The sequence below is a fragment of the Argentina silus genome (assembly GCF_951799395.1).
Source record: "Argentina silus genome assembly, chromosome: 12".
NCBI lineage: Eukaryota > Metazoa > Chordata > Actinopteri > Argentiniformes > Argentinidae > Argentina > Argentina silus.
In genome coordinates this window covers 12610635-12746800 of record NC_139666.1, presented here as the reverse complement: position 1 = coordinate 12746800, position 136166 = coordinate 12610635, and the positions used below count along the sequence as shown (strand labels likewise).

At 40.0% G+C, this 136166-nt stretch overlaps 3 protein-coding genes across 3 annotated transcripts; 2 read left to right on the top strand and 1 right to left on the bottom strand.

Annotated features, from left to right (window-relative positions):
- The first annotated feature begins 10286 nt into the window (after positions 1 to 10286).
- On the top strand, positions 10287 to 16667 carry slitrk5b (SLIT and NTRK-like family, member 5b). The gene is made up of 2 exons (XM_083681494.1): positions 10287 to 10558; positions 11074 to 16667. The coding sequence occupies exon 2, from the start codon at positions 11129 to 11131 to the stop codon at positions 13733 to 13735; it is 2607 nt and encodes an 868-aa protein (XP_083537620.1). The 5' UTR covers positions 10287 to 10558; positions 11074 to 11128; the 3' UTR covers positions 13736 to 16667.
- A 40471-nt stretch (positions 16668 to 57138) lies between these two features.
- gpc6b (glypican 6b) lies at positions 57139 to 114946 on the top strand (the record flags this gene model as incomplete). Its single annotated transcript, XM_083681654.1, has 9 exons — positions 57139 to 57289; positions 71287 to 71445; positions 81365 to 81756; positions 85399 to 85564; positions 96076 to 96206; positions 96904 to 97047; positions 112516 to 112652; positions 114242 to 114417; positions 114741 to 114946. The coding sequence occupies 9 exons, from the start codon at positions 57139 to 57141 to the stop codon at positions 114944 to 114946; spliced, it is 1662 nt and encodes a 553-aa protein (XP_083537780.1).
- Positions 114947 to 117914: 2968 nt separating this feature from the next.
- On the bottom strand, positions 117915 to 121155 carry dct (dopachrome tautomerase; the record flags this gene model as incomplete). Its single annotated transcript, XM_083681530.1, has 8 exons — positions 117915 to 118274; positions 118375 to 118576; positions 118676 to 118811; positions 119040 to 119219; positions 119485 to 119651; positions 119759 to 119859; positions 120154 to 120453; positions 120867 to 121155. 8 exons carry the CDS (start codon positions 121153 to 121155, stop codon positions 118105 to 118107), a joined length of 1545 nt encoding a protein of 514 aa, XP_083537656.1. The 3' UTR covers positions 117915 to 118104.
- Positions 121156 to 136166: the final 15011 nt, after the last annotated feature.

Sequence of the window (136166 nt, the reverse complement as noted above, 5' to 3'; positions counted from 1 at the left end):
CTGCTGTAAAGCTATTGAGTCCTGTCTGCTTATGTACAGTGATATGCTTTTGTCTTCACTTAGTGTATGAGAAACATCCCTTTGAATATTGCAGACAATTGAAATACATATCATTGAAGTGAAATACAATGTGAAGTGTCTTATGAACTATTAAGGGTGACTCTGCTCTGGTAGAAGATGGAATGTCCCTTTTCATAAAACCATTTGAGGTTCCTGAAAAATCTGACAGTTTTTTATGAATGTATTTGTAATTTATTGTTGTCTCCTCTGCAGTTTATGTGCAAATAAGCTGAGCTTTCAAGTGGATATGGGCTACTGTACTTGTTGTGTATTTTATTAAATTTGTATACACATGTGTTTCTGCGTACATGGAATGTAATTATTTTTGACAAATGTTGCCTCTAAAGCTATCAAGCTTTATTATGCTTCAGGATTAGAGCTTAGAGCCAAGGTATGACTCCAAGGCTGGTATGATTTATCTTGCTAAATCAACTGTCAAAAAAGCAACAACCCCACAAACACATTTCAATATGAGCCAGGCTGATTTTAAACAGCGGTCAGGACCTCATTCAAGTGAACTTTATATTATCACACTCTTAACCACAGTCACCTTTGTTTTTACACACCAGTTAATTAGTTTTAACAGCGCACACATTAAATCAGACCATATGAAGTGGTGTACATTATGCTAGATGTGTTGACCTCAGGCCTTCTGTGTACTTCATTAAACAGCAAATCACTGCAGCTGTGCTACTTAAGTATGCCTTCAACGTAGTCTGCCGGTTTATGTTGCTGTACTGGCATGCTTGAATTTCAAGTCTGAGGAAGGACGTCCATTTGAATCAATTTCGTGTGTTTCTGACAAGTGACAGTGCAGTCTGTGTAACCCGTCGAGAACATAAGAGACAGTTTGTCATGAGCAACAACAACCACTAGTTCCAATTTAGGTTGATTCAAGGTTGAATAAATTCCTCAGCAGTAACATATACGCACATTTAGTACTGGTTGATGGACAGCAGCAATGGTCTGACAGCTCTGGCTCATTTTATCCTGTCTTTACTGGTTGAGATCTTTACAGACATACCCTGCTAGTCCCTATGTGACTGTCTGGTACTCACTCAAACAGCTGCATAGAATGTAACTGGCTCTTTGACATGAGCTACATCACCGAGGAGACTGACGGTTATAGTAAACATGTACGAAACATGTCTCTCACCCTGCTCCGTCTCCTGAAGTACCATGAGAATTTCAATAAGGCAATGTGTTTTGCTACAGAAAAATTACCCCCACCTAGATATTAAAATGATTCCTTGTCTTCTCTCAACCAGATGACATATGACATTTGTATGCCATCTCACTGAGAAGTAGATTGGTGGGAACACCAAAGTCCTTGTTTGCAGAAAAACAATATCCTGTCATCTTCTGAGAGATGACTACATGTAAGACTCATTCCCTCCTCAGGGAAAACGTATTAATTTCGATTTCGATTTGCATTTGTTTTGGTGCTCTGGTATTGACACAATTCCAGACCGAGATGCTGCAACCCAGCAGGCAGCTCTGATGAGCTCATCTGCATAAGTTGAAATACTCTTTGAGGGGGAAATTGCGTGGGTCACAGCAACTCATTCCTATTGAAATATAGACACTAACATCACATCTCTTTTTCTCTCTACTTCAGTCCCACAGTTTCTAAACACTAGACATGAAAACAGGTGAGCTGAAGGTCAATCTAAAAGCAGCCAAGCAATTTGGTCACATTTAGCCCTTAGATCCTTACAGATATTCAAAATCTTAAAGATGACAGGTTAAACTCCCACTTCAGATGCAATTATGCAAAATGTATTCTATGAAGAAAACCCTTCTTTAATTAACACTGTGCAACAACTGCTTGACAAAAAGCGGCATGTTGTTGAGAAGCATTGAACGCAGATTAGGGAATGGCGTTGAACACTGTTGGATGAATATGACTTGTCTCTCAGTATGATTACATTCAGAATGAATAGGAATTACAGACAATGAAACCGATCTGTGTAATACCCCTTTTCTTCTACATTTTACATACACAAATGATCTATTCAGATGAAAAGGGGAATGAGCGATGTACCATTCAGTTGTGAAAAATGTACACGCTCACCCTGAGCACATAAGCTTTTAATTCAATAATTCAATAAAACAGCCGATTAAGAGCTTGTCTTCTACCTCCACCGGATGCTTTCCAAATGGTTCCACTTGGCTGAAAGCTGATGATGGTGAAAAACTGAGAAAGAATGTCATAAATAATATTGAGTGTTCTCTCATTTCAACTTTAAAAAGCATAATTTGTCTGCCTATTGGGTAACCATCTTCCTTTTAGTCATGACATATCTTTGCTAAATTAAAATAATGTTGCCATGGGAATGACTTTGAGAATAATGACTCATCCTTACTTTGACTTTATGAGACATTTCAGAAACAACACTCTGATATGACTGTGAGGGAAGAGCTACTACAGAGCATCCACAGTGTAATTCCCATTGTGAAAGTGGACAAACCTGACACGGCAGTCTAGGAAGTAAAGAGAAGAGAGGGTCTTAAGAATAGTGTTGCTCAGCTCCAACTCTTTGAAGAGTATGACACTGTTGACTGCAGTTAGTGTTCAACCTCACCCGTGGGAATTAACACCCTTTATATAGACCCTGTCGTAGGCGAGGAAGAAAGAAAAAACTGTCTGCACGGCCATTCCATCTTAAGTGCTTGTTAAAATTGTTTTGCTGATGGTGTTCTCCTAGGGGAAGCGTTCAAATACGCCCTAGTCTGTCAATCATAGCTAAGTGTTCCAGACCAAGAGAGGATACAGGATTAGGGAGTTTCAACCAGACTTTACATGGGCTTCTTTATGGGGAAAAAAGCATCCTTCTCTCACTTGGAACTGAATTTTGTCTTCTTCAGAGACAAAGTGGGTCACGTTCTTTCAAAGCTTGCTCCTGGATCTACGGTGAGTGGCCCCTCAGGTACATTTATCTGCTATGACAGATAAAATGGAATATTTTGAGGGAAAAAGAATAGGACCAACACCTGGAATCGATAGACAGTTTATTGAATCAATACACAGTTTAGTGTAACACAAAGCTTGGCTGCCAGACTAGAAAGGCAAGAGTTGAAAAGGATGACCTGATTACGTGCTGCATTTGTAGAGTACACTGTGCTATCCTGGTAAGATGAAAGACACTTCAGTCACAAGTTACACGATAGAAATGCACTCACAAGTGAAAGAGTAGTTTTTGTAATTTTCAAGGACAACAAAATAAGACGTTTGTGCTTTTATATAACCTTTCACTGCAAAATATTGCTTAAACAAGCTGCAAAAACTCTCCTCTCTCTCATTTAGGCAAAATATAAAGTGCATAAGAACCCTTTTGTGTAACCTAAATGTTGAAGGGAAAAGGCAAGTCCATAACGATGTGACCTTGGTCTGTCAGAACAATATTCGGTGACAAACCTGATATGACACTTTAAGTGTCCTGGGTTATTCTGAATGGAGTTTAATCATCACATCATTAATGGCTTAGGAGTTGGGCCAGTCACTCATGACACTGTGCTTTATAGCTTTGCCGGAAATCTCCACTCAAAAATGAGAGGGTCATAGATATTTACTGTGGAGCAATTTTTTGACCAGAGGGTGCCTTTGATTTATTACTGTCTTTCTTTCTGCAAAGACACCTGGGCAATCCGGAGAAATAATCATCTCTGGCGTTTCAAACCCATACAGCCACTGAGAGGGAAATTAGTTGCTGCTGTGTGTCTGTGTGTATCTGTATGTGTGTGTGCATGTGTGTGTGTGTGTGTGTGTGTGTGTGTGTGTGTGTGTGTGTGTGTGTGTGCGTGCGTGCGTGCGTGCGTGCGTGCGTGCGTGCGTGTGTGCGTGCGTGCGTGCGTGCGTGCGTGCGTGTGTGTGTGTGTGCATGCATTTTATACCCATACACCACTGTGGTTTACCATTATGGTTTACTATTATTCAGTAATTCAATATTGCTGTAACTTTTAAATGCCTTTAAAAACTTTATGCGTCTTTAACCCTGAATCGATCCAGTTTACTCTATCATCGTCCAAACGTCTTTAAGCCTCTCAATAGTTTCTCCTTGATCTGCTTTTAGTTCAGAAAATAAACATGGCTGCTTTCCCTCAACCCAAATAAAACACTGCCCCACTGTCACATTGACTGGACATTGCCTTTGAGACTCCAACAGCAGCTCCCTGGCACAAGTGTTAACGCCAATTAAACCCATGGCACCACTCTGTCATTCTCCAGCTGGGGTGACACATGAGTGATAACAGAGCCCCCTTACCTTCAGCTTTCATCTGACATGCATTAATGGTACTCGACCCTTGCGTTTCCTGACATTTGGCAGAAATCGATTGTAATGTAATCAGCCAGTGAGAGAGGTGCTATCAGCCATGTTTACTCCAGCTGTTTCCATGTAACTGTGCTAAGAACTCAGCGATGGAGAGATGTGCTTCCTGATGATGCAGTAACAATACAAGCCAATTACCAGTAAACAAAACATGTGCAGCATAAACAGTGCCATACTAAAACCTTTCAATGTAGTATAGGCTAAGTTTTGTTTGTACCAGGAAAGATGTTCCCCTCAAGTGTTTTATTACAATTCTCACCCTGTATAACACAGAAACAATATACTTGATCATCTATTTTAGGCACCCCTTATCTCCTCTTTCACAGACACTCTGATGGCAAGTAATTATCCCCTTATCCTTTGAATTTACAATTAAACATGCTTTCTCTTTCTCATCTTAGCTGCTACATACTGACTGTGGCTACATGAATATACTTTCATGCATACATACATATTGAGTTGAAATATTAAATGTGACATTGTGCATGGCAGCCAGAATCCCTGTTAATAGACTTAGCCAGTTAAATTACCTTTACAAAAAAAGTCTAGTTTCTTGGATTAAATATTTAGAAGAGGAAGGATTGGTGATGTAAAGCTGTCTGAGAGTTGTCTGCCATCAGGTATTATGCTGGGTAAATGCCTAAGGCTGTACAGATACAGTATGAGCAGGAAATGAAAGTAACTCCATAACTGTTGGTGGGTGGTGCATGTTCTGATAAACGTGAAAGAAATATCGATGCTGTTTATGTAGTCTCTGTTTTCCACCCCGTTTTATAACCAAATCCATGTGGGAGCAGAGACGGTCAGTTGAATGATCGCCGGAGCGTAACAAGAACAAGAACACCAAGCTGCACCAAACATGCACACACACACATGCACATGCACATGCACACAAACCCACACGCACCCACACCCAAACCCACACCCACACCCACCTGCACCCGCACCCGCACCAGCACCCGCACCCGCACCCGCACCCACACTACACCCTCACACACACCCACACCCGCACCCACCCACCCACCCACACACACACACACACACACACACACACACACACACACACACACACACACACACACACACACACACACACACACACACAGGACATTAAATGCAAACATGAAATCAGAACAATTCTACATGTTAAGTACATGTACATCAAACAGAAACCAATTGATTTGTATGTATAACTCTATGTTAACTCTGAGTGATTCTATGTAGTGCTGTTATTAAATACATGAAGATCTTGTGGAGCTCTTATTGGTTCAGAAGACAGAGAACAGAGGCTGTCATAAAAGACGTGTGTGTGTGTTACCGTGGCAACATTATATAGAACCTGCGTTTTTTAACACTGGGGTGGTAATCAGGGGCCTGTTGTGTGCAGTCCTTGTTGCTCACAGTGCCCCTAGGAATTAAAGGAACATAGCTAAATAAACCTGGGTCTCATAGCACACTGTTGACACATAATTTCACCTTTTTTTCCGCCTTCTTTCCTTAGCAGATGCAGTTTAAACCTGCTGCTTCAGGAATCTCATATCAACAGTTGGCATTTATGCTACTGTAATGTGTATAGTCCCCCTACAGCGATGGTGCTGTTATTAAAGGTAGCTACTATACTAGGTGTAGACAGAACAAAGACATTGTCAAAGTTGCAATCCCAAATAACATTTTATACTGTATTTCACAATACTCTCTCTAGTCATGGTTGTATTGCACAACTAAATATTTAAAAGTGTCCAATCTTTGTCCAGATCATACTTAAGATGTACAAATAAAAATGATTGTATATCAGTCTCAAGTATGGGCCTTAGATCTTTCGCCTACCTACAGAAGAATGTGGGGCAGTTTTTGCTTATTTCTAGGGTTTTTGATCTCTCAACCATGGACAAGATGTCTTTAGTCTGCTGGAGAGCCATGTCAGCATGTGGAACAGAGATAAGGTGAGTGTAGTATTCAATTAAGGTGAAAGGAAGCTGTACTGCTATCTGTGCACATGCAGACGCTACACAGCAATTGACTTCAGCAAACATGTCATGACTTTATCTCGCTCACATCAATAACACGCAAGGCTGGAACCGACAGAAATCAACACAAGAGAGTGTTCATTATTTTGTTTGATGTATCAAGAAAGGGTTGGAGTAGTCTTCCATGATGCAGAGGTAAAAAAGGTTTTCTTGTTGAAAAATATAACTTCGCCTTTAGAGAGGAAATCCCCCAAATATTACATATATTTCAAACAAATCATCCTCAAACTTATCTATCCATTGCTTTTCTGTGACATCAGGCAATGTATTCAGTGCTTTTCTGCAACACCAGACAATAGCAACTTGAGAGGAGAAGCTTGTCTTTGGATTAACACTGCCACTCTGAGGTTTGAGATGGAACCACAGATACATAGGCCTACTCTTTGGCCTCACAGACAGTATAGACTATTTGACATCTGTCTATATATGGCCAATGAGTCTCACTCTTGTGCAGATATGTTAATAAATAAATAAATAAATATATTATATTAATCATGATCCCTTTTTTGTGTGTGCAATTTTTGGCAATAGTAAAAAAAAATGTGGCCGTAGTAAACATTTTTGGCCATTGTAAACAGACAAATGATTCATCAGCAGAGGGCGCTGTTGTATATCATTACTTCCTCTAGCAATCAGCCTCAGAACTGCTGTTGTTCACACACTCTCCATAATCAAGCGAACAGATCAATTCCACTGTGTTCATGCACAGAAATATTTTCATATACTTTGGTACTCAGAGGTCCAGCCATTACAAGGTTGTTATGGAGTGCATTGTTGTTTGTTGTTCACATCGAGGTAAGGCACTTGGGATATACCGTATTTGAAGTCTGGTAGGTCAGTTGATACCAATGCAACTCATACTACTGGCAGCCATAGCCCGTTTGAAATTGGGCTTTGAAGCCTTGGAGATGATATTTACTGTAATATGTTGTGGGAAGCAGCCAGGGCCCGAAAGTTGGGGAGTTGCTTTATGTGGGCTGAGTCATCTTTCCTGACTATCTTGGATAACAAACATTCAATGAAACTCTTCAATGAAAAAGGATGAATCAATAAGCTGCTTACACATCCCCTTTGAGATGTCAGTTTAAAATGTAGTTTTAAACTGATGGACACACCATCCAAAGATTACAAAAAAATAGTTAGGTCTAAGTTCAACTAATGAACTATGAATTATTTTTCATCTGTGTCCTGGTTTCACCAAAAGCTCCCACTGCACAACATCTGATATGAATTAATAATACTAAATACTTATTAAAATCGTTCTATCTTTCCTTTAAGAATCCTACATGCAGGGCAGCTGATGGGAATGGCATCATTGGCATGCAGAGCTAGCTTTGCTAAAGGCACTTTTTATGCTCCATATGATTTCACATGATTTTCCACTATATGCAACTCTAAGTAACATTTGTTTAACAACATAGCCATCATCAGCTGCAGTGATAGAGTGATGTGACCCATAATTATGAGTCATCATTAATCATTTTCAGTCATTTGTTACATTTTCATGCCGTGGAGAGCATAATGTTTCCAATTTTAAATACAGGCGTGCTCATTGTCATGGAAAACTTGATGAAATATTAAATTAGACTCAAATCATGCCTCAGTCTGTCTCATGTAATATATGTTCGTCCTGCCTCTTGGATGTACATGATTTATCATCATAGGGTGTGCCTCAAAGGAAAGACAAGATACAACACAACACACACACACACACACACACACACACACACACACACACACACACACTCCCAACAATGAATATTCAATCAATGTAATTGGTGACATTCAGAAAGTTGTGCTGACAGTTGTAAATACTGCATTAATGTATGCTGTAAATCAACTTAATGTTTTGCTTATCATGTGGCAACAAACATAAATGGTAATGTATTCACAGATATTACAGTAATAATGGGGTTTGGCTGGTGCTAAGGGCCTTCAATATGCAATACTCTAAATCCCTGAAGCCCAGAGACACAAAAACGATATGCACACTTGATACAGACATCTATGATGCACCACAATACTCTATTTAAAAGGGCCACAGGCTATGTGCCTGCTCTCTTCTAATGTGTAAGTCAGCACAGACCTGTGAATATGATGTCTACATGAAACTTTGCTCCGTAAAATGATACCTGACATATTTCCACATGAGTGACACCACTCAGTTTGAGAAGGGTGATGCAGGTCTTCTCAACACTGCATAGTGTTTGAATATAGGCCTAATGTATTACTGTGTACCGTGTGGCCTTTGTTAAATGTTAGATCCTTGTATAAAAAGTAACTGACGTAGTAACATATGGTAATTTTCTCTATGCCTGGAATATGGTGTTCATAAAGACCAGGTTAGTGGGTATATTAACCTGACGAGGCACACCAGACTCAGCACTATCAAACCACCAATGTTTCTGAATAAATCAGGCAAATGTTTGGCTTGGATACCATTATAGAAATTGAAATTTGTTATATGTCAACATTACGTAGCCGCAGGCCATATGATTAGGCACATCTGATGAGTGTGACAATTGGATAAGCAGGCATAGCTAGAAGCTGACTATCAAAATACTCCTGCTCCATCCTGACCCATTTATATCTGTTTATTGGACTGGATCCTGCAACAGTTCATAGACCTCAATTCTCATCTCTCAATATGCATCCCATGCATGACAGGGGTGAAATTGTATATTTCATGCACTGGATGATAATATGAATGTTGAGGGAAGACTGCATAATTTAGATTGCTGTGCATGCTAGAGTATGGCAAGGGGAGAATAGTGACAGTTCATTCAGAGGGTTGTTATCTCCAGGATATTGACAAAATGCAATAAGCTCCTTGCACAAAATGCCCACACTGGCCATCCTAAGGGTAAAAACAAACAGGAGTAAAGTTACAGTTAAGGTCAGATGTTATATAAACAGAAAGCAACCTAACAACAACATGTATTGGGTATGAAACATTGTCACATGGTCAACACTTGTTCAAGGTGAGGTGCCCAAAATAGCAGGAGGAGATTTGAATACATTGCAATACAAGTCATACCATTCTCACTGTTTTGGAGGGGTGTAGTCTTTCTCCCAGTTTAGTGTCGGGTTTAAAGAAAATACATATTGCCCCAGTTGAATTTACAGCATGTGACGATTTACGCGTAAAAACTCAAATGTAGCACCTTTGTCACTATGCTCATGACAATATTTACTCAGATGCTACCCTCACGAATTTGTCTAGATTGGCCGTCTTGTGAAAAACAATGCTCAGTTTTTGCCTCCCTTAGTTCGAAACGTGATGAACGCGTTTACTTTACCTATTTCGAGAACACGAAACGCTTGATATGCAATGAATTATTGATGACGTGTGGACAGTAGGCTATCGGCATCCATGCAGAGCTACGTCTTTTAGAGGTGTTACTGGGTAAGATGTATCCATTCAATTTACGGCTCTTTTTCTCCTTGTAACATTAAATGACGCGACATTTTTTCGGACATTCGTGGGTGTACGGAGGGCAATTGCAAATCTTGACAGTCGGTGTCCTGATTTTCCTTTTATTGATTGTCAGAGCCTATAGCGAGTGTTGAAAGGCGAAATTGTTATTGGGAGGGTGGAGTTAATGTGTGGGTATGTGTGGTCTACTAAAAGTTGAGTATAATGACAGGTTAGCCGAGGTTTAAATAGCGTTAGTCAGGATGTTAGTGCTCAGTAAGTAATAACCCGCAAGTCCAGTCGGGTGTTATTGTACCTGCAATTACATAATAAATTGCTCGTGTGCCTGTGTGGAGAGAGAGAGAGAGAGAGAGAGAGAGAGAGAGAGAGAGAGAGAGAGAGAGAGAGAGAGAGAGAGAGAGAGAGAGAGAGAGAGAGAGAGAGAGAGAGAGAGAGAGAGAGAGAGAGAGAGAGAGAGAGAGAGTCCAGGGAGACCAATAAGCAACTTTGTTACCACGCATAGCTCTGCCTCCTCCGGCATAGATCGTGTTATGAAAAGAGAAAAGCATTTGGCAGATATGGTTGATCAGCATTTCTTTTATCCTCTTTCGTGAATTAGAGACGGCGAACGTCTTCATAACGAATAAGGTGGAGACATCTCAACATTGAAATCTTAATAATGATAGACATATTCCTAACAAGGAACATTCATCTTCACCAGTGAGGTAAGTAGCTTATTTTTTAAGAGAGATAGAGATGATTTATGAACCAACAAATAAATAAAGATATGGAGTATCAATGTTGTAAGGGCTTGTTATGACCTGATATGCAAGAACATTGCATTAAATGCTCGAATTTGACCATACCATATCCATGGTATGTTTTAAATTTGAGTGCTGGATAAACTATCTTAATGATCATGCATTGAATATCAACAACATACATCTGTTGTTTTTGCCTTATTTTGATGGATCTTGAAAACATTTAATATATTTCTGTTTACTGTACTTGCCTTACATATGGGCTGAATAATGGACTGGTATTGACCTTGTTTTTACATTAACTCATTATGCTACTTGCATATGTTATTGGAGTAATTCATGCAAATGTTTTCATGCTGTTTTATTTTAGTCCAGTTACTGTAGCTTGATTTTGGGTTACCCTTGGGCAGGTGCTATTCTTAAACCTACCTTTGCATTAGCGGCTTATTGTTGAATTATTGTATGTCTTTTGTTTCTAGATGACAGTACATACTTCATCAGCACAACAGTGAGTTTGGCCATCAATACAGGAAAATGAATATCTGGATTACAATAATATTGTTGGTTGCTACATCTGTGGGCATTGTTGAGATGTTTGACAATTATGGAGAGATATGTCAAAGACTGTGTGCCTGTGAGGAGAAAGAGGGGATACTGACTGTGGGCTGTGAAAACAGAGGAATCGTTAGTCTCACGGAAATAAGCCCGGTGTATTTTCCAATGTATCATTTACTGCTCACAGGGAATCTTTTGAAGAGGCTTTCTGCAAATGACTTTGTTGAGTACAATGGGCTTACAATATTGCATTTGGGCAACAATGACATATCCGAAGTTGAATCAGGTGCTTTTAATGGACTTCAGGGATTAAAAAGATTACATCTCAACAATAACAAAATCGATGCCTTGAAGGAGGATTTTTTTGTTGGCCTTGAAAGTCTGGAATATCTACAGATTGACTACAATTACATCACTCATTTGGAGCCCAATGCCTTCAGCAAGATGAGTCATCTGGAGGTCCTGATTTTAAATGACAATTTAATCTCTAGTCTGCCCACAAACATGTTTCAAAATGTCCCTTTGACTCACCTTGACTTGAGGGGGAATCAACTGAAACTGCTCCCTTATTCAGGCCTATTGGAACACATGGACAGTGTTGTGGAATTACAACTGGAGGAGAACCCATGGAACTGTTCTTGTGAACTGATAGCTCTGAAGGCCTGGCTTGAGAGCATATCCTACGCTGCTTTAGTCGGTGATGTGGTTTGTGAGTTTCCTTTCCGCCTTCATGGGAGAGATCTTGATGAAGTTTCCAAACAAGAGTTATGCCCCAGGAGAGCTATTGCAGAGTATGAGATGCGCCCACAACCACATTTAAGCACTGATGCATACTATAGAACCACACAAGCCTCAGTTACAGCCTCATTCACCCTATCTGGGATTGCACACTCCTCATCAAGGCCGACCAAGGGACCTCGTCCGTCAGGCAAATTAAAGTCAAAACCCACCTCTCGTATCCCATCCAACAAACCAAAGAACTATGGTCAAATCGTATCTTATCAGACCAAATCCCCTGTGCCTTTGGACTGTCCCACTGCTTGTACATGCAATCTCCAAATTTCAGACCTTGGTCTGAATGTCAACTGCCAAGAGAGAAAGATTGAGCGCATCTCTGACTTAAACCCCAAACCCTACAACCCCAAAAAGATGTATCTTACAGGGAATTATATCCCTGTGGTGCGTAGATCGGATTTTATTGAGGCGACTGGATTAGATTTGCTCCACCTTGGCAACAATCGGATTGCTCACATACAGGATAGAGCCTTTGGAGATTTAACACATTTGCGAAGGCTGTACTTGAATGGGAATTTGATAGACCGTCTCACAGTCGATATGTTCTACGGACTGGAAAGCCTGCAGTTCCTATATTTAGAATACAACGTCATTAGAGAAATCTTTTCCGACACATTTCAGCATGTACCCAATCTTCAGCTGCTCTTTCTGAACAATAACCTCCTTAAAACCTTACCTGGGGGGATATTCAGTGGATTGACATTGGCCAGACTAAATCTACGTAATAATCATCTTCGCTATTTGCCTGTCACTAGCGTTTTAGATCAGCTTACAACACTGGTGCAAGTAGATTTGTTTGAGAACCCCTGGGATTGCTCCTGTGCCATTGTGGAGATGAAGATGTGGCTAGAGCAGCTTAGCACTGGCACTGTTGTAAACAATGTCATCTGCGGCTCCCCTAAGAGGCTGGCTGGGGAGGATATGCGATACATTAAGTCAGCTAATTTCTGTCCTAATAACTCTGAGATACTTTCCTCTATGATCCCACCCTCTGAAGAATCGTTTCCAGGCAGCACTATCACCATAGAAACATCCTTGGATTACGACACACAATTCAACACTGTTCCTTTATCTGTTTTGATACTAGCTCTGCTCCTGATGTTCATAGTGTCTGTGTTTGTGGCTGCAGGACTCTTTGTAGCAATGAAAAAGAGACGCCAAAAGTCTGAAAATGAGCACAATAACTCAGTGAATGCTTGCATCAGCTCTTTAAACATGGAGTACGGTCTCTACAAGAAAGGATCCATTCCAAAAGTCAAAACATCTGCTGGGCATGTGTATGAGTACATCCCACCTCCAACAGAGCACACATGTAAAAACACTGTCTTCAACCCACCTGAGAGCAGAGCAGTGGATGGATACAGAGACTTTGAGGAGTTAAATGGGACATTCCTGAACAACTCAGATGAAGAGGTAGGCAGTAACGCAATAAGTTCTGACTACAGTGTTACGACTCCAGAGCCACTCAACAAGCCCGCATCTACTTTGCAGGATGACCAGTATTACTACAGAGATGTCTTAGAACCAGACAAACAATCACCATATAGCAGCAGTACTTTACCATGCCGACATATGGCCCATTCATCTAGTCAGTATACCTCAGACTTCGATGTCAGACATCAATACATGCAACCAGAGAGAATACAACAGACAATACTGTATTGCACAGCACCAAGTACTGTTTATGTTGAGCCCAACAGGAGTGAATATTGGGAACTGAAAGCTAAGCTTCATATTGATCCAGACTACCTTGAAGTTCTTGAGAAACGTACAACATTTACCCAGTTTTGAATGACTTAAGTTTTTCCCTTGAAAGGTTGTAATGGTTGATGCATTGGGACAATAGGGACATGTTTTATGGGACATTTTCTATCTTTTAAATGTACACCGACTTGACAATACTTCTCCAATAGCATAAAGAAATCTATGCTTTTGTGATATTTCAAAATCCTAAATCCATCATGGAGTATGTTTATTGTTTACTGGTTGACTTTTTAAGGGATTGTAATTTAGGTTGGCCTATCCCTAACACTATGTATATTATGCAGTTTACATATGCCTGTTGCATTTAATATTCTTTTTTTTCTTCTTTTTTTTTTAAAAAGCTCAACTGTTTTTCATTATTCATTCTCAACGTTTTGGGAAAGCAAGTTTTAAAAGATAAATGGATAAATCCATAGTACACAGTTAAGGGATTTTTGGATGTGGTATGCTCATGGTTTAAATAATTGCCTATTTTTATACAAATATCTAATTCTTTCTCTGTTTTAATTTTAATTATTTTGCACACAATGCACTATTGACCAAAACTGGTCAACAATATGATGTCACTTTCGTATGTATTGTGTACAGTATGTGAAACATGATTATAGCCATGGTTGAATAATTGCACACATGCAACTGCATTGTGAAGAAAAGTTATAAGACATAATTGCACTATACCTAGATATAGCCAATTCCTTTACCATAATTAAGACAATAATCAAATTATTTGATCTTCTCTTATTTCCCTGGAAAACAATCTGTATATAACCCCCAGCCTACCCCTAACTGAAAAGAGTCAGTTTGACCCCTTATAGTTGCTACTAATAGTTATATGTATTATTGAGATGCAAAACAACAATGTTCTTATGATTGCCACTTTTAACATATTAACGTATTTCATCACTCACATATTTCTTTATTTGACTATAAGTGTGCATACTTCAATTACACATATATTTTGTGCCAGAAATACAGTACAGTTACATTTGCGGGTTTGGTATTACTTTAAACTCTACGAATTCCAATTAATTGTTAAACATACACATTAACTGTTGTGGTCTTATCACTTTGATATGTGTGATATGTATAAAACGTTGGAAAAATAATTGTGTAAAGTCACTGTACTGGAGTTCAGCACTCTTCCTCCCATGTCTTGGTTTCGTGGGGGAGAAGAGCAACCCTCCTTGAGGTATATGTGGTGGAGAATGTGCACCCTCCCTGAATGCCAGGGTGTGTTGGAATTTCTATAAACTCCCGGTGAGGCTTCTCTTTAGATAAATATTGTCATAGGATGCAGGCTAGGCACATCAAAAATAATGCAATCTAACACATTTCTGGGTCAATTGTGTAAGCGAAAAAACAGGCTTTTGAGCAGATCTCTAGAGTCTGCACTGAGAGGGACTGTCAGTTTTATAATACACTCAATTATATAACCATGTGGATTCTGTCAATCTTACTTTATTGACCTTATTACAGATTAAGGTTAAATATGGTGCATCTGATGTTGGCCATACATATTGCTGTGTGCATCATTACAACATGTTATTGTTCCTGTTGATTTTGAATCACATCACAATTTGTTTAATGGTTAACACTGCAATTGTTTCATACTAAGGGGTAAAATCACTGTCACATTTAACCTGTTGATTAAGTCATTACCTAACAAATGGTTTATTAGGATTATTGTCTATGGTAGTAAGGGATGGTTCACTGAAATTACAAATGAACCTCAATTGACCTAATCTCATGAATACATAGTAGGCAGTCTATGGACCTGGAGTCAACAATACCAGATTATTTTGAGTTATTTACTACGATACAGCTTAGCATTAGTATTGTATTAGAGTACATATAGCATTAGAGTGCATAGCAATTGGAATGCTCTGTTAGCATTATCTGAATAGAATGCTGAGATCAACTCAAAACAGGTTGTGTAAAAGATTGGTTTGAACCCATTTAGTGCAGTAAAATGGACTTAATGTGTGCCTAATATGTCGAACACTGAATATCAGCTACCTGCCACACTGATGCCAATCACACAATACAGATGACTTTGTAAGAGTGAGCCATCCCTGCTTACTTTAATGTGGGTGGGGACTGAGAAAGGACCACCTAGCGATGTGGACGACCCGTACAGTAATGGTTGACCCCTCTTTCTAAACAATTACCATCATGCTTTAGTGAAAAACCTTGAAAATTGCATCATTTTGGAGTTTTCAGAATGCTCTGTGGCCGTATTTGCATAAAAGCCGATAATTTCAGACGACTTAATGTTGTCCAAATTGTACCCCTTTACTAGCATGAATACCTACTAAGCCATATGTAGTGTCTTTACTAAACATGAACAGTGTTTTTTGAAAGAATCTATTCATGCTGATGTATGTACCCTTATGATAAAGTGCTATCGTTTCATGTGTTGGTACACACATTTTAGTTTTTCATCCTTAAGAGATGATGATTGAATATCCTAATGAAGGTGACATGTAAAATCAATGAAAGGCATGAAATAATGTGTATAGGTTTATTTTGATTAATTTTACAATTTATAAAATGTATGTTACGCTGCTAAATACAGCTTTTTCGGACAATCTGCAACTATGCTAGAGGAAGCTACAGTTTCTAAAGGTTACTCAGTATCTACACTGTAAATATCACAAGCAAATTTCAAAACAATCCTCTTAGCAGTTTTTTTAAAATGCTTCACAAACCAATCAAGAATAGTTGATGATTGAATAACTTGTGAAAATGTAATGTAATGCATTCTTTAAGTGAGGTCCAGTCAGTGTTCCACTTAAGTATATTTTTTATGTCCTTTTAGTTTTCATATGTAGATGTGATTTGCTAAATTATAACCTCAACTGTGTAAATACTGTAGATGCTTTGGCTGCATTTCCATGCAGACTTGCTTCACTGAGTGCAACGCCTGGTTTTTAATGTGGAAACACAACTGGGAAGATATGGGATGTGAGCTCAGAGGTAAATGTATCTAAAAAGTGCTGTTTCTCCTATTGTTAGCTAATGAATAAAATATGTGCATTCATTCTGTATATCTTTTCTGTTTTGCCTTCACCCTCCAAACTGTGGTGTAAAAACTATGATCTATATAAGAAGTAAATGTCATAGCATACCAGGAGGTTTGAATATGAAATGCTGCACAAAAGCCCACTGGCATCTTTCAGAGTATTACTAAGATTATAGAAGCCATTTCAAATAAGCAGTTTACACCACTCTCAGGATCTCATCGAAGCAGAAATGAAACTACGATTATGAGACATGTTACATAATCCCAAAGACAGATGTGGTTTCAATATTAATTTGTGTTTTGAAGATTGTCTATGTTTTCCCCATATCCTATTTCAACAAGATTAATGTTGGCTGGTTATATGTGAAAATGGTCATAGTTATTTCTCACAGCCTTCAATGAATTTAACTGACCTCGTTGGGTCCCCAGGACCATTCATTAGTAATCGCCTGACCTTTTTGTCGGGGTCATCATAGTACAAATGCTGTACTTGTTTTAAGACTTACTCACAGTGTCTAAAACCAAGCAAATCAATGGGTAAATATTGTAGGTAGTTCATGTAAATGTATTCAAAACTGCAGTGTTTGGAAATAATACGTTTGACTTTGAAATTGTAGATCTTTTAGTGTGAAGACAATGATATTTGATGTCTCAGAACTCATTGCCATAACACTGAGCTAATGGAATCTGATGATCTGTAGCTGTGCAATATGAACAACAGCCAAATTTGCATGCATGGATGGAGAAGGATACTTGCAAATAAACTCTCTATTCTTAGCAGAGATGGCTTTCCTGAGGCATACAGTAGTATCCATGGAAACGTACCTGATATAGACAAACACAATACTGTGAGATATCTTTTCATGGATGATGAAGTTGTATTTTGCCTGCTAATTTGCATATAAACTGTAGATTGATTAGGTGGCATAATTCATTATTTCTGTATCCTATTTCTGTGATAATGAGACTCAAGAGATTCCCCATTTGTAGCAAGACCTTGTTGTTAATAGCTTGATTGAAATGGAATTGCATTGCATTTAGAGTTTACAGTATCCCCTGTAATTAAGAATGCAGGACTGGAATGTTTGTGCTCTCAAGAATTAGAAGCAAAGTTTAAATTTGAATAGCCCCATCACTTCATGTGAAATATTTTAACTCATCTGTTTGGCAGAATGCTGGTGTTATGTTGGCTTAGTCCTTGAAGATTCCAGTATTGCTGGGGAGATGGAAATTAGGGCAGATCTACATTATGTAAGCTTGAGGAGATCTGTCAAGCACTGTGAAGACAGCATATGATTGCAAGTGTTCAACGAAGTAGAAATCTCTTAAATGTGCTTATTATATCAAGTAAACATACAGTAGGTCAAATGTGACTTTTAATGATTATGATCAACCCTTTCTCATAGAGATAGTCAATGATCTTATCTCTGGTAACATTTGTATTGTTCTCTGTGCCTCTGTTCCTGTCCTTAAGCTCTTATTCCCTTCCTCTGTGCGGGCGGCACTGCAGTGTCTCTGTGTGTGTGTGTGTGTGTGTGTGTGTGTGTGTGTGTGTGTGTGTGTGTGTGTGTGTGTGTGTGTGAATGTGTCTGGGTGCATAAATTATTGACTCATGCATGCCTCAAGGACTTCAGCCAATGTGGCAACAGTGCCATCCTCCCTCAACATTTTTGTACAAAAAAACCTTTACATAATTCACAGGCAGAGTACAGTTCTTCAATAATAATTCATGGAATAATGATTGAACATGTGGTACTATTTATATATGTGTTCTCTATGTGTGTGTGTGTGTGTGTGTGTGTGTGTGTGTGTGTGTGTGTGTGTGTGTGTGTGTGTGTGTGTGTGTGAGTGTGTGTGTGTGTGTGTGTGTGTGTGTATGTGTGAGCGTATGGGAGTGAATGTGTGTGTGTGCTATACTGTACTGTACTGTACCTTTATGTATATTAATTTGTTGGGGAATATAAGCTGTTAGAGTGGAATAGTAATTACTGTCTTGGCAAGTTGGAAAGGGATTCAGGATGTCAGCGTGCACCTTGCCAGCATATTTGCCACAGCTGGAAACAGCGGGTGTGAAGCACGGTGATATTTATAGGGGCTCATCCAGGCTTATGACTGCCAGCATGAAAAAAGTGACAAAATCCCTCCTCATCCTCACCCATTTATAGTTCTCAAACTTAACATATGAACTATATTTGATGTCAAGAATCAAAATAGGGCTTTGGCAAAAGGCAAAATTGTAGGCTGTGAATTGATGTTTTTAAGAGGCTTTTTCTTCCAGGAGTGTTTGGTGTATTTCATTAGAATGTCACACTAGAGACAGAGTCATTTCTCAGTGTTGTGACACAATATGTTGTCATACTATGACTACTGCTGGTTTCAAGTCAGAATTGAACACATTCTCCACCTTATATGCCATCTGTAAATGGCTCTAAAGGCAATGCTGAACTGTATAGTTTCTGAAATAATTTCCCCCCTCCGCTTGTTTCACTGACTGGTATACTGTGTTGCTCGCATGCTGCCCTAAAGTTGTGTATCTCAAATTAACCTCTGTCCATGCCCTATACCCATCCTCTGTTTATCAGTCTCTTGCCTATTGGCTATACAGCATGTCAAGGGCATGTCCTTCTCCATATCTTGGCTTGGATTGCTGCCTACTCTTTTATAATCAGTGTCTATGATAGACTGGCACGCTACTTTGCCTGTAATTTAGAACGATAAGATACAGGCAGAGTGTTATAGAATGATTGGCATTTCATGTATTGGACAATTTGAGTTTGGAGCTTATATAAAGCAGATGAGCTAGAAGCACTCGCATCCAAGTAATGTTACAGCTAGATGCCTCATTCACCACCCTGTACTGTATATCTGTGCTGTTTCACTTCATGTTATGAGATGAAATTAGTGGCAATTGCATTGTGTCAACAGATAACAGTAAATTATTTAATATTTTGTAGGTAATAGTAGTAATTTTGCTTAACATGGTGATTTACATTAACCGACCATCTGGTGGATTTGAATATAATAACCCTGACCTTATTTCCCCTACCACAGAGCATTGAGTCTTCTTTACAAGACACGGACTTGACTTAAAGTGCCTGTGGTTGTTTTCTTTTTGATTTCAGTCTATAAACAGCTTCCAGAGAAACTCTGTCCAAGTTTGGTTGTAGGCATAACAGAATTCTCATGCCATGCCCAACTCTCATTTCAGGCTGATGGTGTCACAAGGTTCCTAAAAACATACGTATTTCCATGTTTCTGTCTCTCTTCAGTGTGAGTGCTCTCAAGGGATTAACTGTATAAAGGTACAATTGGTTTGGACAGATGGTACGGTTGGGTAACCATCTCCTGAACCCAAGGGAAGCCTTCTCTACAAGCCGTCAGCAGACTGTTTTGTATCAGTATCTATGATGTGAGAGATGTCCCTTTGCCATGCATTTCATTGCACTTTAAAATATTCTTAATTCTTTTGTGTTCTATGACATCTTGAACTTGGTAACAAGTTTATGCAAACCACTCCAAACTTAATGAAAGTGTTGTTGTTCTAACAGCGTCTTCAGATCCTCAATGACTGCATCAGGGCAACAAGGGCATAACACATTTCCATAAACTGAAGGAAGTAGGTCATGAGTATGATTAATATTCAAAATTCAGTACTTCAAAGAGCTGTAACCCAATGCCTCAGCGTTGAATGCATTTGACCATTCATATCTTTCCTAATTAATGATGCTGGGTAGCATTATTGCTGCAGGCTGTGTACCGTTGCTCATAGCAAATGTATCATATCAAAAGAGAAAAAATATTTTTAAAAGTTATTTTAAGTTGTTAACTGCATAGAAAGGCATGTGTAAGTAAAATGATTACTAACAAGCCATATTGCAGGAAATACTTGGGCTACAAGCAAAACATTATTTAAAATCTATACAGTGGTATCTCATCTTCTCACTGAAGTAATTCACCATTACCACCTATTTTGGCTGGACATAAGTAATAATTGCTACATTGACTGATAACAGGTTTCAAACAACTACTTATGGCCAGAAATAAAATCAGAGCTTGAGATGAAATCATCTTCACACCAAAACAACCATGCTAATAATCACCCATCCCCCTTCTGTCACAGTGTTTGCTGTGTTGAGCATGCCATGAAAGCTTTCTCTTAGCATAACCAATTTGGCCTACCTCTGTGGAGCTTTCTTTTCTTCCTCTATATTCATGCTTAGGCTTACTGTCTGTCTATCAGCCAGCTGATGGGAGGGATAATGAATTCACTTGGTGGTGAAGGTGCCTTCTTATCCAAGATGTGATAAGAAATCAATCTCCTCAAAATGTTTTACAATGTGAAATTCGTTAGAACTTGGGATGAATAATTTATAGTTGCTATTTTATATTTCAGAATGTTTGTAAATAATTAAACATATCTTGAATATTTGAAAATACCTCCATTTGGGTGGAGGTGTTCATGAATAATTAAGGCCGTCTTTTATTCAACAATTGATAATTTAACACACCTTAGCATACAAAGAAATGTTTAGGAAGTGTGCCATGTAAATAAGCCATGAACTGCTCATCATTTTTGTGCGGGAGACACACCCTTACCTTCTTAGAATTCCATCCCAGAGGCCCATACTAGATGCAGAACTTAAGTATAACTGAGCATTTCTTCTTTATCAGTCAAATGATGGCTATCGTGATGGAAGCATTCTCCCACAAGGAACATTCTCCCACTGGTCATAACACAGTTCAACTCTTCACCTAGCCATTGGCTAAGAGATCAAAGCAAAATGCACTTACAGGAAATAATTGTGGAGAGTTGGGATGGAGTGGTTGCTATAGCAACTCATACCACTCCTGCTACTGTAGGTTCTCATACGTGATGTTGTTGACTTGAATAGATGAGAATTACATTTATTGTACAGTACAGTGTGTGCAGTTTATTATGTATTGATGTTCAATATTTCCAATAACAACATTTCTAAACAAGAAACGCACCGCCAAGTGCCAGTACTGTATGCCTAAAAAATGAAAATGTGTATTCTCTCAGTACGGATGAATCGAAAATGTGAAAGTAATATATAGCAGTGTATGAAAACACTGTTTTACTTGTACTGTATATATGAATATCGTTTGCATAATAATAGATATGCATTCAAAGTAATGTTACATATCATTCTGTATTTAATGTCCTCTGAAGGAGACTAGGAATGTATTTCATTAGCCTCTATGGATGGTTCATTCCACCACCATCAGGAACTGAATGTTTTCACGCATGCATGAATCACATTTAAAGTGAATATACAGTGCCTTGCATAAGTATTCAGACCCTTGGGAAGTTTTCACCTTTTCTTGCCACAGAGCCTAGAATCAAAACACATTAAATTATGTTTTTTCCCACTGATCTACACAGCCTACTGCACACTTTCAAAGTTAAAGAAAATTTAAAAAAATCATTTATTTAAACAGTGTTTGCATAAGTATTCAGACCACTTCCTGTGGCACTCCTAAAATTAGCTCAAATGCAAACATTTCTTCAACAAGTTGCTCAATAAATTACATTAACTCCATTTGAGTGCAATGATAATAGTTAGGTAATAGATCAAAATTGTTTAATGTATAATCTTGCTTTTGCAGGTTCCCCCATTTGAATAGGAATCAAACTCTGTTAAACTCTGTTGAAAAGAGAGAATCAAAACTGCTCGGGAATGCTACCCTGATGCCAGCGGAGACTTAAAAAGAATCTACAAAGCTGAATGGCTGAGATGGAAAAGCACATTCGACAACATCATCCCTGTCACTCAGAGTCTACATACTATATAACCAAGTGGCCAGAAGGAATTTAAAACATTTATTTGAAATCAATAATTGCCTTTTGCAACAATCCATTTAAGTGATACAGATAAGTGACTGGAAATGTGTTTCTTTAGTAGTAGTTTTACTACAAAGCATTGTGTTTAGTGCCAATCCAGCATTGTCACGGGCAGGGACTAGTGAGTTTGTCAGGATCAAGAAGAAATTTAAAAATGTGCTTAGTTGGTAGTGACAGCCTTATCAACAAGGTATGTTATTGATTCTTATTCAAATCAGGGACCCTACAAAGACATGGTTATGAATTCAATTTTTTTCTTTTTACTTTTATCATTGCACTCAAATGGACTCAATTCAACTTACTGAGTAACTTGTTGAAGACATTTTTGCATTTGAGCAAATTTTAGGAGAGTCACAGCAAGTCTGAATACTTATGCAAACAGGTCTTCTCTGTTCTGTTTTTTTTTTCTGTTTGCTTTAAATAAATGATGCTTTTACATTTTTTAGAAAATGTCTTTCACTTTGAACGTGTCCAGTAGGCTGTGTAGATCAGTGGGGGGGAAAAAAACAAAATTTAATGTGTTTTGATTCCAGGCTCAGGGGCAACAAAAGGTAAAAACTTTCAAAGGGTCTGAATACTTATGCAAGGCACTGTATGTCCCTGAGCCCATCTCTGGAGATCGTGCATTGCTATGCCACAGGAGGACTACAGTATCAAATATTCACCACATCACTTGGAGTGGAAGCGTCCATGAAAGTATGTGATTTATAATTAAGCAGTACAGATTAAAGCAGGAATGGAGCTTAATCAACAGAAGGATGAGTTGATAAGTGTTAAACCACCAAGGCAAGAATTATTTAACCTCCTTCTGATCAGCAGGCCGCACAATGCATCTTTCCTCAAGAATGAGGTCAACCATTTTTGAGTTGCAGAATGTGTCCTTACAGTGAAATCAGTGTATTAAATATGCCTGTGCCATCTGTAGAAATATGTTTTTGTTCAGATACTCTTAAGATTCTATTATTTTTAACTGTATACCTTGTTTGGTAGGCTTGCTGCATAAACAGAATATGATTCTCCAAGGTGATGGACATTAGGCTACTGGACATGTCATGTCACATGCTTTTAGCATGTCAGAGCACCGTACCAAGACCACGGCTTCTACAGAGCACCATTATTATGTCTGCCATGTATTTTTCCTCGCAAGGATCATGAAATGGTATGTTGTACAGTCGTGTGCAGTGGTGCACAACGTTTTCCCAATGTCACAGCGATGTGAATGTACTGTAAGTGCATACATTATTAATGATAGGAAGTTGGAACATAAGAAAGATTTTAACTTTCCAGCGCTCTTTCATCAACTGTCTTCCCACTGTGCTAGTTCCTATTGCAGTAAGAAGAGAATACATTTACCCATCACGTAGGCTATAATACTACAGTAAGTACATCAGAAAACATGTAAATATAAAATATGAATTGGACAGTCCTTTACTGTATGGAAAAGTGACCCTCTATTGAATCATATAGCCAAATAACCATATATGTGCATTTTTCATTTTCAGATAATGACACATTTTTTGTTATTTGGCCGTAGGAGTTGTCATTGCTCTGTCTTCCTGAAGATATGTCCTGCTATGTTTTCATTACTTACTGTACACAATAAATCACTATTTAGCTGTACATTTGCAGAGGTGGACACATGGGAAGGGGAGATCAAATGTAATACATCCCACTAATGATAAGATTGCCAATGTCAACGTGAGTGCATAAGGGCAAGAGGGATCTGGAGACGCCTCTATGCTGTGCTAGATTCAAGCCTGGCACCACTTAGCATCCTGCTATGTCTGGTGTGCTGACATCAATCCTGTTTGAATCTTAATGATCAGTGCGACCAAATGTGAGTGTTGCCAGGGAAAAACAACACAGTTATGCAACACGATGATGCTGGCCCAAGTGTCAGCTTGAACTTTACTCACAGGGAAACAATGAGGCTAATTAAACAGAGTACACTGCCTCTCAAAACCCTCATCATAATACATCAGCTAGAATATACTGTGTTATTATAACAAGGCTACCACTTAGGCCTCCCCTCACATCATTTGGACAGAGAGGGACTATGAAATGTGTTTATGTCCATGCATCTTTTGTTCTTGCCGTGTAAAATATGTTGTTATCACGATAGTCATTCATTCCTATTTAGTGGTTGATGTTGTCAAGAACCATGCATTACCCTGTAGGGGATACTCTGTGACTGTGCCACCTGGTGGTGATATCAGCCAGCTAGTATCGTGGAATTTGGTTAGCTGTTCGATTTACATGGACCACTTGATAATCTATATGCATTGAGTAGGATGAAATCAACAAAGCATGACATGAATTCTACAGATAGAGGAAGGTATTGTATGCATGATTTCCCCCCTCTATCGAAAAACAAATTTACCAATATAGTTACTCCCCTTATGCTGTACAATTATTATGTCACCATCCAACACAGTGCTGTCCTGCTGTCAGTATTACAGTACATGGTAGATGCCGTTACACGCATGATTCATTGATTGACAGAGCAAGAAATACCACGCCAATTGCTGCGTTATTGTCCCCCTCATGTCAGAGGAAGTTTAAAATCAGGACAACACATGCTTCATCTATCACTCAAGTCTACTGAACCAACTGTCTTCTGAGGTGAAAATGGTTGAAGATCACTATTCAAGTGAGGAGATTTAAAAGTCTGTGGTTGTGGGTAAAGCATGGTCTATCAGCAGCGCTGGCTACACAAGCATAGAATGCTAACAGTCTCTCACATTGTAATGTCCCTGAAGTGGTTGGTTTAGGAGGGTGGGTGAGTGGAATGTTAAATACATATCCAAAGTTCCAGACACATCACTGAATGCCACCTCACTACCAGCTAAGGGATCAGGAAGGAAGTGGCTAGGAAGTCGATGCGGGATGGTACTGGCAGGGGTAGCTAATTCCATTACAAAGTCATGTTGATAAATCAGGATTATTTTCAGTCAATCTGCAGGACAAATCATTTACATGTCCTATACCTTGCTAGTGCTGTAGTCTTTTAAAGACTTGGGTTTATACATCTTGTTCCCCTGAAACCTCAAGCTTCTAAGCTGGTGAAACTTAACATTACACAACTGTTTTTGTTCTTATAATATAGTGCATCAAAAGGAGAAATGAGGGAATTCATATAATAATGGTGTCAGATTATCGCAGTACACAAAGATTAAAACAGTGGTGTCAAAACAGTAACAAGACATGTGCAGAGAAGGCTTGGGGAATTGCTGGTCGACGCATCAGGCCACATTCAAGCTGGCACTGGATTAGCTTTGAGGCTGAGAAGAATTGAAATGCAAATTAGAAGAGGATTACTGAGAGAGAGCATTCACTCAGCTAGAATCTCTTCCATAAACTGGTGCAATAGTACCCAGTGTTTCAAAAATCTCTCATTCTTCAACCATGTTTAATTGATGTATTCATGTACAGTTATACATTAACTTCTCATCATTGATACCAATTGGGAAATAACCCTTCTCTTTTCATACTGTAAATGTTCATTCAGACATAAACAAGCACAATGGTACTTGAATTTGTAGAACTTTACCTTGTTGAGTTTATGTACAATGTTGTACCGGTAATTACTTAATGTCCTAGTCTAATCCTTTAATCCTCCACGTTGTTCCAAATTCTCCAGTCAATAAAATGTATTTTGGCAGGCAGTCCCTATCCCACGGTTACCCCTCTTACCCTCAACCCCAAAAGACTAATAGTGTTGACAAGACAACAATGGCAGAGAGATTGTTTTCTCCATCCATGGCCATGGCGTTTGTTTGGCTGTCCCAAGAGTTGCACTTGAATCCAAAGAAAATGGCACTAAATGAGATACTGAGTCATCTCCACTTCAAAAGCATGCTTCCTGCACACTCCAGCACTGTGAAATCTGTAGCTGCAGGGGTGACGCTGACTTAAAAGTGCCCAACTGTGAATTTACTTTGATCTGTTTGGCAGATCTGTGGTGGAGAGGAAAGGTTGTGCAATGTTATCTTTACGCAGACATGTTTTAGCAAAAACAAAATATATTTGGATTTGACTGTATGTTTTTGTGTTTTCTATGTGTGTATGTAGTGTATAAGTTATAAGAAATAAGAAATACACCAAGTATATCAATCAACTTCATTTTACAGATCCCATTGATTGGTAAGAGTAATACATTTCTCCAAGTCAAGGGCACCTGTCAAGCTAATGGGACAAAAAGGTACAGTTATTTAATTCACTGTTGTTTGCCATTGTGTAATTTCCATCCTGCTCAGATGGTGTCAGAAACATATTATGATAACATAGTACTACCAGCAATATTAAAACAATCGCACCACCGGTAAAGCTAATATAAATTACTGTAAGATGCCACATTCACGTTTTTGTTGAGATTACTATTTTATGATTCTTATCACAGAGGAAAACAGTCACATTCTAGGGTACTGTTGTTTTTTATATGCTCTGTTCTTGTGTGGAGATTTCATTATCTGAGTTGTTTTATCATTGTCCATTCTACATTTTCATTTTGCATGTGCAGAGCGTCATCTGCTGGCAAGACCCAAGCATGGCACAAAACGTTCTCTTTGCTCTAGAGGAACTAGAAATGAACTGCAAATAAACAGCAAATGTAAATAGCCTAATATCTGGATTGGATCAAAGAAAGCCAGAGCATAAATAACATGATTAAGCCACAAACAATTAAGCCGTTCAATTAGATTCAACTGATAGGACATGGATCAGGAAAAACAATATCAAAACAATCCAGCCACAATCAATTTTACAACAACCATCATTTTCTTTTACTTGTCCCATATTAGTTAAGTCTGTTTTCTCTGGCCTGAGTAGTGATAGATACCTCCCAGCAGGAGAAGGAGGAGGTCAGAACTGGACAGATGGGCTGCAGAGCCGGGTCTAATATGTGGGAGCAGACATACATTGCTAAGCCTGGGGACCATAAATTCCCTTTCAGAATGAGTGGGGCAGTCACTAGGGGTCAGGGGGAGGGTAAGACCTTGTCACTTGCCTGGTGTGCTCAGCAGATACCCCTCGATGGCAACAAAAGTGGAGGATTAGACCAATGACTGGAAAAGGGATCTATCAGGGGGTTGAGTATCAGAAAGACAGTATATCATATCTTTTAGTGCCAAAGGTTGAAGCACCTTTGGGAGTGAGGACAGGTAGAGATGTACAGATCACTGAGACATTCTGAGAACATAAGACGCATTTGCTATGAGATATTGAGTATGGGTATCTATATAGCATACCAGTTAACTGAACTTATCACAAATGTCAAATATTTCACATTTATATTATGCTTTTGAATACATAGAAATGGAAATCAAAAGTATTGAGGTCTGATTTATGTTTCATTGGTATACTGTATGTTGGTAGTGAAGACATACTGTTGTGAGAAGGTTTAATGGTTCATAAAACATGGACATGTAAAACTTTTAGCAAAACATTTCTGATTGTGAGTATACTGCCCTGAGGTTGCTATGGTGGCTATTTTGGATGAATGTTATTTGTAGCCTGTTTCTATGGGGACACAAGTGCAATGTCATTATTTTGCCATGGCTCTGTGTTTTGTTCATCAAACAGGATGAGCACACATAACCAATTAGTTTATTTCATCAATGTTTTGCTTCAAAGGTTGGTAATGGACATGGCTTATAACGCTCTCCTATCTTTAATTCTTCTCCAAAAATGGTAAAAGTGTCCCTAAATACCCTAATCCATAACTATTAATTTGTTCACAGGAAAGTTCATGAATAAACTGAAAACTGAAAGGTTGTTATCATAGTTCGTTTTTTTTCATTCCACCAATTATCTTTGAAGTTGAATTTCATTCATCAGGCACATTCAAGCCAATTAGTGTTGACATGTTTACAAATATGCATCATTTTTTACCCCTATACTTTATCTGTTGTCATGTGGCTCTGAGGGGAAGGTACCTCTTTTTTTCTGTTCCCCATGTGTGAGATTTTACACATGAATGGGGCTAGAGGTGAGAGGTGAGCTGGACTGACCTCAGGTCACAAAGCAACACAATTCCAAGCATTGCTTTTATGTGGAGGAACACTCCTCTGGCCCCATTGTGGGAGGAGTTTCAGTAACTGCCATTTTAAAGAGAGGTGGTGGCAATGTTACAACAGGGATTCCATTTCTACCCCTGCTACTGAAGGGCTATATGAAATCACTTATGGAACTGCATAGCAATAAAACTATGCAAAGGTGCATGCATATAATCAGAGAAGAAACACATTGTATGCAGCAATGCCACATCTGTGTTAAGTTAACTCTCATATTTACCAAAAATGTATGGACGAACAGGAAAGAGTGGGTCTGCACTTCAAAGTCTACTGATGACACTGCTTTGAGGGATAATTCAACACCACTTGCATTCATGTTTTATTATCAATGTTATTTTTAAATGGCTAATTGACCAAACATCAAGTTTAAATAATATTATATGGTTTCAGTGTGTGATACTGCACAACAGATTTATGGTGAAAACCACCAATGAGATTAGTTATCATAGTAACACTTTCATTTATGGTACACTTTTTCAAGGGCATATATATAAAGTCATTCTATAGGCTGTTTATTATCCAGTTATAATTCAGTAATAAACCTGGAATAAACAAACAATCCAGTGCACATCATCCACTTGAGCAGTTTATAGTCAAATTGAATTGTACTGAACCAGTCCTGCATACAGCACATGTAGGCCAATGGAGACTTACACTAAAAACATTGAAAACAAAGTTTAATTCATGCATGAAAAATAAAACACAGTTGGCTGAAGGACCAAACAACTTTGGGAATAGTATATATATATATATACTGTTACAACATTGTTTTTAAGTACATTCATTTTAAAGATTGTCGTCCATAAATCAATATTGAAAATCTGTATAAATACATGACTTTATATATATATATATATATATATATATATATATATATATATATATATATATATATACTGACTGTACCAATACATTATTATATATACACATTATTATATACACATGCAACTCTTTTAAAGAATATAACTACCAAATGTAGGATATTTGAAAAAAATAAAACGAAATAACGCAAATTGTCATTTTCAGGATTGTATCAATTCATAACATTCATAAGAGAGTCAGCAAGTATCTCAGACTGTGATGGATATTCATCTCTAGGTTAGAGTTCATCATGGTACCACTTGCTAAAACCTCACAAGGTAGAGCGTGTCTAGAAGGGTACGGCATGCGGGCGAACTGGGACTATTTTCGTTGTAGTAACTGATGTTTTGGATTGGTGGAGGGCTAAGATCGGAAGTAGTTTATTTATGCTAATGAAGGAGTTGGGGTTGTAGATATTTACGTTCGACGGGATCCGCCCTTCATTCACCACATGGTTAAAAGCAGGGTATGTTCGCGCCACTTTCGCAATTTTACTATGCTTTGCAAACTCCTGAAGAATCAAAACAGTAGCAAATTAGGATATGGTATTTGTTAAATAGCTTAACTATAATGCTATTTAGAAGTTTATGGTTTACTTTCGTAGATATGCCTGGAGCAGTGACATAAACGGTAAGTCTGCACAAGTGAGTGAAGATGGTGGATTTCAGTGGCGAGTGTCTTACTACGCGCATGTTATTGACAAGAAACCTGTTGTTAGCCTTTTCGTGGGATGCAGTTCTCGAACTCGAGTCGTACTACTTTTCTCAGTGTATTTATACAGATTTTCAATATTGATTTATGGACGACAATCTTTAAAATGACAGGTTTTTGTACTTAAAAACAATGTTGTAAGAGGCGCATGGCCCCTCTCCTCCATAGTTATGAGAATGAGGGAGATTTGAAAAGCGTGCGCTGCTGTCTCTGCGATAGCTAGCTAGCTAGCTGGCTACCTCAATCAGAACTGTTGCCAGAGGAAGTGTTAGGTACTCTTACAAACACTGGATGTCGTCTCTTGAAATGTGTGTTAACCATAATGGATATCCCGTCGGTTAATAAAGTGAAGTTATTTGACCTGTTCTGTGTTAAGTGGTGTGCGTTAAAGTGCCTCCAGAACAAAGCAGTAGCACATGGAGCAGCAGCAGGCCGCGCGCCTATGCTACTAGCATACCAAGTCACGCTAGCTAGTCGTTCAGTTAGCTATGCAGTAAGAGTATATAGCTAGCTACCAACCACACGTTTACCCTATCGACCCTATGGAGGCCCGTCAAGGAAAGTGATTGCAACTGGCACGTGGCTAAATGTGTTTCGCGGGTGTTGTCATGCAACACGGCATGCTAGCTTCCCCACCGAACATTGAAGAGATGTAAATGCGCAGAGTTGAAGGCCAGGGGTTAGAAAGCAAGTTAGCTATCTTTGATTATCTCACTTCATAACTGTTGCTTGTTGACCTACGAGACAGCCAAGTTATGGCCCACATTGTGCGCTAGACTCTCAATAGAGAGATGTTTCACCACAACTAGGTACACAAGTTGGCGAGCTAGAATTGCAGTCCAGTTGGACTCAACGCGGCACGGGCACCATGCCACCCATGGTGATCGTACTAGCTAACATGCTCACATGCTTTGTATATGAAGCGCCTGTCCGGTAGCTTGTGGATTCGTGCAAAGTAGGCGAGCGCTTGCTTGGTGCACTTGATCAGTCAGCGCATGAAATTCACATTCTGCATGGGCAGTGCATGGATGTGTTTCTGCCTGTTGACGAGGTGCCTTTGTTATTGCTTTAATTCAGATAAAATTGACTATGGGTTAAAATGCTTGAATAGGCGACTCAGGCGCCATGTTAGTGCAGAGCGTGGGGGAGGGGTATGTCCAATAATTGTTTGAGAACGCATGTGCAGCTCCCTCGACGCGGGCCGATAGTTGCGCATTTAATTGAATGTTTAGATGAGTATTTACTGCCCAAAATACTCCCCTCGCATTGATTGTCATCATGTTTCTAAATGACACATGATGTTCATTTCGGCCTATCTTTCATAGTCTAATGCTGTTTCGTTTATCCTAGATGCTTTGTAAAAGTGCTGGCAATTAAGACAAATTGGCCAGAGTGTTGTAAATTGGCATACTGCAGCAAGTGTGCCATAATCTTACAAGTGTGCCAAGCTGTTTGATTTGAAGAGCATTGTGAAAAATAAAGGATTCAGTTTTTTCCCCCTCAAACTGATTAATAGCCATTGATTCAACTAGATGCCCTGGTACTTATGGCCACTGCCTTACTACATTGATTCATCTCGTCATTGAATTCCTTAGCAAGTAATGCTCTAATTCTTCTTCTCTCCTCTTGCAGACATCTAATGCATTTGGGATTTACACCTGGAATCAGCTCCCTGGAGGCAAAAGAATGGCACGACCCCGCACACCTGTTCAGTTGGAAGGTTGCTTCACTGGACTGGTCACTGTAGTGTCAAAGTGCTTACAGTGCAGGTAGTCCTCTAATATCTACTGCAGTGTAGGCGCTTTAAGCACTATACTGACACAGTGACTGGCTTCATTGCACACTAATTGTACTGGCTCTTATACTAGTGCTTATGCTAAGGTGCATCTAGTGCAGATAGTGAAGTAGACTAGCACCTACTGCCCTAAGTGCTCCTTCTGGCATAAGGGTCTGGGACTCATCTGGTCTAGAAACAGTGTACGGTTTGTTCTTGCAGTTCTCTGCTAGTTTTGCATAGTTGCACTACAAGAAAAATTGAGTTGTGCAAATCTATGCAAAACTGACGGTGGCCTGTGTCTCCATCTTTCTTGTTGTCTTTACTGATGTCTAGTGTGCATTCTGGAAGGTGCTTCGACGTCTAAGATCCTTACAATCACAGCAATGTTAATGTGTGCAAACAGGTTTCAGCAGTATTAAAGTGCTTATAGTGCAGGTAGTTTTATTGATATCTACTGCAGTGTGAGCACTTGAAGTACTTCTAGATGCATGCATCATCGTGGAACACAACAGAGGCGCTCTGGATCCACTGGTCTTTGGTTAGTTTTGCTGGTTTGCTTTCAGCTTTTCACTGTATTGCTGTGCAAATCCATGCAAAACTGATCATAGCAGTGATTAAATCCTTCATTAGAATAGCAGTCCCTTTCTGTGCAGGTTGGGATAGGTAGCAATGCTCTTTACTTGGATGGTATTGCACTTGTCCCGGCCTGTTGAGGACTTGGGGAATTGTCCTGCTTCGGAAGTTCTCCGGTGAAATGACAGGCCCTAGTACGTCTCTGTATGTTTGTCAGTTCTGTTACCAATTGATATTTGAACTGATCTTATTTGCTGAATGCTATAATAAATCAAGATTCTGCTTATACCTCAATCCAACTCCTGTCTTCATTAATATGTTTTGCTTTCTTTTTATTTGGAGAGAGAGTGAATTGTGTAACATTTGGTGAGGTCCAAAGCAAGATGCTTAATGTTTGAGCACACAATTTAAGCATGGGGTGGCCTGCATTTAAACTAGAGCAGGGACAGGAAGAGTAGAGTTACTATTCATTCTGGGTTTAAGCAAACCTTTGCTCTAGTTAATTTCCATTGACACTTTTGCTTCTGTAGATGCTTTGTAGACATTTTGTTTTGTCAATTTGACCATTGGGTCCTTCTGGAAATGTCAAACAGTGCACAGAAATTTACATTTGAAAAGTTGGTAATACTCTTATCCAAAATATGATGTTGGTGTGTGCAGTGTTTTGGACTGTGTGGTAGTTATGAAGGTAAACTAAGGTCATTGTGAAACCTGGTAAAAGCTTTGGAGCCGGTTTCACCGACAAGGCTTAAGTCTAGTCCTGGACTAATTCACACTTTCAATGGCAAATTGCCACTGAGGATGCTTTTTAGTCTAGGACTAGGCTTAAACTTTGTCTGTGAAACCGGCCCTTGAAGTATCAGAAATCCTTAGTTCAGAATTGAAGCTAAAATATTTTGTCAGTGGGTAAATGTTTTGGCTGATGTTTGGCCAACACATTCAAGGTATTGGGTTGAATCTGCATAACATAAATACATAAACAAGGTTTCTTGCAGACATTGCAATTTAATCTAGATTGGAAGAACCTTCAACTGACAAAATCAGTGAAAACACTTTTTTAAATTGAGACTAAATTGGTCAGTTTGCTCCCATGTGAAAAAGTTATTGTTAAAATTAGTCATGGCCTAACTGAATCTGAGGCTCCTGTGGCTGGTCATGACTACACTCAAAAAACTGTCATAACTTGTCTAATCATGGGTTTGAGGATAACTGCTGTTAAGTGGCTTCTAATAAGATTGGATTTTCACTATATGGTATACCATCAAGTACTGCCCTGCCATATTGTGAGTAGTGGTCAACTGAACTGGAAGTAGTTGTACAGATTGGTTTACAGCAAGCCCAGTAACTACATGTTAAGTGAGTGGTTATCTAATTTCACCTCCTGACCAGCAAGTAGGGCAATCAGAACAGACATAATATTTGTTTTAATGACAAGTAGGTTGACCTCTAAATAATTATACTGTATAACAATATCAGTATCAACAGCATATATGAGCTATCAAATACAAACAGAAGACCTCATGGGTGCAGTGTGTCTTTGCTTTTGAAGAGATTCAGTAACCATACTCATGAACAACTTGCACAGAACAGATTGAGCATTTGATTTTCTGATGTTTACAGACTTTTCTATAACTTTTAACATTTGTAAAGAGGCATAATTGTTTAGAAAATGGCAGATTATACAGGACTAAATAATGCATACTATACTTGTGTTGCTATTACATTTCTTTCCAGCAGAGGGAACTCTATGCATTGTTAAATAACACCCATAGTTTCAAGAGAACTTTAGCTTGAAGTTATAGTGCAGTAGCCTATGTGTTATCAACACAATATTTCAATGCAAGTATTACAAATTCATGCTCTCTGGCCTTTTTTAATCATGGTAAAGTTGATTCTTCTGTTTGCTTTAATTGTACATTTCCAGTCACAATGTTGGGATCTGTATTTGGGACGCAACATTTTCTATGTTTTTATCCATGACCCTCTCTCAATTGTTAGAAGCTTGATTCCTGGTGTCCTCTCCTCCGCCTCCACTCGCTTTTTCTCAAAAAACATTTGAAGACAATATCTAAGTGGATAAATCTAGATCTTCTCCTCCAATGCGTTTTGAGTAGTAAGTTAGTGGGAGGACAGAGAGGACACAAGGAATTGAGTTTCTAACAATTGAGCCAGTGTGTGTGTCCTAGTTGGTGGACTGAAACCAAGTGACTACTATTCAGTAGCCTATGGTGTGAACATGTTTTGAAATCAACAATTTTAAAGTGCAACATTGGGCAGAGACTTAGGTCATGAAAGTATTTTCATTTGATTTGTGACAAACTACCACCTGTTGTTTAACTGGCTTGTTATTTATTGGCATTGTTGGCAGTTTCTATGGTGACAGATCTGGCCTAGGCTGTAGGGTAGAGATGTCCTCAGCTTTCCCTATCCTGCCCTTTACTTGACAGGCAAGATAAATGAGGAGCACCCACAGGGAACTCAAACATGCATTTCTGCTTGTCAGACCATGCTGATTGCTCTAGCAACCTCTATTTACTTTGATGTCCACCAAATGTAATGCCTCCGTTTGGTATGCATGCCGTGAAATGTTTAGGGAGAGTGCGCTCTCTCAAAGATACAGGAACTGGTGTAATATTCCATATTCGTCTAAGGTAAGGGTAGATTCCTCTAGGGGTAGAACTCAAATGTTCATGTTTGGTATCAAAGGTGTGGGTCAAACTTGCAAACAGATGCTAAAAAGCCTCCTGTCTGTGCCCCTGTTGCATGAATCTGACCTGCCTGACCCAGCCAGAGGAGTCCCCTACACTCTTGGCTGCACACGCAGAAGTTATGTATATTGGGATATATCTAGGAGGTGGACCCCCAGCTGTTCTACTGCCATTCTGCCAACTGAAATACTGTATGTCCAATCCCAGTATATTGTATCCAGTACTAAGGTAGTTGAACTCTGCTCTAGCCTTCTCTATTAGATGATTTAATAGTATTTTGTGTCTTTGATCCCATTCAAGGCAATTGTACTGACTAATGTTTCCTGATATATTCATAGAAGTCTGAAGATAACTGTACTGCTTGCTATGTATTATTTTGGCCAGCCAGCCTTCCTCAAGTCACTCAAAGGCGCAATTAACACTGCTCTTCCAGTACAATGGAGCATACTCTCTGGTGAGGCTTTCTGCTCTGGGGCCGATTGTGTTCTCCATACAGACATATTCCTCACTCATCTGTATTCACTGGAGCCTCTTCCACACTCTCTCCATAAATAGCTTCACCACCTTGAAAAGCAATTGTTGTAACACACTGCAGAACTCACAAATTAGACTTGTTTCAATCATTACTGGCCTCCACTCATCTGACCTGTTGAATAATAACAACTCTAACATGACAAAGGTCAATACATTTTCATGCCTAATAGAGTCTAATCGATTGGAAACAAGATGCTTGCATCCTAATTTGATTAACAAAGGTTGTTGTAAGTTAGAACCTTTTTGATGGCTTCTCACTTGTATTGTTTTGTGAAAAATGTATGACTTGAATAAAAAAACATTAGGGTGGGAGAGATCTTGAACCCCATAGTATTCCAATACTTTGTAGCCTATAAGCAGTTTTGGCTGAATCATTTGAATATAGGAGATTCCTATTTTCTATTTCTATTTCTATTTCCTATTCATATCTTGAGGATATTATTATTGAACAGCTATGCATACTTTATTGTACAATTATAGTCCCCTATTTCAGTATATTTTCTTTATCGTTGGTCCAAGGTCAATGCTGCAGACTTTTGAAACTGCAGCCTGCTATTTGGCAAGGCAGCTGGTTTGGTCTGAGCACTGCCTCTGTAGGGTGTAATACGATGGCAGTTACAATATCAGGTTTGGCAAGGACATTTGGCTATATATTGTTAATAGCAAAGCATAATTTAACATTAATAATCTGACTCCAAGAAATGTAATTAACACTACCTGCAAAGGTAATATATAATAATACTGTAAACTTATACAATTATTACAAGGCAAATACTTCATAGAAAATGTTTACATTCTACCCTCAATGGTAAATGATAGATAGGGAGAGAGATAGGTAGCAAGAGAGAGAGAGATGACCACATGGTCACTGTTACAGTACTCCCAGGTTCAGCTAAGACCTCACACCAAGGCAAAGAGAGAAGAGACAGAATCTGTTTTCTACCTCTGTTGTATAGACCACAGTATTTCAATTGAGCTGTTTACAAGGAGAACCAATGAGACCACATACAAAGAATTCTAATACATCACAGAGAAATCAGTCATTTGGCCCATCAGGGGAAGGGATCTCAAGGAAGGGGTGCAGAATTGATGTCTCCTCCTTCACCTCAAAACTTAAGACACACACACACACACACACACACACACACACACACACACACACACACACACACACACACACACACACACAGCCCTTTCTGAATTGTTAGAAACTCCATTCCTCTTCCGTCCTCCACTCGATTTCTTCTCAAAAAGCATTGGAAGGGAATATCTAAGGGGAGGAACCTAGGTCTTCTCCTCCAATGCCTTTTGAGTAGGATGCGAGTGGAGGATGGAGGAGAGGACGCGAGGAATCAAATATCTAACAAGTGAAAAAGGGCCATAGTCTCAACTGCACAACCTCATGCACACAGTAGCTATGCAATATGTCTTTGACCTCGGACTTCACAATAGCATTTCACTCATCATAGTCTTAGTCACAGTTTGGCAGGTATGGATTTTTCATCCCGAGGCATCTCTCATCCTAAGAACTCTATAGGCTGTCACCAGAGGGCATTGTCGTGTACTGTCCGTCCATAGTTATCAGACTGTCATTGATTTTGTGGAGATATGGTTAACTCCTGTTATTTTTTCACAGGCCTAATTAAAGATTCAGAAGGGACCTCGTCTCTCTGTGTTTATGTTGTGTGCCAGGGGTTTGTGTAATTCTGCTAACAGACAAGAAAAAGGCCTGTGTCAGCCAGGATGCTGAGGCTGCACTTCACTTCTGGCATTCATACTGATGGGGGTCGGTTCCTTCATCTGACCTCTGCGAGTTAACTGTCCCTCTATCTCCAGGACTCCACACAACCTACAAATTAACTCCCATTTTACTCCCATTATGCATATGGCACACCAAAGGTCTAAAGTAAAACTATAAGTACTTACTTATGGTATGTAAGTAGGTGTTTTAGGTATCTGTACTTTACTTGAGTATTTATAAATCTGGCAGCTTTTACGTTTACTTCATTATCACAAGAAAATGTGTACTTACTCACTGACACCGTTGTTAAAATGCATGAAATCTGTCCAATCATGACAAAGAGAAAAAAAGGCTTTAATATGGATTTTGACTATAGCCTATTCTACCTTCAAAACAGCTTTTGCTCCTCACCTCGCGACGTGTGCAGATTGTGTCACAATTAAGTAAAAGTATAGATACCTTGCTAAAAAATTACTCAAGTAAAAGTGAAAGTCGTCTATTCAAATGCTACTTGAGTAAAAGTCCAAAAGTATGTGGTTTTACATTTACTTAAGTAACAAAAGTAAAACTAAGTGCAGTTTATTAAAAGAGCAAAACAGCTTTATTTATTCATTTTATTTATTAATTTATTTTATTTAAAGCATTATTTATTTATTTTTTGCTTCGTTGAGTTGTTTCTGAAAGGTAACACAATTGAGGTCAGTGCTCAAATGAAGTTAGGGCTGGGCGATACAATATGGCCTACATATAATATTATTAGTATTATGAACACAGCTCTTCTTAAAACATTCCACCAAAGATACAGGGGATACCCTGGAGCTTATATCCTAGAAAATAACTTTTTTCCTCTGAGCAGCCATTGTAAATCTAAGATAGTCATACATTGTATCGGCCTATGTACTAGGCCTACCTGTCTCTGTCACACCATAGCCATGAAGTCTATTCAGTGTAGCATAGGAAGGAAGTCGTCTCCTGTCCTGGTAAGAATGTATGACCAGTTTTTACACCACTGGGCACCGCAGCTGTCAATGCATACTAATGCCCTTCAATTAGTCATGAAAAACAAGTTGTTTTCTGAGAGTTGATGAGGAGTGTTCACAAGGAGCTAATCACATTCCTTTGTGTCAGAACACTCGCTGACATTGTGGCTGGTGAGGCAGACACATGGATAGAATTCAAGTGGAAGTGTGCCCAAGACTGAAAAAAAAGGTCTTACAAGCTTAATATTCAAACAAGTAATCACTGATACTTCACTGATCCGACTGCAATTTGCACTCTATGCTTCTGACACCTGTTTGTATATTGTGTGTGGTTCAATGTGGCTGTGTGCATGGTGGTGAATGTAATAACAAACAGACTCCTCATGTATTGTTCTTATAATTACAATTACAGTGTATTGCACTGTAAAACTTGGGTTGAATCCATACAGTTCCTCTATAAATTATTCATGACAAATGCCCAACATGAACCAAATAAAGGACTGCAGAGATTAAGTGGCAGCTCTGGAATAAGCCTCTTGCTGAGATTTAAGTTGGAATCAAGGCAGGTTTGAAATAACTTTTGACAGCCTCCTCACACCTGGAGTTGCCACACATAAACTACAATTAGGGCCTCTCTCAGATCAATGACAGGCATGTCAGGTTGAGATGACAAGCAGTTTGCCATTTCAATGATTAGCTTTTTTTGTAACTTTACAGTGCTGCAGATCACATATCTGGAATTACAGAGGCCGTAGCACTGATTAACAATGGGAGATTAGCTGAAAATGACTATAATTACCAAAACACGACAAAATGAATATTCTATTTGCAGCACATTCTGAAATTGATTTCAAATAGTGAGAAATGTATTGACGTCTGTCTCTCTCTCTCTCTCTCTCTCTCTCTCTCTCTCTCTCTCTCTCTCTCTCTCTGTGCGAGTATGAGTGTGTGTGTGTGGTGTGTGGGGTCATATGTAAGTTATTGCCATTGAAAATTAACCCTCGTATTGTCTTCACTTTTTGGACCCTTTGGAAGTCTTCGGGTCAAATTGACCCGGGACATGATTGGGGCTTTAAAAGCAATACAAAAATACAAATTTCCATTCAAAACTCTTTGACATATATTGTCTTTATCTCAATTCCAAACAATATAGATAACATGTATGATTAATATTTGCAATTAATCTCTGCTAGATCATATTTAACAGTGGAAGTGTAATTCGTTTTTTGTGATAAAGTTATAATTTATGTAAAAAATCTGCTATAATAAGGACTTGGGTGGAATGCTTATCTCTGAAAAGTTGAAATGAAACAATGTTTTCATTGATGTTTATTATTTTTGAGGAGATATTCTCATTTGATTTTCATCTTTATCTTATTATAATCAAAGCTGTGAAAAGCAAATACAGGTGATGAACGACAATAGAAACACAAGAACCAAACTTAGATCGATTTAGTCACTGGATATGAAATACATCTCTCAAAAATGTCTCAAAAATAATTTGAGATGATTTACAATAAATAGAAACACAAAACATGAACGAAATGTACACTGCTTTATTCACTGTCAATGAAATACAGTACACTGAAAAATACATCTTTCAAACAATTCTGAAATAATATTGGATACATACAATTTGAGAGTATGTGTCCTACAGATGTACTTCTAGCAGTTTCTGCATGTGGTTTGTGTCTTTGAGTCCTTTGAGGGTTCACACACCTCGCTGTGCTTCCTCTTGTTGCCACCAGCTGCAATCTAGAATAATGAAAATACTTTATTAGTTCAGGATTTTTTTCCCACCACATCTTCTAATAGTCAATTTCAATTTGACCCACATACATACAGAGATACTCAGAAACATACACACACACACACACACAGATACATGCACACATAAACAACAACAACAACAGGACACTTACTTCAGGCACTGGAGGTTGTGGTTGTGTGGGTCGTGCAGGTGGGACAGCAGGAGCCTCCTCCACCCGCCTCACTATGGCTAGAGAAGCTGGGTTCCTGGGCACATGTTGTCTCCTCTGTATGTGCGGTGTCACCAGTGCTCATAAGCATCACATTTTTGCCCTTTTTGGGTATGTAGGATACCAGGGCCATGTTGGCCGTAAACACAAAGTGGGAGGAATGGACTGGCCTGTTCGTTACAGTTAGAAGCTGAGGTGGGAGCTCTGTCTTATTTTTTCTGACTGTTCCACCCATTGTCAGCTTTCTTTTGAGAAGTTCCTGTCCCGGGCTGTACGATGTGAAAAAATTATCCCAAGTGATGTTGTGGCCACTGAGGCCCTGTGACATATCCAGTACCACCCGTGTCCCCTGGTGTCTCTCAGGGTCTCCTCCCTCTGGCTTCCCAGAATGTTTTGTAACAACATTGTGCAGATTCTGTGTGTGTGTGTGTGTTTGTATGTGTGTGAGTGAGTGTGTGTGTGCATGTTTCTGTGAGTCTGTGTGTCTCTGTGTATATGCGGGTCAAATTGACCCGAAGACCTTGTGAAGGACATAAATGTGTAGGGGGGGTGTAGCATGTGCACTCAATGATTTTTTTTTCTTTGACATGTTCTTCACAGTAAATAAGCCAAGGCCATGGAGTTTCAGGTTGAAAAAATGTTTCCTTGTATATTTTTTCTTCAGGTAAAAATTTAAAAAGGGTCAATTTGACCCGAAGACCACACAAGGGTTAATCAAATCCAATGACTTTGACCAGTCAAGTTCTGGCCTCTCCATGCTGAGGCTCTCTCCTGGTTGTAGCTCCTGCTGTCACCTGACTCTCAGACCCTGCCTCCATGGAGAGACAGTTGCTCTTTGGCTCACTAACCTTCCTCATTCTTTCTCATCTGTTCAACTGACTTCCAGCAGGCCTGCCAGTGCCAGTATTCCTAGATGGAACTGGCAGAGATTTCAGCTCTACAGATGTTGATGCGCCAACTTCTTAACAGCTCTCTGGCTCCTGACAGTCAGAGAGACAATTCTCAGGATATCACAGATATTGTGGTGGTGTCTAGCCTATGAAATGACTGTGTTCTGGTCACTCCAGAAACCAATGACATTTTATAATCTATCCTTAATGCACCTTCTAAATAGTGGATTTTCAACCATATCAAATAGCTTTGTCCAGGATCTAATAAAGCAGCTGTCTCTTTGGAGAGCTGTCTGGCTGAATCACAGTATTGGGGAACATCAAGTCTTCTCCACTGATGGATTTCCAATGGGTTCTCTGGTGGAGATGAAATTGGTTATTCGCTCTGGGGACTGAAAAGTGAAGAAAGGCCACACAGGGCAAATGATGGTTGGACATCTGTGTGCATTTTATTAGTATTATATGGTGTAACACATCCAAAGTGTACCATCTGGGGTTGTGCTCAATCTAATAGAAAATTATAGGGAATTGTGTGGTGAATAATATTCCAAAATCATAGGTTTGCAAGAGTCATATGCTCTGTGCAAGAAACATGTAGAACGACTGGTTACATAAATACGAAGCCCAAAGCACAATGATTCCCAGACTATTGATGTTTCTCAATACAAACCAGTGGACGCAAGTCTATATGCTTCCCCTTATGCCTTATTCTCATTATTCATCTCAGCTCCAGAGAAACAAACACTGCCAGAGGACAGCGCAGCTGGAGCATCAACAGCCAGAGGGTGCAGCCATAATCATGAAACCCAACTAACACCTCGAGCTGCACAATGCAACATCCTTGTGAAAACTGCTAAATATGTTGGGTTGGCACAGCGTGTTGAACTACTTGATTGTATGGTGTGCTGATAGAAAAAGGGACAGCTGGAATGGAAAGGAATCAAACACATATAGCATCCTCACAGCTAAAGCAAAAAAGAAACCTTGGTTTCCCCTACCAGGACAAGATTTTAAAGTCAAGTGCATCAATGAAAGGTATATTTTGTTTGTATTTTGCAACAAAGATAGACTATGTATTATGTTATTGTAAAGTCAGTGAGTAGATAACATGATTGAAAACATTATTCTGCTTGGTCCTGTCAGATTGTGTTAACTGAAATGTTACTTCAGATCTCTGTCTTCAAGCACAGTGATTTACCCCCTGAATGAATCAGAGGTGGTCAAGTGCACTAGGTTGCTCACTGCAATCTATTTCAAGTAAATAAAACATCTGCTTGTTTGTTTGTGCTCTAGGGCAAATAGATTACTACCCGATTCTAATGATGAAGGTTAAGACTGAGCATTTCTCCTTCTTTTAGAAGCAGTTCTCCAAAAATGTACCCTCAGCCGTCTTCTAAATCTGGTACGCCAAAGTAAACATTAGTGAAACACATTTTTTCTTATAATGTGTTTCACGGTGATTGTGCTGTTACAATGTTTGGGGAAACAGACTGCCCTGAGATGTATGAACTACAAAATCATATCACCTAACTTGCAGAATCGTGAAACCATTATTTTGTTATTTCTTAACTCAGGGTTAGATAATGGTTACACAACTTACAATAGATGTGTGTGGAAGTGTTGAGAGTGTTACAGAACAGATTTATGTTTCTCTGCCTCCATGTCAGATGACTTTGTCAAAATCCATCAAATTAGTCATTATGTTGCGTTTCGAACAGCTGCCAATCCATCATAGCTTAGCAACTGAGTGGGGTTTCACCATGTTTTGTAAGTCGCTCGGAGGCTTTGGCAGTAATCACATTAACACATAAATTGTCAACCATGGTCTAGACATGAGCCAACGACTGAATTGAATATCACAGTACTGAATGGTGACCTGAAACATTCTCAAAGCAATGACAGGTTAAAGAGGAAAACTACACTTATTGAACACTTTATTAGGAACACTATACTAATACTGGGTACAGCCTCCCTTTGCTCTCAAAACAGCCTCAATTCTTCATGGCCTTTGAGATTCTGGTCCACGATAACATGACCGCATTACACAACTCCTGCAGATTTTTCAGGTGCACTTTCAAGCTGTGAATCTCCCGTTTTACCACATCCCAAAGGTGTTCTATTGGATTCAGATCCGGTGACTGGGAAGGCCACTGAAGAACACTGAACTCATTGTCATGTTCATGAAACCAGTTTGATATGACTTTTGCTTTGTGACATGGTGCATTATCATGCTGGAAGTAGCCATTAGAAGATGGGTAAATTGTGGCCATGAAGGGGTGCACAATGTCAGCAACAATACTCAAATACGCTGTGGCATTCAAGCGATGATTGATTGGTATTAACGGGCCCAAAGTGTGCCAAGAAACATTCCCCACATCATTACACCACCTCCACCATGAGAAGGTGTACAGGTGTTCCTAATAAAGTGTTCGGTGAGTGTACATGTTTACTATTGTTTCCATGAAACAACATTCTCTGCATTATACTACATATACTACATATAGTATGTGATATAGGTGTGTCATCTCAACATACAGTAGTTTGCTGTGTCCCATGATGGCAGCCTCAGCGATGGGCTTAGCTTCATCTCACTTGAGGCAGATCACCGCTCTGCAGTTAACTTGAATCAAAGGACTGAGAAAGTGGAGCCTAAATCATTTTCCTTCCAGGATATAAGCCCTCTTGAGAAAAGCTCTTTTTCCCCATTAAATCCTGAAGTTCTCTAACAGCAGAATATCATGTGCCTGCCACAATGTCACAGAGGAGACAAGAACCCTACAGGAATAAGCAACCAGTGGTAGGGGTAGGTGTGCAATCCAGCAGAATCCAGCTCAGAGTACTGAACTGGCATGTAATAAAACAAGAACTAGACAGGGCAGGAAGTGCTGCCTAATCTCCTGACAGTTTCAGCTGCTCCATCTCCAAGTGGTGTACAGTAAGCCTACAGTAAGCCTCTCTGGGGTAGCTGGGAAATAAAACGTGTGGGTGAGATTTATTGGCAGCTGAAATGACATAAAATGATTTCCTGCAAGGAAATCCACTGAGAGGAAGAATTGCTTAACAGGTCCTCGTTAATTAATAGTTTGTCTCAGGAGGTGAATAAGTGATATAATACTGTGGTGAATCAATCCCATGGTGTCGAGTAAGAAGTACTGCAGGTGAGATCAAGATGAGCTGATCTGGGGTGCTCAACAGTGTACAATGGATGTAGTATACACAGTACACCATTTAAGCAGGGATTTTACATTCAAACACAGTATATAAAGCAATGACCTTCTCAGCAATAACACCAACATTCCAAGTAACTTACTTAATATTGAGTCTGAACCAGCATATTAGGCTATCAGACAATTGGGAAGCTCCCTTTCCCAGAATTATGCAGGAAAGAAGAAAGCTGGTTCATATAGTGCATTATTTTCCACTCAATACCAGTAATTAGGATGTGCAGCTCTGATTATTTTCAAAGTCAGCACAAGATGTGAGTCTTTGTTCATGTTAAAGATGATTCATCACAGAGGGATTGAACAGGTCTACAGTATCAAGAGCATCACAGTAAATCCGATTTGAAAATGGTCACACTGGACATGAAATCAGTTCTATTAGATGTATGTTTTCAAACTATACTGATCAGAACTAATGTCGACTAATCATGTACAACTCTGTGAATGAAGGTGCTACAGTACAGTATGAAACCTTTGTGATAGTCCTCATTCTATCGCTCTCATAATCAGACCCATTTAGTATAGTTGTGATTCACTCCACCAAGTTAATAATTTAATTCCCCCATCAGTTTCCCCTCTGAGCCTGTAATACATGGATTACAATCAGGAGCACTGTCTCCTGATTACTCAGCATTAATTAGAATATCAAACTTTATCCTTATCCTCTGAAAGTTTACCAAGTAAAGCTGCGAGCGATATCTGTCATCATCCTCATTGGTGACTTGACCCCACTTGTCAGAGGATCACATTGACACTTGTACTCCTGAAGGCAATGTCGAACATGACAGCTGGGACAAACCCCATTTAGACAGACATCATCAGACAGCGCTATTATTACAGATACCCGTCTATTAGCTGAGCTGAGGGAGATGATGTGAAACATACTTACAAAAATCAAGAAGATAATGTCAATACATCACACCTTTATAGCCAACCAGATGAGTTGAAAACACATTTCCACCCACATGTTACATTTTCACCAAAGGGTGGTGTGTTTTGATGTCCCACACCATAGACCTGTGATATTTCTATTTCTATTTCTATATCTAAGTCAACATCCTGCCGTAGATCAACTTCACACTTGTGAGGTGAGAGGTGAGTGGTGCTTCAGCTCTGGTGGTCCCAGGGAGATCTCAGAAGGTGTGAGACACGGCCTACTGTTCTCAGACAGTTTTGACATGAATCTGGCATTTCTGTCATATTGAATGTTGGAAGGAGTTCACTGTGTGGTCCTCCAGAGAGACAGCCATCACAGTGGATTGGGTCAGCCGCTGTGAAGGCTGCTCTGAAGGTTACCTGCTCTTGCTCCTGTCTTTGTTCCTGAGACTGGCTGGGTCTTTACAGTTTCTCCGCTCTTCATCCTCAGCACCAGACACCAGATAGACAAAGACATTTTGACAGATTGTTAAGACTCCATGATTATATATGAATTTTCTAAAATTAACGCAGTATCTACATTCCACTCATGGTTAAGATGGATCAGAGGAAGATAAGTGAATAAAACAGAACGGACACATGCAATGGACACAAAATAACCACAGTTCCATTTCCTATAAGGGCAGGAAATGTGTTCTTAAAAATCATTCAAAGTATAATAGAACTTTATAACAATATTGTATATGTGTTTTATATTGAACAAACCTGCCTTAAGGACATATCTTTTAATTCTTTATTCTAGAAGCACTTGTTGCACTTGGTTCTATAAAGGGGAGTATTGTGACATGACCTCTATCCCCAGTAGCCTTACAGGAGTGGATTAATGAGCTACAGCCTCCATGCAGCTGGCAGCATCATCTTGGTAATGGGGCATGGAGCAGGGCAAGTACACATCATTCAGCTAGCAGTTCTAATAAGCCCAATGGCGGTCATATCTCAGTCTCTCGACCATGAATGTGGTTGGTCATTAGTGAAGAAAAAACATGAAGGAATACCCATTCACAATCCTCTTGACCTCCCACTCCTCAAAGTGTGGACACTTAAAATGTGGCTCAGCTCCTGTCAGTAAGTGTGTACTGCTGATCACTAGTCAGAAACGCAGCCCCAGCCTAGTCTCTGGCCCCTGTCTTAACCCCTATCCCAGCCTTTGTATCTCACATTGATTGGTATCTAAACTCTAGCTCTACCCCAAGACTATGATAAGCATCTCTAACACCTATATATATATCTAACACCTGTATATTCAAATCCTAACCCATCTTACTCTAGTCCAACCCCTATCACTGACCTCTAGACCCTAGTCACCAGTGCATTTGCAATAAACATACAGTAATATACATTAGACAGATAGACACAATAGACAGAAACAGTCAAACGTGTGAGCTCTTTGTTCATAAAGCATTATCATTTGTTGACTTCTTTTTCATTGATAAATGCTTGGTACAATTGCTGTGTTGAAATTAATTCATCATGCACTCATTCACTATTTGTGTGCAATAAAACACTTATTTCCAACATCATTAGCATCGATAGGATCTGTTTTAAGTGAAATGTACTTGTTCAGTTTGGAGTATTGTTTGTTTTCTGTGGTTTGTGTTACTTACCACAAGGACTGGATTTGCATTGAACTCCTTTACATAACATTGGCAGCTATTCCTGTTTTTGTCTGGTGAAAGGACAACTGATGATATTATAATAAACAGTTATGTACTGTAAATGTGAGTCAACAAATCATGAATATGACAGCTAGGCCAACTATAACTTGAGAGACCCTGCACTTAGATGCAGATGTTTTTTAGCCAAAGATAGAAAAGTACGTTCAAAAAGTAACCATGCACTTCAGAATACAAAGCCTTTGGGCCCAATTCCCTGCTTGGATAAACATGTGGAGATCTGATTGTTTATGTATTGCTTTGTTGTCCAAGCCTGGATGATTTTGTGACTTTTGAATTAAACATGATGCTATTTTATTCATTTCCTAAACAGGCAAAGGAATATGCCAAATTCTTTTCTCCAACCAATTAAAATTTCGGACCATACACATGTGCTTAGAACACTGGAGCTGACAGTTCTTCAAACTTGTCAAACAGAATCAAGGATTCCTTGAGTTTTTTTTTCACATCTTTCTTTTCTTTCATGCAAAGAGGTTTCATTTATGTAGCAAGCAATCTGATGTTTGAAATTGGATGTGTTCTTGATGAGGGACACTGGGAATTGGCCAACTGTCAGATCAGCACTATTATCTGCCTTTAGGACTGAGGCAAATTAGACTCAGGGTCTCTGAGGTGCTGGGACCCTTACGTGCTGGCGGCAGTGCGTTCACAGAGCGTGTCACATCCTTGATGGAAATTCTCTTTAATCAGGAGAAGTTTCAGTGTCTCCTCTTGACTTGTTCACATCTGTCTGGTTTGTTTTTTCTGTGGAGCCAAATGGCACAGTGTTTCAGCGGACAGACTGGCTACATGTTCAGGTTAGTCAATGACAATGAATATATCCTAATATATCCTAACACAATCGTTAACTTTGACTGAATGTGATGCTTTATGTGAAAAAAGATTAGGATTACAATGATGCAAAAATACTATTATGTATAATAGATCTTGGTCAAATAGTTTGTTTAAAGATTGGGGTAATTGTTGGTTTGAGTGAGTAGTTTAGGAGGGTGTTAACCTAAGAATAAGGAAACCTTTACAGAGCTAATTATACATATGTCCCTACCAGTGAAGCAAAGATACAGTATGTCGAACAACAAATGATCTGGTTACTACATCAGCATGATCTTGAACATATTCTGAATTAATTAAGATGATTTTAGAAAATTGTCAAGGCATTTCATCATACATTATGTCTTGCTCTTCTGAATTGGTGAATAAATTATCCACAGAAACCTTAGGAATGCAATCTTACCAATACGCACCACCAAGTATCAATTATGTTTCTATTCATTATTAGGGTAAGTAGTAGCAGATTCCAGAACTGCGTCAGCATGCATATACGTAGGTGACATGAGATGACAGTAACAGTACAAGAGCAGGACATCTTTAATGTCCTTACAGTGCTGGCCTTTGTGGATGTACTGCATGTAAGGCAGCAAGTGATATTTTTTGGCATTTTGTGCAATAAAGAACAAGAAACACATTTTATTATGCCTGCCAGTTGTCTAGTGGGAGAGTGTTCACGACATCTCTAGTGAGATGGCTTTGAAAGTGGAAATACATCCCCTAAATCCATTCATGTGAAAATAAATGCGCTCTGACTATGAGATGGCAATGTATTATCATTTGTGACAGCAGGCGAGTTTCTGTTTTCTTACAAATCTAGCACATGACACAAATCTTTACAATGTTTTATTAGTGCTGAATGAATATGACAGGCTATATTTAGTTTAGAGTTGTTTCATTTAAGGTTTTCCTCAAAGGTAAAACTACTCATGTCTCATTTGACACATTAGTCAGCAATGATAAAAACCCCAGAGTCATCACATTTTACTTACTTTCATTGTTGTCAGATTGATTCATTCTAAACAATAATTGTTCACAACTTCAATACAAATTATGTTGATGGTGCATCTTAATTGTTTGATACTGCATATATTGTGTATATTGCAGTGGAGGCTGGTGGAGGCAGCAATAGGAGGATGGGCTCAACACAGTGACACAAATCGATTTCTACCTCCACCAGCCTCCACCAGCCTCCACCAGTCACCACCAGCCTCCACTAGCCTCCACTGGCATATTGGTCCTGTGTGGCTTACTTGGTAGATTGTTTAAAAGTGTCTGCTAAATGGCATACAGTATACAGGTATTTTATTATCACTGTGAAAGCTCCCATGGTGTGCTGATGAATCAACCTTTTTCACACACACACACACACACACACACACACACACACACACACACACACACACACACACACACACAGGTTTCTATACCTCTGACAGTTCATAGAGGAAACATACTCTGCTCTGTTGGGTGCTTTCCTCCTGAGTCACTTTGATGGTGCCTGGTACAATATATCACCCACATCCGGTCTACTACAAAGCTAGGGCAAGGGGGACATCCTCTCCAGCAGGAAGAAATGCTACTTAATGGATCACAGAGTTAATCAACCAAGGAGTGCACCAGCACAAATAAAATAAAGTAAATGAGAGAAGAGCTCCATTTCATTGTTATTATTTGAGATTACCACATCAGACACAGCGCTTTTAACAAGCCCATGTACCCATTACCTTCTGTCAGATATCCTCTGATGTTATACCAACCACTCCATTGAAGGTTATCACCTGTTTCTGTTTATAGTAACAACTGATATTGTTGCAGTAATGTACTGTACGTCAAATTTTAGTATTGCCAAAACATGCCATTGAATTCCAAAGGATACAATTGTGCATACTATCAATGTGATCAAAATTACACTAGTGTTCACTTGGGTCATTATTCATGGCGACACTTTACATTTAGTTTTTCAAAGATAATTCATCAGTAGTCTTACAAAACACAATTCATCATACAAGTCTTTATCAGTGTATTAGTAGCCTGGCCATGTTGCTAGTGTAAGCAACTCTTTAAATTTCACTGCCCTTGTTCTGCATCATCGATCTTCTCTTATCAGTGTTTATTCACCATCAGGCGTGCAGTGTCCTACACAGTCCCTCTAGTAATAGAACTTGTAATATATTTTCAGAACATCTTCCAGGGCCCTCAGAATGCTCCAAGTCATTATTGTCTCTGGCAGCTACCTGGATAGGGATTAAACCAGAGAAGAGCCAGCCAGGGAGGGTGTCAGGAGAGAGCCTGCCTGCCTGTCCCAACTGTGCTATGTACCACCTCCACTGCCAGGGTGCCCAGCCCAGCCCAACCAAGCCCTACAGGAGAGCTGAGAAGAGTGGAATACCAGGAGCGGTGCCAGCCCAATCCTCTCACACTCATCTGCAGGCTCTCCTTGTCCACCATCGGAGCGTGATTGACCACTGGCTTTAGATTAGAATTGATTGCATCAGAACCATAACAATGGAGAGCTGTTAGTATTCAGACAGCAGGGCAGCGGGGCAGGGATCCTGCTGTCAGCAGAACAACTGGATGCATTATTAACACACATTTTCTACTAGTCTGATGCTCAGGATGAGAGCGAGCCTTTGATTTGAGTAATGCTGTGGTTCTAATTGGGTTGTATTGATCCCTCCCACTCCTGTTCATGACTGAGCAATCAGGAAGGACGCACTGCTGGATGGAATGAAACGCTGGGGTAACTTGATAAAAGTTATGTGCCTTTAGCTTGTGTGCTGTGTCTGTGGAGGTATTATTGAATTTAAGCTTTTTGTTCGAGTTAAAGGCTTTGGAGCAGTCAGTCAGTCAGTGTGTGTGTGTGTGTGTGTGTGTGTGTGTGTGTGTGTGTGTGTGTGTGTGTGTGTGTGTGTGTGTGTGTGTGTGTGTCTGTGTCTGTGTCTGTGTCTGTGTCTGTGTCTGTGTCTGTGTCTGTGTCTGTGTCTGTGTCTGTGTCTGTGTCTCCAGGCTTGAAGTTGGAGGGCTTGGTTCAACCCCTTAGATCTTCTATTGTCAAAGAGGGCTATGCGTACCCCCGGGGGTACGTGGATCGATCTAGGGGGTACGCAAAATAAATCTGTGATTTACCGTCTCAAACAGTTGAATTGCCGACTGCAGTCTCAGTACCATAAATAAATGCATGCACCCTATCCAACAGAATAATTATCACAATGTCTAATATGTAAGGGATAATGTTAATAGAATATCAATTCGGCTACAAAATAACCGACAGGGGGTACATGACTGTTAAAAGTTTGCGAACCACTGCCTTAGATCATGATGAATCATAAAGTTTAGTGTCGTCTATAAAGGGACTGTGTGTTATCAAAAAGAGATGTACAGTAAAACTATCATTACTTGGTATTATAATAAAAACCAGTTGACGCTGAATTGCTTAAAAAAATACTGAAATACATTCAATGGCTACATTTGAGAATCCTCTGCAGCTAGATTATATGAGATCTCAGGTGTAGCTCAACCACTTGACCTACTCATGATATGGAGGTGCCAGACCATTGCCTTATGTTCACCCCTAAAAAGCTGCTCACACTGAATCATGCTTTTTTTCCAAGCATCTTTCAGTGAGAATTAAGACATGCTGACTATGCTTTTTCAGAATGTACAATATATGGAGATCTATGACAGAGCAATAACAAGTGTGAAGGAGGGAAGGGGGCTAGAGATAATCCTGCCCTAAAGCCTATTGATTTTGAATGATGTAATGTTTTATTGTCCCGGCATTTGAATATGATTATGATGTTACAGGCACCAATCTGTTTAGAAATGTTATATAGCTTCTGTTTTGTTGCTCTGTGCAATCAACATGAAGCAATCAGTCAGCTCAGTGCACTGACAATGTCTTAGTCAATTCCGTTGACATTTACAACAAGGACCTTATTAGTGAGCACATTTAGAGGCATTCCAATACAAGTTTAATGGTTTCATATTTTCGATTTAGGTCGACACAAGCCACTGCTATGAGCTTATCTGCCACTGGCTGTTTGAGATTCATTTGACTGTGTTGTTTGATGCCATAGTAATAAATTAACCACAGGGGAGATAACCATATTCACATCTTAAGACTCCGGCAGCTTAAAACTGTCTGCATGTTAAACCTGTCTTCTTTAATATCAAATGGAAATCCAATGGATATCTGCTGAGACAAAGATATCAAAGAATAAGTCACTGTTTGAATGTTCATTGTTCGCTCCCTTTATCCAGGCCAGGGAAATGAGTGATACAGCAGTTCAGGTTGCAAAAGAAATATTGTTAATGCAATGTCTGAGGAAATGTCTGTAGCACTAAAACCCTGCCTTTGATCTTGCCTGAACAGACAACCTGTTATCATGCCAACGATGTCAGAAAGCAACACCTGTCCATGACCCTCTAAAGGTCACTTGTGGAATCAACAGTAGTGTGCAGAACGACAAAATATTATCCATGGATGGTCCAGTAATATTCAGATTCAATGTGCTGGATGTATTAACTATTGGTAATCTATGAATGAATCGATTGTAATGAGGGCATCACTCTTCTACGGAGGACACAGTCACATCTCTATATTATAACCCCTGTGATTTAACACCAACGTTGATTGTGGATGAAGTGTGTGGTCCTCTGTGGCTCAGTTGGTAGAGCATGTAGCTAACAACGCTAAGGTTGTGGGTTTGATTCCCACTGGGACCATATATACTGCAATGTAAGTCACTTTGGATGAAAGTGTCAGCTAAATGGCATAGACTATTAAGTTAAATGGTCCATGTCTTTAAAAGAGCTGTGTCTAAGTCTGTTGGAAATCTGCCACCTCTGACCACAAGTTGAAATTCAACAACAACATTCTCCCTAATAATACAGTAATATAATCCACCCCCCAAAAAAAAAAAAAATACTGTGGAATTTAACTATTATTCCAGTCCCTTCAATTTCCCTACTATTTCTTCTCTTACTGCCTCCAGTCTCCTCACTTTGCTCCACCTTTGTCTCTCCCATTGATTTCAGTCACACGCTTTCTGTCACATGGACTGGTGGTCTTTCAGTAACTGACTGTTAAGACAAAGACAAAGACTGTTTATTGGCCATGCAATCAATTCTCAGAATGTGGTAATTTCTGCACCCCCCCCAAGACAACACACACACTGCACACCCCCCCTCCAAGAGGACACACGTGCACACCCCCAAGATAGAACAGAGCTCTGGGCACAGGGTCAGCCATATTCCGGCACCCCTGGAGCAGTTAGGGGTTAAGTGCCTTGCTCAAGGGCACAACGGCAGTGGTAGGCACTGTGATGTAACCTTCCAGTCACCAGCTCCCATCCGGCTCCCTCCTGGAGCAGGGATCAAACCAGCAACCTTCCGATTGCTGGCCAGTCTCTCTAACCTCCAGGCTACCTGCCACCCGTGTGTTGGATAAGGTAGTTTCGATGTGGTGAACTACTACTAGCTTTAGTTTGACAAACTATATTTCTCTCAAGGGCAGCTTTAGTGTAGTTCAACTTCTTTTCTTGTAAAGTAATTGGGATTCTAGTTAAATACATTTTCAGAGTAGCTTCCCCAACACTGATTGCAGAGTTTTTCAAAATTGCTAGAATTAACTGTTGTGAAGGTGATGATTGTAATTCCACACCTGGAGATTTTGGTGACCCACAATAGCTTTTTAGTTCTCTTTCTGTGGCAGTTCTGTTAGGTGTAAGTTGGTTGTTGTGTTGTCTTGTTGTCTTGATGTAAGATATTTACATTTGATACAGTATGTTTGATCTGTACCATAAGTGCCGCAAGGTCTACTGTATATTAATTAATTGGGCTGCTTACATTGCCTCCCACACTGCCCTGCAGCTAATCCACTGCATTCATCCTCAGCACTCAGAAATCCCCTAATGCTGCAGGATGAGGAGGTCAATAGTGCATTTTGAAGGCTTGGTGCCATAGGGCCTAAATAACCTTTTTAGCCAAAAGGAGTTATATATACAGTATCAGAAGAAAGCTTATCACAATACAATCGGCTCAGAATCAATGTTTTGTTTGGGCTCTCCTGTAAAATTGCCATCCAAGAATGGTACAGTGTAGGGGAAGTTTACCAATGCATTATAGCCAGAGGATCGAAATAATTGAATATCATCTAGTCATTTCCGAGAGTGAAATGTCTTTGACCAAAGTTGGTGCTTACATTATATTCAATAGGATGTTATGCTGAAGAATCAGGTTGAGTTGAATCCTGAGGTTGATATTGGTGTCTTGTAAATCTGGGTTTTAATTATTTGTAGACTGAGCGGGAGAAGTGTTGCATTGGATGACACTCATAACTGTAAAGTTATGTTCTGTAAACAATGTCCTTATTCCGAGACAAGCATTCCACATGCATAGCATTCAAGGCATATCTTAAATAGGCTTTTAAATTTTAAAACATACTGTTCGAGCATTTGGCGCCATTATCCAATGATTTGTTTGTCTAACATATTTATAATTCAGTGACTTGTATAACTGTGATACAAGTCACTGAATTATGTCATCTTATTAGGTTTCAGGGGTGTTTGATGTTCGTGACTTTGATGTGTCCTTGCTGAGGATGAGTCAGCAGGAGCTCTATAATAGACGATGAGGACGATGGCTAAGGATGAAAACAGAGAAAGGAAACTTGAAAGCATTCTTTATCCATGTTGTTTTCAGATACTGTACTCGGCAAATGGTCATTGCTGGAGTGTTGCTCAGGCAACTCCAACAGCAATGTCAGATGACAGACATAGCTGCAACAAACAACTCCAGTCGTGACTGGTCAGACTATCGTCGCCTAAAACCTACTGTATAGTGCATACTCTACATATATGCGTACTCTATGTATATATACTGAATATATATCACTGAAATGGTAAAGTGCAACGACAATTCATTTATCTTTATGTGCTAATCTAGCCAGCTTTATTGCTTCAACCTCCGTTTCCTGGAGGTTCACAGGCTCTGACAGGTGGAATTCCCTGATCGGGGTGGTCTACATTCAGATTATTCCCCAATCCCCTTTTAAGAGAATGCTAATTAGGTTTCTCAGGTGACATGCCCTAGAAATGATTTTGGGCTTTGCTTTCAGAGAGATCAGGAGGGGTAATGAATTAAGTGCTCATAAGAGATCTCAATTGCAAACCTGTCTTTTTGTCTTAGAGAATTACACCTTGACTGTCACTGGTGGATGACTGTGTGAATGGAAGAGTGCTGCTGTTGAATGAAATGCAATAGCCTGAGTCTGTCAAGAAGAAAATGAATGCAGCTGTTGTTATTGCTCTCTGTATTTGCATACTGTAACTGGATGGGTTTTTTTCATTATTCAGTAGATTAATTTCTCAGAGTCAGCTTCAGAAACACCCCAAAGACATGTTTGTCTCTGACAAAATGAGCAATTGCTAAAGTGAGGGAGGAGTGAGCATTGTAAATATATTCAGAATCTTCTCTTGCCTCAGGCATTCTCAGAAAACAGGATATATGGGACCTTTTTGACCATGCTTTTATTCTCTAGTTCTTAATGAAGCAACATTTCCAGTTCCAGAAAAGAGAGATCTAAAAAGAAATCTGCCTCATGAGCAATTGTTTTTGACACTTTTGATATTCAAATACAAAATAAGGAAAGATATTCTATGTTTTGAAATTCGAACCCCACCATTATAAATGATAAAATGTCAGGGTAACACTGAATATATTTTATGCTACCTGTGTAGCTGTATTTATTCTTTGTAAATTCATTTGTGAAGAAGAGCATGTGTAGATTTAACTCCCTTATTCCAAGATAGGATCCATGTCTACCTTTTACCAAACAAACCTTCAGACTTCTTTGTTAGGCCTTGCGAATAATCTGTAGGGGATATGTCCCATGTGAATTAAGTAATGTGTCTTATGCAATATGTCGCAAGACCAAGGTATTATCGACAGTTTGGTGGCATAGAACATTTTGCTGTGCTTAGCCAAGATAAAATTTGCTAAACTCCATACTTTCAAAAATCCACAATCAGCCATCACCCCCAAAGGGTCACTAATGTAGTATTCAGATAATAATGTCACATAGTGATAAAAAGCCTGGCCAACGTAAAGACTGTAACACCATATGGTGTATTATCTGCGACATCCATTGACCACAAATATTGTACAGTGTTATTCTGACATACTGTAACAGAGGTGAAAGTGAAGTGTTTGCCACCATGTATTGTAGAGAGGTGCTATTGGAGCCATGTTAATCCACTGTTGATCTTCCCTGGGATCAGGCAGCTCAAAAATCAATAGGTTGATGGTTTTTCTCTCCACAACATAGACCATTCCATCAGTGCCACATTGATGTTCATACCACAGTGGTCAGAAAGGATATTCCTACTAAAACTAATTGATAATCAATGTTTGTTTTCACCAGATCTCCTTCATGGACAGCTTGCTCTCATTCAACATAATCACCATACAAAATCAGGTGCACAGTTCAATCCAAGCTTTGAAATGATTACACCTAAAAGGTGTACTAAAAAAGAGATGAGAGAGTAATATGCTAAATATGGGCACTGAAATGTAACCTTGGGTGTAGCCTATGCCATCACCCAATAAGATGAATAGCCTAGTGATGGATGCATAAAACCCTGCTTTGACAGGGGTATGATGACTCCGAATCCACTCCATGTTTTCTCGTCTGCTCTGCCTTGCCAATGCATCACATAGCGGTCTCTTTTCCACAGCATTTCGACTTTCTACAGCATGAAGCCTCCGTCGCTCTCTGAGTGAAGTTGAGTGAACACGTTGGGAGTCCCTCTCTCTGTCGGATCCATGTGGTTTTACCTGGACACACAGCATTCTGTTTACTGCGGCAACGCGGGACCCTTAACCATCGTTGGTTACAAAATAAACATATTTTGATTGAGAAAGATGTGCTGATAGACAGTTGTAGAAAAGTGGCATCCACTAAACGCTCAATTATTGGTACCTGCGGATGCACTGCAGTAGAGTTTCCTCTAACGGGAATCTGCAGAGGATCAAATAAGGATTAATTACAGAAGTGCACGATGTTGAGAATACAAATCGTCCTTTGCACTTTCTCTGTGCTGTCTGTTGCTACTGGAACTGATCTGAAAGCCCGTAACTGCAGTGAGGTTAGAGACGCTTGTGTTGTTAAAGGGTTCAGCTTCGTAAATGTCCCTCTTCAGGAAATATCAGGTAAGACTGGAATGTAAGATTTGAGTGTTACTTGTTAATTAAGGTATTCGACATAATGGATGATGTAAAAGTGGATAAATCATGGAAAAACACCAGCCACATGTTAACAAGTAATTGTTTAGATGGAAGAAAATGGTGCGCAAAAACATACAGTTTGGTATCATAACTTTCACCACTGAGACAGCTTTTATGAGTAATTGAATTGATCTACAGTATGAGGTAGGCGTAATAACGTTTTGAAACGCTTTCGGATATCTTTAATTCGTAATGAATTACCATGTTGTACGTGTAAAAGCAAACGTTAATGCTTCAGCATGGAAGAAGTTAACCAGTTCCTAAAATAACAGATGCACTTACTGTATGTTACATACAAAATACATGTATTTATCTAATAAAAAAGTTAGAATGAGTTATGTGAATATAGGCCCAGTATCTGTTCGTATAAAATATTTTATTGTAGGCCTATTTTCAAAACCTAAATTTCAGGAACTTTAAACTGGTCTAAAATTAATGTGATGCGTTTATTATATTTACATAATTGTAATTCAAATTGAATAACACCTCAGATCTTTCATAATCCTAACATATTTATAAACACATAATAATAATTTAAAAAACCACAGGTTTATATTCCAACATTCCCGTTCTATGTTTTCATTTATTGGTTAGGAGTTCATCCTTGACCATTCAGGTCTTTATTGATCTAATTTGCTGTGTAATACAATATGTAAATTAAAGCAGCAAAGTAATCCTTCTGGTATTGGATTTGCTACTATCTCCAGTAGAGGTCTCTGTGTCTGCTACTCTGCTCAGGGTAATGAATCATCTACCATAGAATTCATAAACCGGTTTCTGTCCTCTGAACCTGTTGGTAAAGTGAGAACCGACACGCTTGTTTGTAATGGTCCATCAGTGATCCATCTGCAAGCATGATTCAGATAAATCCAATTAACAATTCCCCTTCACATGTATGTCAACCACTGGCCAATGCTTTTATGATGATATGATATCATGGTAGTTGTCAATCTAAATGCAGAATGACTTTAGTATTTTCACTGAATTCGTCTACTTCAGACTGTGGGGGCTTAAATGTTTCAGACCTCCCATAATTAAGCTTTAGGCCTCATTGCCTGACTCATCTTGACCAGTCAACTCTGTCATTATTTGTTTAATGCTCTTGTTAGTTTTCAAGAACAGCAGCTGTTTTGGTATTACTCATTTATAATCTATCTAACTAATGCACCTATAAACCTCTTATACTTCTTTTATAAACCCTTTATATATAATTTATGAAGAGTGAACCCCAACGTGTTACTTTGTATTTGGCAAAAGAGAGTTGCCAGATGGAACATTAGAATGGTATTTTGAGCAGGTATATTATGTTATGGATAGGATAAGTGTGCAATGAGCATGAAGTGAATTCAAAAAAGTTATTTTCTGAATGTAGTACTTTCTCATTCCCTATACTGTAATACTCTCTTTCCAGGCCATTTGTGTCATGGTGCCCGAGATCCCATAATTCAGTAGGCAGAGCAGGAAATCTGGCACAGGTAAAAGGCTGAATATTTTATAACAAGCGCACCTGTTCACAGACGGGTTGAATAACTAACTGATTAAATCCTCCAGATGTATGTTCCTGTAGTTGCGTCTAATCTCTCAAATGAACGAAAATCTTAGTCTCTCATCTCTGAACGATGCAGCTGGATGGAAATCCTTTGATCATGTCTATATGGTGTTGACCCTATTTGGCTTGGAAAGACAATATTTGAATATGATTAAGGCAACATCTGCATAGCGCAGATGTGTGTGCGTTTGTGTGTCCATTGTGTTGTTACACAATGATGTGCTGTCCTATATGTAGTCATACTTAAATTTACACATCTATGTCTCTCATACATGCACGGTTAGTGCCAAGCAGCAAAGATCCTTGGCAAAGTCTCCACAGTACACAGCCTGCATGCTTTGTGCAGTATGTCAATGGATTGTGCTCAGTGTTTCTTTGACAGGTTTTTACATGTTTAATTGAGATGGGAAAGACAAGCTTCTCTCTCCTTCACAATCAGTTGAAGACTGTAGCTCAGGGTTATTCTCCCAAGAGGACAGCCATCAACCTCTAATTGTGGTCAAGGAGAGATGGGTTTGCCACGCATGGCTTTGATGTCTGATGCCTCAGAGACTTATCATGTTGGACATCAAATTAGTCAGAAGACACTGGAATTCCCCTTATCCGTATGGAGAGAAATCTGGTTATCCATTTTTTCTTTTTTTTCACCACAATCTTATGCAAATATGTATGCAATGTAAGCGAAGCCCAGTTAAATGGTATAATTATTTTTTAAATACTGTATATTTTTCAATTGACATACAAGTCAATACGTATTGATTATGTAAGCTTGAGCATCTTTTGGAGTTCATCCAGGCACACATACAGTAGCTTCCTGCGGAGGTCGTACCTACAATACACAAGATACACAAGACCATAACCTAAAAAAACATCATCCGCATCCACACACACACACACCTATGCCATACACACTTACATACACGCAAACACACATCAAGCTGTCTGTAAATGGTGCCATCTAAGAGGTGACTTTCTACTCCCCCACTGAGTACCCCTGAACGCCGCCTTTCCTTTTATTAATCATTCATTGCATTTACATCCTTCCTTTACTTATAAGGCATCAATACTATATCTCCCCATACATCATCAAATTGCCTAGTTTTGCCCTTTTCTTCAGCTAATGTTCTTTCAATACTCAAAGAAAAACACATTAAAGACTTCCATTCATCAAGAGTTGCTGTCGAAGGATCTTTCCACCTTTTTAAGATCAATTTCTTGTGTACTAAAGAGGAAAATAGGACATCCCACTGGGATCTCAGATCCTCAGTGACTTGGAACAGTTCGTAAGTCCTCAACAAATGAAAATGTCATGGATATGGACAGATTTATGTCTTGTATTTTCATATGTCTTTTATACCTAGTTAGAATTCATGAAGCTTTTCCATCGTATAATTGGATTCTTAATGTCTCCAAATAACACTACATTAAAACCTGTGCCAGAGGAACCAGTTGCTCCCTCTGAACAACTTCTTAACAAAACACTCAATTACTGCTTATTAGCAGTAGCAAAACAAGCAAGTTGACTATCATCATGCAGGCTTGCTAAAAAATGATTTGATTTTTCTTGTGCCAAGCTACTCTGAGGTGATTCCCGCCTGCCCTCAGTTAGCATACTATTCAACCTGTATTGTTTAACCAGTTGTTTATTATGAATGGCTGTGAGTGTGGACTGGGGCTGAATCTTAGTAGAGTGTTTTGGTCAGAATGAGCCAGGTCAGGTGGAATGTCAGCAGTAGTGTCAGTGTTATGAGTCAGAGCTGAAGGCCCAGTTGGTTCAGTAATACCGCGGGACCTGGCCTCTGCGTTTTGGATAGGCTCTGGTCCTGTCAGCAGCTTCATCGTCCAGATTTTATAAACCAAGAGTGACTGGAAAAGTGGACTGCTCTGCTTTCGCCCTAAGTCAGTGGGACTGTCAGCGCAGCTAAAAGTGGTCAGTGCCCCTCCCGCTCCTCTACAGACTAGCCTGTATGTATTTAAATAAACCGTCAGTGAGTTCATTACATGCCGGCCTCCTCCCTAATCCAAGCCCATCACTGCCCTGGTGAAAGACTAGCCCTGCACGCAGACTGCTGAGGGATCTGTCTCAGGTTCCATCCAGTGAATTACCCAATGCCTGAGACGAGATGGGAAGATTTGGAAAATGAGTCACACTGCCTGCTAGTCTCTTCTTAGTAGGTACTTGTGTTTTGTGAACACGCACAAAAACCCTGAGCTATGGAGCTTCCTAAGCTGTCCCAGCTCGACCCTATCAGTTCATGTCCGGCTCAGCCCGCTGTTTCCCAGCCGTGGAATGGGACAGAAATAACAGAACTGATGTTTGATGTGGTCCGTGACTACATATACAACCAGGCAAATTAATGTATCTCTGCCCAGGTGTGTAATGTGTACAGGTTCCTCTCTGCACATAATGGGAATGAATTTTATTGACTGAATGGGAACACCTACAGAGAGAAAGGCCAGGTGATGCGTTTAGCCTCCACTCTACAGCACACAGTAATCAGTATTGCTAAAATGCTACAATTCTCAGATAATTACTACCACTTTTCCACTGTCATGGACGTGTAGAAGGATCCACGTGTGAAGTCCTGGGAAAGATCCCACGCAGTAATCGAGTGATATGCCTCCACATTTCCATGTCTTAGTGATGAAACAGATTGTGTTCGTAATTGTGATCCCTAATTGGACGGTTGGGATTGACAGTGATTGCAACAAGTGTTGCCGGTTGCAGTGGGCCCATAGTATGTTGATTTAATCTGAATATTTCCCATACTGCGACACACACAGGAGGCACCATCAGGAAAGCCAGCACCCAAATACTCAACTCATGTTTTTTTAGTGCCAAAGTGGATTTCTCAAATGCCTCCTCCATCTCCATGCCATTAATCACGCTCATGAATACTGAAATGGCTGCATGATGGGCTTTCTCAACAGGCGTTCCCTCTTGGAGCAGTAGGAATGACTATAGCCTGCATACTAGTGTTTCAGCATCTCAGGGAGAATAACAGAACAACAGTGCAGTTGCTCTAAGCATATCAACAAGCACCAGCAGGGGAGACTCTGCAGCCAATATCTATTGTCAAGAAATTGAGTTGACAAAGGGATACTGTTCTCTTCCTATTTGTACTTACCTCTTGTGTCACTGATATACGTACATGTGTAATTGGCTTTTTCTCTAACTGCTGGATGCTCCCAGCTATTCCTCTGTCTTGTTGATTCCTCAATGGATTTGTATTTTGCCATTGTTTGACCATATTCCTAGTCCCACCATTACCATTTGTACATTATTATCAGACATGTAGTCAAACTCATGATTAACCGGAATACGCCACTCATAATTTCCCAGGGAGCAGACAGATATATGACTTGACAAGGTTCTTCATCTGAAGGTGTTCTGCTATTTCCTATTCTCAAGATACTGTATGTAGTGACAGTTTAATTCAGATCATAGAAGAAACATGAGAGCTTGGATGATAAAGTGGTCATTTGCATAACAAAATACCGTCATGATACATTTTTGCACTAAGTGTGCTCAAGCTTTGAGAGTTGTCATTTTTCATAAACACACATGTATGTTGTACTGTATTTCCATTTCAACACTCATCAACACTTCTTGTTTCTTATTTTGTCTAATTATTATATTTTGGCATAATACATTTTTTGGTTGATCTTCAATGATGATGGATTTATGGTTAGAAGGTATCTTAGAAGGTAAAAGTCCATTATTTTGGTTTATTGCAAAACGTTGTTTATTCATTGTCCCTGTGCTTCAGCAAGTTCCAACCTTCTCTCATCTATCTGCCTATATGCTACCTTCTGACCTTCTTTTACCCATTGGTCCATCCTACTATCTGACTTTCTGACTTTATTTGAACTACCCAGCAAACCTATCTGTCTATTGTCCAAACTATTTTTAAACTTGTTATTTTTAATAAATGTTTAAAGTCTCTTCTGGAACCTTTTTTTTCAGGTTTTGATTATTATTTTTATTACACTTGTCAGCTAGAGAAGCACTTAGTCAGGGTACATACAGTAGGCATAGTCAGGGTACATATAGTAGGCATTAATGACGCCAACAAGCCCATGGCAGCATTAATGTTTGACAATCTCATCACAGAAGAGTCTTTTCTATGACAACATTAGTAATACCAGTGATTCTCATGAGCAATAAATGTTTTATGACACAAGTCATCTTTACTTTGTTATATAAAAGAATATGTCCTACATTTGAATTGATGCCATCTAGATATTTCAGAACCTGTCAAGAGGTAACCAATTAAAATATAACCTGAAACTACGGACAATTAGTTTCAATGCTTGGTTATGTTAATATAATCTGGTTTAGACTTACTGTTATGGTCATGGATCTTGTTGAAAATGATTTGATAGGAGAGATGTTGATAGATTAAGTGACACATATTGTGAAAGAGCATTATCATCAATTCGTTTAAATGAACACCAGCTAGGACAAATCATCTCAATATAACCTAAATATAAATGAGGTCTGAATATAACTAAATACGTGTCAGATTATTCTGATGCAATATTTTGGAAAATAGGCACAGAAATCACTGTCCCAACACGTACACTCGTGAGTTATGAGTTTTAGAGTCATGTTACTTTTCAAGCAACTCTGGGAGCGCTGATAATTTACATACTAGAGATCAGCCTTAGAGATCAGTGCGTCTTCTCATACTGCATTGACACAAAAGACCGGGGCCTATGTTTGGAGCAGCGAGGTTCTCTCAGATACCTACCTATACCCTGTCTGCCTGTCAAACCAGTGAGCCATCACAAAACAAAGCCCCCTTGAGTGCCTCCATGGCTGTCGTTCGATCTATCTTTAGACGCACGTCTGTCATTCCAGTCGTGTTGACAACGACTGACTAGACATGATGTGTACCTGTAGGAGACTTGCCTCTACACTGCTGCTGGGGAAGGGGCCGGGAACTTGGGGGGTAGTGCAGTGTGTGCTTGGCAAGGGGCCACAGGGGAGGTATTGGGAGCTATGGCTGTCTGGCAGTGTCCCTTCCTCCATTCCCAGGCCAGTGGGCACCATTGCTGGGTAAAGGGCCCCAGCACCCTGTACCATGACACCAGTGCTAATGACCCCCAGTGTCGCTGTAGTGAGCTGTAAATGAGGAGTGAGAGGTAATGATCAGTACAGGCCGCCGGGCCTTTCCAGGCCCTCTCCTCAGCCAGCAGCTGCTACCTGTAGTCCTTCGCCATGCTCCAGTTAGCAAGTTGACGCTGAAGAGCGTCACTCCCTCGCGCCTCGTTCTCAGGGGCTTCCAGGCCCGCTGCCCATGGATATCAAATGTCCACAGCAGTCTTTTCATTCCTCCGCCAGTCCTTTTATTACATACCCCCCAGTAAATATCAAAGTCAGACATGGTAGTATGTATGCTGATTATGCGCTGCTTGTCATTCCACGCAATGGTGTACATGGTGTTTGGGTATTCCATAAAGGATCGCCTATAGATTTAGACGTTAGATTACATATTTCATATTTGCTTCCTAAAGCATGCGCTGGTATAGGTCTCATGTGCATTCTTGATGCATGCATGAAAGTGGCTATAGTTGCGTGACTTAGAAATTCTTAGAAGTCTTAGAAATGTCTATCCAATGAGGATCTATCCTTACAGCAATGGCTCATGGACTACCAGATAAGTGTACTTACAATTGCTTTGCAAGGACTTCCCACAATACTTTTGTGAGGCATTTTAACTTTAGCTTACAGCCATGAACTTTAAGTGACTTCACAGTGGAGTGATCTGATCTGATGTTCTAGTCAGCCTCAGCTGCAGCATGAGAGCCTCTGAAAATGAAATTTTCAAATGTCATTGAATAGCCATTCCCCTGTATATGGCAGGATCAAGAAGAAAACAGAAACTACATTATATCAGCCAGAGAGCCCATTTTCCCTTAAGGCTTTTTTAGAATTCTCCCCTGAGAATATAGTACATAGTCATTGAAACAGCATTGCCTTGCAGAGGAATGAATTTCTTCAGTCTAGTTATACTATGTCAAAATGGCTCTTTACGATGACTACGCATTTTGATAAGAATAATTTCACTCTAGAAAATATTATTTTGTCATGCTTACAATGACACATTTATTAGTTTGTTGCAAGAATGTGAAATGCCCTGACAATTTCATCCTTGCGACATTGCTTGAAATACAATACTATATTCCAACATCTCTCTCTCTCTTTCCTTTTTTCCTCCACTTTGACTCTCTTGAGGATGCAGACCATGACATTGTACTGTGCTGCCATTATTGTAGACTCTGAAATGCCTCTCTATTGAACCTGTCCTCATTCATGCAAGGACACATACTATATCAGCATCTATCAGCATCACTTATTTAAAAACACAGGACATCTCCTTCATTTGGAGTTCTGGCATGGCCCAATGTTATGGGAATATCGTGTAATTCCGTTTTGACTGATGTTGTGTTTGTTCTGGCTTCAGACAGAATCTGTGCTATTTCAAAACCAGGTCCTCATGAGATATTGTTAAAAGTAGGATTCTTGGATAGTGAGGAAAATACAGATGGCAATTTCCAGATCGATGTTGATATTTCTACACCCCTACACCACTGCCTGGGGTTCTCACACTGTCAAAGGCATGATCAAGTTCATCCTCTGTAACCTCAATGACTTTATTGAGAACAGTGTGATATTTCATGTTAACAGTTTGTCAGGGGGCACATTTTAATTTGCAAAGTGTGAACAATAAACTTTAGAAAAAAACACCCTGGAATAGATGAGGATGCTACTCTAGGGGTGGGTCATACTCCTGGTGTCTAGTTATTGATGATTTTTTACTGTAGCAGCACTTTTGCTGTCTCTGGACCATGTGTGAGCTGGTGCATTAAACCCAAGCCTCCCTTATAGAGCACTGTACTATCAGGCCTGTCTCAAAGACAGAGCCCTCCCCTGATACGGATCAATGTTGTCTATAACTCTGATATAACCCTTTGGCTATGGGTTGAATAATAAGGAGGAGGTGGAATGAGTGGGCAGATTCAATCAATGTTGAGGGCCAACACATTGGATGAATTTCAGATTCATTTCCAAGCAAGCTTAATGCCTAACCTTATACATTAGGGGTGTGGAATTGCCTCACTTATAAAGCAGCTGGACAGTTTGCCACTTGTGGAAACTCCTTGATCCTTGGTGGAATGACAAATACTTCCACATTGATACCAGACATTTTCTGATGTCTGATTAGTTTTGTTCTTTAAGATGGAGTGTTTGCCATAAGTATGGGGCCTTTAAAGGTTTGTCAGGAGGGGCCATGGGACAAAGCAGATGGCAGAGCACATATGCTATGGGTCTTTTTGGCCAGGTACACTGATGAATACTTCTGAGAGTTGGCCTACCTTTTCTGGCATGGAAATGGAACTTGGGCACATTTGACTATATTCACAAAGCTGGCTCTTCGCCAGGAGTTCTGGCGACAAGGCAGAGCAACTTTTTACTTGGAGCGCTCTTCATAATGGTTTTATATGGATTGAAATAACCCCGATCAGTGCAGGTTGTGAGTGTGAAATATTGTACGTTTCGTGACAATTATGAAACACATGACAACTGCATGCAGAGATACCTTGAGTTAGAGATAGGATTTCTGTCCTCATCACATTGTTTTAAAACACTTCATGTAGATTGTAGGTTGTAATTAGCAAGCCCAACAGACATGGCTGTCAGTGGCTCCAGTCATGACACGGGTGTCATGCCTTAGCCATTGTACAATTAGCAGCAATCCATGGGCAAATTCAGATAAGTGCCTGTAAGGACATCCAGTACTATCTGGTATTGAATATGCAAAGTAAAGACAAGAAAGCCTTAGTGAGGCTGTGCATGGAATATAAATGTCTTCTCCTATTAGGGCCATGGAAGAGCTTCATCAGCAGTGATAATAGGAGAGGTGATCTGACTGACACTCAGCTTGATTACAGACACTGGAGTGACAGGAGGTAATTGTGACTCATAAAGGAGGCTCATACGGTGTAGCTGTTGATAAAACACTGAATGTATGCATAAGCCTCCCTCATTACCTCTGCTCTGCACATCCCCACCCTCAGTTTTACTGCTGCTTGCATGAGGACATGTGTCTGGGGGGAAGAAGAGGCACTGGAACCCATTCTTAGCCATGACAGCTCTGATAATGGAGAGGACGAGGATCGGCTGGTGTGGGGAGGTTGTATTGGGACACGTCTCTTTATTTCACCCTCACAGCACTCTTAATACTGAACGACTCGCCAGAGGCCAGCTTTGATTCAGGATATTAGCTGGAAATAATGTCCCCCTCAGCCACTAGAGCGCACGGCATGCTCAGGATCACAGACAGCTCCAGGTGACAATCACACTCGGTGCAGCATGGGCCAAAAGCAAACAAAGGCCTCATCTACATAGGACTGTTCAGGGCAGAGCCCAGGAATAGAGAGGGTATGGGTGGAATCCTAGATCTGCTCGCATAACTTGAATCGTTGTGCATCATTTTCCATTGTCATCAATGCAAGATGTACAGTACATGAATGTCGGAGTTATGCGTGCGAATCTCGAGTTAGGATTCCATCCTATGAGAACACCAGAGCACTGCTAAATGTAGCTCTCTTTTATTTATATGATGCATGTGTGTGTATCCATTGCATAATGTATGTTTAAAGTACAATCCATAATGTTACTAGAAAGAGAAATCTGAAAATGTTAATCTGGTACCTAGCAACGACTATGTAGAACTTCAAAGTGTGATTTATCTGTACCACTCTCTTTCCTTTATGATAATGGATAATTTTATTCTATTGTGCACCATCAGACAGATCATCTGTGAGTCCACTATTCTGTTTTAACCTTGGCTATAAAGGACACTGCACCTTGGCTGAGTGGTGAGGTCCCCTGAAAGCCCCTTCCGGGATGTTGATGTACGACAGACTCATTTTAAGTGATGTTTTGCTCTGTTGAGACTGCAGGAACACAAGGCGGGGTTGTATGTCTGTGCGGAGGAGCTCTTTGTGTGTGACACATCTGATGGAGAGCAGCACTCAGAGCTGTGGCCAATGGGACCTCCCACTAAACCTGGTCCCATTAAGTGTCCACTTTCTGGTTCTCAAACCTTTAATACCATTTTACATTGAGTTGTTCTATACCTGTGTAATAACTCTTGCTCTATAGCTTGTTGTTAATATAGTAATAGCATTGTATTTACATTTTGTTTATGTAGAGCAATTATAATAATATCAGTTTCAACATTAATGTTTGGCAGAGACTTTTGATAATCTGACTCTAATGTAATTATTACTATGTGCAAACATTTTTTGTGCTTATTTAGTGCAAGAAAGGTCAACTAGAATGAATTAAATGAGGCTTGAATAATACTGTATACTTATACTTCTATTACAAGGCAAATACTTCATAGAAAAATGTTACATTCTAATAGAGAGAGAGAGATAGAGAGATGACCACCGGTCATCACAAAACAATGCTACTTACAACAGGACACAGGAAAAAGAGCGAGAGCTTTTCCCTGACCTCTGTTTTTTGTATCATCCTAAAAACCACAGTATTTAAATTAGGAGCTGTTGATAAGGAGACCACCAACTATAATTCATCTTATTACATCTAAACTGATGACATCACAGCTTTGACACCTCAAGACATTCTACAGAGCTCACAGTCATTTGTCTTCCGGGGATGGTAAACTTGAGAAGATTGGGGCAAAATTTAAATTGTCCCACTTCATTTATTTGCTTTGTAATCGTAATGTAACTACATAGCAATGAGTTTTGCTATTATATAAGAGGAATAGACACTCTTATTAGAGTAATTAGAGCATTTTCTTCACAGTACTGCTGAGCCATACACAGAACGACCCTGTCACGTGTTGATGCTATGTGTTTATGTTCATGGCATACATGATCAGGTAATTTCCTTGTCAGATGAGGCTGAAAATTGACTCCAGGTGTTTTAATAGTACTGTAGCCCCAACCAGAGCTCCATTTGGTAAAAATGTATTTAGTGGAATTTAAAAAAAGAGGTCATTTTAGAGACCTGGTTGGAGTAATTGGTGGTTTGCTTTCCTGGTAAATATTCTTATGCTGCATAATGTGTAGCTAACTCAGTGAATTAGAGGTGTGAGTTCTCTATAATAATATATGCCATTTAACTGACACTTTTATCCAAAGCGACTTACATTGCAGTGAGTGCATACATTTGAGTATATATGGTCCCAGCGGGAATCAAACCCACAACCTAAGCGTTGTTAGCACCATGCTCTACCAACTGAGCCACAGAGGACCACCAGTTCTCTATGTTATATCAAGAATCACTGGCTGGCTCTATCATGTGATCAGATAATTTCTTCATTAGTTTTTAAGCTCAACAGCACAAAGTGATATTGCAAATGAGACACTGTGAAATGGAGAGAGATGAAAGCCATCTCGCTGAGTCAGTGTTATCCATGGCCCTATGAATGGCTGTTTGGGAAAATGGAATGATGTAGATCATTAACTTGTGATTCAGTTCAGCATTTCTTGAATGTCATCAATTATAATGTGATTTGCTGTAAAATGGTGTTTCAGTGATCATATTTCAATCTGTTCCTTACACTGATTTTACAATGATGACTTATTGGTTATATCACCTTTTGAATGATTTTACCTAACAATTGCTTTAATGTTAGAATTGAGTATAGAGGCACGAACACCATGGGAGGGTATAAATAGTATTAATCAGTTTTAATTCAACTTAAAATGTTACCAATCCAATGCAAATCCCAAAGCTATTGTCAAATCACATTTCCTCACAAAGCCATTAGCAGAAATTGTCCATGTCTGATCATTCTTTCAGTCACTGTAAATATTTTTGGCAAAATCCTTATGCAGGGTATAGAACTATATCCCACGAGGATAAAGTGATTATAAACAGCAGTGAAACACATGTCTTTGTCCTGAAGTGATAAATGGAGCCTGGCATGAATTTAATCTCTGGGCTGCTGGCAATTTTAATTTCATTTGTTTGTCTGCTATCCATGTACAGTATGGAGCTGGCTGAAGGTTGTGAGACCAGAGTGATTGCATAGGGATAAGGAATAGCTTTGACACACTACTCTTTGTGTGTGTGAGGAGAGGATGTATGCAACTGTCTTCTTCCACCAGAAATTTTAAGATTACTTTTATATGTCTGAGGTATTGCTTTTATGCGTTGAATGCCTGGCTTTGTGACAGGAAAATGTGTAGTATCTCTGATACCCATACTGCATGTAGGCGATATCACAGTAGTGTAGAGAGGAACTGAGAGATGTGGTATTTCTTTATCCATGCCTTCCGTCCCAAGCCATGGTTATATAGGTCATATACGTATGTATATATAGGGTGATATGGAAAGATCCCATCTATTGTAGTTGATCAAGCTTGGTTGTGCAGGAGAATGTGTTATGCAGGGTCATCATCTCAATACACTCCCGTAATTGTATTTTTTAAATTATTTTTTTAAATGTTTAGTCAATGAAACTGTTGGGAAATCAAGAAATGTATCTATCCTAGATTATTAATGTATTATTTGTTCATGTTTTAATTCATTCTGTTTAACATCTATTTTTGATTAGGTACAGTTTCAAAATATGTTGCTATTTACTGCTACAACAGATAGTGTCACTATTTTGAAAGAAAAAATAATTCTCTTACAGCAGACATGAAACCATTTGGCAGTTATACAAATGTGAGCTCTTTAATTAAATGTTTTAATGGTCACATACAGAGATCGGTTCAAAGTGAGACCACAGTGTATTAAAAAGCTGTTACTTGAATTGATCCAATCATTTTAAGCAGCTGACCTCTCGCCTCCATGAGAGCTGTGGATTTTGGCCCCATCTCATTTGGTTTAACGACATTGGCAGGACTTCATTATCATGTTTTGAGCCACACAGCATGACCAATATTACAGTACTTCATTATCATGTTTTGAGCCACACAGCATGACCAATATTACAGTACTTCAGGATCTAAATAGAAGCTATAAAAGTCTATGCACACTAACGGTAAGGGAGAAGTATCGCCAGAACAGCAACATGTGTCTTATTTCCTATTGGCCACGTGGTGTTCTTGTGAATTTATTTAATTGAATTTAATTATGTCAATAAATACCTGATATTTATCATCACTTAATATTGCTCAGAAGTGATCATATCAGTATTTCCTTTGTGATGGCACAACTGTGGCTTTATACAGTAAATCTCCCAAAATATATATGAATATATTACAAATGCAGAGTAGTTCATGTCGCATTATGTTTTGTCATCAGTGGGGTTCGTGAGTTAGTGGGGTTCATGAGCTAACGCCCTCTGTGAGTGATGATGATCTCTGTTTTTTTCAGGTGAAAATCTCCGTGTGTGTCCTCAGGGCAACACCTGTTGCACCTCAGAAATGGAGGACAAGTTTGGCCATGAAAGCAAGGTAGAGTTCGACAACCTGGTCGATGAAACCAGTCATGAATTACGAAGCACCTTCGTGTCCAGGCATAAAAAGTTTGACGGTAAGAAATGTTTCTGCTATATGTTGAAATATCACTTTTACACTCATGGATATTTTCCTCTCAATTCTTGCTCACACAATTGCTCTTTCAGTTTAGTTCAATTGCTACCCATATCCTCATTGATGACAAAGTTTGCTTTTTGAACTTGTATTGCAGTTTGGGTGAGCTTGGCAGAGCCTGCAGTTCAGCTAACTCACTCAAGAGGAAATAGGAATAGAGAATCCCATTAGTGTGCTTGTGAGTAGAGTGCATCGTTGGATTAGACAGTCATGGCCCCTTGCACAGCAGATTGACAGCTGGATTTAGGAATGAACAGCTCCATGAAAGCAGATTCCAGGTCTTATGCTATGCATGACCCTGACATAAACCCATAGTGACCGACCATTTCTACTTACCCCTTAGTTCTGAGAGGACCTTCTCTGAACCATACTCTGCATTTACACTTCTTCCCAGGCTGTCCATCACTTCATCCTTCTACAGCTAGTTAAGGTTTAATGAGCAATAATACAAATCTCCCTAAAGGCAGACTCAACTATGTGGGCAGCAGCTGCTCATCAAGACTAAGATTTTGAGGAGAGAGGAGCTGCAGGTGGAATCATGTCAATTATCGGCTTCCACAGCCATGTCCTGTCAGAGGCTCCTTATGAAATATACAGTACTGTGTTTCAGCATATTAGTTATTCGAGAGAAACTCAGTGAATGGAGTATTTGTTCTGGCTCTCCCTGTCCCAGTTGGGTGCTCTTTAGCATAACTTTTCTGTTGAACCCAATAATATTGTGCTTTTGTTTGGGTGGATTTGGTTCAGTTGCTTCTCTGTTAACACTTGGGGATTCAGGGAGTTTGTAAACCTTAGGCCAAGCTGTGGCCTTGATTCCACAGTGTACTGCACTCTCCAGTGTGAGAAGCGATGGGCTAATTCAGATTAGCCTGCTCTGCTAGTGCTGTGCTCGTTAAGAACAATGAGTTTAGCCTTCTCTCTCTCTCTTTCTCTCTCTCTTTTTCTCTCTCAGTCTCTCACAAAATATTTCTGCACACTGTAGCCAAAATATTGTGTTTGAGATGGAATAGTGTTGCATATTCAAGACTTTGGAATGTTAACATTTGTAAAAAGATTACATTTTTACTAATGTCTGTCAAGTGCAAGCATGCAAACAACCCTTTGATGATTAATGTGTGGGATGTGAGAAATGAGCTAAATCTGTTGAGTAAGTGCTTCAACTCACGAGCAGAGCTGAAAAAGAATCTTCTGAATACATTTTGAAGGCCTCACAATTATTCAATGAAGATTATTAAATTATTCAGGTGCATATGTTAAATCCTGCAGACACCAGCAGCTAAGATTTAAAGCAGTCATTTTTCAGACATATGATCCACTTGGCAATCGTGCCCAGAGAATAACCACAAACCTCCAGCATTATGGCAAGGATGCAGTGATTGTATTGGAACTCTTGTAAAACAGTTATGTTGATAATTAACAAACAGTCTTCTCCCAGAGCGGTCAAGTATGAAGATGAATATGTATTATAACCAAGATATGACTGTCTGCTTCTGTAACTTACTTTTTTTTGGCAAGGGAGCACAACAAATATATTCAAGGGTAAACAAATGGGTAGCACTTTATTTTCCGGTACGGACATAAGACGGAAATCTCTAAGTAAATACGCAATGACAACATGGTATAGATTCTTGTTATTTAATAATATGTGAGTATTTAGAAGGCAATACATGCCAGTTATGATTCAATTATTCCTCTTGCACAGTAGATTGACAGCTGGATTCAGGAATGAACAGCTCCATGAAAGCAGCTTCCAGGTCTTATGCTATGCGTGACCCTGACTTAAACCCACAGTGACCGACTATCTCTACTTGCCCCTTAGTTCTGAGAGGACCTTCTCTTAATCAAACTCTGCATTTTCACTTCTGCCCACACTCTCTGTCACTTTATCCTTCTCCAGCTAGTTATGGTTTAATGAGCAATGAGCTACTTTACATGTTGTTATACTTATAGTACTCTTATAAGTACTGCAATCTCTCTAGGAAATCAGAGGTTACTTTTACCCACCAAGCATAGCTTATTTGAAATAATAACATGAAATATTCATCAGAAATGTCCTCATTAAACCTGCTACTACTAGTGCTCAACTCTCAGGATGGTAAACTGCAATTCTATTTGTTGGAAAGTTTCAGTAGAGAACATTGGATTCTGAGCCCATAGTGCTGCATTTAGGGGGCAAGAGTTTACTTTTGTAAGACCATTCTCACCACAATTAAACTGAAAAAATCAAACCAATGTCACTGCAACTTCATACATCAATTGAGTGTTTTGAATTGCAACCCAAAACGTACTAGCGAAGCCCATGATTTGCTCTTCTCAAACGGTTCAACGCGTTCAAAACAGAGGCTATTGAGTTACAGTCTTCAACTCTCAAATGATCGCAGGTTGCTCAGAAACTCAATGTCAGAATGTATCTGTGTGTGTTTTTTCCAGGAAAACAAAATCTTTAGCACACATGCGATTCCTGGAAGCATTCATAAATAAATAAGTCTTATTTTGATCGGCCTCTGTCAGGCGGAGTGAATGTCATGGGAGGAGGGCTCCAGAGAGCCAGGGAGATGGGGCTTGTCCAGCAGCACTTAGGTGCATGGCTCTAGGCACACCTGTTCCTCAGGGGCCATACTGCCACTATCCATAATTTCATCAGTGTCAGGATGTATGATGTGTGCACATGTCAACTCTGCAACTCTTTGCTCTCTCGCCGCAGCTCTCTAGATTTTGGGAGACACAGTGTCTGCTCAGGGTCTCTGCAGACTACCAACACAGGAAATGTGAGACATTCTTATTTGGATTGTGATTTAATTTATGTGTTGGTTATCTTTCAATTCAATCACTTTTGGAGAAAAGGTTAAAGCCTGTGTGATCCAGTGTTGTTATTTCTAGCTCAGTCTTATCCTCCCTTGGCAATGGAGTTTCAGGGATATTTTCTACTTTCAGAGTGGCTTAATGCTGGTTTTATCAGCTAGTGTTTTTTTTATGATTATGTGGAGGATGAAGTGAGAGGAATTCAGGCCAGGTCTCTCATACAAAATTTCATGTTATCAAAATGTCAAGTTCAGGGCAATTGATGTCAAGTACATTATGTGGGAGTACTCTGCGAATACATGTGAACACTTAAGAACACTTAAGAAGCTAATGTACTAGGAATATATCTCATTTGCATTGTATTTAGAACCTGTTTGTGGCGTCCCACCCACATCCAGTCAGCAATCATGTATTTTGTACTCTTCATGTGGAGTCGGCCGGTGTCTTTACTGTAACCGACAGATCAGCCCACGCACACCTGACACCACTGCCTATGTCACTACCACAGCACTGAGAGGGCAATGCCACTACCGTGCCAAGATGGTGCAGGCAGAGATATCCATCATCGCCCTAAAGATCGCTGGTTGCATAGGCGAGCAGCTGTAACACTGAGAGAGAGAATAAACAATATGCCATCATTTCAACAATCAATGTCAATAAAATGGCTTCTATTACTATGATTTATTATGATTTTCTGCTGTGAGGTAATTTATGCATTCACACAGCGCAGCCGAACATATTTTCAGTGCTTGGCTGTTATTCATATCCCAGGACCCCAGGAAACAGATATTCTGTTCAGAGAAATTAGAGAAATAACAGGCTCACTGATTTCTCTCCCGTTTAGCTCATTATAGACTGAGGTGGGGGTCTTAATTACTAATCAATGGTTAGCCCTCCGCTGACCATTAACACCATGGTACTGTGGACCCAAACAGAATATTAATGCAGTAGTGAGACCTGCACAATCGATCCTACCACATCTAGAGCTACAGACTCTCAAACAGCCCCGTTCCACATATTACATCGCTTTTAATCCAAGATTTGTTTTCCACACATAAGATGAATAGCATCCTCATTGCCTTTAGGTCTAGGTTAATTGCCTATGAAGTGAATTGTCTTTCTCTTTGCTGTAATCCCCATTCAGAGATCATGAAGTGTTATCTTAATCATGGTGTCAGAGTTTATGATAACCTCCATCCTCTTTTACTGTCACACATATCAGTGTGTCATCAGAGTGGAACGGAAATCAAGAGGCATTATGTCAATATCACATCACCAGCCCACGATCATATCGATTTCTATTGCCTCCTTATGGATGAATAGAATACCATGACAATCTTACTCATTCAAGTCGAGGGAAATTGAATTTAGAATTTAGTATACCAGTTTTCAATTGACAGGGCCCACAACCCCCTCCTTTTATTTATTTATATTTTCTTTAGCAATTTTCAATTGACAGGGCCCGCAACCCTCCCACCCCTACCAGCAGTATGTGACTCACAACAGCAAACCCACAGGAATAATCCTGAGGCATGCATGAGATAAAAGGTCAATCTGTCATGTTCTCAACAGTAACACTGGACCCATTTCAGACTCATTCCACATCCCCTCGTCCCATCTCTGACTGACAGGTGGAATTGGGATGCTCTCCCTCTGGCAGGAGAAAGTGCACGTTTCATGCAGAGGCATTAAAGATAGAGGAAGAAGCTCATACATGGTGAAGGACTTGGCCTAAATCCTGTGGCTCTGATATGATGCTGCTCCTCTGTAGACTGACTGGCTCTAGTCCTGCAGGATGGTGCCCAGAGCAGCTCTGCCTGAGATAAGACTGACAAATCACGGCCAATGTCATTTCTACTCCGTGATTAAACACAGAAGGGAGGTGTGCTGATGTCTTTAAATAATGTGTGCCTTTGAATGAACATGTGCTTTTTCTTCAGCTAAAGTTATGAGTTTTGTGTTTTTATCACATGATAATTAATGGAAACTGACCCAAAACTACATTCACATCCAGCTCTTTCCTTTGGTGATAGTTGCCACAGGCAGTTATCAAATAAAAACATTGATTTGGACACTTGAATCCTATATTTTCAAAGGAATTAAAGGGGCAATCTGGGATTGGTCCATCCATTTGTTTTACTTTTAAATGAATGATATATAGCCATTGACTCTTGAAGAATATAACTTAATACCTCATGAGCTAAGTTCAACTGTCTTACTCCATCAGAACCCAAAATATTACCAAGAAAAGTGGCAGGGGAGACCACTTTGTTATTTTAATCCCAGATTGCTCCTTTAAGATTTGACTCCTGCCTGATGTGAGGTCCACTCAAAGTGATCTGCTTTGTCATTTGTACCACGTTTGAACCTTGATGCATAGGGCTGCCAAATGATAATCAGGTAAGGTCAATGTTGAGGTTGCTGCATCTTTAATATTAAGGGAGTTATAAATGACCTGCCAGCTGGTGATGGATAGAGGCGATGAAAATGTTTGCTGTTATCCCTGCATGTTGCCTTAATTATGTGACCTCCATCTTTTTACTGTCAGCTTAAACACTACTGGCTTTGAGGCTTCATTGTGTAATCTCTCCCGCTAACATTGTGGTTTGTCTTCAGGATCCACAATGTCATAGGGTGCATACTGCAACTGTCTTTTGGCAGCTGAGAGGTATTGTTTGTTATTGTGTGAAAGCTTTGAATGGACATCAGTGAAATCTCTGTCATTTAAACTTGTCTGCTAGTTTTCATGAATCCCAATTACAGTGATGCACTGCTGTTGTAGAGCTCCCTGCAGTATGAGTTACTGCTGGTCACAGCTCAGGGGACGTTGCTGTAATTAACTGCAGCCCGCAGGGTCCTACTTTACACTGTGGCCCCATCACAATGTCACAGTGGCCCACTGTAATCCCTATGCAGAACGACTTCTAGTTATGGTTAGCCACCGAAGACCCAAATCAAGTTGACAAGTTGAAACTGGAGTAACCCCAAAAGAAGTTGTAGCTCCAAAGGAGTTGTCAAAAATATGTGTCGCCTTTTCTTTCTCTATGCATGGGCTAGTTTGCACATACAAACATTTTGTTAGAACAGATTCAGATTGTGTCAGGAGACTCGACCACAGTGGACCTCAGTGAAAAGGAGTGACTCTGTTTGAGAGTGTGAGAATGGCTCCATTTAGCCTTCCCCGTACCGCTCTGTGCTCACCGTGAGGAATGGAGGCAATATTGAGCCCTATCTGCTGGAAATAATGAACTCTCTGCCACTTAGGGGTATTAACATCGCTCTTGTCCAACATTCCTGGCTCATTGTGCTCTCTGCTCACAGCTCTTGCAGCCATTCATTTGGGCAGACCTCTTAATTACTTAGATGTATTGGGGCTTTAAGTGAGCTCTCTGCATAATTTGCCATTTCTGACATACCCTTTAATACCCGATTGTAAAATATGATCCTCTTCATGGATTTTCTGTAATTATATTAAGTCGTCTTTATAACTAAATGTATTATTCACTGAACTGTATTGAGGTCACCAGTAATGCGAGTGTTAATTATTCATTCTAATTGTGCTGAAATAGAGCTTGGAATGGCATCAAATATTCTGACTATATTTAAGATTAATTCTGCATCAATTATGTTGATTATATTCAATTAATAGCTAAGCTGTTCCAAAAGGGAGAAGAATTGACTGCACACAGATATTTTCTTATCCTCAAATGCACATTCTTAATCAAATTAGTTTCAAAGCTGTCATTAATCAAAAGGGATATCACTTGGTGTCATAGTCTCGTTTCTAATGAATAAAGTGAAGTTAATTAAGCAGAAAACATGCTTGAAACGCAAGGCAATAAGTACAGTTGTCACTTCATTACTGTCCTCCATTGAGTCTCAGTCCTCTCAAGGGTACTCAAGAACTACCCTTTCTGAAAGTTGTTTAGGGCCACACCAGAAAGCAAGCGCTAAACAACGAATGTACTAAATGGAAGATGACATAATCTTTCTCATTAGTGCTTTTCTGAAAGCATCATGTTGGTAAAAGATAAAGGTCTGAAAATGTGACACAAACATGTCACTGGAGTCCAACAGCACCAACAGCAACAACAATAAAGAAAAGGTAAAAACAGCATTAACATTACATTAGTTTAAGCATTTCTCTTAAGAATGAATGGGTTAGGGTTAGGGTTAGGGTTAGGGTTAGGGTTAGCTCTATTAACATGTTTGGTTACAGCTAGCACTGTTAGGGTGGTTTGCCATGTTCATAGTTGAGTTGACAAACTATCATGTGTTCTCTAAATATATGTATATACTCTTGGTATGTAGGTGGAGAGGAATATAAACTGACAGTTCATTATGTACTGTACCAGTCAAACCTCCACACAGTACACTTAGATGTATTAAATATACAACCAAGTATAAGTATAAACAAACCCATGGACAATCTAAAGCAATCTATTTTCAAGTAGTACTGGAATCAAGTAGGCAGGTGTGAGAGATACTGAAAGAACAATCAGTTGGATGGTGGTGCCGAGTGCATCAAGGACATGTTGTAAATGTAGTTTGATCTAGATACAGTGTGTCTTTAGCAGTGTCTCACTATGCTTAACAAAAGTGATGTCTCTCTTAGGTGGAAAATATTTATGGTTAAGAAATGATTGGAGGAATATGGTCCAAGAGAAGGCTATATTGTTCTTTCTTTGAATGCCAATGCATTTTAAGCATCCATGGATTGTTAGCACGTGTAAACTCTAAGGGCTGGTTTCCCAGACACAGATTAAGCCTAGTACTGGACTAAATCATACTTTTAATGGAGATTGGACAAGGCGTAATGCAGGTCCAGGAAACTACCCCTATGTAAACTGCTCTGATTGTAGAAAGCTAACATGCACTGTCACATTACTCAATGTATTCTTCTGTGAGAACATTCCATACAGCGGTTCTAATATGATCCATAGCAGCATCTCAGATCATATTTCCCGGGGACAGTTTATCTCCTGTGTTTAGAGTCTGCTAATGTGTTGCTCCTAATGTGATTTAATTTCACTTGCATTTGAGAGCTCTAATGAACACTTAGAGCCATTACAATTTTAACAAGTCCCCCCCCCCCGCACCCCCCCTTCTCACACGCCCACCCAGGTTGGACCCTGATAAGTGATTGAAATGCATACAGTAGCTCCATATGCAGAGCAGCACCTCTCTGAGCAGCCAGTGTGGTCTCAGCATGTGACCCAAATTGAACTGCATCAAAGATACCGATGGGTCATTAAGGGGAGGAGGGCTTTGGTCTTTGGTCTTTGGTCTTTGGTCTTTGGTCTTTGGTCCTCTCTCATATAATATCATTATACATTTATGAAGATAGCAAAGTCTTGATTTATTGGCCTATAGTTGCAGTGTATGAAGAACTGGAGACATAGTAATGGGTTTGGTGCAAGCTTTGCTATGATTGAACTACTGTACCCGGTGCTCCTCATTTGGAGGAAGTGGTGTGAACCCTATTCAAATTGAATTCAGCTCCTTGAAAGGCAAGTCTATCAGAGGTCATCACCCATAGAGGTCATTCTGTAAACAATAAGATTTGTGGAGGAAGAGAATAAAGTAGCTAGCAAAAAGATGAGTGAGTCAGGCATACTGATTGCTCTCTGTATTATTATTTTATTTGTCTGGGGGGAAATACTAAGAAAAAGTAATATGTTGTGGATCTTTGCTATGTATATGTGTTGCATTAAAGGCCGACATTAGTCATTTGAAATGTTTTAGCTGGTATATGGCATCATGCTGCACAATGTTATTGCACAATGATGCAAGTCTGAAGATTAGCATTTAGGTCAAAGTATGTGTATTTTGGGCGAACAAACAACTTTTCGACACGTGTCTGTAGCTATTTACTGTAGCTATATTCTGGTGTTACTTTCCCAAATAGCTCCATGAATGACCAACGTCACCACTCGGGGCATCCGTTCTTTGAGTATTTTTTTTAAATGAAAAGCCCTTTTACAGCTTTTTTGGGATGACAGGTGTCATCTAGACAAACAATGACCCCCCCCCACACCCCCACCTCCCTCCACAAACATTGGACTTATTGCTTTATACGGCAGGGAAGGGTTCTGCAATTTCAAAAGGTTGTTTATTGGAGTTTTATAAATCATTCCAAGTGTGGTTCACTTTGACATTCAAACAGAACAACAAATAACAGGCAATCTATTATTATGCTATTACTGTAAGATATTATCCTAGGTGTTTCATCAGGTTGTCAAAAAATAAAATCATTATGCAGTGCTTTCTGTGATTTTTGTTGTAATTAATTCGCACTAGAGCTTCCCTATTTTTCATATTCATATTGGCTTTTCAGGACCATATGTATACCACTTTCTTTCCTAATTGCTCTTCAGTCAGATGAAACCTTCAGAGGGTTGATATCACAGCATGGCCATGATTCTTGTTTTGATATACTGTACTTAACAGATGCTATTCACTCTCAATGCCACACGCTTTGGGAAAATATCTTTTGTCTTTTGACCAAGAACAAATAGGGATAGCAGTATGGCAAGTCATGAAACAAGTATCACAATTTACACTCAATCATATTTTCATTTGCCACAAATTATGGCAGTATTGACTTGTGTATGAATATATTTATTACCCACTCCTTGTCAAATCACATACATTTCCTAGTATAGAATTACAGACTACTAAGTCATAAACACTTAGGGTCTAGAGGAGAACATTAAGACTGTGATGACTAGTGCCCTCCAAGTGCTAACCTGATAAACATGTGTGATAAGATAACCATTTCATTTTAGCAACAGTCTATAAGTTAGATACCATATGGATGTGTCAGTCAGCAGACACACTTCATCATAGGGCATACTTATGTTTAGTATTTTCACATTTAAAATGAAATGTCATATGTTTCAAATACAAAAGTTATGTGATAATCTCTGCTCCGATCAACCGATTGTTCTTTGCCTTAGATATAGCAGTGTTAACAAAGCCATAGATATCTCAGAATCAATATCACAGTATTACTGTATGTGTTTATACTAATTCCCCCTTCCCTCCTCTTGATCTAGAGTTCTTCCTGGAGCTGCTGGAGAACACAGAGAGGTCTCTGAATGAGATGTTTGTCAGGACATATGGCAAGCCTTACATGCAGAACTCTGAAGTGTTCCAGAACCTGTTTGCCGAGCTGAAGCGCTACTACACGGGAGGGAACGTTAACCTGGAGGAAATGCTTAATGACTTCTGGTCACGTCTGCTGGAGCGTATGTTCACGCTGATCAACTCCCAATACATCATCACAGAGGACTATCTTGAGTGTATCAGTAAGTACACGGACCAGCTCAAGCCCTTTGGGGACGTGCCCAGGAAGCTCAAGGCTCAGGTTACCCGGGCATTCATCGCAGCACGCACCTTCGTCCAGGGCCTCTCTGTTGGTCGAGAGGTCGCCAACAGGGTATCCAAGGTAAGTCCTACATCTTAGTCATTCAAAAGCAAACTGAATTGATTATTAACCAAATTATCTAACTGGCTGCTGCTTAACTTGCATGGAGCGAGGATGCTAGATTTAGTAAGAAATGTCACTTCCCATTGTAGAGGTAAATGTTTCCCTGCAACTTTTTTCATGGAAAGTAGATTTACCTCAAGGCTTTTTGCAGGCATTGATACATTTTGATCATGTAGGACAAATCATGATTTAGTGTTGGGATGGATTCTGCTGGTGAGATAAGTGAAGATGTACAGTTTCTGTACATCCAACATCTTCTTTTACAAGCTGAAGGTCTTTATTTGAAATTCTTGGCCGAGGTATTCTTCTCTCCCTATATCTTCTCACCCAATCCAGTTCTTGCTGACGTCCTCCGTCTCTTTGTGCCTGTCTACAGGCTGTAGAAGCTCAGTGTTGGCCTCTCAGGTGCTATGTAATAACCACCGTTGCAAGAGACATTCTGAGGCGTTTGAAGAGGCCTCAAGCTATGGGGAGAAATGAAATATTTGTAGTGGATGTTTGTATCTCTATCTCCCAATATGTGTTAACTCTGTATACAGTACCCATTAATCATGCTGTAGCCTCAGTATTCTGTTTGATGTGATGTAATCTTAATGCAGCTGCTGCAGTATATCATATTGCCTTGGGAGTGTGTAGAGTTTCGATCGTGTGCAAAAGAAGATTAAAGAAAAAAGCAGAGATTTATACTTGGAATTAGCTCCACTCAACAGCAAGGACTGTTTATTTGGATGTCTTCTTTTCAGTTAATATTAACATTAACACAGCTCACTGGCCAGCATTTAGTGTGCTTCTCCACTTTCGGTAGAGTCCAATATATTACATTTATTACACAATACAAGTGATTTCATTGTTATTGGTCTTATTAAACAACATCTGTACAGTGTGTGTGGAAACAGTTACACGTCCCTCTCACCTCTCTGTTTTATCACCCAATGACAACCAACTCACGTTCTCAACTATGAGCCGAGCATTTCCACCGAGCATGAACTCTGTGAACCACAATCCATGTCTACATGTCAGTTCCCTATTTCTAGAACTGGTGAACAGCCTCTTTATGAGCTCCTATCCCGAGGATGAGTAGTTAGTGTCTGTCAGGTCAGGTGACACACCTCCTCCTGGGTCTACTGGCAGCCAGGGGACGTGTCCCTGGTTCACCTCTGGCATTTCAGAGGGACCTGAGACACAGGTCATGTGGCCAGGGCCAGGGCCCTTTGATCCACAGGGTTTAAAGTCATCAGGAGGGATTGGGTGTAAGCATAATGGAATAAGACACCCTGGAGGAGGCGTCCGCTACCGTGAGATTCGACATCCATGCCTATTGCTGCTGGTGGCGTTTATTGAGTTAGTGTAGCCGATGTAGTACATCACAGCAGTTCACAGCTTATGAGACACAACACTCGAGGCACTGGGTAACTCAAGACACAATTTTATATGTATCCTCAGAGTCTGATAAAGCTCAAACATTTCCTACAGTGTATCAAACATTGCATTCTCATTATAATTATAGTGTTTCTTTTTTTTTTTCAGTGATTCAAAGCTAGTTGAGGGATCTGAGGAGTGATCTATTGATTCTAATAATAGGACCCTCTTTGATGAGCTCATATAATTAGAATAGTACACACAACCGCTAATGCTGTAATGCACTCTCAGAAGTCAGCCGTCCAGTTGATAGGGAACAGTTGAGCAGACAGCATGGCAACATTCTGAGTGCTGCTCTGCACCAGGGACATTTTTCAGCTCTCAGTTCTGCAAATTGAAAAAGTGCAGGTCAATGCTATTCCTTATGTTTCTGTACTGAAATGCACATTGAGCATGCATTATTGTCATAAGGAGGATTCTCTCAGAAAAGTTGAAGATGAGGTTGAAATTGCTGCAAAATATTGGAACGTGTCAGTGGAAAACTCAGAGTTGAATGTGAGGGATTTTCATAACACCCTAAATTGTGTTTATCAACACTTTCTATACAACTGCAGAACACAGAAATCTCACTGATATTGAAGCAACAACCACCCAGAAATACTTAAGAAAACCAAACAAAACTAGTTCACCCTTGATTCCTGCAGCTCCACACTTCACCACACTTCACACATGTAAGTTCCTGGGGGTGTCAGTTTGGACATGACATTGTGTGAGTGATCTGATTCAGCACCAGGATGTGTAGTAAGTCAAGCCAATGACAGAGTGAGCTACCAGTCAATGTTTGAGGCGTATCTGTCAGAGAGCGTATATATTTGATGCTGTCTTCGAGTACGGCTCTATAGAGGAAGATGATGCCTCCGCCTCTCCTGAACAGATAGACTCACTGGTGGGTTGAGAGAGGCAGGGGTCCAATCACATCAAACATTAAGACAGCTCAGAAACCATTCAAAACAGAAAATTCCCGCAGAGCTGAGCCTTTACGCTAACCTCTCTCATGCAGTGCCTGGGTACTTTTTGAAAGTTTGTACTCGAACATGACAACTCCCTTCCTCCCTACTCACACATCTTACTTTTTCACCTTCATGATATTTTACAAGCAGTACAGAACACTGGGTAGTTGTGGGCTTTGTGTAACCTGAGACTCCACTTCAGCATTTATTCTCAATTCACTGCAGAGCCATGCTTTCAAATTCTTTTAGAGATCTAGAGATTAATTGAAAATAAATCTGACGAAATTGATTTGTACGTTTTTTGGGAAGTGTGAAAAAGAAACTCACTCACACAAACACACGCACGCACACACGCACACACGCACACACACACACACACACACACACACACATACACATACACAGTCTGTCTCTCTCTCTATTTCTTTCTCTCTCACTCTCTCTCTCTCTCTCTCTCTCTCTCTCTCTCTCTCTCACACACACACACACACACACACACACACACACACACACACACACACAGAAATATGATGCACTGACAGAATGGTGGTCAGGGAATTGCTTTTAGATAGACTTGCAGTGCTGTAAAATAGTTAAGAAGTGATCTGAGAGCCTGCCTGTGTTGGTGTTTGGAGAAGACATAAAGCCATTAGGCCTTACCCAGGAGCCTTGCCTACAGACAGCTGAACAGTGTTGATATTTGCATTATTGACAATAATGGTTACTGCATACTTACTTTTGCTGTAGTGTTCACATATTCTCCATTCCTCCAGATACTCTTAGACATACTCTTTATGCATGTTTGTACTGTTTATGTATTCTGAGTTTATGTTGAGGCACCAAAGATGTGTACCCGGCATGTCTTTTGCATTCTGAACAGTGCTTGGCGGTCTCAAACTGAACTTGACCTCAGAATTGAGTTTTATACTGCTGTTTTGAAGAGAGAAACTGCAAAAGTATGCTCATACTGTTCTCTCTTTTTGCACTCAAGGGTGTTAGTATCCTAGTTAATGGTCCCTAATCTAGTCAGATGTGTTGCCTGTTATTCCTGATGAATTAGTGTCACTGTACCTCTGGTTACATCTCTGTCTCACTGTAAAGTCTCTGTAAAATGTATCATCATAACATGTGCAAGAGTTGAATGTGAGGAGCTACATTACTCATAGTAGAGTAGGACAGTCTTGTGTATTTTATGGTTGATCTATGTTCTCACGCTCTTTTCACCCTGTAGGTGAGCAGCACCGCAGCATGCAACCGAGCTCTGACCAAGATGCTGTACTGCCCCTACTGCCAGGGTATGCCAATAGTCAAGCCCTGTAGCAACTACTGTCTCAACGTCATGAAGGGCTGCCTCGCCAACCAGGCCGACCTGGACCCTGAGTGGAACCAGTACCTTGGTAAGACCAATACCTTTAATCTAGCTCTTTGGGGTGTGTCTCTGACCGTGCAGTGATGATGAAATCCATACTTTGTTGTGTTGTTGATTGGTGTTTTTTATGGTGAAATATCTTTCATGTTTTATTTCACTGCATCAGTTCAATTTGCACAGCTTGGGCATTCTGAGAAGAGGGTGCTTTTTACTGTTTGTATCATTCTTGTGTCTATTTATATTGGATGAAAGGGCTTTATTCATGCGACTGTGGTCTCCTGCTGTGCTAAATGAGGACTTGGAGTGGGGCAGTAGCACACTGCTGGGAACGTTGAGCCTCGTGAAGAGCAGTTCAACAGAAGCTCCTTCAGCTCAGAGAGAGAGATTACAGACATGAATATGAAATGACACTTATTTATTTAATAGAATGCCTAATTCAGATTCCAGCCTTCATTTAGATACAGTATATCAGGCCTGCCCTGTCAGAGTGAAGTAAAGTAGAGCGGGCTAGGGAGCTGCACTTTAGAGACACATGACAAGCCTGCTGTCAAAAACAAGCGGTTGAAATGGGGCCATAGCTCTCTGGGTAGTTGTTCCATGTCAGAACAGCAGAGCCCCAATGTAAAGAACAGCACATGGAGATGTTTGGGGAGCAGTGTGATGTCCCCCTGATAAATATTCAATGGTTACATAGTTGGAGCATGAGAAGCTTGTTGTCACCCAGGTGTAAATGTAGACATTATTTAACCATGTATTTGTGCATACGTTTAATAGTCCTCAACCACTTTAGAGGCACTCTGCTGTGCTTCAGTCACTACAGTGAAGGTCTGACAGTACAGTCACTGAACCACTATTAAAAGTGTAATCATAAACTTTTTCAGCCTCACACTTGATATTTGGGTGTTTCTGATATTAGTCCTTGATCAACCCAGTCTTTCATTATTCTAAATATGAATTCATCAGACTCTAAATTGGATGAATGTTCTCAGGAACATTTGAATTCAATTGGATTAAATGTCATTTTTATATATTTGGCTGTCTGACATTTCAAATTCATTATAGGCTAAGAGATTTTCAATTAGCTCAAGGTCCAAACACAAAGAGATATTGATTGGGCTTTCAGAGGCTACAGTAGTGAGTGCGTGTCTGTCAGATGACCCCTGCAGCTCACTGGTCTCTAAGTAGTTCAGAGAAGGGCAGATTCCATGAAAAGGAATGGCATGAGACTTCCTTTCACTCATAGTCCTGGATTGGTACTCAGCAGCTCCTTGAAAGTACCTTGAAATCCAGGGCAGTAGAGGTTTCTGCTCTTATTCTGAGATACATTGAGCTTGCATATAGTCTAACAAACTAGTTAACCAGACTTCAAAATGTCCTTTCATCCACAATGTGATTTCACTTGTGTAAAACTCTCCTCTAGCTTTTCGGTTGCTGTGAATAGCAGGGAGAAACTGTTGACTGGGGGGCTTAGAGTGAAATAGAACACAAAAGCCTTGGAGACTGACATGGGACTGGCACCAGAGCTTACGTAAAGATATTCATCTTGATTCCAGTGGCACCTATCCAGACCCACAGCATATGTCTGCTCCACTGACCAGAGAAGACCAGATACCGGGGAGGTGAAAAGCTAATTCAACCAAGGAGCGAGAAATCCTTTACAGCTGGAAGCTGAGCTCCTGATAGCAACGATTTTTCCCTCAGCACCTCCTCACTGCAGCCCTCCACCAGCAGGAAATAACACTCCCTGACTTAGTGCATTCAAACTTCTGACAGAACTTCAACAAAAAGGCACCAATTCACATTACCCTCTGCCTGACCTTCATTTATCCTCTGTGTGAGCGTGTGGGGCAGAGGGACTCGGGTGGCACTGCCAAAAGCAGCATAAAACAGATGTTCATTCAATGCAGCTGTGCTTCCATTCATTCTACAGGAATATGAAATGCTGCAAAACATCCATCTCTTCTCAGAATAGCTGTGTGCCAATTCGGAGCATCCGTTTATGCATAACCGAAGAGGGAAAAAAGAAGAGGCTGTATAAAGCTTGCATTATGTTGGTGCATGTCTCAATGTTCCTCTTGCTCTCTGAAATGACTTAATTATATCATTTATGAAAACATAGATTACAACTGGCAGATGCACAGTGAATGATGGAACCATTAGTATGTAAGTGCCACTAGGAATCAGTTGAGTTCTTTGTATTTGTGCGTATGTGTTATTGTACATGTGGCTATTAAAGAGCCGATGCCAGCCTCAACTGCCAGCCATCTCAAATTATATGCCCCTGGGAACTAGCACTGAGTAATTTATTTCTGAAAAGAAAATTTGGTTTGTTTTATTTCTCTCTCAGGTGGAAAGACCAGCAAGTCTGCACATTTCTTTGCCTTAGGCGGGAAACAAATGGGCCAAGCGAATACACTATAACTTGAGATATTTCACTTAGAACAAAAGTGATATACTCAGTGAATCTAGGAGAATTCAAGGCCCAATGTCAAACTTAAATAAGCGCTGTTCACTCACTATATTTCAGACTACAGGACAAGTTCTAGATTACAGGAGTGGCATTCATGTACCTGCAGAGATTGACTGTATTTCATAGACCAAACCATGGGTTGAATGCGACATCAGATTGATCAATTTAAAACATTGAAGATCATTTTATCATTTTATCTTTGCATGATATATGTACATGTCTGCCCCTCTAAGGTGAATTTCAACAGTTTTATATGCAAATCCATCAGCTGCAAAATGGTTAAAGGGATTGTTTTTCCTTCCTCACAGGTATTCACGCAATTAAAATGGAAGGAATAAATCATGGATTATATTGGTTGCACTGAGTAGCCAGCCTAATCCATTAGTTCTCATTGGAGGATAAATCCTTCCTGACCTCTCCCAACTCTGCATGAAAAAAACAGGAATAGCTCAGTTTATGAATAATGGAAACAGGTGGCAGACATCATCCTTTATTCAACCTGCATTCTGTATTCATTCCTGCTATATAGTTATGGTATGAATGCGAATAAAACAAATCCAGGAATTATCTATATTTTTCTTAAAGGTATGTTCTTGGCATATGGTATGCAAGTGAAGAGACATGAACAGTAATGGCATGTACATTTAGATTGGATTAGGAGTAAGATATGTTCTAATTAGAAGACTCATCTGAAGCATTGAGTTACTGACAAACAGCTGTCAGTGAACACCTGTGTGTGTGTGTGTGTGTGTGTGTGTGTGTGTGTGTGTGTGTGTGTGTGTGTGTGTGTGTGTGTGTAATAGGAGAGAGCAAATGTTTGTGTGCGTGTGGTTGATGTGCAGAGAGTCAGTGCAAATTGTCAGCCAAGTCTTCCGGGGTTTAGTTCCACATTATGAGTTTGGCATAAATCAGACCTGCTTTTTTCTAGTGGTTGGTTATACTGTATTCATTTTGGTTATAAATCATCCTTCCCATCAAATAATAAATTAGAAATATCTGTATTTAGAATCACTTTTATGAAGTTATGTATTGGGGTGTCTGACAGAACTGATGTCTCGATCAGCCTATGGCGTTGAAAGGTCAGTCACATGCTCCGGTGATACATTTGGCCCTCTCTTGTGTACTACCCCAAGTGTCATTATCATTTTTTGTGTCGACAGGTGCTTGACAGCGATGATAGAAATGTATTTTCCCTCCTGCCCCACTGTCATGCACACAACAAGACTACCTATTTGCTAATACTTTTGTACAAACCAAAGGGCGCTGCATGACTGTTACAGCTTCTTTGTAATACAGACCAGTGTTGCTCTCTCTGGAGGGTCTTGTCACCACAGTGGAAGTGATCTGCATCGATTTGATCTGCTCATTTCTTTTTAATTGCCTGATTTGTTTCACTGGGTAACCGGACCCAGCCACAACCTCACAATTCATGAAAGTTCAAGCCAACAACATTTCCTGTCAACAACATTTCCTCATTAATAAAATATATACTGAAAAAAACCCACCTCGCAGCATGCCACTAGAGGACTGTTCGTGGCAAATTAGACCTCACAACTAGGCCAAAATGTTTGATGCATAGGCGCTGAAGGAAATGGAAATTACAAAGGATTGTACATGATCATAATTAATTGTCAGTTACGCTTCGACACCAGACCAGCTAATGCACTAAGCCAGTGACCCACAGTAAGCAACATGATGTATATGAAGGTACATCTGTCTCTGTTTCTCAGAAACTTTGAATCTACACCAATGACTTGTGTGGTGTGCTTAGTACTCATACTATTTGGGAATATCATGCTTCTGAAAGAGACCTCTCTCTTCACAAATGCAGCCTTGAGTCAATCATAACCAGAGATGGAACTGTTTTTGTATGAAAGGAAAAAGCACCCGATGCAGCACTTGATGCAACACTTTATACCCTGCCGTATTTGCAATGCAAAATGGAAAATACATTTTTAAAAGGCTGTCATGGGCTTTGTCTCTTGTAGACAGACAAATGTTTGAATTTGAATGAAAAGTTTTCAAAGGGTCAAAGAGAAAGAGTTTTCAAAGAATGGTCTTAGATACATCAAAGGAATCTTGCACTGTCTGAACTTTCCATAGTGATCCTTTGCAGCTTGCAAGATGAGCCTCTCTGCTTTGCTCACTTTTTTTTTGGTGAGGAGTCATGCTTACGAAAGAAAAAGGCCAGATAGGTTGACCTGCAATCTGATAATGTACTGTATCTATTAATAAACCATCTGAATGTGCAATCAGGAGTAGTTTAGGCGTGAGAGTTGGTGCTGCGCTGTGTGTGTCAGCAGCAGAAGACCCAGGCCTGGTGCCAGAGGTCTCTGTGTGGAGCTGGGATCTCAACAGCATGATGTAGGAGGGGGAGACTCATACCACCCACGGCTCAGATAATAGAATAACTAATTGAAAAAGTAGATTCTTCTATATGCATCATCTGATAAGAGATCATTGTCCTCAGATAGCACCGTGTCCCTCTGTGATTCAATGTAGCAAGGAAATTAGGGGAAAGTATCGCACTACGTATTCTGTGGAGCTTTACTCCATTAGATTGTTTTTAGTACTCTGAGTCAGTGAGGTCTGACTCAGTCACTGTGGTGGTGAGTTTCCATGGTGGGGTTGCAACCCTTAGACCAGGGGTGATTTAGCAAGGTCCTCTCCCACAGCTATTTCACCCCACCACTGCAACCTTGGCTAAATGGATTTATAATGGCTGTTTGCTCTCTGACTAATCTATGTGGCCTGTTTGGCTACACAGGGACTTGGGGTTAAGCAAATACAAAAAGTAATCTTATATCTTTTGTGATATGTGACCACAGTTGATCGAATCCTGAGGAAGCCATTAATGTGTCCAGCTGTGCGAAAGGTGAGGGTTGGATAGTCAAGGCTGTTAGGAGAAATTGCTTATTTAATGAGCCATGGATTGCTAGAACACAATCCCAAACACATTAGGAATACATTCCTGATGGACTGTAGGCACAGCCTGTGAAATATGTCTTTACCTAATCTGTCACCACATTAATAGTCAGACATTCCAGCATGAAAACATTCATTTTAAACCAAATTTGACTTGATAGCCTATCTGAAGTCAGTGGTAGAAATGTGAAGCAAGAAATGGGTGTCACAAGTTGTTGGAGCCACTCTATTCACTGTGGCTCTGTTGACGCCATTGCGTCTATAAAAAGCGTTTTCATAGCACTGGTCATATCCATTCCTCCTCTGTTCAGAGCAGTCCAGCTGGTGAGAATTGTGTCCAGATCAAGTTTGGGTTTTTGTGGCCATAATCTGTTCCAAAACATGTGGCTTTACGAGGAGAAAATGGATGTTGACTGGAAGGAAGGATTTCCTCAACATATTTGTGGACAAAATAGTTGAAACACCCCTGTCAGGATGCATTAGAGGTCTGTGGACAGATGCTCTGTTCAAACCTGAAACCCCATGACATCCCCTAGCCCATTAGTAACGGGATCCATTGGAGAATGGCTCATTATTGAATTTTGCTGCTGAGTTTCATTAGCAGTAGGACATTGTACAATCAGTGTTGCCCTAGAGAGCATAGGGTTACTTACTGTAGCTAAAATACATGATATTACAGGTATGAACTACTGTATCATTACAAGTGTGTACACTGAAAACAACAATGTAGGATCTTGGGAAAAATGAAATTTTTTGTTGTTTTTGGTTAGTTTCCATGGTTTTATGTGAATGACTACCCAAATTAAATATGAATCTAATAAAGTACACCACTATGTGATGCAATCTGACCTTAACTTCCACACAGCACATTCCTGGACAATGTTCCTGATGATTGAAATTACATACTGTATTTGGCCGATACACTTAATGCAACTTTACCACCAAATGCTCTTTGGTTAGACTACAAGTTAAAGGGATGAGGATTAGAGGGGTCTCATAACTGGCATACAGTAACATGTTCCACACAAACATGTTAATGTGACATGACATGTAGTTGTAGATGTCAGTGTGGCATGGCTTTGTACCAAGTAACAAGTAAAGGTGGTAAAAGGAGTATCATTGTGCGGACTGTTATTTATTTTCGAGTGTGTTTTAAAATTGTAGCTGTGTGAAAGTATAGAAGTTTATTTCAAACATTAGTTGATTTTATGGCGCATCCTATTTCACAGTGACACTTTTAACAGTCAAGTTTTGGTAGTTTATAATAACCACTTATAAACACTGCAAGTGTGTCTCCATGTTGTCATGAGACTTGTGGGATTACTTCTATTCACAATGGGACTTATTTTTGTCTTACAGCTGGGGGGGACGTCTTTTATGCAGATCGTTTTATCTGTGAATTAAATATTTATGGGTGTGTTTTAAAAGAGGCTATTTCCCCAGTGTTCTCCTCAGAACCTGTGTCAGGCCTCTGCTGCTTCCTCACTTCTGGAGCTCAGCTTGATAGAATTGCCAGTGGTATCAGCGTTATGTTCAGAGGAGAAGATGTAAGCTGCTCACTGAATAGTTTCCTCCAGTTACATACTGTATATAGGAACCAATGTTACAACAATTTTGTTTCATGTGATTTTTGTTTGTTTGACTATGCAGTATCTGTGTGCATTACACTCTTCAGTCGTCAAATTGCCTGTCCTTTGTGATCTGTTTATCAGACACAAGATGAAGTGTCTTTGTCTGTTAGAACAGCTGTTTTTAAAGTCTCAAGAGGTTGGTATTAGGGATTTCGGATAGAGAAAGGTTTTTAGGGGAAAAAATGTGTGTTTAGGCAAGGAAATTAAAATGTTTGCCAAGCTTTTAAGGTTTGAGAAGAAAAAAATCTTAGAATATCTTTCTTATGGGTCATTGCTATGTGTGTGTGTGTGTGTGTGTGTGCGTGTGTGTGTGTGTGTGTGTGTGTGTGTGTGTGTGTGTGTGTGTGTGTGTGTGTGTGTGTGTGTGTGTGTGTGTGTGTGTGTGTGTGTGTGCGTGTGTGTGTGTGTGTGCTTGCGTGTGCATGTGTGTGCACGTGTATGTGCACTCAAGGACTTTTTTATCAGGACAAATTGTGACCAAGGAACAATATGCTTTTCCCTTGCCATTTTTTTACAGTGTCATATAGCACCATTAGTTGGCTGAGTGAACCGCAGATGAGCTATGCTTTACAGAATCCAAATTACACCAGGGCCATTTTTCATCCTGGGGATCTCTTCAGAGGCAAAGAGCCTTTTCACTTTCCTTATTTGTCCTTGTCTGCTGGAGGTTTTCTACAGGTAGCCTCTTTTCTGGTGGCTGCATTTTTGATAAATACACTGAACATAGGGACATTTCTATAGGACAGAATGTCTCCTTTTTGGTTGTATTAAAACATGAATATAGCAAATTGAAATAACAGATCTTTTAGATGAACAAATATTATATTTCGTACACAATTTCACAGTGAAATGGAAGGAACTAGGCTACTGTATAATCTGAACTTCCATCATTTTTTGGACTCCCGTCTCAAAATAGGACAAGATGAGGCCATTTGCATAGCTGTGTGGTGATGATAACCAGATTTCCTGCTGTTGGCCGGTGGCCTATCTCTACACTACAAACGTGAGGCAGAGAGAGTTTGGCTCACAGGAGCAGCCCAGTCACAGTGGACCAGACTCTATGTGCTCCTCATAAATGAGAGTCATTAATTCTCTATGTAGGTAGAGTTCGCCACGTGCCTCTCTCACCTCAGGGACTGAGCAGTGTGGCAGTTCTACAGACCTGGCTTGGCGTTTCCCACTCCCCATCACCCTCTCACTCTCTCTCTCTCTCTCTCTCTCTCTCTCTCTCTCTCTCTCTCTCTCTCTCTCTCTCTCTGGGGACTGTGTAGGATGAGGCACTGTATCAAGGCTCCCTCTGTATGTGGAGCCCATCTGATAAACATATCTTAACTCAACACGGCTGAGAGAGATAGCCATCTTCCATCTTCCCTGGTGCTGACGGCAGCTCCATTCACTCACTGTGAGATCTGAGGAGTAGCTCACAGTTGCCTGGTTTGACTTGAATTGACAGTATTTGCATTTGAAATGCTTTGAGGCTTTGCAATCATCTTTCCCTTCATAAGTCCCTGCGGCTGTTGCGTGTACTTATATTATATGCATATTATGTTCAGCATTTATTCTGACATTGTCATGTTCAGGGTATTCAAGGTAATCGTATGAATCATACGAATTTGTGTACATTGAGCTTTGTGCATTCATTGGAATAATCTGCATCTACATCATTAAACTAAAGGTATCATAAAGATAATGTTACCATTCTCTGTAAAAAAAAACAATGAAAGGGTAAATATGCTTTCTAGCCTCAGTTCCTGCTCACTAGAATGATCTCTCATCGATATAAACTACATTGTGCCTGTGGCTGCACAGTGGCTGAAGAGCCACTAGAACCTCAGATCCCTGGACCCTGACCTCCCCGGTCTGCTGATGGAAATCTAACCAAGCATCACAGGCTATCTGTAGCCCCAGTGTAAACAAACCAAAGTGCTCTTCAAAGGCTCCGTCTCGGACATAATTGGAAAGGAAATGGCATCGGAGCTGAGCTAACGCCACCCAGCGTTTCACTAGCTCTTCTCCCTGCCATTAATGATCTCATGTCTCCCCATAGACTTTTGACTTGGTCATCCATATTATGTTGCAATTTGAATGGGAGTTTTACAAGGTTAAACATTCCTTGAAATCCATAGAAGCCATCAAAGCCTCTTGATGTTGATGTTTATGAAAAATAATGTTTCAACAAACTGTTCCCTCATTATCACCCTCTATTATAGTTCTACAGATAGAACATGGCAACCATCAGATATTCTCAAAGATGTCTTATTAAATGATGGGTGGAGAAAGACTGTGGCAGGAAGCTAAAGGAACTATTACAACACTAAGCTTCACCAACGTAGACAGTTTTCATGGTATTTTTAAAAACAAATATTAAATGCAGTGTTGGGATGTTTGCAAGCCAAAAAAAGCAGTCTTTGAGATGCATTATACGTTTATGAGTGTCCAATGTTTTTTCATCCCCAAAATTAAATGATTACTTCATACAGTAGGATGTTAATGACACAGTGATTATGAGTGCCTTTGGGTGAGGTCCTGTCCTGGGAGGTCTCTAATTGGAGACTGTGCACGGTTGAGGACTTCTCCCTGATAGTCCAAGCCTTGGTGTTCCTCTACTGAGGGTTGGTGGCCGTCCAGGTCCCCCTGCGGCTCACCACTCCAAATCCAAACTGCCATTACACAGACAGTCACACATTAACATGGATATCCCTCCAGGATTGCACAGCCAGCTCTGCTTCATGACAATAACAATTAACCCATGGAACTTGTAAAGGGCAAATCTGGATTCCTAAGTGATTTGAAATGGCAGGAAGAAGCTCATTCTCTTTTTTCACATTAAAGGAGATGGTGATGTGTGTTATTCATGGACCATATAGCACTGGTATTGACCATTAATGATCTTTTGTTGAGGAATATTATGACATTTGCCGATCTAACGATATGTGTGGGTTGCTTGTAATCAGTAAATACAGTGGTGTAATAATGATATGCTGTATATTTCTTCTCCATTTAGACGTTACCATATGGTTTCAGTCCTCACAGTGATATTAATGAGGTGTTGACCTTATAGCATCCGTGCCCGCAGTGGATATAAATAAGACCTCAAAGTGCTTGGCTTCTAGAAATTCGATTAAATCAGTGACTCATCACACACTATTCATTTTATTCCATATAACTAAATTAAATTGACTCAGTTGAGTTGATCTACATAGAAATTGAATTTACCCCCAAAAGCATTCATGCTACATAATTATGTTGCTTGTTCATTTCATGTGCCAAGGCTACATGTTATTGGCAGTATAAAGAAATATGACAGTAAATATTGATAAATTATACAAGTGGTTTGAGTGTTGCACACATCTGCAGATGAGATACAAGAATCAACATAGTGAAACCAAGGTCAAATGTTGAATGTGAATGAATGACAATCATTCATACAGTGCAAGTCCTTTTCACAGGCTAACACACACACATTCTCTCAATCTTTATTTCTCTCTCCCCCCTCTCCCACTATTGTGACAGATGCCATGTTGCTGGTGGCACAGAGGCTGGAGGGACCTTTCAACATTGAGTCTGTCATGGAACCTATTGATGTCAAGATTTCAGAGGCCATCATGAATATGCAAGATAACAGCGTTCAGATCTCCTACAGGGTATGTCAACCAAACCTATTCCCAAAAGCATGTGTCAGGTCTAGACACTTATTATAAAGTTTATGGAGTTATAGATTTAATGTGGGGTGTGCCAAACAAGTAAGGGTTTATTTGTGTTCTGTCACGTATGCCTTTTGTAACCAACTGGATCATGCTTTAGGTGTGTATTGAAACACATTCTAATTATGTCCAATTTTAGGTCTTTGTATTTGAATTACATGTTTCTCTTTGGTCAGTTAATCTTAGTTCAACTAACAGTAGTTAATGTGTTTCCTGTGTTTTACTGCATTTTCCTTCACCCACAAAATTGTAGTCAGTGCAAGAAAAAAAGAATGTGGTTGTGAGGAGATTCTTCAGCCTACACAATGTTGGATGCTTCTCTCGTTCAAGGCTAAACGCTCGGTTGGCTGCCTCATGGTGCAGAGATGCACTTTTTGTTTATCTTTAAAGTATATGTGGTGCATCCCCCATAATCACTTTAAAAAGTTAACTCTATGACATTATATAAGGATGGTCATGCCCCAGTTGAAAAACCTATTGGTTTGGTTTGATCAATGTGACTTTGAGCACTGTCATGTTGGTAATATGGGGGGTGAATGATCTACAAGGCCTTAACAAAACATATTTTCCACATCCCAAGTAATTCTAGCTCCTCATGCAGTCCAACAGTTGGATAGCCTTGTCCATGTAATTGTAGGTTTTTCAAGGCTGTGGCCAGCCCAAGCCCTCAGGAATGGGCAGGTCTACCCGGGGCGTTTCGGATGTGTTCAACGCCCGTTTCAGACCGTACAGCCCGGAGGAGCGGCCCACCACTGCAGCTGGCACCAGCCTGGACAGACTGGTAAGACACACACACACACACACACACACACACACACAGACACACACACACACACACACACACACACAGACACACACACACACACACACACACACACACACACACACACACACACAGTCACAGTCACAGTCACAGTCACAGTCACAGTCACAGTCACACATACACACACACCGCCAGGCCTTTCTGCTCAGACGGGACACTACCTCAGTGTAAACATAATTTGTCTTTCTGACTTGACACCGTTGATTAAAGCTGGTGATTTGCCATGGTAGGCCCTGGAGCCGGAAATTAATTCTTTGTACTCGTCCTCTGTCCAGGCCTCGCTATCGATCTGTGTTTGTTAACAAATCATCAGCTTTACCACGGGAGGGAAGACAGAGTCGTACAAGGCCCCATGCCCTTCCTGTCTCTCTTTGTGTACATCACAAAGAAAAAAAAAAAAAATAGAATTTTGAGATTGACAAAGTCAGTTGTTTGCTTTAAAGTAAACCTTTACTCTCAATCAGATTAGCCGTGTGTTTGTTTCATTGGATCTGGTAGAGATTTATATCTCAAACAACCTTGACACAACACCTAACCTGTTTGCTTAGAGGGTAGAGTGTAGCATGGAGCTGACAGTCCAATTCAGGTGAGGGACATTTCTCATCATGGATTATCCCCCCCCCCCCCCCCCCCCCCAACCCACTCCCCCCCGACCCCCCCCAACCCACTCCCCCCCTATCGCTATTAAGCGGTGCTATTTTTGTGAGGCCAAAATCTTTGGGTGAAACTGTTTCTTTCTTGAAAGTGTTATTTGTTTGTTTTGTTTGATGTGAAACACTTGTTGAACACAAGTTTAACTATTTAATCTCTGCACAGCTTCTTTTTGCCCACAGGATTTCAAGATGTACTCAATGAAATGTCAATTCACCTTGTTTGTAACCCAGGAATTGTATTCACCAGCTCTAAATCAATAAAGAAAATAAATCTTCTGGCTAAAGCTAAAATCCCATAATGAGAAAGTCGACATTTTCTTATTCACTCATCCATCTAATACTTTAATGAATACCAATTAAGATTTACCTTAACTTTCTGTCTCCTCTTAATGTTTTTGACTGTAATGGCCCTGTGTGTGTGTGTGTGTGTGTGTGTGTATGTGTGTGTGTGTGTGTGTGTGTGTGTCTGTCTCTGTCTGTCTGTCTGTCCGTCCGTCAGTCTGTCTGTCTGTCTGTCTGTCCGTCCGTCCGTCCGTCCGTCTGTCTGTCTGTCTGTGAACCCCTCTGTCTTTCTCCTCTGCCTCCCTTTCCCTTTGCCTCCCTTTATGTCATTAAATCCCTCTCTTTTTTATTCCTATGCTGCGTACCAGAGGATTGTATGGAGTGCAATGCAACACAGTGTAAGCTTCATTTTTCTACACTTCAACTCTAATGTGTTGTCACTGGGAAAACAAAATACTGAGTTGCCATAAACGAGACAGGGTCGTATTTTAAACGGCAACTACTGTTGTAAACAATGACATCCAAACCCCAGTGGTATTCCTGATATATTGTATCTCAGCAACTGTCCTCGATGCTACTCCCACAAGAGTAAACTTTCAAATAACCTTTTTATATTATTATGGAGTAGTCCCTGTTTGATTTGCAAAGCGCTGTATTTTTGGAACTATTTAGACCTTGGATATGTGTCCTTTGTGTTTTGTTGTCAGTTGTGAACATATTGGCTGTTAAACATTGTATTCATCAGTCAGTTTACCGGGACTGATGCAAGTGATGAGGCTGTGGTGCAGTTTCCTTCAGTTTGTGAGGACTCCTCTCTGGAGATCCGATGCACGTTTTTCTTCACCCACTATATCTGTCCGGACACATCTGAGACCTCCATTGCCTTAGCTAATGGAATCAACTCCTGGAGGACCCCAGCCAATCAGCAGGTGACCTACTCCATCAGAGCTGGCAGAGTAGAACCCAGAGCTCGGCGGTAGTGGCGGTGTCTCGGTGTCTGCTCTAATGGCACAGTGAAATGAGCGCTCCAGACTGCTCATGAATAACTGGGCAATTAGCCCACACAGAGATTCCCTCAAGATGAAGTTGAGTGACAGAGGCGTGTTCTGGACCTGTGAAGGCTAGACGAGGACACCTGATTGGTGGGCTCCATTACCAGGCGTCCATGTGCTGCCGGTGTCTGGTTGATGTTCTGTTTAGTTCACAGTCCCCTCTGGCCTCATAAACAGTCCAGTTACTAGAGGAGCTGTCCTGTTGCAGTTTGATTACTGTAATGTTGCAATGTCATCGAACTCTCTCAGTATAGGGATATAGTATCTCTCATAGGGATAAGGGAAAAAGCTGCAGTGGTGGTGGTTGAATAAGCACACTGGTTTGCTTTTATTTGTGCAAAGCCCATAATTAGCATGTAATGTGAAGCTGGACATTGTGTTGAAATGATCACACTGCCAGCTCAGGAGCTTTTCTTCTGAAGTATGTATTCATGAATGTTACAGTGTATGCATTTAGCCCTTTCCTGTCAGAATTTAGTTTTCACTGTAGTCTGTGTTACAGCAGGGGTATAAAAACAGAAGTCTATCACTACCTGAAAGACTGAAGATACACCTCTCACACTGCACAAGTAGAAAGGAGCCACCACAAAAAAAGTGAACTTGTCAGAATTCAAATCACACCTGATCGTGTCTTCTCTTCATGTCCATTGATCAACTTGCATTGTGTGAGTAAAGATGTCAAGTTCACCTCAGATGACCCGTGTTCACAGTACAACCAATATGTACATTTTGACATCGTGGCATGAGATCTTGGCTGAAATCATAGTTTCTGCCTGGCTTTAGCCACAGTTTGCATTAGGCATGGTGCTAGGGGGTGGTCTTCTGCTCCAGATACCTTCCCTACAAACATGTTTACTCCCTCCAGTGAACCAGCTTACCTCCAGCTGCCAGCCATTAAACAGGCTCCTGTGGTCCCCTCTAGCTGCAGTCCCCCACAGCTGCGGTAGTTATCAGTGTCACTGCTTCTACCTTCAGCATCTCTCTATTTATTCATCATCAGTGTCACTTCTCCTACCTATCTGTTTATACATCACCAGGGATGTGATGTGTAGATTCCCTCTGGGAGGGCTTCTCACTCCCACAGCTCTGTCATCACACTCACCATCCGCATCATAATTACCTATGACAGGGACACTGCTCGTGATGTCGCATGTTTTGCAAAGCTTACAAGTCCTTTGATTAGGAGTTAGTGTCTGACTTAACGCATAAAGCATGTGAGAGGTTGTAAGAGTCTGTTTCTCGCCTCCGTGTGGCTTATAGGAGAGCCTGAAGGAGTGGACCCACCTCCAGCTCCGTGAGGCATGACTGCTTAATTGTCTGACATCCTGTCACTGCGCACCATCACAGGGCTAAGGGAGGAATGGATGTGTGTGACTCCGAAGGGAGATGAAGGCACGGCAGGATGTCAGGCTGAAAGGGCTTCTGCAGATGTTTGATGAGAGGGCAGGTCTTTAATGTGCCATTTAGAAGGTCTAGTTTTATTCAGTATGGGATTCAGAATGGGTATTTGGGTACTCTTGACTGCATGCTAATGCAAACAGGTCACTTAATTAATCTGAGTTTGCAAAGAGGAATATAAGTTAAAAAATTAGATTTTCTGGCCTATGTGCAGTATAAACTTATAGTTTGGAACTCAAGCAGAGTGGATCTAGCCACCTATTGTTTATGGGCATATTGCTGTTCAGTTGAAGTTGGACTTTGCAAGTTCATAAACTTAATTTGTTGGATTATCTCTGTGAAATTACACAATTTACCTCATATTTCTGTAACTTGATATGCTGATGTCCATTTCCATGCACTTTCAAATTCATGTGCTCTCCAGGCCTAATTCAGTTTTGTGGATGTAATTAATTGTGCTGGCATCATTGATTGCATTTGGGAGACTGAGCTCCTCCAGCTCTGCATGGATGTGGCGCCTCATGTGCAGTAAAGGAAATTGGATAACTCCAGAGCACTGCCATAGATACCCAACTGCAGTCTGTCCTAATTAGATGATCATCATCTTGGAATCTGTTGCAGCCTTGTACCGTATTCTGCCCTTTAATTATAACCATTGAAATTACCACTCCATCTCATAGTTTTCTATAGTTTCCACACTACTTTATATGTCAAGGTTAATAATATTCACAGATTTCTCAGTGAATAAGTAGATTTCTCCTTTTAATTTGAACCATATATTACTCTTACTTGTGATTTGCAGCCATTCGTAAAGGGAACAAATGTGAAATGCCAATGTGGCTGCTGGTAATAAACCATTGCCAAGAAACATTGATCCTCCCCTTTCCCAAAGTCTTGACCCATACATAATCCATCTGCTGCCCAGGATCATGTTAAGCCACTTAAACATTCTTGTTTTGGATACGGCTTAATGGTAGTAAGTAGGCCTATCCACATATCCATTCTCACAGTTGTCGTATTTATCCATTCTGGCCAAAGCTATGCTATTACATAGATTCCACAGATTCTAACATAATTGTTACTTCTCCTCAAACCACATGAAAATAAACAGTGCAAAAATGGATAGTCCTATTATTTCACAGTGTATTTACGAAAGCGCTGAATGAAGGGCGGTACTCGAGCATGCAGATGTAATGGAAGGAAATGGTAGGCTGACAAATTCAGCAAATACCAGCAATCATGGACAACCACCCGAGACTGCCTTCAGATACATTTTCCAAATGACAATGGTTTCCAACCCATTAAGTGTTTTCCTTCAAGGTCTCTGGAGCCACTTGTGTGTTAAATCATTTGCCAGGCTGTTGAGAGGGGACTGAGGAGAATCAAACAGGTAACAATTGAGGAAATGGCTCAATCACTGAATGGTGCATACAGAAGATATGGTTCAAGTCTGTTCTCAAGTCTGTTCTCTCAGAGAAATTGATCATTTATAACTGATTGTTGAATGTGTTAAAAGAACTAACCAATGGCTAGAAATAACAACAGTGTTGAATATTCTTCTTTCAATTATCATCATAATTCAGAGATACTGTATTTAATTCAATAAGTTAATTAGAATACTGGCTTTTTCACTCAAGAATCTTCTTGAATGAGGGGGAGCCCATAGAGAAATGTGAACTGTTTCTAAAACATCACAGGAATGAGAAAGAAACATGGTAGGGCACCATTCTCTCAACACAGCTGTGTTTTGTGAGAGAGAGCAGCGAGAGAGAGAGCATCTTTTATACCCAAGGATGTCACTCTTCTTTGCTTGCAAACAGGAACAGCTGAACAGATACACCACCAAACCATATGTCACTTCCTATAGAAAGCCTGCTTCTTACAGGAGAGTTTTCAAACAGCCCCCACCTGCACATACAGTAGCTTGAAATCAATTGCACATCAATCGAAAAATAACTGATGTTTTATTTGGAGGAACAGTAGTAAAATTATCAAGACATTTGGTGTAAGTGTTTCAGTCAGCTTCACATCTTTCTCCCCATGGTCTGTAGTTGGCTGATCACTGTCCATGGATCATTCCTTCATGGGGACTAATGGTGTTTCCATTAAGGCTCTGCTTCTCTTCATATCTGTCAATACGCTAATGAGATACATTGGCCCCATTACACTCTGGCCTGGCTGCTTCCCTAGAGTACAGGAGCAGGCGAGAGAGAGAGAGAGAGAGAGAGAGAGAGAGAGAGAGAGAGAGAGATAGAGAGAGAGAGAGAAAGAAGGAGAGAGAAAGAGAAATTGCTTTGTTCTTCTCAACAGAATAGAGCTTCCCTTTAATCATCTTCCTCTCTCAACAACTTCTCCAGTCGTAGCCCGGGGCATATCACAAGCACAAACATACCACGATTTCATCAATATGCTGTCATTTTGCCTCACCAAGGGGTCCCTATTTGATAAATTGGCCTCACCATGATAAAGTGTATTGCCTGACTGCACAGTCACCAAGGGACTGAGCCCCATGTTCTGAGTCTGTAGGGCTATATGTAAAACGGGTCTCTCTGAATGCAGTCAATTTGACAGTGTATACTGTTCTGTACAGAGAGGCAATAACAACAACTAATTGAAAGAAGCCACTTAGGGTTGGACCCTCTTCACCCCTTACCATACTCTACAAGCAAGTGTTAAGCACTTCAAAGGTACTTTATATGCACACAGACACTGCAAAGTTACTGTAGGCTCTCAATGCAACATTTACGGGTGAACTATCTGTACTGTATATTGGGCTTCACACAAGACTTTTGTATGACTGAGTACACTGAGTGCTACTGTACATGTGTTCACTTTGTTGAACATGGTACTACACAATTATACCTCTTAGTGCACAGCATTTATTTCTACAGGCTGTTAGTGTCCTATCTGCTGTCCTCTCAGTTTTACCAACTGTCTATGGGGGTTGAAATTATACATTAGACAGAGGTGGACTGATTTCCCTGTGATGGAACCTGACCAAATGAGCCCTTTGAGATTTAAGCAATTAACAGGTAATGATGCATCCCTTGAAACAACTCTATCTCAGCTATTTTAGGGTCTGTGGAAACATTATTATTATATTTAATTATTTATTTATATTTAATATTTTGAGATGGATTCATAGACACATGAAACAATGTCTGTGATGAATTATTTCTCCCATGCCAGTAGCATACTGTAGTTATTAAGATATGTTGAAGCTTGCAGAATAAAGGTACACCTTCAGGCTTTATCAGAACTCTGCAATTCAATACAATATTAAATATAATTCATATTTATGAACTGAATCAAAATTGTACTTTTTGTGTCACACTTATTTGAAGTTTATTGCATCCTTATTGCAACCTTAAACACAGAATGATATCAATCCTAACTATTTGTGGTTGCCACAATAATTCAGCTAGCACTGGATCATGGCTAAAGCATAAGCACTATAAGAGGAATCCACATGAGAAAGTAGATATGAATATTGTTTCATCATCTCTGTGCCTTTGCCTTATCTCCTTGTCTAACGTGAAGATTGCATATTTCAAAGATATATTATATGTGAGCCTTGTGAGTTGTGATAAATATTCATTGCCTTTCTTCTGTTGCCTTGCTTGCAACTGTGTCATTCCTTCAAACTCTGTCAGGCAAAACACTGAGATGAATCTCACTGCATTTCAGTTACTGTTCAAAACCTATATTGTTAAATCAAAGCTAACTGAAAATAATAGCCACATTTGAATGACAATAAGATTCTACCTCACGTCATGTTTCTGCCGCATCCAGAAACCACTGTAATAACAGTCACAAAGATGGCTGTCACAGACATATGGTGCCATCACTCTTGGGCATTGGGATGATATATACAGGCCGGCCGTGCTACCACTATGCTGAGATCTCTGTGGTAAATCATAGCCTTCCGTCTGGGCAGATTTAATGCAGAGACATAATCAGGCTTCTAGGGAAAGAAGACTGGTAGCTGGGGCTGATAGAAAGGGTTGGTTGCTGGGGCTCGATTGAGGCAATGGCAGGGGCTATTTTGTCAGGGCTAAGGCTAAGGCTGGGGCTGGTCTTTGGGTTTGGATTGTGGCTTTAGATTTGGGCAGGGGCTTTAGTCATGTCTGAAGATGAGGTAGAGGCTAATTGTGTGTCTTGCAAGTGCACTGCTGTAGACTAGTTTCATAACAAAAAATAGAACTTTGGAGTCAGAGGCCAAATGTGTCATTGGCTGACCTGAGTTTGAAGGAGAACCTGCTCAGGTATATCAGGCCCGTCTGTGCATTGTCTGAAAGCATAAACAGTTGATTGATCTCATTCAGGGGTCACCTAGTACACAGTCACAGAGGGGAAACATATTTATATTTGCCCTCTGTTGATTACTATTGATTAAATGAAATGAGCCCACATCTATGTGTACTCTGGTACCTGCTGTAAGCAGCAACCTCAGTCACCTTCCAGATAGCTGTTCTCCTCCTCCCCCAAGGACAAAAATAATAACACAAAAGCAAATCAAATTGTGGGCAAAAGCTAACTATTCAAAACATAATCAACAGAGGTCATTTACTTTGCTGTGCTGTTTTTGCCAATATTATGTTTTGCTACAGATTTTAAATATGCAGAAAGTGTTTTTGAGACAGATGGCAAGTCATGGTTGAGAGACTTTGCTGTTTATGGGTAGACCCAGGCCCAGGAGGAAGGGTTTATGAGGTGTTAGACACCAGTGATTAAATAGCCGTGTCGAGGGACACACACCCACAGGGGCTCACAGCTCTCATTCCCCAAACTGGAAACGCATAGACACAAGCATAGAAGGCTGGAAACACATAGACACAAGCATAGAAGACTGGAAGCACATAGACAAAGTAAAACCATTCATCTCTAACGGGTACTGTACTGTGAAAGACTTTATAATGACTTTGACAGAAGGTCTGATGAACAGGTTTGAAACGTTATTCTTGCAGTGGACCCTTCCGGGAGACTGTCTTGTGTCGTCCATCTGAGCAGAGGAGAGCAGACTCCTTGAACTCTGTAATTGAGATGCATGTGAATCCAGCATTCATATCAAATGAAAAACTATTTTAATGCCGACAGTAGCGACCGTTGCCAGGGAAAATAAGTTGATCATGGAGTTGTCTGCCTCTTGTGGTTCGTGTGGCTAGACCTGCTGCACAGTCTATGATTAGACTGAGAATACACTCATTTAGCCCAGACTGGTTGCAGAGGGATATGTTTTATGTGAAGCAGTGATGATATCTTTTTATGTATACTGTATATATATACACGTATGTTATTGTTGGAAATCATGCAAAAATCATGCAAAAAATGTTCAATAACAATAAAGAAAGAAACAATGACAACAATCAAAAACAATGTATGTCATAGGTGTAATAATAATAATAATAATAACAATAATAATAATAATAATAATAATAATAATAATAATAATAATAATAATAATTACAAAAACATTAGAAATAATGGAAAAAATACAGTTTCCATATGTAGTTACCCAACTTTTTGTTCAGATACACAACTCATAATACTAAGAGCCTATTTGAATACCAAGCTCCAGCATCTCGACCCCTCTCTAACAGGTCCACTAAATCTCTAGGCAAATGGTCCAGCATCGGCTTCCACACTTAAATATACACATTTTAATTTCCTTTCATCCTAGCACTTAGTCTTTCCATTGGCAAAACTTTAAAAATCTCCTGATACCACTGTTGGTGGCTTGTCCTGGATCCAATTAAATAGGATGCATTTTCTTGCTAACAAGAGTAGCTTTTTAAAAAGAAGCATTCTACAAGGGTTCAGAACCTTGTTCTTGCTGGCAAACTTAATAGAAACAGCCCTGGGTCCACGTTTATCCTACAATGAAAGGCTGAGCTTAGTTTCTTCCAGATTAGTGACCAGAATCTGACAACCCCAGAAACAATATATGTATATGCCAATTCCATTTTGCAGTTTAAACACGTTGAGGATCACTGGGGGTCAAACTAACTATATACTTACTTTTATGTATTATATACATACTCAGTCTCAACATCCCTCTCTTAGATTCCTAATACATGATCTACATTGTGTTTATCCCAAGTATGAATTGATAAAACCCTTTGAGTCTGTGAATTGGAGGAAACATTTGTCAACTGGACCCCTCAGGGATCCATCTGGAGGTAATGCAAACGTACAAAAAATATGTTTCTGTGAGATATCAAAGCTTGGTTAGCTTGGATTTGTGTAAAAGACATAACAACATTGTTTGAGTAAAGGTCACCATTAACTCCCCTTGCTGTGCCATGAGTCAAAGTGTTTTGTAGGCAAGATTAAAAAATTGTCAAGCACAAGCCTCACTTTTGTGCATTAGCCGTCCCTAGCCTTGCAGCATGTATAACCTGGGAACGAGAATATAGTCAATGAGAGAGGAATTTAAACAGCACACTAGAAGTTGATCCAGCAAGTTTATCTTGAAAAGCTGGTTGATTCTCAGCTGGGCCTTCATCCTATAGACAGTTAAAAGAAGTTAAGAAACAAGGAAACAAAGAAAGCTGAACATATTACACCAGTTCTCAGGTCTCTGCATTGGCTACCAGTGTGTTAAAGAATTGACTTCAAAATACTATTACTTGTCTATAAATCACTTAATGGTTTAGAGCCAAAATACATCGCTGACTTGCTTCCACACTATGAACCCTCTAGACTTCTTAGGTCATCAGGGACCGGTCTACTAACTGTTCCTAGGATTAAAACAAAACATGGTGAAGCAGCATTCAGTTATTATGCGACACATAGCTGGAATAAACTTCCGGAAGATCCGCCCCAACTCTGGCTACTTTCAAAAATGGGCTATAAACCTTTATGTTCGCCTTTGCTTAAATTGCCTAAGTTAACTAAGGTATTTGAGTTAGAGTCCTAAATAAAATTTGGTTTAGAGTCCCAAATAAAAATTTGGCCAAAACAAATAAAATTTGGGTTAGACTCCCAAATAGAAAGTTGGGTTAGAGTCCCAAATAAAGATTTTGGTTAGAGTATTTTACTAAGTTAACTGAGGTATTTGGGCTAGAATCCCAAATAAAAAAATAGGTTAGAGTCCCAAATAAAATATGGCTTAGAGTCCCAAATAAAATTTGGCTTAGAGTCCCAAATAAAGATTTGGGTTAGAGTCCCAAATAAGGATTTGGGTTAGAGTCCCAAACACCCAGGGAACAGGTATTTTAAGGTAAAGAAAACTAAATTGCTGCTAATAATTGCACTCTGACCCTAAAATGCACTGTGACTTTTATTAATCTTTATGTATTTTATGCTTTTTTTTTTTTTTTTTTTAATTTTATGCTCTTTCCTTTTTATCTATTTTATGTAAAGCAGGCAATTGCCTCTGCCTTTGAATTGCCTCTGTGTATGAAATGTGCTATATAAATAAACTTGCCTTGCCTTGCCTTGCCTTGCCTTGCCTTGCCTTGCCTTGCCTTGCCTTGCCTTGCCTTGGACATGTCAGATGTTTATCTGGAGATAGGCAAGGGCATCTGAGCACCCCTGATCAGGGGACAATTGACTCACATTTGTATGCTGAGCTGAAAGGTAGCATACAGCTCTCATTTAGTCAATGTACACACACACACACACACACACACACACACACACACACACACACACACACACACACACACACACACACACACACACACACATAGACAAATGTGTGGACACACACAAACTGAAATACCCAAAAGGATAATGCATTTGTATAAACAATGTACATATTTGGTGTCTTCTTACGGTATGTTGTCATTGTTAAGATAATGATAATATCTACATATTTCCCCCATTTGTCTATTTCAAACTACCCAATTATTTTCCACAATAAGTAAATATTGTGTATACAATATATTTGCCTTGGAACATACTGCTTTGAATTTGAAGGCATTTCCAGAGGCAGATGATATGAGTTTAAAGTTAAAGCCATGTCTTCCTGTTGTGCATTACTTACTATGAGCATTAGCACATAACAGGTCTCTTTTTAATGATGTTTACAGCTGGATTAATCCCCTGGATTTCTGTTTACAGCCATTAGTCAGACCTCCTGGTTTCCCCCTGGTAATCCCCCTTCAGACAGCTGCAGAGAGAGAGAGAGAGATAGAGGGGGGGAGGGGGGAGTGAGAGAGCAAGAGAGAGAGAGAGAGAGAGAGAGAGAGATGGAGAAGGGGGAGTGAGAGAGAGAGGAAGCGAGAGAGAGTGGGGGGACAATGAGAGAGAGAAAGTCAGAGGGAGAGAAAGAGGATGAGATACAACAGACCAGACTGAATGCTGCTGCAGCATTTGATCCTCTCTATTTAATTTGATGTTTAATCCTCAATGTTTTCACACATTATTCCACCCAAACTGTAGCACTCTTAGGTGACCTTTATGTGAAAAGCTTTGAAGCACAATACACGTGTATCTCTCTATAAATACAAACATACAAGTATTTGCACTAGAAATATCTCTGTGACGCATTTGAATCTCTGAAGATTCCATCCCCACCAATTCTGAAACAATTTCACATTTCCTAATCACTTTTTTGCCATGTTCATCAGGTTGTGCTGCCATTTCTGCCGCTGCCGAGCAGCAGCTTTTCGATAGCAATCACTAAGCGTGCATCCTCAGGGGGTGTTCTAAAGTTCTGTCATTAGCCAAAAGGACTGAAGATGGATTATAGATGACATGATGCATAAAACACAAAATACATATCTAGAGGCCCATGCCCTTTAATAGGGTGACCCTGGGTCATTTTACCTGGCAAGACCCCACCTTGAGATTGAGATTAGTAAAATCTAGAACCTGACCTGAGTGTTTGTGTCTGTGTGAATGTTGAGCCTCAGTGTGACTCCCTGAACATAACAGCTAATGATTGAGTCAGACAGGTGGCAGAACTCTGTAGTGGTTTTTCTAATCATTTCCTCAGCAGTGAATCCAAGGTGTAATCTAGCTGCCAGTGACCCTCTATGAAGTGCATTAAAACTAATACAATGGCACATTTCCATGCATTATTTATCAGTTATTGTAGTATTGTATGAGACCAGGGGTCAGTGTCTCCTCTCTATAGTTACACACACAGCCGTTAGGTATATATTGCACCAGAGGTATTTAAGCCCCTTATGGATACGCTCATTATTTGACAGTAAAAGTGTTCATAACTTAGTTGCATTGTGATTTGTAACGTCAGAGCACATAGTGATGTTGATAGTAAACAATGTGTCTCTTGCCTGTCAGTGGACGTATCTCATCGTGGACGCTGCAGCCAGACCCTTCATCAATGTGCCACATGAAAGGAAATTACATGATAAACATTTGCCCTGTTTCCTTACAGTTAACATTCACTGCTAATATCACCAGTCTTCTCTCTCCTGATCAGAGAACCATGGTTATTACTGCAATAGCCAAACGATTTAGATGACTGTAATGAGATTAGATGGCATTGAAAACAAAGACAGTTAATTCCATGAAGCGTGTGAGGTACTGGTGTATTGGTCTATTTCAACTACCTGCTGATCAGGAGGTTTTAATGGGAATGTCTCCTATTGTCCGACAGCTGTTCATACAGAAGACCAAGGTCATTAGCTTTGTTCACTTCACTTCACTTCTCTCTCTCTCTCTCTCTCTCTCTTTCTCTCTCCTCATTGACACTCCTGCTGCACATACCTATACCACATACAGTGCAGTTTGCATTTTGTTTCTTTTGAACGTGTGAATATAATAAATATAGATTCAACAAGGTACCTCCATTCTGTATGTTGTAGCAAGTGTGTTGAATACATTTGTATCTATGAAACCAATTTGTGTTATCACATGTTTTCTTAGTTACACTAATTCCCGTGGCGTATTAGCACAGCAAGAGACAGCCCAGTTAAAAGTGTGGCCTTGTTAATTAAATGCATGTATATTAATTATGAATATGATTAGCATGATCCATGCTTTTATTTTGTAATTAATATTCATGTGTGCATCTGTGTGTGTGTGTGTGTGTGTGTGTGTGTGTGTGTGTGTGTGTGTGTGTGTGTGTGTGTGTGTGTGTGTGCGTGTGCACGCGTCCGGGTGTGCGTGGATGTACAATATCAGTGTCTGCATAAATGTGTGTTTGTATTCATGTACAAGTCCTGTTACCATTTGCTACTTTTAGAGGGTAGCTCAAGGAAAAGCTCTTGCTTTGCACATGCTCTGCCACTCACACTCTCTCTCACTTTTTCTCTCACACTCTCTCGAATTTATCAGAGATGGAGTGCCCTCTAGTGTCCAGAGGAGTTGATAACCTTACCAGCTTGTTTATGCAGTCCTCAAACCACATTTTATTTATTCATAGGGGATTCACAATAAAGAGGGAGACCTACTCACATTCAAAAACAGTTTAAAGAAGTTAATGAGTCTGTGCTGCTTGCAAAAAAAACACAGTCCTCTCCTCTTTCTTTATTCGTATGCCTTTGGTGTGCTGAAGCATTTCAGGTAGAGCTAGAAGTCAATTCCATTTAGTTGTTTTTTTCTTTCTTTATCCAGGTGACCTTTTGAGTCTGTAGGAATCAGTTGTATATTTAAATATTCATAAGATAGGATGTGATGAAAATAAATACATAGTTTTTCACTTACTGTTATTTCGAGAACCACTTGATATTTCACTGTATTTTAACAACTTCATGAAAGTCATACTGTTAATTAAAAGAATTGTGTGTAAGTCTGTTGGAAATCTGACACTTCTGGCCACCTTGGCGAAATTCGGTTTGAAGTTCCAAACAACAACATTCTGCCTAATAATCATATAACCCCCCTGAAATGGACTTGCAGTGTCAGATATTAGGTGTGGTGTTTTTGCACGCACGCACGATTTGAAGAGGTAGTTACCAGAGACAGAAAGGCGAAAATTGGTGAGTCCACTCCCCTAGAACACCACTGGCCAATTGTAAACCAACCTGTGTTGCTCCTAGACACTTGATTTCAGAGGGGGCTTTTCAGGACCAAAACACTGTTTTGATTAATTGATCTTTAGATAAGGATCAAGCTGAAACATACATGAATGACAACCCAACATATCTTTGTTGCTCTCCATCTTCCAACAAAGCTCCTCAGAAGCCTTCTCAAGCTATACAGTACATTCAGTCCTCAATATCATATGCCACAGAGGAATTAGTGGGGCTCAATGTGCAATGTCAAGTGTCAATATGTCCGCCTAATCATCGTTGTTCATGGTGGGATAAGATAGGATTAATGTTTCCCTTTCCATTTGAACTCATATTTACTCTATCATATCTATCATATATGGCTAGGTTTTCTATGATGTATATTGTCAGACTCTGGATCCCTGAAGCGTTTAATCATGGTGCAGATGTGTGGTTTAGTTAAACATGGCTGGTCATTTTGTGTAGCAGTGAGTTGAGTCCTGACCCTCTGGGCAGTATCAGCGCTGTTAAAGTGCTTTGGCATCCGTGTGACAGGATTAACACATCAAAAGCAATGTCAGGGCCTACAGCAGCGACCCACTGTCTGTATATCACCTTTCATGTTCCACCCAGGTTCGCTACAATTTCACCTCAGCCAGCAGCATGACAGGGGGACCCAGATAATGGTGTCAACCTGACGCTATCAGGCTTTCCCTCAACTTGGTGAAATATGGAAATCCAAACTTTCTGATTCAAGACCAAGGTTCACTAAGCACAAGTCTTGGAACATGCTCTGGCTGTGGCATATAGCGTCCATGCAAATGTGAACAAGAGCTTGACTCTGTGGGGGGGCTTGGCAAGCCTTTAGCCTTTGTCCCATCAGTCATTCGATGGACAGGGCTTCTTTCATATGTGAAATTGATATTATATGCACTTAAAATGTGGTCATTTTAATATGAGTCATCATATTTGCTATTCTTTTTTTAAACAAAGTCCAAAAACGATGTGAAATATCATGACGTCCACAAGTTCTTGCTCACAATGTGAAGTAAACCTATGTGAGGAGGTTATGGGCCATTTACAGTAAGTCAACATGTTATCTTGATTGGTATCCTGTCCCCCTCTATTGTTTAGGTGATTGACATCAAGGAGAAACTGAAGCTCTCCAAGAAGTTCTGGTCCAATATGTCTGAGAGTATCTGCCAGGAGGACAGGGTCACGGCAGGGGAGGGCAATGAGGACCAGTGCTGGAACGGACACACCAAGGGCAGGTAAGGCTTTGGCCTCCAATCACTCACAGAACAGGCTAATGACTGTGAACACCCCCTGTGAACATGGTAAACGAGCCCTGAATTACTTTTATAATATGTCTGAGCCCTGAATCAAAAACTCTCTGTTATGTAGTTGCACTGACCCAAATACAGTAGGTATTCAACAGCCTGACATTCTTTGGAGCACATTTCTGGCAGAGGTGTTGCAAAGTGAAAGACAAACATATTGCTATGCACTCCAAAGTCCTCCAAGGAGTTGGTAGACATAAAAGCGTCTGAGTCTAAACAGATTCCTCCTCTGGTGAGGCCCTTAAATGTTTGTTTAAATTTGCTTTGATGTTTTTTTTTATAACAAGCGTGATGCCTCATTGTGGAACAAATTGCATTAACAACCTAAATGTTTGACAATTGAAGTTAAATGCTGGTTTGTCCCGAAAGGGTAGACGCAAACTACTGTTATTTCAGACTCATAATTAAACTTTCACATAGCACTTGCATTTCTAATTCATCATTTTGAATATAATGTTAAGTTATATATTTCATGTATTGTAGGTATTTGTATTTGTTATTATTGGTAATTACTTTCAGGTTTCATCTCTCACCATTCTGAAATCACCAGTTGTTTATGTGCTGTACTCCCTTGATTTGCAAGATTGTCTGTCAGAAACTGTCTATCCCTCCACTGGCTTCTGAACACTGAAACATGACACCCAACTGTTAGTGATAGACACTTGACTAAAGATACACAGTACTCAGCCTTTGGTGCAGGACCATGTGGTTGTCTTTTTCACTTACTGAGCAATGTATGATTGTTGACAGGTCCATGTCTTATTTTTGTGAGTTTAGTTTTTGATGCCTAAGTGGTCCACTATGACTCAACCAGAGACCCAAGGTCAAGGTGAAGGCTACTTCCTGGTGTGTTCATATCTGAAGCTGTCAAACTCCAAACAAGTAGTTTCGGGAGATGAGAGTTTGTGTTAGAGATGAGGTACTGTATATTTGGCACAGCCGTGGGTGATGGACAGGAAGTAACCCACCAAACACTCCCCCTGGTGAAATATCTTACAAGTGTGTCAACACATTCCGAGACATGTACAGGTCAAGAGTTGACTTCACCAGCCGTGGTCAGCTCTGACAGACCTGTGCTAGTCCTGTCAGTCAGAGAGAGAGCAGAGGACTACAACAACATGGTAGAGAGACCACAGCCTCTCTCCTGTCTTTTATTGTCAAACTGGAGGGTGCTGAGCACACAGCCTCTGTTCTGGAGAATTCTCTGTGACAGCCCCAGCATGCCAGAGAGCCCAGAACAGACTTTAATGAGACTGTCGAGTGTTATTAAGTGCTGTGGCATTACGCTCATTTACCAAAACTCTAGGTGTTTTTTTTTTTTTTGGGGGGGGGGGGGGGGGGGGGGTTCTCTGTGTTGCTTCAATGTTCCACTTGGAATGTTTTGCTAATTGCCTAATACATTTGTGTTTGTCTCGGTCTCAGGATTTGTTTGTATTCCCTGGGATTTTCAGTGTATCCATGGTTTCCAACTGTTTTTACTCTGTATGAAAAGGTATGCTTTTTTTGTCTGGCCATCGCAGGTATTTTCCGGAGGTTCTGAAAGATGGATTGACTAATCAGGTGAATAACCCTGAAGTAGTAGTGGACATCACCCGCCCGGATACATTAATCCGCCAGCAGATCATGGCTCTGAGAGTGATGACAAACAAGTTAAAGAATGCCTACAATGGCAATGATATCTACTTTCAAGACTCAAGTAAGCCACCCACCACTTACTGTACTGTTTACAGTTTAATGTTAACATGCTGTATGTACCGGAAATATGGTAGCTTAGCCATACACTGTGTTTTCTAGTATTCCTACAAGTATCAGAAACAGTTAGTGACAACCAATAAATATATCCAATATTTTTTTTTCTCAAACTGCTCATACAGGGGTATTTCATTGGTGTGCATGTGGTCACTTCAACATTGAAAGTGTGTGTCATCTTTAGCTCTCTGTCAGTCATTCCTGTTCAGCTGTGCCTCTATTGGCTGCTCCCCCCCCCCCCCCCCAATGTGTTGCTATGCTATCTTGCAGGTGATGAGGGCAGCAGCTCAGGCAGTGGTAGCGGCTGCACAGACGCCTGCGTCACTGAGTTTGACTTTGCCAGTACCGAGGCCCCTGTGGTGGGAGCGGACCGGAGCGGCCCGGTGGATGCCTCAGCCACACTCTCTGCCCCGTCACCAGCTCTGCCTGCCGCCCTGGCCCTCTCAGCCCTGGCACTGCACAGGCTATGGAGATAATGCTAGTCGAACTGGCCCCATGTGGACAGCAGGGTTTCTCTTCTCGCTGTTTTTGTATTCAAGCAGACTAGAGCTCCAGTCAAGCGGACAGCGTTCAGGCAGCCTCTGCCTCTCAGATAGAGGGGTCTGCTCTGGAGAGGGCAGTCATGCATCCTGGTCCTCCTCGCCCTCCCAAAGACTGCAGTGCCATCCTCCTTAGGCAGACTTTACAACATGGTTGTCACTCCCCTATGTAAAGCAACAGTTCCCCTGTCAAACATTGTTCTAAGGAATGTTTCCTTGCATTCAGCAGATGTTATTAGGTCTCCATGAGAAAAAGCTCATGCACTTTGGTCATTTTAATTTCCCAATGCTATTAAAGATTATACCGTATGTTGTACCACTGTGAGCATGTGGGGAAAGAGCTCAACTAGAGGTCAGAACTAGGACATGGTTACTGACAGTTACTTGTTGATACGTGTGCATTTCTGTAGTTATAAAACAACCCCCCAAAATCACATAGAAATATCATCCATCATACGGCTGTCACATTCAATGTTAATTTTGTCTTTGGTTCCTTTGCTTTAAATTCTATTGATTATTTTTCTACATTGACAGAAGATTATATACATATGAAATATATACATATTGTTTATTGTTAATCAGGTTCAGCAAGATGTTGCATTACTCTTATACCAATGAAAGCACTCTGTTCTATTGAGTGCCGATGTATTCGTATCATCAGTTACCTCATCCAAAAATATTGCTTTATGCTATGTTCGATGTATGATATCCATTATGTCTGATCATCGACTTGTCATTGGAGAGAATAGAGGAATGGCCGACCCTTTACAGGGTCAGCCCTTGGTCTCCAGGGTTACAGTCTAGCTGCTTTTAACCTGGACTATCACTGAGCATGCTCAGAGCAGTGGCCGTGTACTTACAGGTTTCAACCCCTGCATTTTAAGCAGAATCCTAATGAGTTAAATTAGGCCTGAATTAATAAGCGGGAGAACGTTTAAATAAGTTGTTTCTTTTTTTGTGTGTTATTCATCATTTTTATACACCCAGATATGAACCTTTACCTGATAACTCAGGATTGAGACATTTATAACGTTAAGTCAACTTTGTTTTTAACCAAACGTTTAACTTCATTAATCTGCCTTGCAAAGTGTTTTAATTATCTGCATGTCTAACATGTCTTCACCTGCCCATCTGTCATTATTACGGTTAGATAGCACCTCATCACAAATGCGATATTAACATGATCCAACAGCTGTAGTAAGAAGTTCTTGGGGAGAAAATTAGCTGCTTGAGGAAGGAGGTCCTCAGATTTCCACTCATACAAATAAGATAAAAGTACTCTAATCTATTTACAGGATAATTGATTAGCCTGTTTTTTCAAAGATACTAGTGCAATGCACTTCTTAGATCACAAACTCTAGGTCAATTAAACGTAACATGTTTACCTGGAATCACAATAAAGAAATGTTTTTATATTCATAAATGAATGTGCTGAAAAAAAATATTGAAGTGCAGTAAATATAATACTGGCTCAAACCAACTAGCTGTATGTTGCCGGACAGTCTCTATGTTGAACATGTTTTTGTAATTGTAGTTCCCTGCTCTATGGGTTGAGAATATTAATTTCATTAATTTCAAACAAAAAATAGGGAATGATGAAGAGACGATATGCCAAACTGTAGTTGTTTAGAATAAAGCACATTGAAGACTGAAATGCCAAAAGGAAAAAAAGGTGTTCTTGAATTTATCAGTAAAGCCTGAGTGGCTGTGTCTGCACAGACAGGCTCCAAGCCGACCACAGCCACCTGTGAAATGAGAATCTGAGGAGCTAGAGAGTGTCTGGACAGGGTTGAATGCTCTAGTGAGGAGACTCAGTAGAGCGTGTCTGCAGTGACTGGGAGAGGCCCAGTATTACTGAAGGGGGAGTACTGTATTTACCCCACAAATGCTAGCCAACAAAACCAGTCTCAAGTGATATTTCCACTGTTCCCCTAGGGCTGGTCAGCTCAGTAAACCACTAAGGCCAGCTAAGCTTACATATCAAGGGAGTTAGCCAGTATTATGTGTATCATATCCTCTAGCTCTTATAATGATCTCTATTGGGCTTTACAGCATATCAATTGTGTGAGCTTGCTTTGTTGACCCTTGATAAGTCAGTGTTACTGTTCACATTGTATGAATGTGAATGAATGATGATGTGCAAAATCATGGAGAACAAACATGTTTGTCCCTCTGTCAGTTTGTCCTTGAATTAGATTGTTTCGTATGAATAATGATCTTCCAGGATGCTGTTTTTATTTTTTTTTATCATTGCACTTTTAATGGTAATAATTTTGCAGTACTTTGTCTTGAATATGGATGTTTATGGATCAGCAAAAGCAATGTCAAAAACACAAGTTTAGGAAACATTGTTCATCAACTTTTCTTACAGTCAAATGCATTGTATTGTAACAGAAACATTGAATTAATGATACTGTCTGTTTCTTGAAGTTGGACAATTGTTTCAAGCCAATGAGTTTGATCTAGAAAAAACATAAAGATCGTACAAACAAATATGCCTTACAGTTTTTTAATGCAATTAAAATGGTTGCATCAGTGTTTTGTTACTCTTTCTTGCAAATAAATATTTGTTAAAAAGATGACAACAGCTTTGCAATTTTATGACTCATTTTGAATTTAAAATGTAGTGTATTAGTAAATAACGGGTTACAATAAGGTATAGGTGATAATATAATCAAATATTACATAATCAATTTACATACCACACATATCAATTAAGCAAAATGAGTTTATATGTGCCAATTTTGAAAAAGAGCAAGTTGATTTAAGTATTAGCATTAGTAAAAGTCTGTTTAAGACATGGTTGATTCCCATTGGTAATGCTTTCAAAGTATTGTATATGACACAAGGCAACCATGAGAAATATCAACGTCAAGTTTCTTTATTATGAGTAACAACAGTTTATGAAAGGTTTATGAAAATATACCCATCACATTTACTGTACTCCAACAGTCAAATGTTTCTGTTTGTTGGTTCACAGTGTGGTAGTCATTGCAGACAGTACAGCCTTATGAAACAGAAGGTCCCTCAGGTATATATTTGTATTGGAGTACATTTCAATATTCCAATCGCCATAAACTCAAAGTATGCCAAACCTAGGCTTCCTCTGTGTACTTTCTATTGGTGAACTCTGCTTTTATCAGAGGTTCAAAGCCTTGTTTTCTTCGCTGTTGAAGGTAAAGCACGAAGACGAGGAGAAGAAGAAGGAGACCTAAGAACACACCACCCAACGTGGATCCCAGCACAAACACATTGGCACCATCGTCTGAGGAAGAAATGGAGGAAGATCAACAATTGTTAATAAAAGTTTCAAAGACATTCCTCCTAACCAGGTTAATGAAATTAGAAATTGTTGATTTACAAACCATCCAGTGCAATGGCGTAAGAGTATCCCAGTTGTTCGGACGCAACGTAGATCTCCTCATTGGTGACTGGAGGGAAGAATGGCACCATGTTGAACTCTTTGTTGTGACCAATAGGGGCCATCTCATCTGGGAAGCTGGAGTTTGGTGGAACAGACCTTCTCATCCACTCATCAAAAATGGCATCAGTAAAAGCATGGAGCACCTACAGTTCAAAGAGAGAAGTATACACAACATATCTTTCACAAAGAAAGCTTGCCAGCTACTTACAGTATATCAAGTATTCTAAAAGCTAGATGATTACCAGAAAGATGGGGTCATTGGCTGCAGAGTGAGACAGAGCACTTGTTCCATTAAGGAAGGAGTGGACCAGGTTGTGAAGGTTGTCCACTGAGGAGTCAAGCTCTCCATCTGGTTTGTCATAGCCTTCAAGAGCATTCCTATAAAACAAAGCAGTCAAAAATGGAATGCAGAAACAATGAAACAATTTGTTTACATCATTATACAGTCGAGTGGGCATGGTCGTATTGGTCGCCAATTTGCATTCTTTTTTAATGTTCACATGGCTTCAATAGTCATCACAAGAACAATGAGAGGCAAACCACTCAGAGAACTGTCCTCTTGACTTTAATGAGTAGGCATAAGTATAAGAAGGATAGAGAAATTACCTGAAGCTGAAGGTAGAGTTAGTGAAGAAGGGAGCGCTGTCATAGTCTCTGAGGTTGAGGCAGCTTCTGACGTCATTCATGGTGGGAAGACTGACGTTGGACCTCTGCATCATACCCCTCCTTATGGAGCCCTCATTGGTCCCATTACAGAGAGTGACCAGCTGATTATATTCGTCCAGGCTGGGGGATGGTAACAATGGTAAATGTTACTTTAGAATCACTCCAGTAACAACATTGTACTATTAGCATGTTGTTACATAGTAATTGTGTTATTGAGTTATTACAAATCAATTATTACAGAACTGTTAACTCTATTACAATGGTAGTTAAATGAATTACAAAGTTTAAAAGGTCAACACTTCATACTGTTAAACATAAAGCATGTGTACACTTTTCCTTGTCAATAGGCAAATAAATGTATTATGCATTTCAGTCTCAGTCCTACCTGTCACACACCACGCCCCACTTGGCAAACCTAGACTGGTTACTGATGAGGGAGGGCTCGTCTGGGTTGCGTCCCCCCAGGAGAGAGTCTGTACAGACGTCACACTCAGTCTGCCCTGTGGCAAAGTTCCAGTACGGAACAGCAAAGTTATCATTGCCAGTTAGTCTCTGTAGAGGAGAGAAAAGTGTGATATCTTTACTTAAATGCAAATTCTGAAAATATTTTTTCTCTCCATGCTTAGTTTCCCTGATGTATTTTTAAGATCTCCTCTTACCTGCAGGTCTCTCTCCAGGCTGAGTAGGTGGTATCTGTGCCAGGTGATGAAGGCGGGGCCTTTGTGGGAGAAGTCAATGGCCCTGAATGGGCGACCAGGACCTGCAGAGGAACCATAGCAGATGTGTACAGTATACTCCTTTTAAATAACTTTATAGGGGTATTGTAAATAGTAAAACTTCAATAAAACATTTTCACTTGTTTCAACTAGTAAGGTAATTCAACCTTGTTAATCAGAAAGTGTCAATTGGTTTTCATTAATCTAGAATATCATAAATATTCAAGACGGGCAGGGGGAACAATGTAGCGTACACATAGACAAACATAGATTAAAAACAAATTACTGACATAGACACACTATAAACAAATTAAAGACACAGACACGCATATGTTTACCTAGGAGTGTGTCTCTGACAGAGTAGTAGTGCTGCCATACAAAGAAGTCGTAGATGGAGATGTTGCTGAACTGGGGCTGGGTTCCGTTGGGCCCCAGGAGGCCCAACCAGTGCTGTGTGGCGATGACATAGTCTGGGTTGGTGGTGGTCTTGGCCAGGTCCAACACATCCAGGAACTCCTGGAGTTCGGCTGCAGTCAGAGAGTGGATGTTCTTCCTCACGACTGGGGCTTTTCTCTGCTCACAGTTTGGTCCGGTCCAGCCAAACTTACACTGGCCACAGTCATAGCCAGCAAAGTTACCTGGACAAAGGGGACAGAAAAGAGAGGTTGAAGTTTAATCTTGCATGTAAACTACTGCACGTGGAACCATTCATGAAATAGTTTCTGTACCAATATGTAAACAAATCTCAAACACAGGGCTCTATTTTAAAGTACTTTCACCAGTTACTGCCGACACAAATTCACAATATGACTGCGTTTGGACTTGCGTCCGTTTTTCGCCGACTGAAAATAGAGCCCGTACAGTTTAGCCACCAGTCTAGCGGTAGTTGTGTTGGTTAGTGAAATCTTTCATATTCCATTACAATGATCCACATTGCTTGTTACTTTATTGTATTCAGTGTTATCGAAGCAAAAACATATTTCATGGAACATTGAACAAACGCGTATGATGCAGTCATAAGTAATACTTTAGGTTATTGTATATTACTCACCTAAGCACCTGCATGTTCGATTGAAGAATTTAGTTGGCCATCTTTCTCTATCATCCACATTTCTCAGTCTATAGGGTCCACCCCAGGGTTTGTTGTCTACTCTTATGTCGGAGCAGTTTCCTCGTCTAGATAAAGTTCCACAGATATTGGCAGCATCAGAGCCCAGAGAAGGGCAGCACTGCTTGGAGACGATCCCCTCCACTGTGCTGCAGACTCGAGGAAACTGAGCCTCTGTAGAATCAGGCCATATCACAAAACACACCAAGCCCAGAACCAATGCCTTCATCATCTTTCACACCTCTGTCACCTCTATCCTCTGTTTGTACACCGATTATCTGCAATGATGTGCTCAATTAGTTCCTTTGAAAGAGCATGGAATCCTACTCTGTAACGGTCCTCTGCTGTGTATTTAAAATTTGATACAGTGATAACTGTGGCCTGTATGACGAACACCCTGGGAGAAAGTAGGCTGTGTTCCGATTGGTTTCATAGAAATTAACAAAGCCCCACATTTATGTGCTCCCTTTAAGTACGGCTAGAAAGGATTAAGCCAGTGGTCCCGTGGTAATCACCTGACAACAGTGAACTATGAGCTAGACTAATACCAACGCCTGAGGGAAGAAAATACTCTCTCCTCTTCGCCAGCCCATCAGTGAACAGATCCATATACAGTAGCGAATATCAATATCATTTGAATGTGTCGTTACAGAAATTAATGACAAATTTAACATTAGGTATGTTTGACCTTGTTTTATTCCATGCATTCTATACAAAGCATATATTGCAATTCATCTGTTACCATTATGTTATGTTCACCTCTAAAGTGTTACCTATTTCATAAAAGACTGTTAACAAAGCAAACTGGTGTTATAAGTTATATGGACTTAAGAATTGTTCTATGGTCTAGCATAACCTTTTTGAATTCTGTACGAACATTTCAATATAGGCCTCAAACTGCACTTTTGACAGCATTTTGCCAAATGTCCTTATCTTTCCTCTTTGTTTCTGCAAGTCATAAAGGGTCATCAGACCAGTTTTTTCTCTGAGTTTTTTTTTGTACAGAGTAGTTTTAGGGTCACCCTTGTGACAGAGAGTGTAACAAACAACACCTTAACTCTTACTGTAACTTCGACCGTGGATGTTGTACTCTGGTATTGTGTTACTTTTAAGGACGGTGAGAGTTAAGTGTTTGCTCTAAGGTAACATTATGTAGCCTACAGTGTTTACTAAGAATGAATTCTCTTATGCCCCCCTTGGGAAGAGTCATCAACTGATTTTGGAATTCATCTAAGAACCAAGCATTCTTTGTTCTGGGGGAGGAGCTTCAAACACGTCAACGAAGGCTTATGATGTGTGGTACTCCAATACTTACATATCTGATGTCATATGATTTTTGCTCGTGAGAGAAGCCATTCCCTTCCCCCTGTTAAATACCTATGACCTGGCATGTGACTGTTGATTGTTTTTAGTTTTTGTGGGGGAGATTTCAGTAATCAGAACAGCACAGTAGAAAACGACATAATAAAAAAAGACCATACATATCATACAGTACAGCAGCATATTTAGTTAGCATATGACTGTTGTTTGATCACACTAGTCACATCATTTCATACAGAAAGTTCAACTAAGATACTACTCTCTTTAATACATTTCTGAAAGTGTAAGGGATTTATATAATACAAATGTATGCCATTTAGAAGACACTCTTATCGAAAGAGTGTCTGCTAAATGGCATACATTTGTATTATATAAATACTGTATAACTTACTATACAGTGAGTGCATCAAATGTTTTTATATATGGTACCAGCAGGAATCAAACCCCAAACCTAAGCGTTGCTAGAGCCTTGGTGTACCAAGGACCACCAGGTTCTTGCATAATTTCCTAATAAAAGTTTTTTTCAAGGCTAATGTAAGAAATCAACAGGGAGAGTCAGGATGTGGTGTGGATTTTAAGAGGGAAAATAGCTCTGGGGAAAAGCCACTGTGTGTGACCATAACTCCTCTCACTCTTTCCTACATGTTTCTTATACAACGGGTACTATGAGGTTCACTGCATCTAACAGGATTAACTTGTAGGATTCCGGGAAGAAGTCTAATAGAATTTGTCTGTAGAAATTGCAAAGTTATGTCAATCAAGGAGTAAACCGTGAATAACAAATTAATAACTAAAATAAAACTTGATAGATGCAATTATTCATTGCCTACAATTCGTATCCAAATTGATCTATGTTTACCATCAGGAATTTCTGGTAATACACTTAACTTTGTACTACAGTAGTACTGTATGCAGCCTGACCCCCACATTTGGCTATGCTTTGACTTCCTGTCAACCCCTCACTGATCACTTTCATGTAGGGTTTGCAAGAAACAGAATAGTATTATAAGAATACATTTTGGGAGGAGAAGATTTATTTAAAAACTATTTTGTATACAATATATTGATGAATTATCTCAAATTAATCAATTAGTATTGTAAGAAAACTGAATTATTTCCTTACAGCATATAGCTATTTCTCCCATTCTCATGAATCTCTAATTCATACAGTACATGTAAACTCTAATCGCTCAACAGTTCAACTAACTAGATGACAAAGGATACTGTTTTGATGCACTGATTTGCTGTGTGACACTGTCAAATTTACACCTGTATCAATTAGACATGCTTTCAAACATTTTTCTTTTGTTTAACATGAGATCAGACTCAGTTGGAGACACAAACTCAATTAAAAGAAGTGTACAGTAAACATGCTGTCCCCCACAAATGATGTAGCGCCCTCCATAAACGGAGGGTGATGGAGAAAGCTGTTAATGAAGCAAGACGTTTATTCATAAACTATTAATATATGTAATGTCATTACTATGACACTCTGGTTGTCTCTGTCTTACAGTGCTGTGTCCCTGTTGCACATAGAGAGGGCCTTCCTTTTGGTGCAATGTACTGATATAACACAACTTTACTTCAAACATATAACACCACTTTACTTCAAACACAAATTTCACCAATAGGCTAAGACAAAAGATTTACACAGGTAATATTTTCATTAGTAGCTGCACTTCTATCCTCCTATGTACATTCTGAAAAAGTAATAATAGGTGATTTTAACCTAGACTGGTTGTCTCAAACCTCAGATAAAATCAAACACCAATGCGATGGTTTACAACTATCACAGTTAATCTCAAAACCAACACGGCCTAACTTTAAGAATCCAGATAAATCCACCCTGCTAGACATCATCCTAACAAATAGGCCTTATAAATATATAGTCAGTGGTGTTTTTGGTAATGACATCTGCAATCACTGTCCTATAGCCTGTATTCAAGATGAAAGGATAAAAATGCCTTATAAAAATACATTTTAAACATTTTAACGAGCAAGGTTTTTTACATGATCTTTATTGATTGGATATTTCTCTTCAGCTGCATACCTGACCCCGAATTGGCTCTAGAACTTTTCTCATCTATATTTACATCTCTGGCAGAGAAACATGCCCCCTTCAAACACCTTAGAATTAAGAATATATCTAATCCTTGGTATTCCAGAGAATCTCCTTTTGTTGAGAAACCAGGCCTAAGCCAAAGCTAGAAAAACGGACTCAGTAGCTGATTGGCAGGTATTCAGACAACTAAGAAATAGATGGACCTCATCAATTAAGAAAGCTAAATCAACCTACTTCCTAAGTGCTATCTCGAATTCTGCTAGTGATCCTACAAAACTTTGGAAAACAGTTCACACTCTGAAGCATGGAAATTCCTCTTCCACCTAAGGAAGTTTGGCAGATTCTGGCCTCATTACAGAGAAAATTGAGATAAATAATGCCTTTTATCAGCATTTTATCTGAGCATGCCTTTTATCAGCGTTTTATCAACAAATCTTTGTTTTCATTTCAACAATTTCAACATTTTCTACTTGTGATGTAGTAGATACCCTGCGTAAAATTGACGGAAAAAATCCATTGGGGCTGATCTGCTTGATCCAGGCCTATTTCGGCCCGCCTGATTGCAGAGTCATTGACACATATTTTTAATCTGATTGTTATCTCAGGCGCTATCCCCAAGGTTTGGAAGGCAGCCCATGTGCTCCATAAAGATGGTGACCCCTCCGACCGAGATAACTACCGCGCAATATCAAAGCTATCTTGCCTTTCCAAAGTATTAGAATCCCTGGTCAACTCCCAGCTAAGAACCTTTTAATCTTCTCATTCTGTTCTAAATGTGTACAAATCTGGCTTTAGACCTGGTCATAGCACAGTTTCAGAGCAAACACAGGTGAACCAAGTTGTTCAGATGTCACATAGAGCAACATGTTGTACTCTCTGTTGTGACCAATAGTAGCCATTTCATATAGGAAGTTGGAGTTTGGTGGAACAGACTTCCTCATCCACTCATCAATCATCATCATCATCATCATCATCATCATCGTACAAAGAAGTCATAGATGGAGATGTTGCTGAACTAGGGCTGGGTTCCGTTGGGCTCCAGGAGGCCCAACCAGTGCTGTGTGGCGATGACACAGATCATAGCTGTATTGTAAAACATTCCAAGAAATTCAAAACACAGTACTTGGTTGAGCAAATAACTGTGAGGAGAGACGCTCTGATGCAGTGTCTCTTCAACACTATAATCAAAGTACTTTTGAAATAAATACTTAGTTGGCCATCTTTCACGGTCATCTCTGGTTCTCAGTCTGTAGGGTCCACACCAGGGTTTGTTGTCTACTCTGATGTCGGAGCAGTTCCTTCATTCAGACAAAGTTCTGCACTCGTTGGCAGGATCAGAAACCAGAGAAGGGCAGCACCGCTTAAAGACGATCCCCTCCACTGTGCTGCAGACTCGAGGAAACTGAGCCTCTGGAGTATTAGGCCATACTGTAAAACACACCAAGTCCAGAACCAGTGCCTTCATCATCTCTGATTCCTGTGTAATCTCCTATTTTCTCACTACAACTCAATTTCAACACCAATTAACTGCAACAATGTGGCCAATCAGTACCAGTGAGACACATTAATGCAACTAATTCAATTTGCTGGTCTTCATCTTGTCCATTTTTCAAGTTGAAATATCTTCAATATCAAAATGTCAAATCAATTTTGTATGATGAATGAGGGTATTGATTATTATTTATTGATAATGTGCTTTACTGTGAATGATAATGTGCTTGTCTGATTCAATTGTCCTTGCAACTTGTATTTCAGTGGACAAATTATCAACAATTGCTGCCTTGTGTGTCTTAAGAAAACATACAGTAACATTGTTGTCAGTGACTTTGTTTGCACAGCTCAAATCTCAACCACGAAGATCTACTTCAAGTAAGGAAAAAATGCTTTGATTATGTGAGAAGGTTAGGGTTAGGGTCTGGCATAACGCTTAGTTGTGACTCTAATAGTTTATTTTAGGCAATCTGATGCCTGTGCTCATCAACCAATTAGAAACTGTGCAGTTGTGTTGACTAGTTTGATATATTCTGTTAAGTAAATTATTTATACACCATTGTTACTGGTATTGTATCACTGTAAACGGTTGAGTCTTACCGAAAGATTTTTTTTTTTTTTCATCAAAGGGACGTTTTCCATGTGCCCTATTGTGACTAGTCACACTGTTCTCATCTGATTCAACCCAGAGGATATCCTTCCAGTCATGTGTTCAACTGGTGCATGTGCTCCAAATGTCCATGTGAGCAGTTTTTATCCAACATTTTCATTACAAGTAGAAACAAGACAGTTTCCTTTAACAAATGACAAGATTTCTTTCATTTTCTTAAAAGGCATGCTCCATCCCTCTCAGTTTTCCAATCAGCTAACTTTTAAAGAATTTGATTCTATCATCCACTGAACCCTTGGTGCGTCATGAAGAAATGGGAATTTTCATATAGAAATCCTAAGCCAGGACTGAAACACAAGGTGGTGCTAGAGAACCATACATGAAGTGAAGTCAGCTCAGTGAAACTTGTACATGGGGTTCTGAAAAAAAAAATTGCGGTGTCAGGCCATAGTTAGTAGTGTCTCTTTACATGCAAATAGCTACAGTTTGAAATGCTACCAGCAAATAACCAGGTAAATAGTTTGTAGCTATTGGTATACTTCAGAAGATAGGTGCCCCTTTTCTTTTCTTTTCTGCCTGCTGCAATAAGACTGTACATCTTCTCCTCCGGCTGGCTCGTTTGGGGTGATCAGAGTCAGGCTGGGGGATGTTAAATCATACTGGACTGTTCTTACTGTATATAATGTTTCAGATGTCTATTTTATTTTATTATTCTATTGTCACTTTATTTTGTTGTTATTGTTTGTGATGTGAGCTGCTGTAACGTCTTAATTTTCCCTTGGGGATCAATAAAGTACCTATCTATCTATCTATCTATCTATCTATCTATCTATCTATCTATCTATCTATCTATCTATCTATCTATCTATCTTACTTTAGTTACACAGTTCTCAAACAGTTCTCAAACAGAAAATACGTTCACACTTTATTTTAGTGAACACATATTAGGCACTAATTATACATGTTTGCTTTCTACCTAGCCACTGAAGACACCCCATACACACCCACACAACTGTTACTGGAGGCAAGGTAGGCTTTGACGTTAGCGAGGCTCGCCAGTAACACAGAGGTTGCTGGCTCAATCCTCAGATGTAAGCCAGTGATTGGACGGTTGATGAAATTACGTTTAATTGGCCAGCGACTACATTATTAGTGCCTTATAAGTTTTCCCAATACTACAGTGTTACCAAAAAATACATAATCATAACCATATCTTTATGTGATCAATATTAGTATGGTATACTGTATTTTCATTATCACATCCTGTAAATTCTGTTATTACTTTCAATGATCATGTAGGAAGTTACTATGAGTCACTTTGGATATATTTAGTGGAAAAAGGCAAAAAAGAAAGATCATCTGACACACAAATTCATATTTGTCCTGTTCTTTCGCTCAGACACTCATCTGTTTTTAGTTGCAATACCCTTTAAATTTCAGATGAGGATGTATTGTATCCAATAATGTGTGTATAAATTCAATTTGTTTCACCTCGTCCCCATCATTTAAATGAATCTAGCATTAGCCTTTGATTTTGCAGTGAGTGGTTGAACACTGAATGGGAACAATTTGTGCGCTGTTGATTTTTGAGCTACTAATTGCACCAGCGTGGAATATGCATACAGTGTTGTCCTCTATTGTCTGAGAGACAATATTGCCCGGTGGTGTTGAGAGTCTTCTGTATCAGCCCCAATGGAAGAGCCATTGTTCTAAAATGGAAACTTCTAAATGAAAGGCCAGCATTGCGTGAAGGGAAAGTGCTCCGCCTTTGAAGTGGTGAAAATGAAAAACTCCTTTAATAGCATTTCAAAGAGATATCACAGAAGGAGGTGATGCCTAATTTGTGAAATGATCTACTTATTACCATGTTGATGGCAAAATGCATAATTTTCTTAATGGACATGTGAATATTCCATTAAGTGTGTTGTGCTCTGCACACATTTTGAGGAATATAATTTGTTGGTTGGAAGAAAGAGGGCCTTTTCAAATTGTAATCGAGGACACTTCAGTTCCTTTCACTGTGAACAGAGCTCAGTGGTTGGAAAACTAGAGGAATTTAATTGAGGCAGCTACAGCAGGGCTGAATCCCCTCATCTATTCCACAACTGTAAGCCACTCAGGGAACCTCACACTACTGAATACTAAGGCACCTTGCAAACCACAACAAGCCATGCTATAGCAGCCAGCCTCTATGATAAAAGTGAACTGGACCGGAGTGTTGTGAATGCATTCATTGGTGCTGGAGGACATGACCTTGTTTCTTTTGTGGTGTTGTTTATGAAAGCCTTGCAGATACAATATGTTCTCCAAGCTAAAAGGCTGCTTATACATACAGAAGATAAGAAGGCTGCTTATTTGGCCATGCAATCAATTCTCATCAATTGTAGGAATGTGATAGAAGACAACACCCCCCCCCCCTCCGAGACAACACACATGCACACAGGGACAACACATGGGCACAGGGTCAAGGTTAAGTGCCTTGCTCAAGGTCACAGCAGCAGTGGTAGGTGACCTTCCAGTTACTAGCTCACATCCAGCTCCCTCCTGGAGTGGGGATCAACCAGCGACCTGCCGATTGCTGGCCAGCCTCTCTAACCTCTAGGCTACCTACCACCTCAATACAACATTGTAACCTGGAGCTTGAGTTAGCTAGAATCCTCATTACAACCACTGAGAGTGTAGATTAAATGGAAAATAAGATTACAGATGTGACCTTCTTTATTCTTGCATATGACATTGTCACTTAACCCCATTCAACAGCACACCTCTATGGACCATCACTTGTTGAATTAAATCACAATATATTAGGATACATTATTATTTTAAATTCAGAACAATAAACATGGGATTCATTTTTAAAGCAGAGAGATAGAGAGAGGGGGGAGAGAGAGAGAGAGAGAGAGAGAGAGAGAGAGAGAGAGAGAGAGAGAGAGAGGGAGAGAGAGCACGAGAGGGAGAGAGAAAGGAGGAGAGTAGGTGGCATGCAGTACATATAAATGACATCAGGGGGGCAGTATTGTTTTGTTGTTGGCCCTTGTTCAGGGACATGATTGACCAACCCACCTAAGTTACCTTCATGTTCATGATGCTTTCCCAAACACGGCATGAAATAGTCTAGGTATGGGAAGCTTTGTACTTTAGCTGTCACCATTTCAAATTTCAAGCATGCCAAGCAATGACTTATACATTGGACAGGGCGGTGTGTACTGTACACATATAAATTGAGTGGCCTAGTATACCGACTTAATCCTCTTTAGGACTTCTTTCCACTCCAAACTAATATCGAGGGGCAACATACCCATACGAACGAGTTTCTATACCTCACTTGAAAACTGTTCTAATTAGTCACTGGAAAATAGGATTATTAGTTGTGCTGTGGAAAAATGCTTCAGGTCAATTATTTTGAAGATTCCCATGATGTTATCTCCAAATTGTCAGGCTAATTCAAGGACAAGCAGCATGAAAAACAGTGTAGATAAATAATTTGTCATTAAAGGTCAACATGCGTTCAAATGAATAGAGATGCTATCCATTATCATCAACACAAGGTGTTCAGTAGTGTATATATGAGAAACCTTTGTATAATGTTCATTACATGCATTTAAAGGGGCCCGTCCTAATTACTAATCTGTCCCTTGTACCATTAGAGATGGAAATTAGAAATACAAAAAAGACCTTGGGCTCTTTTCAATCAGAATACATTAAAGTTGCATTTACAGGGATAAGAGCGTTGAGTGTTTAAAGTGCCGTGCTGCTCTGAACCTTTCTCACAAGCCCTGTCTGTCAAAAGCCTAACACATGATCTGCTTTAAGTGAGCATTTACCCCACTGTTTCTCTGCCCGGGATCTTAGGATCTGTCAAGCACTAAAAGGAATTGTTCAACAATTATAACAAGGGAATATGGTATATTGTTGTTCAACTGGCTGTCGAAAACAAAAATGCTATTTATTTTTGCTATGCCAAAGAATCAGAATATTGGCTAGACCCCTCAGTGATTCTTTCTTCAGTGATTCCCGCCCACCTCTCTGGCAGCTTACCGATTTACATTTGAGCATAATGCAGGCATTAGAGAAGGCACAAGGCAGCCCTGATAAGTTACAAAGTGCTCCAGGGGTAAACCTCGTAAGAGAGGTTTTGGAGTTATTTACAGTGTTCAAATCCTTCAAAGATTCATGGCTGGGGGATGAGATTGGTTTTGCAGTTGATGCTTTGCACACAAAGCAAACACAATGCATATGGAGGGTGTTTAGCTGTGTAAATGACCAGATGACATTAATTCTAATAGACTGATCCCATCACATTCTTAGGACTTGGTTGTGTGATACTGCTTAGGACACACGGGTGCTGTCAGAGGAGAATGTTATACTATACATTAAAGACCCAAACATAAACACAGGCATTGGTTTTAAAAATATAGGTGAATAAGGTGACAATAAATGATTTTTTAAATGCACAATTTAATTTTCAATTAAGAACTATTTAAGTTGTATGGCATTTTCTCGACAAAGACATGTTTTTGATTGTGCAATTCACATAATAAAAATGCTCAAAAATGCTACGCCTCAACAAAGGAGGTAGAAAAGCAATGGATTTCCTTCTTATCAGAATTGCTTTCTGTACAGTTGTTCCGTTTGAAATGCATTTAATTGCAAATAGAAAAGAAGGGAGAGAAAGCCCACAATGCAAAGGCTGAAGCATTTTCTCATCTGCACCGAGTGAGAGTATTCAAATCTAAGGGGGCACACAATAAGCGAGAGGAATCGTGCTCTGAATAGCCTCTCTCTCTCTCCCTTTCACTCCCAGGCCAATCCAAGGCCTTTTCCTTCCCCACTCATAGGGGCGGGCTCTCCTCTCACAACACAAACTTCCTCACCACTGTAGAACAAACACAGCCGTCTGATAGCGTGGCTATGGCTGACATGTAGGCATTATTGAATCTGTCACTCTGCTAGCACTATAAGTGTGTTAGCGTAGATCCTTTATTACACTTGACAGTATCATCTGTGACACTATTCACGGCAAACGAGAGGGCTATGTTGTGGCACTCTGGCTCCTCTGTTCAGTGGGTGGCTTCAGAGGGACAGCGACTTCACCATGCTGCAGCCAGGCTTCACCAGTCAGCCTCTTCCAGCGCTACAGCCAAGCCCTGACCCAGACCACCTCTCCTCTCTCCTCTCTCTCTCTCTCTCTCTCTCTCACTGGGCTGAGGGGAGGAGTGTTGGGGGGAATCACGGGGCACACAGCAGTTGATGCCTGAGCCTTTGTGGGGCGAGTCTGAGGAGCATATCCCCAGTGTGCCTGACGCCCGTCTCCTGGGAGCAGGAGGAGAAGTTGGGGGAAGAAAGTGCCCCCTTTAAAAAACTTTCCACTACAGCTGGGAATTCTATTTTTTCTCAACAAAGATTTATACATATTTATACAAGCCCAAATTCTGATAGGATGGTGGCAGAAAAAATCTTGGAATTGCAGAGGTAAACTATATGTAAATGCCATAAAGTAATAGACTTGTAGTGCAAATCACACCATTTTATCTTTAATTTTGCTTTCGTACCCACACCCCCCCCTCCCATCCTCTTTCCTCTGGCTTAAAGGTGCATCAGAGATATGCATTTAAGCATATTCAGAACACGGGGCGTGAAATTAAATGTGTGGCAGAGTGAGAAAAATATACAGACGCTGGAGATGCCTTAAAAATAGTCATTTATGCAGATGGAGAGGAGTGAAATCATTTGCAATGGGATGACCCTCTCTCCAAGCATTTCTCCCCTCACTGTTCTTCCCTAATCTTGCACTGTATCTTCATTTTTCATTGAACTCGCCAGTTTGCTGCTAAGCAGCCTTGTAGATAAGGCAAAGTGCTAAAAGGAGACGACAGAAGGAGCTCAGTGGGCCCGTTTCTATTGCACTTTCACCCAAGGCAATGGGCAGAATTTAACGGATTCCTTCCAACATATGTTTTTGCCAGATAAGTAAACAGTGTGTGTCGGAAATGAAAAAAAAGCATTTGCAATTTAATGACATTACAGCTCCCAGCTTAGCCCGCCGTGCTGCGAGGCGAGGAGCAGAGAAAGGGGAGAGCGGAAGAATGGAACCGGGTGTCATCAATGTTTTTTTTTTTTTCTTTTCCCTTGCAAGAAGCAGCACTGAATTCTCCTTATTCTTTTCACAGCCCTTCACTTCCCCCTGCTATTTTCTCCTCATGCCCATAGTTTCCCATTCTTTGTTGAGATGAAATTATCTATTATTTTATTCTGAGAACTTGCCATTTTTGCTGCCATCCAACCCCATTCAAACATCAGATTTCCAAGGCTAGAGAAGATCCAGCCTTGTTCTGAGTCCCCTCTCTCTCTCTCTCACTCTCTCTCTTTCTCCTTATCCGTCTTTGTCTGGCTTCATCAAAGCACAATAGACAGCTTGGCACAATAAAGCAGTGTCTCCATGTTGTCATAACATTCAGACTTAATACCAGCACAGGAAGTGGTAGAGGCATAAGAGAAGACATAACCCTCAGCCTCTACATTACAGAGGAGGTAAAGGATCCATCCCTCTCCTGCCAGACTCTGTGATTTTCCTCCTTTTCTTCCTGTTGCCTGACAGGCAGCTGCCTTATTATAGAAGGCTAATTGTGCAGGAAAGCAGATTATGAAAGTGGTAGGATGTACTCCTTGACCATGTGCTAATGTGATGACAAGTTTGGGGACCCTCTAAGCGAAAGGCGTTGCATGCCAGGGCACTTTTGGCACTGGCTATAATCTGCCTTTGGTATTAACTCAGCAAACCGGTTTGTTTGAGTACGGATCAATCGCTCGCTCATTATTTTTACAAGAAAGCTTTATATTCCAGACGCTTTCCTGGTGTTGATCTCTCATTAAGCATACTATGTAAATGCACTGGCAATCCCTGTGTAAGGGATACGATGTCACCCCAGGGCCAAGGCTTGCAGAAGCATGTTACAGGGAAGCAGGGGCAGGAAATTTGGGTCAGTCGCCATAGCCAAAACTAGAATTTCAGGTTTTACTTAACCCCACCCACCCCCTGTTCCACTATTCTCTTTTAATGTGTTTTTTGTTTGGTGATGTGATGTTTTAAATGTCAGCCCTGGAGCTGTCCAGCAATTCAGGAGAAACAAAAAACCTGTGTCTCAGTATCTTATCCAACTGTTCATGTTACTCTGTAATCGCTGCTGGCTGCAAAGTCTACACCCTCCATTCACCCCTTGTCTACTCTACCGCCTTGTATGAGTCAAGGGGGCTGGGTAGGGAATCGGTGAGACACTGTAGGGCCAGAGTTGAGTGATATAGATATGGGATAAAGAGAAATTAATGAATGGATCACTAAGTCAGGGGGTCGTCTCGATAGAATAATGGGCAGTCTTCTACTCATTGTACCTCGTTTGTGTGGGTGAAAATACAACTGCAAGAGGCTGACTGAACCCAGGATTCACCTGAAATAACCAAGCCGTCAAAATGCATTGTACATCAAATTAGGTAAAAAACATGAGGGCACGTCTATCTTCTGTTCACAAGCTAACAAACAAACAAACATATTTGAGAGACATCCAACAATGCAAGATATTCAAATATATGTTTGTATGTTTGTATATCAAAATGTTTGTGGTATTAGACATAGGTGAGAAAATGTGCCCTGGCATGGTGAATGATGCCATAGAAAAATTAACCAGACAGCACCAGTCATAGACCGCATTTCTATGCCGCCCTACATACATAAATATATGTCTCATTATTGCTCTATGTCAACGATGTGTATTTTTACATCTGCCTGTCCTAATATCTTCAGTAAAGTCTGGAGGTGGTTTGAAATCATTCAAGTTCATAGTGTCACCTACGAGAGTATCTATGAGTTTCTATGGGTATACCAACCGCAAGAAAAAGTTATGGTGCAAGAAAAAGGCTCTTGCCTTCAACCTTTTTTGAAAAAGCAATTCAAGAAACACTTTTCCACATGACCCATTTCAGATTATAACAAACAACTAGATTCCTATTGCTTCAACAACTTTGTGTGGAGGCAGTTTCAGAGCTTTCCTAGAAAATACGAAGGCCTGTTTGACAGCAAAAAGGTCTGTTTGACAGCAAAAGCCGCAGCACCACTCTGTAGCCCCACAGTACACACAACATCTTCACCTTTGTGTTGCCATTGGTAGTTGTGAATTGTCCTTTATTTAACTGGACTTTAAGGACGCACATATGAAGTATGAGACTATTTTTAGGAGTTGTGGAGAAAGGCAGGAAAGTAAGGAGGAGAGGGTATGTCAGCAAGGCACGGGCATGGGCTCAAACCCATGCCGACATGAGCATATACTGTACATGCACTGCAGGCCAGAGTACTCGACTACTGGACCACCACAGGCCATACAGAGACTATGCAACTTAGAAATGTAATAGAAATATAATAACAAATGTAAACTTTTTAGCCCCTCACTGACCCAAAAAGCAGCATAATGTCCACTGGTACTTCACATGATTCACTGTTAGACTTGGCCTTGTGATGCTGTTGTTAGTCACCGCCATATGAGGATGGAGGACATACCTTGCACTCTCTCTCTCTCTCTCTCTATCTCTCTCCCTCTCTCTCCACACTCCAACCTATGCTAAGTGACATTACATTCAGGTCAGTCTCAAAAGCACCTACAAATTAAAAAGAAAAACATTCTTTGTTCAAGAGTTATTACTATTCAATATGACCTTTTTTGTCATACCAAAGAACATGGAAAATTGCCACAGTTCCTCTGTGGTCGATTTGCTCATATAGATGCACGTGAAATCTGAACAGACCATTCATAATAGATTTGTTCTGAAGACCTTGACATTATTTCACAATTAAGGTATGAGGTCATGCTCTTAATCAGTATAACAAATGGCGTGTTTCAAGTGCTGACCATGTTTAAAGATTAAACATGTGCATTGCGAGTGTTTATGTCTGATTTGCGGATGATACAGAATGACTTTATTATCATTACTACTATGTGTCAGTACATGGGCAATATACACAAACCTAACAATTATAGTTCATTCCATCAATTATGGTTTTGTACACACACCGTAACATGTACCGTATCAGGAAGTCCTTTTTAATATTCAAAACAATCAGAACTGAAAACAGGTTGGAATATTTTTTCCATTGTCGGTACAGGACTCTTGTTGATGATTCCACAAGTATGGCCAAGAATATTGTGACATACCATAAACCCTGGCAATGCAAGATATTACCAACAAACACAGCCACCAGGAGATTTGGATTAAATTCACCTTTTGCTTTTTGCAGCTCTTCTGGAGAGGAGCTATGTAAACCAGGGTAACGCACCACCTACAGTACCACTGATAAAGCCCAAGCCAAAGTTCTCATCCACTCAAGTGGGGGCTGAGGATTCTCAAATTTCAGGACATGGAGATTAGTAATGGAACAACATATCATTTGGCAATGATCTATTTTGCCACTGTTGTTAATTAAAGCAAGTAGCAAATTTGTGTGCAAAACCATGATATCACAATGCAAGGAGTGAATCCCAAATCAAGCTTTGCATATTATAATCCTGTTGAAATGTGAATAAATAAAGCCTGTGAATTAATGTGAGCAAGATTTCATTTTAATAAGTGCTTGGAGAAATAAAGAGAGGGGAAAAAAAGAGCATTACATCTCACTTACTTCAAGTGGAGTTGTGAGTGTGCAGCAAGGAATCATTTCTACTCATTAAAGGTGCAATCTAGAGCCCCCCAGATCTCCAGTGTAATAACCAGTGAA

Bases quoted from the DNA above. Each gene is read 5' to 3' on its own strand.
- slitrk5b (XM_083681494.1), top strand. From the start codon at position 11,129: ATGAATATCTGGATTACAATAATATTGTTGGTTGCTACATCTGTGGGC.